The following is a 139,830-nucleotide window of genomic DNA, read 5'->3' on the forward strand; positions in this document are numbered from 1 at the left end:
TTCTCTCTGTTGATTTTGTATTTTTTTGTCCATCCCCGCCCCCACAGCAGGTAGAACAGAAGCTCGTGGAGGGCAGGGACTGTTTTGCATTCTGCCTTTGTAACTGCAGCCCCAGCAAGGGGCCTAATAGTCTGTCCTCAACGAAGTCCACTAAACTGAATGCAAACCTGAAATGGCCAGCCTGGCCAAGCCCATTTTCATCCTGTTTTAGATCAGGCACAGCTCGGAGAAACTTGGCCCTTAAATCACTCCAGTGGACACTGAATTTTGACGCCAGGTATTTTATCTCCTCAGTGGCATGGGTGTCCCCAAGGACAGGGAGGTGAAGTACCCGAGGGTTGCATCTCGCGGTTATGTGAAGCTACAACCTAGTCAGAATCATGGAATCTCGGTGTTGGAAGGTACTTCAGAGGCCAACCACACCCAATGCAGTCCTCCTTGAAGAGCTCAGGTGAGGAGGGACTTGTCACGTCCCAGGCAAGCTGCCCACCTTTGGCCAACTTTACTTACAGCTCCTCCAGTCAAGCTTAATCTGGACTCTGTGATAGCTGTCATGAGTACCTCTGCCCTCCATAGAGCAGAACCAGTCCCCTCTGTCTTCCACGATAAATGAGTCAAGCCCCTCACAAGTATTTACGGAGGTATTATCCTTTGGGCAAAGTAAGGTTCTCATTGTATTTACCTGTTGGACTTAGGCGGGCTGCCCAAATTTCTTCCAGTCTTTGGCTGGGAAAGCTGCCAAGTGTAGACACACTTACAGGATGTTGGAGCCAGAAGGAAGCTCAGTGGTTAGTGAAGCTCATTGGAATCTGAAGTAGGATCCACTCTACAACATACCCCACAGGTGGTCACTCAACTTCTGCTCCACGCCCTCCAGTAAGGCGTAGGCTTCCGAACACAACCCATCCAACTCTGGGGTGATTTTCAGCAAGTTTTTCCTGACTTCAAACCTAATTTGCCTCTGAAACACCCACTCTTACTTATTCCTATTTTTGCCCTCTGAGGCAAAGGAGAACGAGTTACTCAAATAAGAGAAGACAGTTACGGTCCTCAAGTCTCCTCAGGAGACTGGCCCCCAACAGGTCTGTCTAGAAGAAACACCTATTTGTGTATATATATATATATCACAAAAGTGAGGCTGGTGCTTCACTTACTTGCTTATAATTTATTCCATTTATAAGAACCTGGCCCTAGGGGGCGGCTAGGTGGCTCAGTGGATAAAGCACCGGCCCTGGATTCAGGAGGACCTGAGTTCAAATCCAGCCTCAGACACTTGACGCTTACTAGCTGTGTGACCCTGGGCAAGTCACTTAACCCCCATTGCCCTGCCAAAAAAAAAAAAACCTGGCCCCAGAAAGCTCAAGGCTGTAAAACACAGGGTTGGCATGAACACCAGGATGGCCCGATTTTCTCTCCCCAAGGCAGACACTGTGGAAAGAACCCTACTGTTCAGGCCAGCAGAAGATCTGGGTCTGAGCACCTGCTCTGCCACCTTTAGACAAGGCCCAGCACCAGCTGTTTCCTCACCTGAAAAGTGAGGATACGATTTACACTACCTACCTCCCAGGGCTGTCCAAAAAGTACCTTATAGGGAATCAGCAGGGACAGAAATTTCATTCAAAATAACTGAGCCCACGTGCTAGGACACAACCAAAAGTCCAATTAGAGCAGCAAAAGCAGGCCCAAGTAGCTGGAGATATCAAGTGACAATATATTCAAATGCCGACACTCCATTAATGTATTCAATGCCAAGTTCTGAAGGGATAAGGTCTAGGGCTAGAAAAGAAAATCCATCTGACAACATCAAAGATCAAGAATCTCAAGGGAAGTGATGGAAAAAGGAAGAATGGTCAGATCTCAAGCTATACTTCAAAAGCTGTCACCATCACAAGGATTTCCTATTTGCCACCACACAGGAGAGCCAGGCCACAGAACGACTCTCAATAGAGGCTGCGGTCTTCCAGATGCCACTGCCATTGTATTCATGGCATTGTGCCCTGGTCAGGGTCAGCCTCTTGGAATAGACCCATCAACACTCAATGGCTTAAATAGCTACACTGGGAAAAAACAGGGGATGAGAAAGGCCTGCACCAGAATGGACAGTCTATAGAGACAGGTCGGCCCAGGACAGGCAGAGGAGGGTGTTTGGCATGCCTGGTGTTGTCAGTCACCAGAAAGCCCGTTGTGAAAATGAGAGAACTTGGTGTACGCATTTCGCTTGGTTCCCCAGCACAGAACCAGAACCAGTTTAAGCTCCAGAGTGGGGGACTGCCCCCTACCCCTTATTCTCCCTGGCTGACTTCAGGAGACTTTTTCTTGCTGTCACAGCTGGTGATGTTTTCCCAAGCAGATTTCCCTCCTATGCCCTGCCTGCAGCGGGTATACACCTGGTTACTTAGACTGTCTCCCCTTGATTCAGGGATTGTGAGGCTTCTGGGTCATTCTCTGTATTTCTAGCACTCAGCACACAAATGCTCAATGAGCTCAACAGAAGAACTCGGGAAGAATAAGAGTGGCCTCCCTGTGACTCGGTGGGTTTCTTGTCCAAATGGCAGGCTGGACACCTGCTGGCTAGAAAGGCCCCCAGGCTACACCATGTAGGGTTTGGGCTACATGTCCCCTGAGTTCTGGGACAGTAGGACTCTAAGTACAAGTCCAGAGACATGTGGTGTGTGGGAGGTGAGAGCCAAGGTGTTTCAGTTCAATTCAAAGGTACGCTCCCACTGTAGACAAACCTAAGACAATTTGTGAAGATTCTTCTTTTTATTAGATAGTGAGCTCCAGGGGTGTTCTTCTCGGATGACTCAGTTGGCCATGGGGTGATTACTAGATAGACTTCTCTTGACGGACTGACAGCTTTTTGGTTTCCTCCCTATAAAATGAGTGTGTTGGGAGACTGGTGCTGTCCCAGGTCCCCTCCCCTTGAAAAGACCCCTAGATGGGGCAGCTAGGTGGCGCAGTGGATAGAGCACTGGCCCTGGAGTCAGGAGTACCTGAGTTCAAATCCAGCCTCAGACACTTAACACTTACTAGCTGTGCGACCCTGGGCAAGTCACTTAACCCCAATTGCCTCACTAAAAAAAAAAAAAAAGACCCCCTAGACACTTTGCCGGCGAGGGCTGAGCCCTGCTGAGACCTGGGCTCTGACACCTGCCAGCTCAGGGACCACGGGTACATCTCTCAGCTTCTCTGAGTCTGTTTCCTCATCTGAAAAATGGGGAGAACAATTCACTACCTACTTTCCACAAAGTGTTCTCTAAGCCTTGAGGTGCTGGCTCTTTGAATCCAGACCTGACTTCATTTTCCAGTGTGGTGATTCCCTTCACCGATGAAACTGGGCCGTTCGTCTGAGTGTTCGGGAGGTGGCAGGCGCCTGGAGGCAAAGTGACTCAGCCAGTCACAGGGCAGGATTCCAAGGCCCATCTCCTACCCACTGCACCACACTGCCCCCCTGCCCCAGATACAAGCAGGGGAGTCAGTCTTCCCACAGAGCTCCTTAGGAGCTGATGAGGAAGAATAAGGCCAGAGAGCAGTCCCCACCTGAACAAGAGGAAACGGAAGGAAGCGTCAACGACAAGTCGGCTTAAGAACAGCGTGTGTTTAATCAGAGCTATCCAAAGGGGAAAGGTCATCCTCTTCCTTGGGGAGCAAGCTCGGAAGGCTCGCGGCCCCTTCTGGGGCAGGAAGCGTGTGAGGGACAACGCCCTCTTTCTCTTAGGTCCTTCAGGCTTCTGGGGGCTCCTGAGAAATCAATTACATCGTGAAGAGACAGCCCGAGGGCTTGGGCAGGAGCCGGAGTGGAAGACAGAACCACAGAGGAGTGAAAGAGGGGCAGACAGGCCCCGCCAGCCCGGCTGTGCCAGTCCCGGCTCCTTCCATCGTCACTGGGAGGGAGGCAGGCAGGTGGCCCCTCACGCCCCCTGCTGGTTGGTCTCATCGCTGTCCCGCCTCTTCCATATCTATAACAGATAAACACACCGGGATCCAGATTCAGCTTCTGCCCCACTGGCCCCTCTGCCGGGAGGCCTCCAGCCTCCCCCCACCCCCCCCCTTTCTCTTCCTCCCCATCCCTTCCTTTCTTCCTCCCCACTCCAAAGTCCTTTGAGTCTTGGGCTAACGGAAGCAAACCCATGAAGAGGAAAAAAAGGGGGCTCCTCCACCCCCTGCCCCGTGCAGCAGTCCCCTAGCTGGCTAGATGGCCCGTGGTCCCTCCATTGCTCGGTTCCCGGGCCTCCTTCTAGAGCCCCCAGAAGCCTGTGGCACCACATTTCTCACCTCGACTGCTCCCCCTGCGCCCCAGGCCTCCCCTCTTCCTCCACCCAGCTTCCCAAGGGTGTCTTTGAGTGCCCCGACCCCATTCCTTCTCTCCTCTCACAGACACCCATAACTCGGAGCAGAGTTCTTCCCACTCCTCGGCTCTGGTGACAACCCCTCAGGGTCAGTCCTCAGCTCTCCGCTCTCCACACTCAGAACTTCCTCCATCCCATCCCTGCCAAGGGCTCCCAAGCTCCAGCGCCTCCTTCGCTTCCATCTCTGTTCTAATCAGGCTGAGGCCTCTCCAGCTTCTCTCCAGTTGGGCCCCTCACTCAATCTCCAACCGCTATTCCCTTTATCACTTACTTTACCAAAAACCCAAATCTCCTTTTAGGATACAATAACCCCAGCAAAGCTGTCCACGGAGAGCCGTGGCCTCTCCCACTGCCACCAAACTACACTAGGAGGAGGAGGGCTGCACATGCCTTATCCCCCTCCCCATGCTCCCATACTGTCCTCTGCCTCCCCCCAGCTCTGTCAACGAGCTTCTCCCTCCACAGACACTCAAAGCTGATGCTTCGTGGAGGTCACACTGGGTTCTCTAAGGCCCCTCCAGAGAAGCACAAGCACATTTGAGCTACCTAGACATCTGTGGGAGGGCTCTCTGCCAAAAAGAGTGGCTAATAAGCCCTCGGCTTGCCTTAGTGATCATTTCCACTTCATAAGACAGGACCTAATGAGGGGAAAGTCTATTCTGCACCTTAAAAGAACTGGTCCTAGGACAGCATCACTGAAAACTCTGAGGAGGGACCACTGCAACCCAGTGCTAGTGAGAGAGGAGAGGAAATCCAGGCAGAGTCTGACCCACACCCTAGATTTGGGAGAAGCAGAGTTCTAAGGGCTCAGAGGAAATATAGGTGGGACCCCACAGAGTACTGGGAGAGTCAGGCCAGAGGAGAAGAAGGATGCTCAAGAATGACCTTCTTTTTCTTCTGTTCTGAAGAAATGAAAGAAAGCAATTGCAAAGAGGAGGCAAAATGGAGACTGTTTTGTCTGAAGAGCTTGATGTGGACGCACAGAGCACTCTCCAGCCAACCCAGATTTAAGAAGGAAATGTCGAAAATGACTAATATGGTCATATTTTACATAATCGCACATGTATAACCCATATCTGATTGCTTACCTCCTCAGAGAGGGGCAAGGGGAGGGAGGGAAGGAGGGATAAAAATTGGAACTCGAAACTATAAATAAAAATGTTTATTCCTTTTTTTTAAAAGAAGAAGGAAATGTACAGAAGATGAAAGCAAAGCCAGGTGAGAAAGAGCATAAGTAGAAGTCTAGCCAGAGAAGTCTAGGAAGGAAAGCTCAGAATGAGTCGAGGATGGCGGCGAGGCGAAGGACAACAAAAATGGGCTTTTGGGGAAAAGGTGGATCAAAGAAGGGATGGGGCTTTTCTTCAGACAATGAATGACTTCCAAGGGAAGAGATGCTCAACCTTTACACTGTCTCTGATTTCTCAGCAGAGGAGCAAAAAGACTAAGAGGAAGCTGATCCCCAAAAGAAGTGAGCAGGGAGTAAGAGAGCCCCGGCTGCCCTCCCAGATACCACAAGAACTGGTCAATGTGCCCCAAGACTGGAGAAAGGTAAATGTTTTCAAAATAAGGAAGAGAACAAAGCCTGCAAACTACAGGCTCATGAGCTTGACTGATTCCTGGGAAATTTTAATACTCATCATTTAAAGAGATGGCGGAGAAACAATGATTATAAGGGCTGGCATGGCTTCATCAGGAACACATTATTTCCTTTTTTTTGACAAAAGCACTAAGCTAGCAGACGGGAATGCTATGGACACAGCAAAGCTTATGATAGAGTAGCACCCCTACCCTTTGAAGAGATGCGGAGCTCGATTAGATGAGAATACAACTCAATGGATTCAGAACTCAATGTCATCAAGGTGGGAGGTCTCTGGAGGATTATCCCAAAGACCTGTCTGGGGCTTGTGCTGTTTACAGTTTCTATCTAAGACCTGGCTAAAGGCCTAAGTGGAATGGTCATCCAAGTTGTCAATGACTTAAAGCTTGGAAGGTTGGCTAACTAACTGGACAATGGTCCGGATCCAAGAGATCTTAGCAGGAAGCTACGCACTGAGCACAAAAACCCAACTTTACTAGTGCAAGATGGAGGACTCGTGGTTAGGTAGGAGTTGGCCGGAAAAAAATCTGAGCATTTTAGGAGACTGCAAACTCGCCATCAGCCAAGAATTAGATGAGAGCTGGGAATGCTCACGTAATCTGAAAATGAATTCAGCGGGAGCCGCCTCCCAGAAGTGACAGCCCCTCTGCCCTCACCCAACTGCTTACTGTGGTCAGTTCTGGGCAACACAATTTGAGAAGGACATTGATAAGCTGGACAGAGGCAAGAGAAGAGCAGCCAGGATGGAGAAGGGCCTTACGGGCAGGTGAAATGCCACATGGCGGGGGTCAGGACAGCCGACCTCAGGTAGCTCAAGGACTGACAAATGGAGCAGGAATCAGATATGTTGTGTTTGACCCCCAAGGGCAAAAACAGAAGCAAAGTGGGGAGGGGGGCAAAGAAGCCAGTCTCGGTTCCTCTTCGGGTCTTTAGGCAGAAGTTGGACGACCACCTGTCACATAAGTTGTAGCAAGGATTCCTTTCGCTAGCTGGCGCAGTCCTTCCCAGCTCTCAAACCCTTTGATTCCGAGAACAGGACAGGCCCAGCACCAAACAGCAAGGTGACCAGTTGTCTGAGCAGATGCCTGAGGACCAGCCCAGCTAAGGAGGCTCATTACCAGGCTGGCCCCAGGTTGGCGACAACTATCCCAACCTGTGTCCGAGGAGAGGGAAGGGTGGTGACCTGAACTGGCTTAAGAGCCACACTGAAGCAATCCCAGATCTCTGAAATATCCAGGGGTCCCACCATTCACACCCCCCATCCAAGCCACACAACGTCCACTCCCCTGCCTGGCTTCGGGGTCACACTGGGTTCTACCCAACTGAATCCTACTTCACTCTCCACCCTCACCAAGCCCGGTCCAGTCAGGCTGATCATCTCCTTCTCCCTCAAACACAACACACTAAGTCCCAGCTCCAAGCCCTTAGCCAGGGGTTCCACTCCTCAGGAACATCCACCCTGTTCCCTGGTGCCTAGAAATGCTACTGACCCTGCAATGGCGGGTCTACCCCCTCCCCAACACACACACACACACACACACACACACACACACACACACGCGCGCACACACACACACGCGCGCACACACACACACACACACACACACGCATGCACGCACACACACTCTGACCACCACTCTCCCTTTAATGCCCACAGCAACACGCTGCATTCTTCAACACTAACATATACCATCTCTGTCTGTGACAGCTCCACACATGAAGCCTTCCTAAAGGGCGGCAGAGCGTCTGCTTCTCTCTAGTTACGAGGTAAATTCCTTGGAAGTAAAGATGGTGTCACGTGCGTCTCCTGCACGCCCTGCCCTTGCCTAGCACGGAGGTGGGCACACAAGCAGGCGCTCGAATACTCGCTGGCTGACTGGTTCTGAGCTCAGTCTCTGCAGCCGTCCCTACCTGTATGTAGGCCTCAGACAGTGTGATCATCTGGGGGAGGATGTCAGTGACTTGCAGATCCTGGAGTTCATACCACTTGCCTGTGCCCTGAAGGTGGAGGGAAGCAAAATGCAGGTTCATCCACCTCATGCAGTGATCACAGAGCAAGGAACAAAACTTAAAGGCAAAGGCTGAAAAAAGCCAGACTAGAAAGAACACCCCAAGCAAGGATTAGACTCGCACAGTCATCAAAGGGAGACTGACTGGGGCTAGACCGTGTCCAGGCCAAGGTGCTTTGGGATTATTCATCTAACCCGTCCTCTCTGCCGTTCCAGAAACCCGGTCATGTACATCAAGCCAATCTGGTCCACCCCAGAGAGGAGAAGCTCCCTCTCCCTCTTTTTCTCACTGAAAATTCCCAATCCTGCTGCCTCTGAATTGCCAGGTTATGTCTGCCAAATGCAGCTGGGAAGATGTGATGTCAAGCTATGTAAGCGATGAGCGATATGTGCAGGGAAAGGTGAGAGCGGACAAAACACCGCCCACTCCAATGAACAGAGTAAAGGACCAGAAGGGTTGTCACGCTCACTGGTGCTAAGACGAGGCTGTGACAACAGGCTCGAGGGCACTCCCCGGAGCCAGGTCTGTGTCTCCTGGGCTCCTAAGAGGCGTAAGCAACAGCAATCAAGTAGCCAGTGCCCATCCACACAGGCTGAGGGGCCTGCGTCTTCACAGAACTGGGGAGGCCTAGGGTTAGGCAGGTCGCCTCACCTTTGAGCACAAGAAGCCGGGGACCTGAGAGATTGAGCCCTTAGCTAAGTGCCAGCAGCAGCGCTGGTGTCAGGGCACAGGCCCCGGGGATCCTCCCACACCACCAGGCTGTCTCCCTCAGATGCAAGCCTGAGAACAGTGATGGGTCACCCTGACAAGAGAGCCCTTCCCCAGCCAAAGGGCCGCCCTGTACTCACGTGGTGAAGCACATGGATCCGGTAGGAGCCCTCGGTGGGTTTCCCGTCGTGCACGATGTTGGCGATGAGGTCATAGGTGGTGTTCTTGTGCACAGCCTGCACTTCCTCAGAGAGATATTCCCTCAGGTCCACATTTCTGAAGCCAAAGTCAGCATCGAACAGAGTTTGGGCCGAGAACGGCACAGAGATCGTTAACAAAACACAGACACTGTGTCTCCCTGTGTATGGCTGGGAGGGCTGCCTTCTCTGGGAGGCAGAGGGGCAGGAAACCGCACAAGAGACTCAATTTAATGCTGCTGCTTTTTATGCTCTTAGGGAGGCTCTAGCCAAACCCCCCCCCCCCCCCGGTCCCCCGGGACCACTAGGGCACACTGTTCACCACAATAAGCTCAGAATGAACCCATGATCTAAATACCAAAGGCAAATCCCCAAACAAATTAGAAGAAAACCACACCAAGCACTTTCCACAGCCCCAGTTAGGGCAAGAATTCTTAAGCAAAAAGGCAACAAAAATGGTTACCAAAGAGTAAGTGAAGAAGCATTTCGGGAGCCCTGACTGACTCTTTGCCAGGCACTGTGCTAATTAAACATTAGGGAAACAAAGCACGGCAGAGGGCAGTCCCTGCCCTCAAGGAGACCCCAGTACAGCAACTACAGACAAACCAGAGAGACAAGATAAACTGGAGATAATCAATCGAGGGCAGCACTGCCATTGTGGGGATCAGGAAGGGCTTCTGGTAGAAGTCCAGGTATGGGGGACGGCCAGTGAAAATGCAGAGAGTCAGGAGATGGAGGGTCTGATGCCAGGAGGCCAGGGTCACTGCATCACAGAGCACCTGGAGGGCAGTAAGTTATAAGGAGGGCAGTTAAATGGCAAAGAGAATACAGTGCCAGGCCTGGGGTCACCAAGACTCATCTTCCTGAGGTCAGATCCAGCCTCAGACACTGACTAGCTGTGTGACCCTGGGCAAGTCCCTTCACCCTGTCTGCCTCAGTTTCCTCATCTGTAAAATGGGCTGGAGAAGGAAATGGCAAAGCCCTCCAGTATCTCTGCCAAGAAAACCCCCAATGGGGTCACAAAGTGCCAGACACGACTGAAAACAACTGAACAAAAGCATAAGGAAACTGGAAAAGCAGGAGGGGTCAGGTTATGAAGGGCCTCGATTGCCAGACAGAGGGTTTTATATTTAACCCTGGCCATGACAGGGAACTGCTGGAGTTCACTGAATAGGAAGGTGGCGTGCTCAGACCTGAACTGCAGGAAAGTCAATGTGACAGGGAGTGGAGGGTAGACTGGGGTCACAAAGAGCCTTGTGACAGGCAACCCCACCAGCAGCTACTGCAGCAGCCCAGGCACGAGGGGGCGTAGCCTGGACCAAGTGGTGGCAATGTCACAAGAAAGAAGGGGGCACAAGGAAGCTGGGAGGCCCAGTGGATAGAGAGCACTGGTCCTGGATTCAGGAGGACCCGAGTTCAAATCCAGCCTCAGACACTTGACACTTACTAGCTGTGTGATGGAGGAAGGGAGGGAGGGAGGAAGGAAGGGAGGAAGGGAGAGAGGGAGGGAGGAAGGGGCACACTGAAGAGCTGCTGGGAAGGGAAAATGGAAAGGACTTGGCAGCAGCTTGGATACAGGGGGTGAGAAGAAGTGAGGAGTAAAGAACGACACCTAGGGTGTAAGCCCTATTCCCCCAATGCCTGTGCCTTCCCTCTGTTGATTGTCTCCAGTTTTTCTTGTCTCTATCTAGTTCGTCCATAGTTGTACTCTTGTCTTCCCCATTAGACTGTGATCTCCTGGAGGGCAGGGACCGTTTTCTGCCTTTCTTTGTTTCCCTAATGCTTAGCACAATGCCTTCCAAAGGTCCCAGCTTAGGAAATGTTTCCTGACCTGACTTACTCTTTGTAACCATTTTCATTCCTTTTTTTGATTCCCTCTACTATGTACAATGCTGGACTTGGATGATGGGTTACTTTTGTTGAAATGAGTTTTGGGGTATATTTTTAAACTCTTTGTTGTAAGGGATGTCTTTCTGGAAGAAGAAATAAATATACTGACGAATCTTGGCAATGTAAAAAAATATCAATTTTTTTTTAATTTGAAAGAAAAAGATGATTAAGTAAATAAAGGTTTGGGCATTTTTAAGTCACTCTGGATATTACTGGGCAAATGACCTGTCAACTGCTAAAGGAGCTGACTTAATGAGTAACCCAAGTCTTAAGAGCAGCTGCAACCTGAACGAGCCCAGGGCAAATACCAAAGAGTCCAATTCTTTGGAGTGAGACCTATGGGCTCCAAAGTTTTTATGGACCAGTGAGGGAGCCAAAGAGGAAATGGGGCCTTTTTCTTCACACCGGCTAAGAGGACAAGTCAAGCTGAAGGATGACTAATGGGTTAGAGGAAAACTGAGGCCCTAAATGCTTTCAGGCCAAAGCTGTGAAGCTCCAACAAGGAAGACTTTAGTCAGAAGACCACAGGCATCAATACACTGAAGCTGGTGATCTGACAAAGCTCTGAGAACACTGACAAGCTTCTTAAAAATAAAGAGATCAGGAAGTACTGATTAGGTCCAGACTGTTGTTGAAAAACCAAGAAATCTGGTTAATTTGCGACTATTAAGCTCAGAAAGCAATTTTCCATTTGTGATTACCAAGAACTGGTTAAACATTACTTCTACTGTCAGTCTCAACCCATCAGGGTGAACCGTTTTCTTGGCTACTTATGTATGGGATAGAGGAAAGATAAAAGTCAGAAAAGAAAGGGATGTAAAAATACAAGATATCAAGAAATATTTAAAACTATTTTTTAAAAAAGGAAATGATGAACTACATGGAAAGTCCCATGCTTTGTAAGTAGTACACTGACTGTTGAAGCAAAGTGGCCTATCCCTTCAATTCTCCGAGAATGCCCAGTCGCTAAGAGGCAATACTGCTTAGGTCCCAGCCTTACAAAATGCATCAATGGGCAAAAGCAAGCAGAGCAGGGGTCCAAGAGAGCAGAATGGCAGCAGATAATGCAGCATATTAGGGACCGTGTTGTGGATCTGCCCAAGGAGATGACAGTGACTGCCCTCCAAGGGACTTCAACATGTGCGACCCTGCTCTGTACTTCTCCGCTTAGCTGGCAACTATGAGCAATAAATACACTCCCCATCCCCCCTTCGAGAGCCACAAGAAACACCCACAATGGGGCAGCTAGGTGGCGCAGTGGATAAAGCACCGGCCCTGGATTTAGGAGGACCCGAGTTCAAGACCAGCTTCAGACACTTAACACTTACTGGCTGCGTGACCCTGGGCAAGTCATTTAACCCCTAATTGCCTCTCCAAAAAAAAAAAAAAATGTAAGAAACACCCACAACCCTAACAATAAATGACAGAAGGGGTTCGGGAAGTGAGCCCCCAGCGCCTAGCCTCTCTCCTGTTGTCTAGCTCCCCTGCCCAGTTCTCTCTTCAGGCCCTTAGGCAATCATCTTCTAATCCAACCTTCCCATTTTGCAAATGCCAGAGCTGAGGTCCCGGCTAAGAGAGGAACTGAAGAGTTCATCTGGAAGGAGTCCAGCAAGCCCTGGGACTCTGAGGCTAACACCCTTCCACCACGCTGGGCAATGAGAGTGTCCCAAAAGTCTTACTGCAAGTTTCAAGCTCTGGTAACTGTAAAACTTTGGAGATGCCCTGTATAATAGATAAAGAGGGGAGATGGATGAAAAACAACACTAAGCAGCAGCCAATGAGAAAGGGAGTGAAAACAACCTTTTTTCATGCCTGAAAAAAGAAAAAAGAGAAAAGAGAAGAACCTGCCCATTTGAAAAAAGGAACTTAGTAATATTCTGTCTACCAAAAAGCTATAAATTTACTGATCAAAGTCTAAACAAAACTAAATGGAAGGAGAACGAGAGAAGAAGCAGGGGAGAGAATACCACCGACTCTTTCTCAAACAGTAACCAGGCGGTTTTCTTATGGCTCTTCTTGAGATGATTCAAGAAAGGGAACTTTTAAAATAAGGAAATGAACAATGGTGCCTTTTGTCAGATGAGATTATATTTGTAAAGTGCTCAGCACAGTGCCCCGCACACAGTAGGCACTATATAAATGCTTATTCCCTCCCCTTCCTCTCTGTCATGCTAGTCTGGCCTCCACACCCCCATTCTCCCTCCCCATACCACAAGTGGCCAAGCCCAGCATTCAAGTCCACGATGCTAACGTGGGTTCTGCCAGGCTAGATTCCTCTCCTGTACCTGGTCTGTCATCATGACTTGCTCCGTGGTCCATCCACATCTCTGTAATTATAAGATTTCATACAACAGGGTTCTAATGACTAACTACATGGAGCCCCCTGTTTCTTTTACTGAGTTCAACCAACGAGCATAAACTCTTACTGCGTGCCAACCCCTGTCACAGAGGAGCTCCCTCTGGCCTTGCAGAGATGGCATGAAGAACTCTGTCTTCTTAGATAAAGCCGGAGAGAATATCTCCAGCCAATCTAACACAAAAGGGAAAATCAACATCTGTGATGAGCCCACCAGCCTCCAGAACTCCAGCCCTTTAAATCAAATCCCAGAGTCCTCTTCTCTTGTCCCCACTATCCCAAGTCAGGATGTTCCTTCCTCTGACCATTCTGAATCCTGTCCAGACATCCTTTACTCTCACTTCCCTTTTCTGTCATATTAGCCTATTGGACAGGTGCGAGGTGGTACCTCGGCATAATTTTAATTTGCATTTCTCTAATCAGTAGTGACGGAGAACATTTTTTCATATGGCTGTAGAAAGCTTTGATTTCATCTGAAAACTGCCTGTTCATATCCTTTGACCATTTCTCAACTGGGGAATGACTTGTATTCTTATATATTTGATTCAGTTTCCTATATATTTTAGATATGAGGCCTTTATCAGAATCACTGGCTGTAAAAATTGTTTCCCAGCTTTCTACTTCCCTTCTAATCTTGGTTGCATTGGTTTTGTTTGTGCAAAACCTTTTTAATTCAACATAGTCAAAATGATCCATTCTGCATTTCATGATGTTCTCTACCTCATCTTTGGTCATAAATTCTTCCTTTCTCCATTGATCTGACAAGTCAACTATTCCTTTCTTTTCTAATTTGCCTATGGTATCACCCTTTATGTCTAGATTCCTTTTCTCTGAGTCATGAAAATTCCCAATATGAATAAAGAATCTGCTCTAAGACAGACTAAACAACGACAAGCCAACCCCCTTCCAAAGAGTAACTTTAAAAATCTATAGTTCCCAGTCTTCTTTAAGGAACGGAGATGGGGAGGAAAAGATTAGAAGCCAGGGATTTGCTACATACGTGATGGGGAAGTTGACAATGGTCGGGTTCTTCTCCACAAAGAAATTGTTCTTGGTAAACCTTTTAATACAAAAGATAAGATACGGGGGCAGCTTGGTGAGCTGGAAGCGTTTCAGAAAGTTCTCCTTGTAAGTCTTGTATTCCTGAGGAGAGGAGAGAGATTGAGCCTGTGAGTGAAGTCTTGGAAAAGAAGGCAGACCCCTCAGCAAGGGATGCCCAGCAAACAAAGGGGGATCACAGAGTTAGAGGCCACCTGGGTCCAACCCCCCTCGTTCTACGGATGAGGAAAGTGAGCCCCAGAGTGACTGTCACTTGTATGAAACAGCCTAAGAGCCAAGGACTCGCACTCTGGCTTGAGGCTACTGAGAAATCTAAGCCAATCTTCACCTGCTCCCACAGAAATGCAGGATTCAAATTCCGCTGAGTAATAATTCATTCCTGGGGCCAGGAGATAGTGTTTAATTCTGAGCAGATTTAAGACTGACCCTGACAAAGCAGGGGGAGTAAACACCTGGGTGATGGTCTGAAAACTACATCAACATGAATAGCTGAAGGACCCAGTGATGGAGAGGCTGGACAAGAAGGCGGCCAGGGAAGACCCTCTTGGAAAGGCCGGTGGGTGAGAGACTTCTGTGTTGTCCTCAGGGGAACACTAAAACCAAAGGGTGATTTTAATTCTCATATCCGAGAATGAAATGAATAGTGAGCTCCTGTAAATATTCCTGCAGAGTCTTGTATTATTAGGCAGAAGGCTGGACTACATGACCCTTACAGGCCTCCCAAGCTAAGCTGCTACAATTCTGAAGTGGAATGCCAGTCTACCAACATTTAAGCATGGGCAGTAGGGGCATAAGAGAAACAGAAGACACTATTCCTGCATTCAAACTTTATAACATAGCTGAAATAAGGACACAAGCAACAGACATTTAGAAGCAGCACACTGGCAAGCACAAACTAAGTACAAAAGTGGGAGCCTAGTCCAGAGGGGGGAGAAGGCTTCTTGTCTGGAGTCTGGTTGGGAGAATGTTGCTGACAGGCATAGGCTGGTAAAAAGGCCAGGATGGGCCTCTGCAGGGGGAAAGGGGAGAACGGTGGGACATGTAAAGGCACAAGGGCAGAAACAATAAATGGAGATCTTGGAATAGGCTGGAATGCTCAGAATTAGGTTCTAATTCTAACTAGCTGGGTGACGTCAGGAAGTTCCTCTGTCTCTGCCTGACTGGATCTGCCATTCTGTTACACTGATGAAAGTGTGTCAACCATTACCTATATAATGAAACAAGTTAAACATGGTCAAGTATTACTGTAAATCATTAACATAGGCTGGCACTGAGCAATGGGCAGCCAAACAACCAACACTGTAAATGGTAACCTGAGTTGGGTTGTGGCCCAACATCGGCTAGAGAGGAAACCAAGGCACGACAAACAGGTTAAAGGCCACACGCAGAAGTAGCCATTCACGATTTCACACAGAAATCTTCCTTTTCTGTTTTACTTTGTCCAGTGAAAATGTTCCCATTTGGGGGGTTAGCACTTGTTAAGTTCAGAACAAAAAAGACTCAGGCAAGTGAAGTGGTAGACAGAAGACAAGGGCAGACAGGACACAGATGGATGAAGAAGGGCCAGCCCCAAGGACAAAGGGGTACCTGGAGCCAGTGACCCGAGGCTGTTCCCAAGACAAAGAGGGCAGGTCAAGGATCACACAGCAAGCCCAGGTGTGCCAGGAAGCACTACTCCGTGGGGATGCCCCCCCTGTCGGGGCAGAAGCAGAAGCCGGTGGAGCCCCAGAGTCCATTCGCTCCACACATGCCAAAGCCAGAATCCCCACAACCAAATACAGACAAAGGCGCAGCCCGCCCCCAGAGGCCTCCTGTTCTCTTCTGGACAAGCCTCGGCTGGTTTAAAACTCTCTCCTGACATTCAGCCTCCACATTTCTATCCACTGCTCCCAGGTCCACCCTCTGAGGCCAAGGAGAGTCACCTCTTCGATGAGCCCACTGCAAACACCCGAAGGCTCTGACCACGGGCTTGCTTTCTCTAGGCGGGAAAAGCGAGCACACACCAGAAGGGAAGAGCAATTCAGGTGCCCCTGAACCAATGGCCCCACCTGGGATACTGCTACAGCCCGGCTCCCACAACAGCCGAGAGAATGAATGATTGAACCCCACCCCTCACAAGAAACAAACTGCCCTGGGTAGAGAAGAGGAGGAAGTAGAAGGGTCACCTTTTCAGTGATGCCGTTAAACTTGGCCAAGATGTTGAAGAGCGGCACCTGGGGGATGATGAGCTGCTCCTTCTCATCCTTGTAGAGCGGAGCAGTGGGAAGGTCCAAGGTCAGGTACATAAAGGTAGACTCCACCATCGTCTCCTGGTACTCCTCATTATGGAGTAACTGCTCTTTCTCTTCTGCTGGCTACGAAGGAAAGGAGCAGGCAATGGGGAAAAGGGATGGGACTGAGCATGGGGGAGCAGGGCCTTGACAGGAAGAGGGGGCCCTGAGAAACAATTTACCCTGTCCCCAAGTGTACCCCAGCCTGACTCAGAAATAGCTCCTGTAACCTTGTCTGGTGCCACAGCTCCCCAAACATCTGAACTATCTGCCTCGTGGTATTCCTGTGAGGGACACCTTATAAATGCGAGTTGTTGCTGCAATCATCTGGGGTAGTTTGTTTCTCTAGAAGAACAACCACCACCATACTCTATCCTAGACCCCAAAAGAAATTGTAACGGAATACATGAAAACCTTCTAATCGGCACAGCAAGTCCCTCATCCGACCACTAAATGCTTCCAACAATAGGCTGGCATAGTCAGCGAGTGCAGATGGGCCAAAATGTTTGGCCAAGTCTCACCAACCTACCAGATCTGGGTGTGGCAGTTTCTTAGTGAAGATCCGCATAGACCCCTGGAAGACATCTGTCACAATAGCTGCATAAATGAATAGCAAAATACAAGTTAGATGAGGCAGGAGCGAGCATTCCCAATTCTTCAAATTTCCACTTCTAAAACTGATTTTGGAAACAAACTATTTCTTCCAACAGCCCAGGACAAAAATCTGTGACTGCAATCACATGAAAGCAGTAACAAAAACACGGGACATCAAAGCAATTTCCCATACTCACGTCTTCCATACAAGGAATGTCTACTCTGCACTGAACTTAAAAAAAAAAAAAGACTACAGAAATAGAGAAAACGTGATGACAAGAGCATAAATGAAAAGTTCACTAAAAGGAAGCTGCATTCTGGGTAACTAGAAAACCAGAGATGGTCCTGAGAAAAGACAGGGGAATATCCCTCCTCCCTCTCCTCTAATGTCAGGGGACTGAAAGCCAGGACAGAAGACACTACTCTGTCAGGTGTTTTTGCTTAAGCATTTTCCTTTGTTACAATAAAAGGTTCAATCTGCAGGATTGGGGGGATTATCGTTTCCAAAAATGATAGGGAAATAAAGACAAAAGATATTGATAAAGTGCTTTTGTTTTTAAGAAAGAAGGCAGGGGCAGCTAGATAGTGCAGTGATTAAAGCACTGGCCCTGGATTCAGGAGGACCTGAGTTCAAATCTGGCCTCAGATACTTGACACTTACTAGCTGTGTGACCCTGGGCAAGTCACTTAACCCCCATTGCCCCGACCAAAAAAAAAAAAAAAAAAAAAGGAAGAAAGAAAGAAGGCAGCAGATCAATTCCAGCCCAAGCTAAAAGCTTCACATTAATACTGTGACATAGGACTTTGAGAAACCTTGTGGAGCCGAACCAAGGCCCCTGACAAAAGGGTAAAAGGGCCTAATGGAAACAGTGCTGCCGCATCCCTCTCTGTGACGCTGGATGAGGCGCTCGGCTGCTTGGGGCCTCAGAATCCTCACGTGTTGTAAAAGTGCTTTCAAAGTTGCAACCGTCATAATTAGAATACTTGATTCCAAGAAGCCCTGGAGAGGACGGAAGCCACCATGACACAAAGATCACTGAAGCCAGACATTCCATTTCAAGGGCTCCAAGGCAGGAAGACTTATTTTCATTGGTACTTGTGAAAAGTGTCCCTTCCTTGGCTACCCAACTGCTATGGCAGAGAACACAGTCTTAGACTCAAGACTAACATCAGCCCCATTTCCCCAAATAAAAATAAAGTAAGAAAAAGGTGTTTATAGTTGTTCTAACCAGTCAGCAGCAACCTGGAATTCCATTTTAATTGACTCCAGCAATTATGTCTCCTTTACAAAGTGAAATGCACCAACTCACAAACATGATTTCCTTATTTCTGGAGCTCTGAAGTGTGGCTTTTATCCCCCAAATCAGATTCTATTGCCTTGAGAACTGAAGCCTCAACATCATAAATCTTTGAGCTGGAAGAAGCTTTAAAGACATCTAGTCCAAGAGGGAATGACTTGCCCTAAGTGAGGGGACAGCAAACAGGCCTAGAGCCCAGTGCTCTCCTCCCAGGCCAGTGCCCTCTCCCCCTCCACCTCAGGAAGCCAGCATTAACCCTAGAACATCAGACAAAGCCCCGGGGGTTTAGCACCGGAACTTGGAGTGCCTCTAGATACACTGACTTCAGCTCCACTTGACACATCAGAGAAAAATGGACCCTGTTCTGAAAGCCAGTAGCCCAGCCGGGGAAGAAGGGCTAGAGCTCATAGCTCTGGGAGTCAATGGAACCGAAGGGAGGCTCTTTTCAGAGACTACAACTTACTCTTCTTTTTCTTCTTTGTCCCCCCCAGGGCTGAGTGCAAGGCATTCAGGAACCAGGAAAGAAAGTCCACGCCATCCCCTGCAAGGAAAGAAGTGGGGAAGGTCAATCTTAGAGAAACCCAGATTGGAGGCACGTCCAGGGTCTCCCTCAAAACAGCCAGCACTTGGTAAATAACTACTGCACGTCCAGGACTACTGGGTATCGCAGGGGAGTGATTCACGTGCTGACCCAAAGTATGCACTGATCAATTCACAGAAATCTAAAGCTAAAGGGGCATTCAAACTTCTCACTCAACAGATACGGTCACAGATGAGGGACAGGGATCAGGTTATCAAAGCTGCCCAAGATCCCCCAACCAGCAGAGATACGAGAGCCCGAATCTACTGACTCCCACCCAAGGCTCTCTCCATTATGTGACGGTGCCCCAGAAGAAGAGGGTGATCACAGACCTAAGCCAGCCTGCTGAGAAGGTAGATTTGGAGGGGAGGAGGGAGCAGGGATGCTATCGCCCCGTCTTGGTCTTAAACATACTGTGGGAAAGAAGGTGTGCCAATAGTATCGGATCTCAAACTATGTAACAAAGTCGTAATCATCAAAATCTTTAAAAAGTAGAAAGGCCGGCCAGTGGAACAGATCACATATGCAATACATAGAAGGACCCAGTGTTTGATGTGCCCAAAGATCCAAGTTACTGGACTAAGAACTCACTGTTTGACAAAAATTCCTGGGAAAAATGGAAAGCAATCTGGAAGAAATTCTATAGACCAACATTTCACACAATATATGAAGATGAGCTTCAGTTGAACACATTATCGAGACATTAAAGGTGATGGCATTAACAAATCAGAAAACAAAAAAGAAATCACCTTTAAGCTCTCTGGTTAGGGAAAGTTTTATGACCAAACAAGGGATAGAGAGGATCATAGGAGATAAATTGATGGACAAAATTCAATATGTAAATTTTTTTAATTTTTGCACAAAACCAAAGCAGCTAAAATTAAAAGGGAAATAGGCAAACAAGAAAAAATATTTGCAGAAAATTTCTCTCATAAGGGTATCATTTCCACAACATATAAGGAAGTGGCTCATAGCTATAAGAATAAGAGTTATTCCCCAATTGATATGTGTCAGAGGACATGAAGAGACCACTTTCCAAGGAAGAAGCCAACCACACTATCAATAGCTGCCGGAAAATAGGCTATAAAATCACTAATAATCAGGGAAATGAAAGCAGCTGAGGCTGTAACTTACATCCATCAGACTGTCAAAGTCGACAAAACCAGAAATGATGAATGTTGGAGGGGGTGGGGGCAGGAAAGCAGGCAGATTAATGAACATCAGTGAGAACACGAAGTGAATCAATACCGATATCCTGGAAAACAACTTAGAGCTATGCTCCCCAAATTACTAAATGGTACAAATGAATGGCCAAGCAATACTATTACTAGGTCTGCATACCAAAAAGATTAAAGAAAGAAGAAAAGGGTTACATGTACAAACATATTCACAATATCCTTTTTTGTAATAGCAAAAACTGGAAACCAACGGGGTATTCATCAAATGGGAAATGGCTGAATAAATTACAGTATTTGAATATACTGAAATACTACTATGCTATAAGAAATGATGAAAAGGATGGTTTCAGAGAAATCTGGAAAGACTTGCATGAACTGAGACAGAGTGAAGTAAGCAGAACCAAGAGAACAATTTATATAAACAACATTACAGAGAAAAACAACTCTGATCAATGCAATGGCTGTCCATGATTCTAGAGGACTGATGATAAAGCATGCTATCTCCTAAGAAGTGATGGACTTAGGGTAGAGAATGAGATTTATTTTTTGGTCATACCTACTGGGGAAATTTATTTTGCTTGACTATGCATATGTTACAAGGATTTCTTTTTCTCTTTTTTTAATGTTGAAGGAAAGAAGTGAGAAATTGATTTATGTTCACTGAAATATGTATATATATATATATATATATATATATATATATGTACAAATATAAATATATATATGGTTTTTTCAACGCACAGAAGAGAACAAAAGGAAGACCAGAAAGAATCACAAACAGGACAGCTTTGAAAATTACAGGTTGAATTTATTACACATTTTAAAAGAAAAGCAAGTTGTACATAAAAGCTCTGTTTCATGCTTTCCTTTCTACTATGTATACAGAAATGCCCATTTCATTTGGTATTTGAATTCAGAATAGTTTTCTCTCATTAGCCTTTACTTATATTCCTAGAGATAAAGTCCAGGGCAGAACAAGAGAGCCCAACTGCAGCGAGGCTTCTTCGAAGTTCCCTCACGTGTTTTACAAGCATCGCTAAGCACCTAGACAACAATGACCTTTGCGACTGTTCTTGGCCGCAGTGGGATGAGAAGAACAAGGAAGCCTCTCAGGCCCGGGAAGCAATTCGCTGGTCCTCCATGCAGGCCTCTGGGATGAGGTGGGCCTTCCTCCCATGAGCTATCGGTCTGCCTGCTAAATGGACAGGGGAGTCCCTGGGATCAGCGCTTGTTCCCAAACCTGCCCCTCTTTGATGCCTGTAAACAGCCCCCAGTCATCTTTACCACAGATTTATCTGATGCCCACAAGCTGTTAATCTCATACTCTTTCACCAATTATACAGCTCAGGAGTGTCAGAAGTGGGACTTCAACCAGGGCCTCTGACCCCAGGCCAAGCACGCTCTCTACTCCACCGCGCTGCCCCCCCGGTAGTGATGGTACACTCCTGCTCCACAGTCCATTTTTACTGCTCCTCTATTGCTGGACATTCAGGTTGCTTCACTTTTTTTTAAGAACATAGAAAGTGGCCATGAAAAAATCTGAACAGAGCAGCCCAAGACCCTTTCTAGTAAAGCCCTTTCCTCCCAACGACTCTATGTGACGGGTAGTCCATGAGTGCTGCCCAAAAGGGGGATAGTGGATGGGCTACGCCAAGAGATGCTGGGCTCCCCCTCCTTGAAGGACCCCCAGCAGGGGCGGGAGGACTAACTTTGTCGGGTATATCATAATGGAGATTCCCTTCTCGTTTGAGTTGGCCAATAGGCCACCTAAGTCCCTCCCAACTCTCAAACTATGATTCCATAGCATAAGACTCCTGCCTATAAAACAAGGAACTAGCTATAGAGACCTGCAGTGACTTATGCAAAATCATATCACTCGATCCAAGCCACAAATGTCTGACTTCAAGTCTGAGGCTCAGCGGATAAACTGCTGGACTCAGTCAGGAAGAGTTGAGTGTTAATCCCACCTCACCTACTAGCTGTGTGGCCCTGAGCAAGTCATCAAACTCTGCCTCAGTTTTCTCATCTACGAAGTGGGGGGAGTAACAGTGTATCTCACAGGGTGGTGGTAAGGGTTAAGTGAGGCAGTCTCTATAAAGCACTTTGTAAGCCTTAAAAAGGGCTATTCTAAATGTTAGCATTATAATTATTGCCACTACTCTCCTAAATGGTAGCTGGATGATGTACTAGATAGAGCACTTGGAATCTGGCCTCAGACACTAGCTGCATGACCCTGGGCAAGTCACTTCACTCTGTTTACCTCAGTTTCCTCATCTATAAAATGAGCTGGAGAAAGAAATGGCAAACTCACCACTCCAGGATCTCTGCCCAGAAAACCCCAAATGGGGTCACAAAGAGTCAGACAACTGAACAACAACTCCCCTAAATAATAAGAACCACAGCAATCCCTTACATTCCCCTCCTTTCTAATCCCCAACCACAAACAAGGCAGGTGGAGAGGAAGGCCGCTGCAGAGTCACAATTCAGGGCCTTCATCTAAAACAACCATCGTAATGCAGAAAAGAGACAGCAAAAAGATAGCTCTTACCCAGGCTTAACGGTGTTGTGCTCGTTATTCTGAGTTGGACTGGCAGACTGTGGCAAGTGCACTTAGGGCTCTTCTTCTTCTTTTTTTTTTTGGTGAAGCAATTGGGGTTAAGTGACTTGCCTAGGGTCACACAGCTAGTAAGTGTTAAGTGTCTGAGGCTGGATTTGAACTCAGGTCCTCCTGATTCCAGGGCCAGTGCTTTATCCACTGCGCCATCTAGCTGCCCCTAGGTCTCTTCTAATATAAGGGGTGTCTTAGCTTCCTAATCCTGGGGAAGAAAGACTTCATCTCTTCAGGGCACCCTGGTCGGCTACAGCTGCTGGTACAAACCATTAGCGGGCAATTTTTTTTCCCATCAGATCAGAAGTTAGACAACTCCTTTGGCAGAGAGGAAACCTATGGAGTCCTATGAACTCTGGCACTGGCTGAAGACTAGCACAGCCTCTCTCAGGTGAAAAGAAGACACAGTATCAGCCCAGGAGAACCTTGATTCAGTGGATAAATATTTATAAAGCACCAACTGTGTGCTAAGCCTGGGGATATAAAAAGTGGCAAAAGACAGTCCCTGCCCTCCAGGAGCTCACAATCTAACAGGGAGACAAATATATGCATACATCTATATGTATATGTGTGTGTGTATACACACACACACACACACACACACACACACACACACACACACCCCAAACTATCTTCAGGATAAATAGGAAATAACAGAAGGAAGGCCCAGGACTTAAGAAGGGTTGGGGAAGGCTGCCTGTAGAAGGGGGGATTTTAGCTGGGACTCAGCAGTCAGAGTGGAGAAGGGAGAACACTCCAGATGGGACAGTTGCCAAAAAGAACGCCAGAGCTAAGAGATGGCGAGTCCTGCTCATGGACCAGCCAGGAGGCTAGGATCACTGAGACAAGGAGTCTGGGTCAGAGTCAGGTAAGCCTGTTGGGTGCCTGGAGCACCCAAGAGAACCTCCTGGATCTGACCCTGGAGGCGACAGGAAGCCTCAGGAGCTTCCTGAGCGGAGGGGATAACATGGTCAGACCTACTTAAGAAAGCACTTTGGGGGTGAAGTGGGGAGTCCTGAGACAGGCAGCCCTCCGCACCAGCAGAGAGATGTTGCCAAGATGACACTGACAGGCCTTGGTAACAAAGGAGATGGGGATGGGCCAGTGGTGAGAGACAATGAGGAGGCGAGGACAGTCGCTAGCCTGGGAGCCTGAATCAGGACAGCCTTCATCAGCGATGGGGGAGTTTGGGAGGGGAAGACCTGGGGAAAGTTAACTCTGCCCGTGCTGAATTTAAGAGGGCCGAGTTTAAGGCGGACTCGGCCGGCACGTCCCCTCGCCAGAATCTCTTTAGACCCTGGCACAGTGCATGAAGTACAGACAGACAAGGAACTCCCAGCTCTATTATCAGCTCCTCTGACCCCCAGTCATTCTCCCTCATCTCCAGGACCTCTAAGATACCATCAAGATTTGGTTTGGAGGCTGTGGCAAAAGGGTAGCTAGATTTTGCAATGGGTAGAGCACCAGTTCTGGATTTAGGAAGGCCCGAGTTCAAGATGTGTGACCCTGGGCAAGACACTTCATCCTAGTGGTCTCATGTGCACACAAGAGCACACAGATGCACACAACACCAAAGAGGAGAGCCTCATTCCTCACCTTGCTTAGTGATCTGAAAAGTCTTCTTGCTACACAGAACGACGGCCTGAAGCATCTCATGAGGAGAGACGTGTGCCTTGAAATTTCGAGGATTCCAGAGTTTTCTCATCAGTTCTCCAAAACGCTGCACCAATAAGAACATGATGTCCCCGGGAGGACGCTTGATGTTCTTATAGTTCTCTTCTTCAAGGAAGTAGTTCCGGAGAGGGGGGACGTTAGACAAAGCCTAGAACCAAACAGTCAGGGTCAGTCCTGAGGGATGCTGCCCTGCTCCCAAAGTGTGACCGCTCTTCTCACCAGAGAACTTACAATCCACTTTGCTTGTGACTGTCCCCAAAAGGGTGAAAAAGAACTGAGACACTTAGGGAAAAGCCCCACTTACTGACGGGTTCTCTAAGACAGGAAGCAAGATGAAAGGGTGCAGCTTCCCTCGCCTTAGAGTGTGTACCTGGGGGACACAAGCACCAGGGGTACACTGTCACCTCTGTCCAATATCCCACCCACCCCCATCCTCCAGAGATGGGGAGAGCCGAAACACAGGCACTGGTGAGCACTGGTCACATGGCGGGGGGGGGGGGGGGGGGGCACAGTCACAAAAATTTTTCCAAACCCCAGAAAATGCCTCTTGGAGCCTTCCCCCAAATGCCCTGACCAAGCTATGGCTGCTGTAAGGTGATGAGAGGGTCAAAACCCAACAAGGGTAGTCCCATAAGAAGCAGAAGGGCTGGGGCCACACTGCCAAGGACCTTCCAAGGGGAGCTGCTCCTGATGAAGCCCCCATCAGCACCCCTGACTCACTTCCCACCCAGGGAGATGCTCCTTCCTCTCAGCTTGGATGATTTCAAATCCCTTCTTTCTTCTCGTCAAACCTCCCGGCTTCTGTGACTGACTCACTGAAGCTTTAGCTATGCTTTGTGACCAGTGTTCTTAGCCATGAACGTACTTCAGCTGAAATTAATGCAAATCATCAGTAAGGGATCAAAGTTGGAAGCGACATCAGAGAGCGACATCAGAGGCCGACAAGGGCCTTGCCCAAAGTCACCGAGATCTTCAGCTGATTCGTTCTACTCCATCAGGCACCATTAAAGCTACACTCATCCAGTGCTGGAGGAACCACCAACTTTTAGAATTGTTTTGGAGAGCAGTGTGGCCATAAGCAAGGAAGTTACAAGAATAATGATCACCTTTGGTGGGAGGAAAGGAATAAGCATTTATTAAGTGCCTACTGCACGCCAGACCCCGTGCTAAGATCTCATTTGCTCACCACAACAATCCTCAGAGGTGCCATTTTACCCCCATTTTACATCTGAAGAAATGGAAGCAGACACAGGTTCAATGACTTGTCCAGGACTAGCCAGCTAGGAAGTGTCTGAGGCCACATTTGAACTCAGGTCTTCTTGACTCCAGGCCTAGCTTCCCCATCCAGTGAACCACCCAGGTGTCTATGACACCACAATTCCATTGCTGGGCCTGTGACCCCACAGTCTTATGGAAAAACAACCCCAAAGGGCTATTTGTCCAAATTTTTTCATGGCCACATTATATGTTGTGATAAAAAAAGTGAAGCAGCCTAAATGTCCAACAAGAGAGGAGTGGCACAGCAATGTACCGTCATCACCAAGGGGGCAATGTGGTAGAGCAGAGAGTGTGCTTGGCCTCGAGTCAGAGGCCCTGGCTTTAAGTCTCACTTCTGACACCTCCTTCTGAGCTGCATAATCTGGACCAAATCACATAATTTCTCTGAGCCTCAGGAGAAGAGCCCACAATTTACCTACTAGGTTACAAGGGGACTGAGGTTTGCATTGACAGAAGGTGTTTCTACGCCAATGCTGTTGATCTAAAGGGATATCATGATGCAGTTAAAAACAACAATACGAGGGACATAAAGAAATCTAGAAAGGCCTCTATGAAACACACAAACAACAAGAAGGAAAGGGAGAGGGAAGGGGCAGAGAATTCTAAGAAACAAAAATGTAGCCGTCAGGCCATGACATCAGTTAATTTAGATGTAGTTCCTAAGCAACTTGGATCACATCACTATCTACTATTGTCTGGAAATGTTCAGGGTCTCCAACTTCCAGCTCTCTGTTGCCCTCCACTGTCCAAGGCCATCCCCTTCAGTAAAGAGAGGTAGCTGCTACTGTCCCCAGGAAACCCCTCCCATCACAGGCTCCCTGGGGACACAGTACAAGGACACAGTGAGAAAACCTTGCCCAAACTTGGACTTGAGCCCTCTGCTTCTCCCCAGGCAAGCCAAAAAGCAAAAGGGCAGGGTATTTTGGGTGCCGATCTCTGCACTGCCCCGTGCCAAGGAGGAGCAAGGTGTCCATCCACCAAGTGGGCTGCAATGCAGACGCTCTTCGGGTCTGGCGGGAACCACAGGGATGCCGTATTCTACTCCAACTCTTTCGATTTTCTGATTCTGTGACTATGCACTGAAATCAGGTTAAATGCCAATTCTTATCAAACAAACAGAATTCTGTTCTAATGTGCCAGTTATTTTTTAAGTAGTAAAGAAGCAGGAAGAAGGTAACATCTCACACCCAGGATAATCTAAAGGTCACCAGCTGCGATGCTGCCTCCCCTCTGATTGCCAACTTGATGTCACAGAAAATTCCCCAATCCACTCTGCTCAGCCCCACTTAGCGCTGTGGCAGCAGAAATGACTGTAGCAACAGCAGAAGCAGTGAGAGTCAAGATTCCTACAACGCTCACCACGCACTGCCCTCAAGAGCCCTGTGACATGGACACTGGCAGTATCATTTGCCCCAATTTACAAATAATCTGAGGCTAAGAGAAGTTAAAAGATCTGTCCAAAATCATACAATCAAGGATGTGCAGGGCACATATGTCAATTCAACTCTCTAGCAGAGACCAAGCAAGGGGCCACAGGCCACAGGCTCAGAAGATGGAAAAAGGTGGGTGCGCCAGCCCATCTCTCGCCAATGGGCCCATCCCTCAACAACGGCACAGTGGACTGATGCAGAAGTGGAAGCCCTGGTCAATTGTGTGATCCAAGCCATCCCAGCATCCATCCAAGCCTGCACTACGCTCAGTGCTCCTCCTCCTCCTCCCACCTGAGCCCAAAGTTAGCCTCTGCCAAGTCTTACTCCTGGGCCTACCTGAAGCACAGCATTGGCGTAGTCATTAGCCTTGATGTTATTCAGCCCTACGATACCAGGCAGGTATGTGGTTCCATCATAAGCCCGAGACAGCTTGGCCTGCTTGTCCAAGTTTGAAATCTGTTGCTTGGTGAACGTGGGCTTCAGGACATACTGCAGAGAGAAACGCAAGGTCAGCAAAGGTGTAAGCCTCCTTAAAAAGAGCAAGGACTCAAAAGACCCCTCAAACTTTTTCCCCTAACAAAAAAGGGCCAGGTAAGAAGAGGCAGCCATCATAGCTGTATCTTCAAATTACACCCCTCCCAAAGAGGCTCCCAAGAGCCCTGACGCCCTCCACAGTGACGCATACGGTGATGTCCTCCAGCGAGGAGTCGATGATTTCATAGTTGTCTGGAAGGCAGTAAAATTTGAGGGTGTGCAGGTTAAGGAAAACATGGTGGCTGAACTGGACACTGTGGATGTAGGCGTGAGACTTCAACCCTCGTCCTGCAGGGGAAAAGGAAAAGACATTAGGGGAAGAGAGGTTCTGGAGGGAAGTTCAGAGCTCTAGGTCAGATGAGGTCTATTTACCCTGAAAGTATTTGCCACACACCAGGCAGGCGTACGCATTGATGTGTGAAAGCGAAATGGAGCAGAGTTTTTCAAAGTCAAAGTCCAGGACACTCCTGAAAGAACAAGAGGAAAACAATTAACAAGAATAAAAACCTATTAAGCCAAAGCTGAGGCCCTCCAGGAGCACAACGAAGCTGGCCTTTGGGGAAGGTCACCAAGTCTGCTGATACCGGTACCCTAGACTACCAATCTGCTCCAGACACAGCCCCCTCCGGCCCTCCTCTGATCCCCCGGGCCAAGGCACCTTGAGCAGATATACCAGGCCAGTCCTCTCCTCTTGCTGGTATGTCTAACGAGCCAAGCACCTTTCCCTGCTCAAAGACCCAGTGGCTCCCTGGGCCTGTTTCTTCATCTCTAAAATGAGAAGACTGCACAAGATGGGCCTCTGAGAGGGGGCTCTGGAGGGGGCCAGCTCTAGATCCAGGATCCTATGATGGTTCTATGACCCGTGTGGCCAATGTGCAAGGTCACATCTCCTCCCTGGGCCTCAGCGTCCTCATGTGCTAAATGAGGTGGCTTGGCTACATGCCCTCTGAGGCCCCTTCTAACTCCAAAGCAACGATCCAAAGAGCAGCTCAAGATCTGAAATGAAACAAGAGGGTCTCGTTGTTGTTTGAGGCCCCAAACTAGGTCTGTCTGAGCTGGGAGTAAGAGGGCAGAGGAACAAAAGAAGCGTCCTCAAACGAAACCAAAATATTCTGTGAAGTATTCCCTTGACAAACTCATTAAGCACCTACTGTGTGCAAAGGCACCAGGGACACAACAATGAAGAAGATACAGACCCTCCCTTCAAAGCATTTCTCTAACGGGACCGTCCAGTGCTGTGCAAATAAGGAGATGACAAAACAGAACATGGCAGAGGTTAAAAAAAGGAGAGGGGAGGTGGGAGGCTGTCAGAAAAGTTGGGGGAAATCATGTACAGCCAGGAGGATAAGACGAAGCCAGTTCTGTTGGGCCCGGAAGGCAAGGGAGGACGGATTTCCCCAGAGAAGAGGGCGGCATTTCTGCTGAAGACGAAAGAGATCACAGAGGAGGATGGAAAGGGCATGTTCTCACATACCAGAAGAGTTTTAACATGGGCACAAAGCAGTGGTGAGCTTGAGACATAAGAGACTCCTTTCTCCATGTCAATTCCTGGCACCTGGCTCTCATTTGCTGGTAAATCATTAAGAGCCACCAAACACATCCACATCCCCTGTATCCATCAAAGCCCAAGGCCCCTTTCATTTATCTATGCCCAGGTTCAGGCCCGAGTCCCTTCTTCTACAAAGTGGGCCGTAAAGTGGAGCAGAGTCAGACCTTCTGTTGCCCAACGCTCTCCTCAATGTCACTAACTATGGACAGTGCACGATCCAAATGGCTTTCCTATGGTTTTTAGGTTCTTCCAGAGCAGCCCAAATGCTGTCTTCTGATCAGCAATGTTCTTTTTGCCCAAGAAACTCGACTTTTTTCCTCTTCACTGACCTGTTAATGGTGTCCAGGTAAGGGCAATGGCGGCTTCTTCGGTCCTCAGAGTCTAAGCGTCCATATCGCACTGAAATGAAAATCAAGGGCCGTGAAGATGAAAAATTACAACAAAGGCTGGGGACAGGCAGAAGCTCTGAGCTCAGCTCAGCAGCCATGTAATTCAGAGGACCTTGCAACTAACTCCCCCTGCCCTGCCCCCCAAAGCAATGAAGAAGCCAGTGGTGACTGAATAGAGACTGGGATCCCAGAATGAAAACCAGACTCCTCCGGCCCATGAAGGGAAGTCCAAGGCTAGTGACACCTACCTTACTACCTCTCACCTGGACAGCTCTGACAGTCACCTAATAATGGCGGCCTAACTAGGCCTGGTATACCCAGCTTCTGCCCTCTACAAGCTACCCTCCAGAGGATGTGAAATGGTATTCCTAACACACAAGTCACCCACAGGGTCACAGTCAGAGCTGGAAGGGGCATCGGAGCCATCCAGTCCATTCCCCTAATTTTACAGAGAAGGAAAGTGAGGCCACAAAGAGCTTGCGGAGGGTCATACAGCTGGTATGTCTGCCATAGGGCCAAGATGCTGCCTCCCTCAAAATTCTTTAAAGTTCTTCAGGAACTACAGGATAAAATGCAACCTTTTAGCTTATAATTTATGGCCTTTCAGAATCTTACTCCCACTTACTTAACCTTCCCAAGGTTGTTTCATTCTATTTCCCTTCACAGACTTTATGACTCATCCGAACTAGAACCCATTCCCTCCTGCTGCTGAAATGTTCTTCCTACAAGGCCCAGCTCAGGGCTTCCCAAATTATTAAAGTCTACCCTTTCTCCCCAAACTTCTCGTGGCATTCTGTCTGAATGTTTCTTTGGCCCTCACAACCAATCCTATCCTTTATGTAAATGTAGTCATCCCCCCCATCCCCACCCTTGGAGTATCTAATCTAGGCAGCAAATGAACCTAGGAGCCTAGAAGACTTGAGTGTGAATCCTAATTCAGACCCTAACTCTGTGACCCTGGGCAGGTCATTTTACCCCTCAGCCTCAGTTTCCTCATCTGTAAAACAAGAATAACAGCACCAGAATTGCTTCCTCATGGGATTGCTGTGAACATCAAACAAGTTAACAGTTGTATAGTGCTTTCTGCAAACCTTTAAACACTTTAGACGCTAGCTATTATTGTGATTATTACAGAATGGGAGGGAATGAGCATTTATTAAGCCCTTACTCTATGCCCCATACAAATACTATCCCATTTGATCCTTACAACAATCCTGGGAGATGGGTGCTACTATGATCCCCACTGAGGAATCTGAAGCAGGCATAGATTAAGAGACTTGCCCAGGGTCACACAGTCAGTAGGTGTCTGAAATAGGATTACACTCAGGGTTTCCTGACTCTAGGCCCAGCACTTTATCTGTGTATCTGCCTCTAAAAATAACAGCAGTGGCATTTATATGGCACTTCAAGGTTTGTGAAACACTACAAATATCTCATTTTAACCCTCACAACAGCATGGGGAGATCAGTGCTATTATATGCCTCATCTTACACAGTAGAAGAAACTGAGGCAGATAGGGATTAAATGACTTGCCCAGAGGCACACAGCTAGTAAGTATCTGAGGCTGGATTTGAATTCAGAGCTTTCTGACTCCAGGTCCCAGGGCTCTTTCCACCATGACACCTAGCTGCTTTTTAACTAATGAGGAAAGTAAGGTCCTTGAGCACAGTGACATCCTAATGTCTTTGTGTCCCCAGTGCTTTACCCATTATGAGGCCCCAATAAATATTTCCTCAACTGAATGAAACCAAAAAGAATCAGTCAAAAACATCCCATAAAAATTAATTCATTTAGCAAGAGGAGTATGTGAAAAAAACTGGGACAATTAGAGATGGACAAGACATAATCCCTGCCCACCAAGTACCCTGCAATGCAATAAGAATAAGAGACAGACAAAGCACCATCCTACAAGTCAGTAGTACGAACTTCCTCGTCACAATACTGAACACAAAGTCTTGCAGGGAGCTCAATGGATGTCTGTCGCATGAATTCCTGCATATGTGCTCAAGGTGCTCAAAGTAAGAGACTATTTCTAGCCTTTGCAATTTTAGAACACTTCATGAAAGTGGCACTAAGGTCATAGGATCCGGAGACAAGCCCTTATTGATCAGCTAATCCAACCTGCTCATTACACAGATTAGAAAACTGAGGCCACAAGACATTAATGTGATTTGGCCAGTCAGGCAGGAAGTAAGCAGAAAGAGTCAGGGCATCTCTATCTCCAAAACAGGCAAAGGCCCTGTGGGTGAGGGGAGACGGTAGAGCAGGCCAGTGTACTTGTCAGTGATTAGATCAAAGCTTCTGAAAGTGTGGGTTCCATGAAAAATGTGGCAGTAAATGTTTGACTTGCATACCTCTTTCATGTACCTATATACATGCATAAAAAATGTCTGCTGAAAATGGGTCAAGAGTGGAAGAAGTTTAAGAAGTCCTGGACTAGGGAGCGGCTAGGTAGCACAGTGGATAAAGCACCGGCCATGGATTCAGGAGAACCTGAGTTCAAATCCGGCCTCAGACACTTGACACTTACTAGCTGTGTGACCCTGGGCAAGTCACTTAACCCCCATTGCCCTGCCCCCCCCCCCCAAAAAAAATCCTGGACTAGATGATTCTTAAGGTCCCTTTCCAGCTCTAATTCCTATGACTGGTCAGGAATTCCCAGAAGAAGAGCCTGAGTAACGGCTGGGAATCAGGAAGTCTGGAGTCCAGGGTTTCTGGAAAAAGTCATGAAAAGAAGGCTAGAGAACTCGCTCCCCCAGAAACTAGACACTTTGTTATTGCTCAAGGTTGGCTGGGGCTCGAAGCTGGGACTTACAGTTGTAACTGTCATTCGCTGAGGTGTCCTCCCTATGGGGAGGGAAGAGAGGGGGAGGGAGTCTGTGTGTGTGTATGAAGTGAACTTTGGATCTATGAGGAATCTCTGAATGGGAAAGAGGACAGGAGAAACACCTTTCTTGTTAAAACTGCTACATGTTGTATAATGAAGAAACAAACTGAATTTTAAGAGTCTGTGAAGAACAGACTATTTATAATGACTGACTTCCTGACAATATAAACTTAACACATATTGAGGAGAGATATAAAAAGGATGCTGAGACTTTAATAAGTATCTTAAGTGAACTGAATGGTGGAATTGTTTGCAAAAGTGAAGTCATTTGCTGGTATAAAGAGGTGTTTGAAATTACTCTGGCTGTGATCTTTTGCAGTTAAAATACTGCAAATACAGGGGCAGCTAGAAGGGCAGTAGATAAAGCACCAGCTCTGGATTCAGGACGACCTGAGTTCAAATCCAGCCTCAGACAGTTGACACTTACTAGCTGTTTGACCCTGGGCAAGTCACTTAACCCCCATTGCCTGCAAAAAAACCCCAAAAAACCAACACCCCCCCAAAAAAAACCTGCAAATAATTGTGTCTAATTTACTTAGTGACGCTGTTAATAAATTATATATCTAGTAACTTTAATACTGAAGTCCCTAAGATTGAGGGATTTAATATAGAAATGAGAAGAGATAATAGAGATATTAAGAATATAAAGATATTGGGAATGTAAGTTTCTCCTTTCCCAGTAGTAATTATTTGAGAAATTAAATATTTAATAAACTGGAATGTGAGCACAAACTCATGAATGATAACTGCCCATTTATTAATTTTTTAAATCTTCAAACATATGCCTAGAACCCAGGATAAGATTAAATATGGGACCAAGTCAAGTGGCAGGCTAAGAGAAGACCTATGAGTAAATGCAGTCAACCTCAGACCTTGTTACAGAAGTAAACAAAAAAAAAGGGTGAGGACCTCAGATGCTGAGCTAAACAGTTTTACAGTAGCACAAGACAGAGCAGGAATCTGTATCAGGCACTGCTGGGTGCTGAAGCCTCTGTCCTCAAGGAACTTATGGTCTGTCGGAGCAAACACATACAGATAATTTAAATTACATTCAAAGTAAATACAAAAGCTGGGGCTGGGGGAACTAGGCACTAGGAGGATCAGGAACGCTCCCTGACAGTGGTAATAACCCTTAAGCTGGCCTCTGAATGAAGCTACGGTTTGTAAGAGGCCACAGTGAGGGGGCAACTATTTCCCAGGCAAGTAGGATAGTTTGTGCAAAGGCAAGGAGACAGGAGCTTGTTGGTTAGCGACCATCATTCCAGCCTACTGCGGCATTTATAAAGATTTGAGACACAATTCCTGGGTAATTTAATTATTTTATTAATAAGACCAGCAGGTTATTGATAAAGGGATGGTTACGTGGCCATCTCTCTTAAGATCAGAGACCACTAATGATGAGAGACTTGACTCTTTTTAGCAGTGCAAGGATCCAAAACAATTTCAAAGAACTTCATGATAGAAAATGTTCTCAACATCCAGAAAAAAGAAATGTGGATTATAAATGCAGATTGAACCACAATGTTTCTATTTTGGGGCTTTTTTTCCTTCTTTTCTGAGGTTTTTCCCTTGTGCTCTGATTCTTCTTTCACAATATGACTAATGCAAAAATGTTTCATGTGATGGCACATATGTAACCTATATCAGATTGCTTTCTGTCTTAGGGAGGAGGGAGGGAAGGGAGGATGAGAGAAAAATTTGGAACTAAAAACCCTATGAAAACACATGTTGAAAACTATGCTGACGGTGGAAATCAACACTGATTGGTTAACAATTACTGAGAATAAATATTCCAATGAGGGGCTGGGCTATATTCCATTGAGTCTTAGGGTACCTGACCTGGATCGCCTAAGTCTTGGTCAGAGACTTATCAATTTCCATATCACCTGGCTGACAAAAAAGAGGATCCACATTTTCTTAGACTTGTATGAGCAAACACAATGAGCAAGAATGCATGCATTAGCCCAAACTTAGAATTTCTTTTAGTGTCTTTGATTAGCTCTCAGCCATTCTGGTTAGGTAAGTCTTTTAGAAAGATTTCCCACACAAGTTAATTTCTGGATGAGGAAGTAGAAAAGGGGAAAAATCTTGGTCTGATTCAATAATTATTAATACAAGACAAAAATAATCATTTCTCACATTATGAAGTTCCTTTTGGATTTTTTTTTTAATTCTGTCACTCACCATATCAGCTATCTCTCCAATCTCCAAATTTGATAAATATTCCGTCTGTCATTACACGTGGTCTTGACAAAACTGTTAGAGACAATTGATACATCCCTATAACATACTAGGGAAGGCACAACATTTAAGGCTTATTTCCTATCCCTTTTGAGCTTATAACTTGAGTAGAATAAATAAAATATATACAGGTAACTATAATGCTTGAAAAGGGCATTAAATCCAACCTACATTTTCCTCTTTCCAACTTCCCTAGAGCTCCTTGGGCTGCTGTTTGGGGCCAAGTGGAATAAATCCCCCTTCCATTTGACAGTCCTTCAGATACAGGAAGACAACTATTACAACCCCTTCCTCCTCCAGGTTGAACATCCTAGCTCCTTCCACATCTCCTCAGAACAGGGAGCATTTACTTAGCACGTCACAGTTAGCACACTGCTCATTATCTCATTTGACCCCAATCCCACAAGGCTCACGTGGCAGACCTGGCAGCCTTCACCACACTGATTTTCTTTATCCAGACTCTCTCCAGCTACTGTCGCAGTTTGACTTTGGCCCCATCACTCAAACCCTCTGAACTTTGGCTACCTTATCTACCTTAGCATGACCTGAGGTTCCTTCCAGCTCTGAGTTGGGACATCATACCTGGACAGCTCCCAGACCCCAAAGCCTGAACAAGTACAGTCTTGACAACTAAATCCTATGAGAAACCTCAGTTTGCCCACATAAAAAGGGCAGTCTATATTCCAGCTAAACTGGCTTGCCAGCCATTCCCCTGTAGGAGATTCCTTCTCCCATCTCCAGGCACTGGCTAAGGCAATCCTCCTTGTGTGGAGTGAGCTCCCTCATCCAGAGATTCCCTATTGCTGTTCAGTCACGTCCCACAGGTCATGACATATTGGGGGCTTTCTTGGCAAAGATACTGGAGTGGTTTTGACATTTCTTTCTCCAGCTCATTTTATAACTGAGAAAACTGAGGCAAACAGGGTGAAATTACTTGCCTAGGGTCACACAGCTAGTGAGTATCTGAAGCCAGAATTGAACTCAAGAAAATGAGTCTTCCTGATTCCAGGCCAATCACTCTATCCATTATACCACTTAGCTGCCCAGAGATTCCCTAGTTTCCTTTAAGGTTTAGCTCAAGTACTGTCTCTCTACAGAAAAGATCTGCTGATTCCCCCTTACTCTCTGCAGGGTGTGTGTGTGGGGGGGGGGGGTGTTATATAGGTAACTTAATTTTTTCTATATATGTTCAATCTCCTCAAAAGAACATAAGCTTCCTGAAGGCAAGGACTTTTATTTTTGTCTTTGATCCCCAGAGCTTGGTACACTGCCTGGAATATAGTAGGTGCTTAATAAATGTTTGTTGACTGAGCTGAATTGAATCAAAGTGAGGATAATGATACTTGTACTACCTCCCTCTTGCGAAAGCATCTTTTAATCCTTAAAGAAAAAGCTGTCTTGTGTGGTTACTGGCAAAAAGGAGGGAAAGTAGACAAAGATTACATTATACAGTCCCATAAAAGTGGAGAGAACTCTGGCTCTGTAATCAGATCTGGGTTCAAGTTCTACCCAGGAGGCTTACTAAGGCAGCTAGGTGGCACAGTGGATAGAACGCTGGCCCGACAGTCGTGAAGACCTAAGTTCATCTCACCTCCAGCACTTACTTGCTAGCTGTGTGACCCTAGGCAAGTCACTTAACCCCAACTGCCTTAAACATCTGGGGCCATCTCCAGTCATCCTAATGTATATCCTGCCACTGGACCCAAATGTCTCTGGAGGAGACAGTGAGGTTGATGACCTTGCATAGCCCTCCCTCACTTAAATCCAATTCACTGCAAGTCATGACATCTGTTATGGTCCTCTTTGATAATATAGGACAAATAACAACCTGTATGACATGGACATGACATCCTCAGTTTCCCCTTCTGTAAAAGGGAGAAGTAAAACTGGACAAACCTGAGGTCCCTTCTAGACCTATGATCTGTGATGGTTTTAAGTTGGGACTATTTTTTAAGGACAAGGGGAACAATAAATTTTTAGCATGCTGTTAGTTTTAACTTAACGTGTTCAACACTGGACACATAAAAATACAACAGTCTGTCCTCAGGAAGCAGGGAGCTTACATTTTGCTGCAGACTACGACTTTTTTTGATGTCGAATTACCTTTACCAATCCAGCTCTAACTTACATTCTCTCCAAGAGCCTTGGTTAAGTGACTTGCCCACAGTCCCCCAGGGCCAGCTTCAATCACATGGCTTCCTGACTGCAAGTCTAGCACTCTTCCTCTCATATGTACACAAACAAGAAAAGATGAAGTAAAACTGAAAGAAAGATCACTAACAATAGAGAGCACAGAAGGCATGGTTGCCAGAGATCTGGGGGGAAATTTTGCCTGGAAGACAGAGAACACAGGGAATGTTTAGTGTGGGCTGCACCCGAGCCCCAGGAAGACAAGGACAGCCCAGGCCTGGAGGTGATCCCAGCTTTCGTTAAGGTTCAGTTCAAGAAGACACCTACTAGGGGCAGCTAGGTGGCGCAGTGGATAGAGCACCGGCCCTGGAGTCAGGAGTACCTGAGTTCAAATCCATCCTTAGACACTTAACACTTACTAGCTGTGTGACCCTGGGCAAGTCACTTAACCCCAATTGCCTCACTAAAAAAAAAAAAAAAAAAAGACACCTGCGTGAAGCCTTTTCATGAGGTCTCCCGCCCTGCCCCCCTTTACCAATACCAAAATGGTTTTGGACTTAATTTGCATGTGGCTGGTATTCAATTAGGTGGTTGTGCATGAATGTTTCCCCCAGGAGAAGGTAAGCTGCTTGCGGACAGAGCCGGCGTCGATCTTGCACGGGCATCCCCAGAACCTAGCAGGGGACAGCAAGCACGGGCTCTGAAGCAGTCGATAACCCTCCTGGATCTGAGTTTCCACATCTGGAAAGAGAAGGGGAAGGACTGGCCGTCCTCGGAGGCTCCTTCCAGCTCCGGGTCGGAGGGAAAGAAAAGGGGATGGGAAGGGGGAGGGGGGACATCCCGGCCCCGCGCACCTCGCACCTCCCGCTCCGGCTCCGAATCCTCGTCGGCCTCCCGCTCCCGCTTCACGCGCGTCCCCGGCAGCGGCGGCGCGGGCACGAGCGCGGTTACGCTCCCGCTTGAGTAGTCTCGCGCCGCCGGCGGCTCAGAGTTCCGTTCCCGCTTCACACGCACCGGGCTTCCCCGAGACCCCGTGGTCTCCGAATCTCGCTCCCGCTTCGACCGACTCGAACTACTCCGGGACTCCGCATCCCGCTTGCCCCGGGCGGAGCTCCGCGTCTCCCGTTTCGAACGGCTAGACATCCCCTCCGGCCACCGGTTCCGCCGCGCGCGCGTTGCTCCTCCGCGCAGGCGCAGGGGCCGGGCGCGGGGCGCCGCGCTTGCGCGCCGCAGTTAGCCAATCAGTCACAGCGCTGCTAGCCAATCCGCTGCGACGTCGGCTCGGAGGTGCAAGCGCAGTGGCTCTCGTTTACAAACCGGTTTCCCAGGTTTCCGTGTGTTACTTCTGTCTATTCTCATTGGTTCCTGGATGGAAGGCCGAATGGACCAGTCATCTTCTTTACCCAGAGTTTCTTATTAAAGGGCCAGCAGGCCCTTAACTAGCCCGAAGTCCTAGAGTTAGATTAAACTAGTTTTATGAGATGCTTTAGGACTCAAGAAATTCTTACTTAAATGACTAGTCCACAATAGAAAGATGCTGCCCCGCCCCTCTAAAGGGTGCGATGGATGTACTGCAAACATCCAATTGCCCATGAATTTTTAAAAAATAATTTTTATTGATTTCTGTTTCTTACATCACCATTGTTAACAGCCCTTCCCTCTCCCCGAGAGCCATCGCATAGGACAAATAGTCCTCCCCCTTTTTTTTTGTATGGAAAAAAGTCGACACACTGGTTAACAAATAAAATGTCCAAGCAAGAGCATTTGGAAAATGAATACAATAAGCATGTGTCGGGAAAACAGAAACAACAACAACAACAAAAAAGATTGTGAATGATTGTCAGGAAGTTAGTTAACAGCAATAACAATAATAATTAACAATGATTCTTGTCAGATAGTCCCCTACACCAGTGAAAATCATAGTTCCCAACCAAAAGAATGGCAGTGTCCACAACAACCCATTTCTTGGCGATTGGCTTTTACCTTGAGTTTTCATAACATAGTGGAAAGGGTTCTGGACTTGGGACCTTGAACTTGGAGTCTTCAGCCCTTAATTGGAATCCGGGTTCTGACATTCACTGTTTGAGCGACCAGGAGCAAGTTACTCAGGTACTCTGGGCCTCAGTTTATCCATCTGTGGAATGAGGGGATTGGGATAGATGACCTTAAAGGTCTTTTCCATCTTTAGATCTACGACTAATATGTAAGAATAGGAATTCATCCTTACCCCACCATAATTAATCACAGAAGAGCCTGAGATTTCCTTTGTATAAAAAGAGAGAGAGAGAGAGAGAGAAATTTTAGTTGTTTTTCAGTAGTGTCTGACTCTTCCTGACCCCATTCTGGATTTTCTTGGCGAAGACATTGCGGTGCAGGTTTGCCATTTCCTTCTCCAGCTCATTTTACATATAAGGAAACTGAGACAAACAGGGTGAAGTTACTTGCCTAGGATCACATAGCTAGAATTATTACAGTTTAATTTAAACTCAGGAAGATGAGTTTTCCTGTGACTTCAGACCCAGCACTCTATCACCTGTCCCCATATGAATAAGTCCTTAATGGATCACAGGGGCTTCTATAAAAGGAGATGGGGGGGGGGGGGCAGCTAGATGTTGCAGTGGTTAAAGCACCGGCCCTGAATTCAGGAGTACCTGGGTTCAAATCCGGCCTCGGACACTTGACACTTACTAGCTGTGTGACCCTGGGCAAGTCACTTAACCCCAATTGCCTCACTGAAAAAAAAAGAAAAGAAAGAAAAAAAAACAAAGATAAGGAAATAGGAAAATAGAAATACAGATAAATACTCTGAACTCTAAACTTAACCTATGCAATCCCCAGACTGTTTTCAATTAAGCTAGTTCAAAGGAATTTTGGGTTTTCCATAATTAACTCAGCAAAACCTGGACAGTATACAGTTGCTCCAGCCACTGGGAAAAGCAGCCGCCCAAGAGCAAGAGAACTCGAGCCACCACAGGAAGGGCAGCAGTCAGAGAGAGCCTCCACCAGAGAGCCCTAGCTTTCTAGAAGAGCCTCTTCTTCCCTTCAGGGAGCATTCAATCTTTCCTCCCCCAAAAGGGGAGGTCCTTCAAAAACTGCCTATGGAGAGTTCTTCTTCTGACCTCAGTAGCATACTTAACTTCAGGGTGGGCCAGGTGTGGCACCTCCCAAATGAGTCAGCTAAAAACTGCAATAATAATTTTACCACAAATAATTTTTACCCCAATTGAATTGAGGGACTTAGAACAGAGGTTGAGATCCTGTCTCCCTCCCATATCCAATCCCCCAGGTGGCAAAGAGGAGCCCATGCTGAGGATGGATGTGGAGGGGGTGGGGTAAAGGCCAAGCTAAGGGGCAAGGGCTCCCTTTGGGGGAGGAGAGAGGACAAGCCTGACTTGGGAAATCTTACAATTCTATCGGGCCTTGCCAGCAACCCTGAAGCTGCCCCCTTAAGATCTTACACATACATAGTTGCTTGCGTGTTGTTTCTCCCATTAGAATGTGAGCTCCTAGAGGGCAGGGGATGTTTTTGTCTTCCTTATCTCAAGATTTTTAATTGAGTGTCTGGCAAACCCTAAGTATAAGTACTTGATTGTCTCCCTCTATCAGAGGGTGAGCTCTTGAGAGATCAGGTCTGCCTCTTTTCTATTTGCACCCTCCTTGCTTTGTAAAGTCTTCGGCACAGGGAAAGTGCGCAATAACTTGTTTCCTTCCTCATTGATTGATTGATTCATTCATTCATTCACTTATACTAGGCGTAGAAACCATACCGCGCACACAAAGACAGGTAAATACAAAGTATTTACAAAGTATAAAAAAAGTAACAGAAGGAAGAGAACATGAGCGCCCCGCCTAGCAAAGGGGTGGGGCCCAGCCCCAGCGTTCGGGGAGAAGGGGAAGGACCAAGCCGGGGAGGCGGAGAGAAGAGGGACCAATGGAGACAGGGAGGGGCCGCGCGCGGGGGTGGGGCTCGCGGGGAGCGCGGAGGGGGGGGTCTGGGGGAGGGAGGGGAAGGCGGCGGCGGACGGCGGTTGCTGTGGCGGCGGGGGCGGCGTTGGCGGCGTTGGCTTTTTTTCCCGAGCTCCTGGAGCGCCCCAATGGAAGCGGAGCCGGGTCCGGGCCGGCGCTGCTGCTGCAAACCGGGGGGCCGACTGGACATGAGCCACGGCTTCGTGCACCACATCCGGCGGAACCAGATCGCCCGGTGCGGCCGGGCCCGGACCCTGCCCGGGCTCTCCCCGAACCCCATCTCCCCTCCCTACCCTCTCTGCTCCTGCCCCCAGATCCCAGCCCCAGTCCCTTCCTCCCCGTCCCCAACCCTTGAACCCCCGGGTTCCAGCCCACTGTCCTAATCTCCCGGCCCCTTCCCCGCCCCCTTGTCCTGGGTCTCTGACCCAGTTCTCCCTTCCCTTCTCCCCATCCTTGTACCCCCAGGGGCCCTGCCCTCTGAACTAGTCTCAGCCCTCTGGCCCCTCCCCCTCCCCCAGGGTCCCTGGTCCCCTGCCCTCGGGTTCCTGAACCAATTCCTCGCGTCCCCGAACCCTGCCCCCTGCCCTAAACTAGGCCCTCCGACCCTTCCCCATTTCTGCTCCCTCTGGGTCCCTCCACCTGTTCCTCCCGGCCGGGGTTCCCAGGCTTCAGCCCCCGGGTCCCTCCCCACCCCCTCTCTCTGCCCCGAACTGTTGAATGCTTGGCTCCTTGCCCTCTGCCCTAGTCTCGACCCTGTGGCCCCTTCCTTGCCCCCTCTCCCTCGGTCCCTGCCCTCTGCCCCTTCCCCGCCCCCCTTCTCCAGAATCCCAGCCCTCTAGTCTCTGCCTCTCCCTTGGGTCCCCCCACTCCATCCCTTCCCTTCTCCTGTCCCCTGCCTCCCTAACCCCAGAGGCCTCTCAGACCCCTGACCTCTCCCCCATCCCCTTTCCATCCCCCCCGCAGAGATAATTACGACAAGAAGATGAAGCAGGCAGCCAAGGAGAAGGTTCGGAGGCGACTCACCCCGGCCCCTACGAGGCCCCGAAAGCCGGACCAGCAGGTGTACTTACCCCGACGACGGAGCGAGGCAAGGCTGAGCCGGCCTGGGGCCTCCACTGGGAGCCGGGGTGAGAGCTTGATGGAGGGGGCTGAGCCCCAGGAGCGTCTGTGTTACTGGGCAGGTCCTGGATTTCTCTGGCCCTTGATTTCCTCATATATAAAACCAGGAAGTGGGAGGGTTGCAGTGAATAGAGCTTCTGACTAGGCTCAGGAGAACCTGGGTTCTAATCTTGCTGGTGTCACTTAATAGTAGGGAGGAGATTGCTGTAGGGAGTGGGGAGCACAGAGCCTCACAGGTGTAGAGCTGGAAAAGGCCGTGAAGTTCAGCCCCCTCCTTTTCCAGGTGATCCAGAAGGATTACACAGCTGGGAAGCGAGAGAGGCAGGGAAGCTGGACTTGGCATTAGGAAGACCTGAGTTCTCTTCCTGTCTCTTGTCATTTGCTAGCTGAGTGGCCCTAATCTAGTCACTGAACTTCTCCAAGGCTGTAAGAAAATGGGAGGAGGAGAGGAGATGTGTAGGGTAGTGGCTTGGAGGTAGCCTCAGAGTCAGGAAGCTCTAGGATCAAATCCTTCTTCACATTGTGACCTTGGGTAGGGCCTCACTTTCTTCATCTGTAAAATGAAGAGATGGGACTATCTGATCTCCAAGTGTTGAACTTGGAATCAGGACCTGAGTTTGAATCCTGCCATACACACTTTCCAGCTGTGTAACCCTGGGCAAATCACTTAGCCTGTTTTCTCATCTGTAAAATGAGGTAATGATGTGCTTCAAAAGGTGCTAGTAAATGTTTATTATTGTTAGCATAGTTTAATAGGATCCTAGATCTAGAAATGAAGCCTCAGAGTTCTAGCATAACCTGCTCATTTTCCATATAAGGAAGTATGCCCAGGAAAGGTGACTTGCCCAAGACCACATGGTTCATAAGCACGAGTGTGATTTGAACACAAGATCTCTGACCTCAAAACCAATGCATTCCCCACTTCAAGGCTGCTTCCTTACTGATGACTTGAGGAAATTATTTTTTCCACCTTAAGCCAGGACCTGGTTTCAAATCAAGGCCTAGCATTTGCTCTAACAGTTATTGGGCTTTAGTTTTGTTCATCTGTCAAAGGGGTACATCATAAGTACCGTACGGGCCTTAATGCCACATAAATGTCCTCAACTGTTCTTGTTATAGGTGAAGAAACAAGCTAGAGAGAGACAGAGGGAGGGGCTTGCTCAAAAGCATTCACTGAGGGGTAGCTAGGTGGTGCAGTGGATAGAGCACCGGCCCTGGAGTCAGGAGTACCTGAGTTCAAATCCGTCTCAGACACTTGACACTTACTAGCTGTGTGACCCTGGGCAAGTCACTTAACCCCAATTGCCTCACTTAAAAAAAAAAGCATTCACTGGATGAATGCCAGTTTCCCAGATTCCCCTATCCCTAGAGTTGTCCATCCTAGGCTTCTTGGGCACACAGTCACCAGGCTGGCCAGGTGCAGCCCTGCCCACCGCTGGGCTATTGTCTGGGGCTGGTGGAGAAGGATGCTGTTTCCAGGGACCCACTCATACTGGTCCTTCCTTCCTCTCCCCGCTCACCACTGCTTTCTCTTGGGCCAGATACAAATTTCCCTACATGCAGCCTGGAGTATGAGGAGTCCAGTGAGAGCAGCAGCAGTGGCGGCAGCTCAGAGCCTGAGCCCCCCAACCTTCAGCTCTTTTGCCTAGAATATGAAGCAGACAGTGGGGAAGTCACGTCTGTCATCGTGTGTCAGGTACAGTATGGGGGGCGGGGAGACACCCAGCAGGAAAATGGAAAATGAAGAGGGATAGACACTGGCTGTCACCAACAGGGGTGTATGGGATACAGGAGCTGCTGGGAGCATAGGCTCTCCAGTAAGGAGCCGTGAGTCAAGTGGATATGGGAGGGCTTTGTCCTCTAGAGACAGGACCAGTTCCCTTCGGCCCCTGCCCCCTGATGCCCCGCTTCCTTTCCAAACCCAGAATGCTAACTCACTCCTTCTGCTCAGGACGACGACCCAGGAAGGGTGAGTGAGAAAATCTCTGCCCACACTCCCCTGGACCCGCCCATGCGAGAGGCCCTCAAGATTCGCATCCAGGAAGAGATGGCAAAGCGGCGGAGCCGTCCCTGAGTGCCCCCTGACGGACTTGGCTGTACCTTCCGAGTGGGAGGTTTACCCTGCCCCCTTACCCTGGGGACTGCGGGCCCGGGCTGGCCTCCCCACTCAGCTGCTGGGGCTTTTGGAGAAGCATCCACTGCCCAGCTGGTCCTTGGCATTTCCTTGGCAGTGACTCCTCTGCCATCTCACCACAGACCACAGCTGCCTGGGAGTTGCTGAAAAGGGTTTCTCTGGCCTTGTGGAATTCCCAAGGTGTGCTGCACCCTGAAGAGCCCCTCTCTTGTAGGGGTTGGTCCCCTAAGCCCTGTGCCAATGTGCTCCATTTTCAAGGGAGATACGTGCCCTTCTCCTAGTCCTCCCAATTCATGCTTATTGTGGTTGGGGGGGTTCTTGTGGGCCTGCTTCCCCTTACCAAACTCCAGGACTCCCTGGAGTGCTTTCTCAGCCCTGTTTCCCTTTATTTCCATGTTATTGTCTCAGGTAGGACCCCAGAGCTTCCCCACACCCCAGGCCTTGCAGCAGCTCTCAGCCTACAGAGCTGTTGGTGTTCTCATTTTGCCCACTCTTAGCAATACCTACAAGAGACCTGAGGAGAGGACTTTGATCAGCCCCCCCCCCCAAGAATGTTATGGAATTGGTGGGAGCCCTCCCTGTTCCAAGGGTTCCTCCTATACCGAGGAAGTCCTGCCATGCCTGGCCCATCGGGCCTGGGATCTCAGTGGAGCCAGGATGCTTCTGAAGGTGGTCAGGCTTGGGGAGAGCATCTGCAAGTGAGATCACAGAGACTCTCCCGACTAACTTGGCACTGTCCAAATTAACAAAAGGAGGGGCCGAACAAGCAATAATTACCCAAGTGGAGCTCTACTGCTCTGTCTCCTTTCCTCTTCTTTAAGAAAAGAAGCCAAACCCTCTCCCAGGTCTGATCCAGAGATCCTTTGTCCTTCCCCTCACCAACTTTGCCATCTTGAACCTCCCCCCTTTAAATGTATAAAGTGTGTTTGAGATTCTTAGAATAAAGGTACCAAAGGAACAGCTCCCTGGCCTAGGCTGTGGTCTGAGAAATGAGGCTGGGTATTTCCGCAGTATGCCCCGCCCCCCACAAGGCACATAGCCTGGCTGCTAGGAATGCTTCATGGAGCAGGGAGCATCGCCTGCTTCCCAGAATGCAGCCTGGCTCCAGTGAATGACGGATTAGAAGTGTGCCTCTAACACCTGACACTTTGAAGACAAAAAGCCTCTGTCCTAGGGGGGCAGTTAGGTGGCACAGTGGATAAAGCACAGACCTTGGATTCAGGAGGACCTGAGTTCAAATCCAGCCTCAGACACTTGACACAACTAGCTGTGTGACCCTGGGCAAGTCACTTAACCCTCATTGCCCTGCCCCCCCCAAAAAAACAAAACAAACCTCTGTCCTGAGGATGCTGCTGTTCCTCATCAGGGCTTTCTTGGTCCATTAGGACTGGCTCCAAGCAGCTTCCTTAGAAATGTTACAGGCCGGGGCAGCTAGGTGGTGCAGTGGATAAAGCACCGGCCCTGGATTTGGGAGGACCTGAGTTCAAATCCAGCCTCAGACACTTGACACTAGCTGTGTGACCCTGGGCAAGTCACTTAACCCTCATTGCCCCACCAAAAAGAAAGAAATGTTACAGGCTCCTGAAAACCATGGTTGGTTTAGGCCTCCTGCCTCAGAAGGGGAGCCAGGCATATGCTTCTTAGAACATATTGGACCTTCTGATTGGAAACAAAGCCACACTTTTGTAAACCCAGATGAATAAATGAGAACTAAGTGGGATTAGGTAGCTCAGTGGGTAGAGTGCTGGACCTGGAGTCAGAAAGACCTGAGTTCTAGTCTGGCCTCAGACTCAGCTGTATGACTCTAGGAAAGTCATTTAATCCTACTGTAGTTTCCTCATCTGTCACATGAGCTGGAGAAGGATATGGCATACTACTCCAGTATCTTTGCCAAGAAAACCCCAAATGGGGTCACCGAGAATCAGACAGGACTAAAACACCTGAACAAATATGGGATGAAAGACCAGAATGACCATCTGCCCACCCAAGCAGAGATAACATGCCTACCCTAAGCCCCAGAATGCATTTCTGCACAGAGCACTTTCAGATTTGTCTCCTGGTAGAGGGAAAGTCAGGGTATTAAAATCACCATTCACCATGTTCCCTCAAAAGGGCTGGAAGTGCCTTTTTAACGCCAACATGAGAAGCCACTGGAGAGGCCTAGTGGGTTGATTAGACTGGCTCAGGGCAAACCACTCTACTGTCCCCCGGGTATATGAGAAACAGTAATAGGTTTCATTTGGGTTAGAAGACGCCACCCCCAGGGCTTTCCTAGCACAGGTTCCCCAAGGACCCATAACCCCATGGAGCTGTATTCCCTGGGCAACACGAAGAGTAACGGCCCAAAGAGGCACATTGGGCCAATTTGTTTCAACATGACATAGGCCAGGGGTTCCTAACCTTTGGGGCGTCCTAGACCCCTTTGGAAGCCTGGGAAAGCCTATGGACTCATGCTCTGAATGTTTTCCAATGCATATAATACCCTAGGATTACTGAGTAAGCCCATTTTATTGGAATACAGCTATCAAAATAAACGTTGGGGGCCCCTGGTTTCCTGGTATCAAACCTCAAGTCTAATGGTCCCATTTCTGCCCATAGCAACTCTATTTGCCTTCTCTCTGTCCTTGTTCTTCCGTGAAAGGAACACTCTGCTTAAGCAAAGTCTATAGAACATTCTTCTCCCAGGCAGGCTGTCTAATGGTGAAAGTCCGTGGGGGAAGTATTAGTGTAGCACAATGAGTCTGCCTCTTGAACAAACAGGCCTCCGTGCATTGAGATGAGTGTGCAGCCTTCAGATGCTCTTTGGAGGCTACGTTCTGGATTGTCTTCAGTTTTCCCTCCTGCCCATCCTCCAAGCCACAGCTGCCCCAAATCTCCCTCAGACAAAGGTCTGACTCTGGGGATCTGCTAACCCAACCATCATTTATTGGCTGCCTACAATGGGCCAGGTTCTCTATGCTGGGTGGCTAAGTGGGGTAATACAAAGAAAACAGTTAGTGTCCTCCAACCTGCATTTTACTGGATGTCAACAGATAAGCATATCCATGCTTCTTTAAAGAAGGCTCAGAGCTAGTGAATTCTAGAAAGGTTTTTCCTTAGAAGTGGTGCATAGCAGAAGAAAATGACAAATACTGAAGAGGATATAGGGAAAATGAGACATTAATGCATGGTTGGTGGAGTTGTAAACTGATTCAACTATTCTGTAGAGCAATTTGGAATTATGAAGCCTTGTGTACTCAGAGCCTAGAAGGAAGCCAGGACCTTGGACAGGTAGAGGTGGGGAAATGCTTCCAGGCATGGGGAATGTGAAATTGTATGTGGTAAAAGAAGAAAGTAGAGTACGTGAAGGGGAATGATGGGAAATGAGGCTGACATGGTGGACTGGAGCCAGTCAGTGAAGGACTTTCAAGGCCAAGCTGAATAGAACATAGGCTGTTCCTGAGCAGGGGAGAAACATGGTGAGAGATGTGTGCTCTAGAACAAAACATTTTTTTTTGGTGGTGCAATGAGGGTTAAGTGACTTGCCCAGGGTCACACAGCTAGTAAGTGTCAAGTGTCTGAGGCCAGATTTGAACTCAGGTCCTAAATCCAGGACCGGTGCTCTATCCACTGCACCATCTAGCTGCCCCCTAGAACAAAGCTTCTTAAACTGTAGGTTGAGACCCCATATGGAGACTCGCAACCGAATGTGGGGCTAGTGAAAGGTTATATATGCTTATTTTATATACTTACATACCCAGGGTCATATAAAAATTTCTTGGGCAAAAAGGGGTCACAAGTAGAAAAGTTTAAGAAGTCCTGCTCTAGAATTATTTTGGCAACTGCGTGAAGATGGATTGGAGAGAAGAAATTGGAAGCCAGGAGTCCAACGAGATGCCTGTTAAGATAGTCCAGATCTGAGGGGGTGAGGGTCTGAGGTGGGGTGGTGGCCGGTGGCCACCAGTAGAGAAAGGGTAAGTGATGTACCATGGAGATGAAACTGGCAAGACCAGGCAACTGATTAAATATGGGGAATGGTGATAGAGGGGGAAGAGTCAATAATGACAAATGTGGGTTACTGAAAGGAGGGTGGTGCCTTCTGTGGCAATAGGAAAGGTGGGGCGGAATAAAATCAGTTCCAGTTTGAACACGTTGAGTTTAAGGTGCCTATGGGACATCCAGTTGAAGATTTGGGACTGGAGCAGCTGAGGTGAGACATCAGAGCTGCCTATACATGTCTGGGATTTCTCTATGTAGAGATGATAACTGAATCCGTGAAAGTTGATGAGATCACAGAAAGGGAACTTAGGGGCAAGAAGACTTGGGTTCATATCCCAATTTACTATGTGTGTATACCTGGATCAATCACTGAAACAGCTCCACCAACAATGCATTAGTGTTCCAATTTTCCCACAGCTTCTCCAACATTTATTATCTTCCTTTTTTGTCATTTTAGCCAATCTGATAGGTGTCAGGTGGTACCTCTTGAGGTAAGATTTTAACTCAGGTCTTCCTTGATTCCAATCTGACCCACTCTCCCTCATTAGGCCACCTAAGCTCTTCAAGGATCATGATGATAAAAGGCCATCCTCTCAAGCCTTCAGTGGTTCCAATATTGACTCCAGGATGAAAGATAAGCTCAGTCTAAAACTAAAAAAATGTCAGGTCTGTGGTCCCAACTCACTTTTCCAGATTTTTTTTTTCCATATTACATTCCTTCACATATTCTGTAGCCAAACGGTATTAGCTGTTCCTCAAGGCTGACAGCTTCTCCAGCCTCCTTGGTGCATTGTCATAAGCCCCCATCCATGTCAGTCTACCTTTAAGAATCATGAGGGGCAGCTAGGTGGTGAAGTGGATAGAGCACCAGCCCTGGAGTCAGGAGTACCCGAGTTCAAATCCAGCCTCAGACACTTAACACTTACTAGCTGTGTGACCCTGGGCAAGTCACTTAACCCCAACTGCCTCACTTTAAAAAAAAAAAAAGAATCCTGATCAAGGGTGTTTGATAAACCCAGAGACTCCAACTTTTGGGATAGGAATTCAGTATTTGACAAAAACTGCTTGGAAAACTGGAAAACAGTATGGCAGAAATTAGGCATAGACCAACATCTGACACCTTATACTAAAATAAGGTCAAAATGGATACATGATTTAGACATAAGAAGTGATACCGTAGATAAATTAGGAGAGGAAGGAATAGTGTACCTATCAGATCTTTGAAAAGGAGAACAGTTTATGATCAAACAAGAGATAAAGAGTATTATGAAATGCAAAATGAATGATTTTGATTACATTAAATTAAAAAGCTTTTGTAGAAACAGAAGCAATGCATCCAAATTAGAAGGGATGCAGAAAGCTGGGAAACAATTTTTGTGACCAGTACTTCTGATAAAGGTCTCATCTCTAAAATATATAGGGAATTAAATCAAATTTATAAGAATCCAGTCATTCCCTAATTGAGAAATGGTCAAAGGATATGAACAAGCAGTTTTCTGATGAAGAAATCAAAGCTATCTATTCCCATATGAAAAAATGCTCTAAATCACTATTGACTAGAGAAATACAAATTAAAACAACTCTGAGGTACCACCTGACACCTATCAGATTGGCTAATATGACAAAAAGGGAAAATAATAAATATTGGAGATGCTGTGGAAAAATTGGAACACTAATGCATTGTTGGTAGAGCTGCAAACTGATCCAACCATTCTGGAGAGCAATCTGGAATTATGCCCAAAGGGCTATAAAGCTGTGCATGTCCTTTGACCCAGCAATACCACTTTTGGGTCTTTTCCCAAAAGAGATCATAGAAAAGAGAAAAGGACCCACATGTACAAACATATTTATAGCTGCTCTGTTTGTGATGGCAAGGAATTGGAAATTGAGGGGTTGCCCATCAATTGGGGAATGGCTGAACGAGTTGTGGTATATGAATGTAATGGAATTCTATTGTTCTGTAAGAAACAATGAGCAGGAGGAGTTCAGAGAAACCTGGAAGGACTTGCATGAACTGAGGGTGAGGGAGATGAGCAGAACCAGAAGAACACTGTACACAGTATCATCAACATTGAGTGTTGATCTACTGTGATGGACTATATTCTTCTCACCAATGCAATGGCACAGAAGAGTTCCAGGGAACTCATGATGGAAGGGGATCTCCAAATCCAGAAAAAAAAAAGAACTGTGGAGTAGAGATGCTGATTGAACCATACTATTTCTTTTGTTTTTGTTTTTCTATTTTGAGGTTTTTTGTCATTGCTCTGATTTGTCCCTTATAACATGACTAATGCAGAAATATGTTCAATGTTATTATGTATGTGTGTATGTATGTATATATATATATATATATATATATATATATATATATATATATATATCAGATTACCTGCTGTCTAGGGGAGGGGGGAGGGAGGGGAGGGAGGTAGAAAAATCTGAAATTGGAAAGCTTGTATAGACAAAGGTTGAGAACTATTTTTACATGTAACTGGAAAAAAATAAAATACTTTTATCAGAAAAAAAAAATAGGGGGCAGCTAGGTGGTGCAATGGATAGAGCACCAGCCCTGGAGTCAGGAGTACCTGAGTTCAAATCTGGCCTCAGACACTTAACACTTACTAGCTGTGTGACCCTGGGCAAGTCACTTAACCCCTCATTGACCCGTAAAAAAAAAAGAAAGAAAGAAAGAAAAAAAAAGAATCCTGATCAAGGTCCAGCTTGGCCCCTAAAACCTTCAGAGATAACTACCCTCTACCAGTGGGCAGCACCCTCTTCACCCTCCAGATTACCCTTTCTTATGCTTATCTGTGGACTAGGGGGATTCCAGGTGAAGGTAAATTCCTAGAGGGCAGGAACTATTTCATTTCTGCTTAAGTAGTCCCTGTGTCTTGCAAACATAGATGCTTGATGTCTATTGAATTAAACTGAATCATTCCAATGAGGTTACAATTGCTTAAAACAATTTAAAAAGTCTTCTTTTTAAAAAAAAGAGTTTACAATTGAATTGATGTCTTGAGTCTTTACACAAAAGTAAATGACCCTCATTTCCAGATACCTACCTTGAAGCTAAAGGAAAAAAAAATCAACACAAAACCAACAGCATCAACCAATGATTGGTAGCTTCAGCAACAATCCACATCCCAGGTGTGGAGCATGGATTTAGGAGCTGGAAGGAACCTTAGAGCCCATCCAGTTCAGTCCACCCCACCCCCACTTTGCAGAAGAGAAAACTGAACCCCAGAGATGTTCAATTACTTGTGGGATGGAGAATGGTCAAGCTGAGATTCGAACCCAGGGTCCTTCCTAGATTCCATAGGCAGAGTTCTCTTTCTACTTTGTCTTATTGCCTCCTCTACAAAAAGAGGGAAGTGTTTTTGTTCATCTCTCCAAGGTCAATCTTGGTCATTAGAATTACATAGACCTTTGGTCTCCCTTTATTCCTTATCTTTGCTCCCATTGTTAAGGGGTATATCGTTTCCTTGATTCTACAGGCTTCCCCAGACTCAGGCCAATCAGACCCACTTATGGCCCCTTTTCCCACCTTGGGGTGTGTGTGTGTGTGTGTGTGTGTGTGTGTGTGTGTGTGTGTGTGTGTTTGCTCATTGGCCAAGAAGGACATTCCCGCTGCATCCACTCACCTTGTTCCCCACACTCAGCTACAAATGACTCTTGGCTGTTTCCAAAAATCATTTGTCCACCTTCTAAGAATCCAGATTTGCCCTCGCTAAGAACATTCTAAAAGGATTCCCAAAATGTCCTGAGTAATGAATGGCAACACTGCCGTTAGGATAAACAGATAATCTCCTGATTACTTTGAAGGGGAATGAAAAATAAATGCATCAAAGAGTATTAAGAGCTTACCAGGAGCCACACAATGTGCTAAGCAGAAGAGACACAAACAGAACACCAGACAGTCCGCCCTCTAGGTGCTCACCCTCCAATTAGGGGGGGGACACATAAAAGAAGGCTGGGTTGCAGGGTGGATAGAAAGGCCCGGAAGTCCTGAGTGTACAGTAGAAGGGTAGATGGAAAAGGCCAGAGATCCTCAGGTTAAGTCAGCAGGGCAGGTAACAGTGCCAGGAGCCTGTGGGATTTAGAGGCAAGGCAAATGGTAAGGATGTGGGGACCTTAGGGAGGTAGATGGTAAGGCCTGGTGGTCCTCCATCTCACTGGAAGGAACAGAGTCATCCAAGCTCTGTTAGTAGTTTAGCAGCTGGGGTGGGTTCTGGTGACCCTGGCTTCAGGGGGAAGACAGCAAGGGGGGAAGGCCAGGGGGGAGGGCGCACCTAGACGTGGTGGAGACAAGGTTTACTTGGCTAAGTTCTGGATTGCTTACCCTAAAACCAGTCACACCAAGTTGGATTCCTTCCCCAGGTCCCATTTTGGTTAGTTCTTGAAATAATTGAGAGGGGGATAAAATCCACTCTTTCCTATAAAGCTGCCAAGACTTGGGCTTAAAGCCTTGTGTTTCCTAGGAAACCTCAGGTGACATCAGAGGCCCAAGAGATTCAGGTGCTTGGGACTAGGCAAAAGAATCCTTGAATGTTTGGGCATGACCAGCAAGCAAGAATCATAGATGTCCTTCAGGAATATCCAGTCTTAGGGGCAGCTAGGTGGCGCAGTGGATAGAGCACTGGTCCTGGAGTCAGGAGGACCTGAGTTCAAATCCAGCCTCAGACACTTCACACTTACTAGCTGTGTGAGCTTGGGCAAGTCACTTAACCCCAATTGCCTCACTTAAAGAAAAAAAAAAAAGGAATCTGCAGTCTTTTGTAATCAGTGCAAAGTGGAACATCTCCTCCTCTGGAATCTAGCATCCCCTACCCACAGTGCAGGGCCTGAATGGTCAGAAACAACATGCCCCCCATCTTGACTGAAAAGGCATATTCCTCCATGGTCTGCTGTGGTGGCCGATAAAGGCATTTTGTTGCCAGCTGAGACCGGCGTCTTTGGGGAATTGAGATTCCAAAGCCCAGAGAAATGGGCAGGATGCACTGTCAAGAAACAGCCTCCCAGAACCTCCAGCCAATGCCTCAGAACCCATCTCCCCAGGTCTTGGGTTTAAATACATCTCCTGGGCATGTTTGGTTATTAAAAGGCCAGAGAATCCATTATTCTGCTGCCTCTGAACCTTCTCCTGCCGTCCCTGCTGCCTCATCTATTTCCTTCCTTTGGTATTTTCACCCTAATAAATGCAATAACTGTTCTTGACCAGTTTGCACATGATTAAAAGCCTCTAATGTGTCACTGCATCAGTGCCAGGAATTCTATGACAAACTAGCCATCAAATCCTCCCAGGGGCTTGGAGGAGCCCGAAATGAATGTGATTCTCCATCTCTTCCTGGGAATGAAAGATAAGGACAGTAAACTTTTTTTTTATTGTTTTAAATAATCAATTCAAGCAGGTGCTCCCCAGTTGTCCATTTTTTACAAATATGGATGATAGCTCCCTCCCTTCCTTTTCAGGATTGTTGTGAAGATGACTGTAGTGCCACACATGAAGACTCTGAGAAGCTGGGCAGAAGATACTTTTTATATTACTGACACATTTTTGTATACACACATATAAAACACAAATCTTTCTCTCTTTTTTTCCTCCTAGGACTTTCTTTTGTCAAGCATTTTATAATCACTTAATCTTGTTCCTACTTCCCCCAGGAGGTAGGTTAGCACAAATCTGTCCTTTGGAAGGAAGTTACTTTGCATGAGGAAAATAAAGATTAAATGACTCGTCCAAGGGCATTCAGTACAATGGAATAAAAACCATTTGTAGAAGCCTTGGTGCTTTTTGGTTGAAATAGGATTCAATAAACATTGAAGGAAACTTTAAGCATTGTTTACATTGTCCCGTGCTAGAGTGCTAGACCTTGGGTGAGATACAAGGTTCAGATATGACTCAGTTTCCCCTCCCAGTCACCCAACCTGGTTTCATTCTTGGAATCATCCTTGACTTATCCCTTGCTCTCCACTGCCATATCCAATCAATAGCCAGGTCTTGGGGCTCTTACTTCCAAAGCCTCTCTCATCTGTCTCCTTTCTGCCCTTGTTTAAACCCCCATCAGCCTTCATCTGGACTACTCCAATGGATCCCCTGCCTTCTTGTCCCATCTCCTCTGCAATATGCCAGCCACACAGCTGCCAAATATAACTTCCCTCAAACGGAAATCTGATCTGTACTCAAAAATTGTCAGCAGTTCCCTTTTGCCTCTCCAATAACATACGAAAACTTCAGCCTGGCAGAGAAGGCCTCCCGAAATCGGGTTCCCACCCTTCTTCCTCCAAGCATAATTCCTTCCCTTTCTCACACATTCACTCAATTTTACTGAAATTGACCTGATAGAGGCTCCTCCTTAGATGTTCTCTTCCATCCCTTCTCTCTAGGTTTTTGCTCAGACCCAGCTCTGCTTTGAAATTCACTCACTTGGGGCACCTAGGTGGCGCAGTGGATAGAGCACTGGCCTTGGATTCAGGAGTACCTGAGTTCAAATCCAGTCTCAGACCCTTGACACTTACTAGCTGTGTGACCCTGGGCAAGTCACTTAACCCCAACTGCATCACCAAAAAATAAATAAATAAATAAATAAATAAAAAGAAATTCACTCACTTCCCCTCAGAGAATCCTTAGCTTCCTTTAGAGAACAGCTTCCTATCCAGCCTTTGGGGATTTCTATCCCCTTGTAATTGGCATTCTTTCTCTAGAACCTGCTTCAAGAGTATACTTGGTATTTGCTCATTTCCACATATATCAGATTCTTCTCCCCACCCCACCTCTGTGGATTTTAGACAGTAAGCATCCTGAAGGTAAGCACCGTTCTGTTTTGGTTTTTTTCAATTTCTCTAGCACCCAGCACAGAGGTTTCCTAGAATCTACCTGAATCCCTTTGAAAATCTTTCTTGATTTTGCTAGGACAACTGGTTCAAAACCAGGTCTTTGACCCCTGGGCTGCTCTTTCCCTCCCTTCGTAGAGAAGGGAGCCTTCCTCAGATGCACACAATGTGGAGATTTAGATGGCCACTTCTTTTGTGTTAAGTACCTCTCACAGCCATTCGCTCAATACTGATCACCAATCTCCAATTGTTTAACCACGTTAAGAGAAAAGACCAGATATCAGTTTAAACTGTTTTATCTGTCACCTCGGGGGCTGTGCTGGGTAGGGAGCTGGCCTTGGAGCCGAGTTCTGCCTGTATGATGTGCTGGCCATGTGACCCTGGGCAAGTCCTTTAACCTCTCATTGTTCTAGGCTAGATGTTGCAGAGAATAGAACTCCACTAAAAGGAGTTTCTTCTTCAGGCTTTTCCTGTATATACCTTGGAAACACTAAATCCAGCCCCAATCTCTCAGCCTTTGTATGTAAATCACCCCCTCCAATGGACTCAGTTTAGAGACAGCCCCTGTCTGACCCCCCAGCTGCTTTCTATTCTTTCCCAAAGCTTTTGCTAAACCTTGGTGCTCGGGCAAATAAAATTCATGTTCCTGATCTTCCCCAGGCCTTCTTCTGACCCTTTTCATCAGAACCTTTTAGGTCTGGTTCAACAAAAATGAGTCCTCAGGACTTGGAGGGATCTAATTTAGTGGCTTCTCCATATAGTCTCTGCTTGACCTCTCCACACCTAACCACCATGGCACCTTGATACCCACAGTTCTCTTCTGATGGGCCAGAGCAGACTTATGTACAAGAAAGAAAAGTGGAATTTTTTTTTTTGTTTGTTTGTTTTGCAGGGCAATGAGGGTTAAGTGACTTGCCCAGGGTCACACTTGAATTCAAGTCCTCCTGAATTCAGGGCCAGTGCTCTATCCACTGCGCCACCTAACTGCCCCCCCCATATACCCTTTACCAAGTTTCTTTTTAGAAATAGTTCTAGGGGCAGCTAGGTTGGGCAGTGGATAGAGCACCAGCCCTGGATTCAGGAGGACCTGAGTTCAAATCTTGCCTCAGACATTTGACACTTACTAGCTGTGTGACCCTGGGCAAGTCACTTAACCCCAATTGCCTCACCAAAAAAAAAAAAAGAAAGAAAGAAATAGTTCTAGGGACAACTAGGTGGTGCAGTGGATGGAGCAATGACCCTTGGAGTCAAGAGGACCTGACTTCAAATTCAGTCTCAGACACTTAATAACTGTGTGACCCTGGGCAAGTCACTTAACCCTGTGATTGCCTCCAGAGGGGAAAAGTTCTAAAATTTGAGAATCATATAGGAGAAATTGAGAGGCAGTGTGGTGCGGTAGAAAGGGCCTGGGCTCTGTAGTCAGAGGACCTGAGTTTGAATCCTAGCCTTGCCACTTGTCTACAGGCCAGTCCCACCTTCCCTCTCAGTAAAACAAGGTGGAAAGGGTGGGCTTTATCACCCCTCCAGCTGTAAATCAATGAGACTGTGAGCCATTTCTTCCAGCCCTTCCAGTGAAAACATCTCTGTGGACAAACCTCTCCACCCAATCACTGACAGAGCCTCGAGGAACACCTGAGTTTTTAGTTCCTTTTCTCAAGATTTTTTCAAGACCCTGTGTCCCTCTTCTTCCTCTTTCTTCCCAGCACAGAGGCTTTATTAACATTTCCCTCACTTAAAATAATTGAATTCAATAATTAACTGAACTATAAAGCTGTCCTAAGGTAGCTAGGTGGTGAAGTGGAATCGAGAAGACCCAAGTTCAAATCCAGCCTCAGACAGTTACTAGCTGTGTGACCCTGGGCAAGTCACTTCACCCTGTTTGCCTCAGGTTCCTTATCTGTAAAATGAGCTGGAGAAGGAAATGACAAACTAACTACTCCAGTATCTCTGCCAAAACAAACAAACAAAAAAACCAAATCCACAAACCCCAAATGGAGTCAAGAGGAATCAGACACAGACTGAACCACAACTATCCTAACAGAAGGAACAAGGCTGTTGACAATCTTTGTCTGTTTGGAGGGCAAGCCCCTGGCAGGCAGGGCCCTGTCCGTGGTATTAACTTTCCAGCCATGCCACATACCACATAAGCACAGATGTTTAAAAATAAAACACCAATATGCTGAATCACCACCACACGCTGGAAAGTCTTCCAGCAGGTTCAGGTATATGCTGGGCTGAAAGACAGAAATCTAAACAAAGGCTGTGGCTATAACTGTTTGTTAGAGGTCCTCCCTGGAGTGGACTTGTAACCTCAGAAGATGTCATTGGAGAAGAGAGAGGTGCCTTAATTGGGGGGGGGAGTGAGAGTTATAGGAGCATGTCAACCTTTCAGGAATCCCAAAGGCCCAAGACATTTATCGAGCTTACTGGGGGGCAGGGGGAAACATTTATTAAGTGCCTACTATGAGCTGGGCTAAGCAATTTATAAATATCATCTCATTCGAGCAACACAGCAACCCTTCGAGATAGGTGCGGCCCCATTTTACATTTGGGGAAACTGAGGCAGGCAGCAGTGCAGTGACTTGAAAATGTTCCAAGTTGAGAGGTTCATAAAACGACAGGAGACTTGGTAGGACTAAGGAGACAGTGCAATTAGGTGTACTGTAGAATCATCCGTTTGGAGCGGTGGTAACTGAAGCACAGAACAGGGAAGCAATCTGCCCAGGGTCACACAGCTAGCAAGTATCCGGGTGGGATTAGAACCCAGGTCTTCCCCAAGGCCAAGCAGCTCGGAGAGAGAGAAAAGGGAGTCGTCTCGTTTGACACTTACTGCTGGGGCGAATCTTATTCCCACTTAGTAAGTACCTCAGTGTCTTCATCTGTAAAACCAGAGAGAAGCATTCCATGATCTGTGAGGTCACTTCCAGATCCCATGACTTGGGAGAGGATCTAATCCAACGCCTTAACTTGACAGAAGGGGAATTGAAGATGTCAGTCTTAGAATCACAAGGCCTGGATTCAAATACCAACTCTGCCTCTTATTGCTTGTGTGACCTTGGGCAAGTCATTTATCTCGTCTAGACCTCAGTTTCCTCGGCAGTTAAAAGAGAATCTTGGACCAGATGGCTTCTGGGATCCCTTCCAGCTATAGATTCTGCCTCCAGTGGAATGAGTAGCCCCAGGACAGGTCAGGGAAGGGCTGGGACTAGACCTTGGCTCTTCTGGGAGACCCTCCCAAAGGGACCCACGTCCAAGTAGTGGCCGCCTGGAGTACGCGTCCTGCCCCACCCCCACCTCCTCAGGCATTTCCAAGCCGGATTCGGGTCCCCCGGGCGTCCAGCCCCACGCCGCGGGGGGCGGCCCACCAAGGCCATTGTGCGGGGGCGGCCGGGGCAGCCCGCCCCCTGCGGCACCTCCCCGGCGTGGGGGGTGTCGGGACTTGTAGTTCGAGTCCGCCCCCCGCTCCCCGCGCTTGCCAGCAGGAAGACTCCAGGTCCCATCGGGCGGTGCGGCGACGGCTCTGGTCAGAGGGGCGGGGAGGGGAGGGGCGTGGAGGGGAGAGGAGGGACCGGCCCCGGCTCTTTAAATCCTTTAAAGGGCTGTTCAAAGGGACGGTGGCTGAGAGCAGCGCTCGGGGGGTCCGGCAGTCGGTAAGGAGACAGGGCGGGGGGAAGCCCAGAGCCGTCTGCCGGCTCGCCCAGGGGGAGATTCCCAGCGTGGGTCCCAAGCCCTCATCCCACCTGACCCGTATCACTCCCCTCCTCCCCGGGTCCTCCCTTCCCATGCGTTCTACCTCTTGGGGGAGCAGCCCGGCTCCCCCCGAGAGGCTCTGCTCGGCTCTGCTCCCTGAAGCCCGGGGAGGTCCGGACGGGTAGGAACTTTCCCGGGGGCTGCGCGCTGGACTCGGCGGTCAGAGCTCCGCCCGGAGCTGGGGGTCCCTCTGTCCCCAGGCAGGCCGAGCTTCTGGCTGGGGTGCGAAGGGCGGGCTTGCTCGCTGTGCCCGCCCCTATACCCCGCAGCCCCCACCCCCATCCGGCAGCCAGGTCCGCTTGGACCTCCGTCCTCCCGCTGCCAGTCCCCAGTCTTGCCCCGCGTCCCTGCTCAGCCCCCAGCCTCGGCCTTTCCAGGCCTTTGTTAGCGGGAGCCCCCTCGCCGCGGTCGGGACGGTCCTTTGCCAAGTCCAACTTCGCCCCAGGGCAGGCTCTCGGTCTCCGGGCTGGCCCCAGGGTGGCTTTGCCCCCCAGCACAAAGGGGGACTGTTTCCAGATGTTGAGGGCCGGAGGGTGGCCGTGAGGTGTGGGGGGACATTTGGGGGAGGTGTGGGGGGAGGCCGTTGGATGCGAAGAGGAATGTGCACGGTATGTGGGCTCAGCCTGTTCCATTGGCCGGGCTACCCCCCCACCTGCTGTTCCAGCACAGTCCCTTGACCTACTTCACCCTTCTCTCCCCCAGGCTGATGCTTGTGGTTGAAGTGTCCTGAAGTAGCTGGGCCCCCTGCTTCACCCACTTCCGATCCTGCCCCCCCACCCCTTCCCCATCCTGGCTCCCCTCCCTCATGACCGCCTGGGTCATTCTCCCTGTCAGCCTCTCAGCTTTCTCCATCATTGGCATATGGATTGTGTGAGTAAGGGAAGGGGAGAAACAAGGGGGGAAGGGTGGAGAAGAGACCCGAGTGGGGGAGAGGAGGCTAGGCAAAGGCAGGGGAAGATGGGCCAGGGCCAAGGAGGAACAGGAATGAGGCAGGACGGAAGAACAGCCGGCTCCCACACACAAGGTCCCTTGTCCTGCTGTAGACTGTGGTGTTGGTGCTCAGAACTGCTCGGGGTGTCTCCATGGCCTGGCCTATTGCCTGGTCACAAATTCCCAACTACCCACCACTCTTGGGACCAACTGGCACCACTGGCACTAGGCAGGGCAGCACTGCTCTCCCTAGGCCTGGTCAGCAGAAGGAATGGCTGGAGAGGTATCGTCCCAGCACCTCCGGCTTTGGGATCGATCCTTAGCTCCCACGGTGCCTGGCTGAATGGGGAGGGCCCAGCTGGGTGGGTGAACAAGGTCAGGCTGGGGCAGAGGGGGTGGGGATCAGGGCTGGTGATGCCCCTCTGTGCTCCTGCAGGTATGCCATGGCAGTGATGAACCATCATGTGTGTCCTGTGGAGAACTGGTATGGAGAACAGTCCCAGCACCCTCCTTCTAAAGGCTTCCTCCATCTCTGCTCCTTTTTTGGGCTCAGGGGCTGGCAGGAGTCAGATGGCGACCCTGGGCCTCACTGCTGGCCTCTGATACTGGCATCACCTAGCCTTTCCCCAGGCATGGCATCTTGCCTACCTACCTACCCTCCCTCCCACCAAATCCCACTTCTTCCTTTCAAGGCCCTTTATCCCCGCTGGTTTCTGTCTCTCAAGGATAGTGGAGAGAAAGGGACTCTTCTCTGCTTTTGGTGAGGGAGGGATCGTTGGGGGAGGGCCTGGAGAAGGCATACCCTGACCAGGCCCCAGGTGAAGGAGGCGGGCTGCGGAGAACCCCCTTTGCCCCAGTCTGCTCCCTGTCCCACCTCCCCACCAGGTCCTACAATGAGTCCTGCTCCACTGACCCCGACATACAGGGTGGTCCCAAGAGCTGCTGCACGCTGGAGGACATTCCCCTCATCAGGTGAGGCCCCTGAATCGGGGCAGGGGGAAGGCCAGGAAGATGGGGCATGGCCCGCCCACCAACCCCTCCCCAGACCTCTGCAGCAGCCCACCCAAACCCAAGGCGCTTACTTCCTGCCTGTATGCACCGGTACTGCCTACTGTTCCTTCAGGTGCTAAGGGAAGCCAGGCCTGCTGGGACTCTAGCACAAACCCTTGCCCTTTGTCCCAGGCTTCACAGAGGCATAAACTAAGCACCAGCTTTTGAGGGGAGTCACCTGCAATCAGGGAGCTCCAGGCCTGCATTCTAGAAGGGAGGGGTGGGAAGGGGTGGGGTGGGGAAGGGCACCCACCAGTGCTGACAGCCTTTTCCTCTCCCCTTGCCTTACTCCCCTTTTCCAGTAAATGTGGCACCTACCCCCCTGAGAGCTGCCTCTTCAGCCTCATAGGCAACCTGGGCGCTTTCATGGGTAAGTGCCCCGTTGGCATTTCCTTCCCATCCATCTGTGGCCCCTCTTTTCCCCTCTGGGTTTTTTTCCATCCCCTTACCCATAAAGGAAAGCATGTTGGGAAGGGCCCTGACTCCAGACTTCTTGTGGGGAAGCCACATTTGCTGCTACTTTTGTCACAATCAGGTGACTGAACTGCAGCCTGGGTCAATGAAGAAATACAGTCTTGGGGAGGTGGGGGAGCTGTGGTTCCTTTTGCTCCACAAAGGCTAAAGGCTGACACTGCTTATTTACCGGATTCCCTCCAGCCAGTGGGACTTAAGTCCAAGAAAGGGTGGTTTATTATCAACTACTCAATAAAGGGTTTATGATCAACTACCCACCCCACTCCAGAGCTGTCTAAAAAGCCTTCGAGTGGGAAGCCCTGGGTGCATCATGGGCCTTCTGCTCAGGCCTGGCAGAGTAGGGGCTGTGGGGCCTTCCACAGGGTCAGGCCTGGGCTCTTCTGCAGAGAGCATTTCCACTTTCTAAGTGGCTATGCTGCCCACTTGTGTTTGGTGCAGGGAGGAAGGGAGTTAGGGGTCTGTCAGTTGTCCTGCAGCCCTTAGATTCTGAGCTCCTTCAGAGCAGACTGTCCTGCCTCTCTCTGTATATCCAGAACTTAGTACGGTGCCTAGCATGTAGTTGGTGCTTAATAAAGGCTGGCTGCCTGACCACAGGCCCGGCCCATCAGATCAGTCCCATTTTGTTGTATCCTCTTCCACAGTGGCGCTCATCTGCCTTCTTCGTTATGGGCAGCTGCTGGAGCAGAGTCACCGGTCCTGGGTTAACACTATGGCTCTCATCACTGGCTGCTTCAATGCTGCTGGCCTGGTTGTGGTTGGCAACTTCCAGGTGAGCCTCTTCTTTGAGTATTGGCCCCAGCTGCTTGCCCCTCTCCCCTCCCTGGCCGGCCCCAACCATCTGTGGGTGGGTGGATGTCCACGGGTGCCCAGCATTCCGTCCCTGGCTCAGACTCCACTGGGGAGCCAGGGGCAGCTTTGGCTAAGGCCTTCTCTCCCACACTGCCCCAGGTGGATCATGCCAAGTCTTTGCACTATATCGGGGCAGGAGTCGCCTTCCCGGCTGGGCTCCTCTTCGTCTGTCTCCACTGTGCCCTTTCCTATCACGGTGCTGCTGCTCCTCTGGATTTCGCCATGGCTCACTTCCGCGCCGTGCTCGCCGTCATTGCCTTTGTCGCCCTGGTCCTCAGTATCCTCCATGGGGCAGGTCGAGAGTCAGGATAGCTAGAGCCTATCATCTCATTTGATCCTTAGAGCAAACGGGAGGCAGAGCTTATTTTTGTCACCACTTAGTACAGATGAGGAAAACTGAGGCTGAAGAAGTAACTGACCTCAGGTGGTTTGGCTCAGACTTGGGTCTTCCTGCCTTGCTGTGCCCCCAGTGGCTTCTAGCCATAGGCTTCTCTCATCTGCCCCTTCTCCAGCCCAAGTAAGGTGGGGGGGGGGGCTAGGGAAGAAGGCTGGGAGTCACACATAGGGTGACTCTAGCTTGTAGGGTACAGGCAGACTGTACCCATCTAGTGCCCAGTTGGATTCCTTAGCCTCACCACAGGTGGCATCTTCTTCATCCACGAAAGCTCCCAGCTCCAACACGTGGCCGCCCTGTCCGAGTGGGTTTTCGTTATCGACATCCTCATTTTCTACGGCACCTTCAGCTACGAGTTTGGGGCAGTGTCCACGGACACGCTGGTGGCTGCCTTCCAGCCGGCCCCCAGCCGGGCCTGCAAGTCTTCAGGGAGCAGTAGCACCTCCACTCACCTCAACTGCACACCAGAGAGTATCGCGATGATATAAAGCAGGAAGGAGGGCAGTGGGGGATGGCTGTGGCCCCCCACCACCCCAATCCTCGGCTTCCTTGGGTTTCTTTTGTACCAAAAAGATTTTTTTTAAAAGAGAAAGTATTACTGATGGGGTGCATCCTCCCTTTGGGGGGGGCCCATCGGGTCCTCAACTTGACACCTGTGCCATGAAAGAGCAGTGACCCCTGCTGGTTGCCTGGGGGCCAACACCAAGCCTGCTCAATCCCAGCATATTGTTTTCAGTCTGTTTGTGACTTTTTTTTTTTTTAAAGCACTCCCTATCCTCATTTATTCACCAAGCCAGCCCTTCAGGTGCCTTCTGCTCCCCACTGGTTCTGAGACCAGGCCACTGGAGTCTTTCTGCAGGAATTTTGGGGGCTGGGGCAAGGCAAAGGGAACAGGAAGGAGGCAGCTGGTGGAGCCCCCCAGCTTTCGACCATGGGCTCAGCCTCTCTCGGACTGTCCAGACTTCCATCCCTTTCTCCTCCCTGCTTCCTTTAGGGCAAATAACCCAGCAGAACCACATGGATATTTTAGTACTTTTTTATATCTATTAAAAATCTAACTCTTGAGTATTTGGCCATCTGTCTGGAAGCACTGAGTGTCAGCTACGTGAAGGGCTTTTCTTGGAGCCAAGAATGGGAATAAAGAAACTAGAATGTTTTCATTTTAGGAAAGACATTGATGAGCTGAAGGAGAATTGGGAACAATGGGACAGTCATGACCTTTAAGATGAGGGTAGATCTAAAGGGATGGGAGCTGTTTAGAGAGGAAAAGCCTGGCTGAGGCCAAGGGGACCCCAGACTTGTGTTCAAGCATCTGAAGGGCTGACTCCAATGGAGAGAGGATTGGATCTGTGGGGGGGGGGGGCGGGCGGCAGAGCTGGGCCCAACGGAAAGAAGAGGGACAGAGGAAGATTGAAGCTTTGTTGCCATTTCTTGCCCTCCATACACTTTAATGTCTCCATTACTAATTATCGGGATCTTGTTCAGGTAGGGGTACCCAGACAGAGGTCCTATCCACCTCGGGAGGGCTGAGCTGGACCGCACCCCTTAAGTGGACTACCTACCATTCTTGCCTTAAGGATACTTTTTCCTACTTTGAGCTTAGAGCCGTAGGTAATCAGGTTATTTACCTTCACTTCTCCAGGGATTCATGACCTGTGCTGGGTTCCCCTGTGCCTGCCCTTTGAATGGGGGCCTTAAGTTATGTTTTTTTCCCCTCTCCATGGAGTCTTCCTGGTTAGAGCCAGCTCTCTAGGAGGGGAGGAGAAAAGGAGCCCGAGGCTCCCTCCCACAAGCTCGCCCTGCACTAGCAGAAATGGAATGAAAGCCCTGCTCCCCTTCTCCCAGGCAAAGGTGCTGCTGCTGCTCAGGGTGAGGAAATGGTTTAATTGACACAAGGAAAAGTGTTGGGAGGGAAAGAGTGAGCCCATCATGTGTACATGGCTCCGTGAAGGTATTCAAGGCGGTGTTGTTGCTGCTGCCGCCGAGCCTACAGGAAAGAAGTGGGAAGAGTTGGCCTAAGTTGGGAGCGATATAAGACCCCCAGCCTTCCCACGGGGTCTAGCTAGATACAGGGATAGATCCCCAGAAGTCAATAAGACAGAGCCTCTTTGATCCCTACAGATCCTCCCAAAAGCCTGAAGAAGGACCAAGGGTGCAGACTTTTATATCTATATTCCTGAAAAGGAAACAGCTGACAGACATTGACTTAGCCAGGGTTACACAGTCTCAGAGTGGCAAAGTCAGATTTCAAACTCATGGTCTTTTTGACTTCTAGGCTAGGGCTTTCTGTAGCCCCTCAGTGGGTGAAATACCCCAAGGGTTGGCTCTGTTCATCCCCGCCATAGGAGAGGGCCAGGTCAATTCTGCCAGGGCCCCCTAACGCCCTCTCTGTTCTCACCTTGTCTTTCTTATACTCTTCATATTCTTCATTGTCTGTGGGCAGCTCACATCTGCACAGTGGGCAGGAGTTGGTCTGCATAAATAGTGGGAGTGATTACTCAATTATGTGAGCACATATTCAATGTCAGGCACTGGGCTCCAGGTATCTGGGCTACAAAAACAGTTCCTGTCCTCAAGGTGTTTACATTCTCTTGGATGGGAACAACTTGTACACAGAGAAATAAATACCAAGTGATTAGCAACTTGGCAGGAGTGGGAAAAGACAGCATGGGAGCAAGCTCAGGGTTCTAGGAGGCATAGGAGGGCCCCCTAGGCACGTGGGGACAGCTGGGTTCCTTTTCCAGTTCTCCCCACCAATTTCAATTCCTCATGTCACTGACTTTCTTCCAGGATGTTCCAAGAAGACTAGGACTAAGTAAACAAATGGTGGGGGAAATGGGTTGGAGAAGGGGGCAGACTGTGCAGAAATCTCGGGTACCTTGCCCAGCCAGGGTAGGATGCAGTCGGAATGGAAGAGGTGTTGGCAGGGCATCTCCAGGGCGGTCTGTTCCTCCTCAAACTCCACAAGGCACACAGGGCACTTCAGACCTTTGTCTGGGAGGAAAAGTCTTGTTAGTCCGGGAACACCCTTCCCTTCTGGGTATGCCCACCCTTTTCCGTCGCAGCTCTGCAGCCTCCCTCATTCAGATTCCCTTCTGGACCAAGACTAAGGGAGCTCCAGGGTGGAGAAAGAGAGGTAGGGTCTGAATTGGCTAAAGGGGTAATGGAAGGAGACTGGAAATGGAAAGGGATGGGGTGACGAGGCCCCTCACCAGCCTGAGCCGCGGTGATGATGGCTTTTGGCAGGCTCTGGACGGCTCTCTTGGCGGCAGGGGGAGGCAGTCGGTGGTCCCAGTCCGTAAAGTCGGCAGATGCTAGCTCTATGTCCATCCCATTGAAAAGCGTCCTGGAAAGGGGATTTGGGGGGAGGGGGGAGATGTTAGATCTGGGCCCCTTTCCGGGGCCCCTTTTACCCAGAGAATTCTCCCAAAGCCCTTTCCCCTGCCCGGGACTTTCCACTTCAATAACCACTTCCCTGTTCCCCTGACACCCCTAGAAGCCTCTCGCCGGTGTATAGATAATGCCCCCCTCTGGTCTCCAGACCCTTTTAGGGCCCCAGAAAAACAGGGATCATCTCTTCCTCGGAACCTCGGATAACGCCCCCCCCCAATCTCTCGGCGCCTCGGATAACGACCACTCTCCCATCCCTCTGAGCCTCGGATGACGCCCCCCCCTTCCCTCGCAGCCTCGGATAACGCCCCCTCCCATCCCTCGGAGCCCCGGATCACGTCCCCGGTCCAGCCCCGGGCGATGACGGCCCCGCGCACCGCGCCAGCTCCAGGAGCGCATTCTGCCGGTACTGTTCCTCCGGCACTCCCGGCTCGCAGTCGTGCTCTTCAAAGTAGGACGCCATGGCAACCGTGAATCCTAGCCGGCGAGGGGACCCTGATACAGTGATGCGGCACAAACTGATCCCGCCCTTCTCCCGCCACGCAGACCAATGGAAGGCCTACCTCTGACCGAGCGTCCAATCAGCGCTTCGAGAAGGCGGGCTCCACGCCCTGCCGAGACTGAGACCCCGGAAACCCCAAGGTTACTTTTCCATTGGTCCTTGTGAATCAGGTGGTCTGAGGCTCGAGCCAATGGAGGAAGCCCGCGACCCCAGGCTTTCATTGGGTGCTACCCGCAGGAGGCGGAGCCAGGGCAGGTTTCCAGATCCAAACTGGACCCGCCCCTGCGGTCTCAATGCTGCCCCCACCCGTCCGAGATCTTCAATTGCTCATCCTAGTGCCCATCCTTGGCCTTGGGGGACTGGGCTCGGGAGGGTCTCACCTCCTCCAGGAAGGCAACCTTTGTGGGCAGGGCCATTCCTTTCCGCCCTGTCCTTGGCCGCACTTTCTCTCTTTCACTTCATTGCTCTTGGATCGTAAAAGAATCCCAGAGAGCTTCCAGTCCTCCCTCTCCAATTGATGGATGAAGAAACAGGATCCAAGGTCACAAATGGCATCTCTGGACTTTGAACTCAGGGCAAATGACCCCAGTATGCACTCAGCTGTAGGACCCCTGAGGACTGGGGTGGTCCCTTCTTTTGAAGCCCTAGCAGTCCCAGCATGGTGCCTGGCACATCGTAGGCACTTAGGAAATGCCCCTTAATTGGTTCATCATACCCCACGACAACCAAACTTTGCTTAAAGGATCCAACTAGGCCCTCGCTGAGGCAGTTGTTGGAGGCTCCCTAATAAACAACTTCCCACCCCACACCCTTTATGGCTTGGGTGCTCCAGGGCTCCCAGAGAACCAAGAGTGGCCTCAGAAGGTACCTTATGTCCTTGCATAAAATCAAATTTCCTGTCCCACCTGGCTGAAGTCCCAGCCTGTCCCGGCATCTGACATTTACCTGATAGCTGACTGACCCTGGCAGCTCTGCGTCTGTTCTCTGCTCATCTCCCAAATATCATCAGCTGAGGCACCAGCCCCATTCATTCCCTCCCCCACTTTCTGCCCAGGGGTCATCAGGGAAGGATGTCCTCACTAGAACCTGCCTCCAGAAAGAGAAAGGTTGACGATTAGGACAAAGGTAATTATTTCCGGTGGGTTAAACTTTCTGTTTGGAGACAAATTTTAGGGTCCCTTCCCTCCTGCTCATATTTTCTGTAAGATGGAAAGGAGTAGCCAAGTTATACCTCACATTGTCAGTAGTAAGAGGTCCAGAAAAAGGGGGGGAGATGAGGTTTTAAGAAGTTGGCATTAGAATGCTCTGGGGCCGAAGACCCGACCTTTTTATGCCCTATACTACAGGGATCAAACCAGATTAAAATGTACTTGGGGGGTCACCTCCAAGGTGTCCTGGAGCATTATCGCTTTAGAACAGTGGCAGGCCTCAGAGGCCACTTAGTTCAACCCTCTCATTTTAGACAAGTGACTGGGCCAAGGTCACGAGGGGAGTAAGCCACGGAGGTGAGCTCTGAATCCATGTCCCTCCTCTGATTCCTGGGCAGGCTATCTCTGGCATGAGGAGCAAGGGAAGAAGACTGGACCTAGCAAGTCAACGATGGAGATTATTGGGAAAGTCCATCTGCCTTGGAGATGAGGTCATTTGAGAATGGGAAACAGGTTTCCTAACAAGTCTAAGTAGAGAACCTCCCCAGAGCTCTTCACACAGAATCTAGACTCCTGTCTTTTACCCAAGAAGGGCTTTTATTCAGCAGTATGGAGCAAGGGGTGATTTAGCTTGTACCCCTGGGGGGGGTTAGCGTGCAAGGGTACAGCTGGTGGAGTTGAGTCCACCAAAGAGAGCTCCCCAGGGTTTCTTCAACTCCAGCACCAACCAATGATCCTCAGTGGGGCCCAACGGTTTGGGTGGGGTTGGCTTCTCTTCCCCCACGATCCAGTTTAGTCTCCGGGCCTTGGATCAAACCCCCAGCCTTTGGCTGTGGCCCCCTGATGCCACACTGCTGGGTTATGAAGATTCACAGGACGCTCTGTGGTGGCCACAATGATCCACTTCAGAAGGGGCAGCATTAAGGCTGTGATGATCAGACCCAAGAAGAGGCGGCACCGAATGTTCCCATCCAAGTCTGCCCACGGCTGCTTAAGAGCCAGGGCCTTATTTGCCCTGGCAAAAGCATTCTGGAAGGGTAGGTGCCAACAAGGGTTTATCAGTGTGGATTGGAGAGGTGCCCACGTAACCCAAGCCCTTTCCCTCTGTAGCCTCAAAGGCAGTCTGTTTGTTCTCCCTCAGCTCCCAGACTCCACCTTCCTCTTAGAACTCTTGAGGTAGAAGGGACTTCAGAAGGAAACTAGGCCAACCTGGACCCGACCCGAAAAGAATCCTCTTCTACAACCCAGATACTTCAAATTTCCACCTTCCATGATGGTGCACGACCTTTCCTTTTCATTTCCACTGCCCACCCCTCCCCAGCTCACTTCCTAACTCGTGATGGGAAGCCCAGTGGTCACCCTTCCTGACGCATCTGGTTGTAAGGGCTGTCTCTGCTGCCCTGGGATCACTTCCTGCTCATCTCCCAGCACTGAGCAACTAAGACCAAATCTCCCTCATCCTGAATTCTGACTACAGTCAGCAAGCCTCATCACCTACTGAGCAGTGACCCTTATTGATCCTGCACCCCCTACATCCTTAAGAAAGCCTAACTTCACAGGTCTTCAGCAGCCCTCTGGACCTCAATTGCTAGAGCACAGGCAAAACAAAGAGGCAAGACACTGAGGTTTCTGCCCACCATATTCACATTCTAGGAACCCTCCCATGAATAGCTGGACCCCTTACTCAAGCCCAGCAATTCCCTCTTCCTTTCTCCCCTCCCCCACTTCCCTTTTCCTCCCCCACCCCCCCATAGTACAGACCTGGTCTGAGAGGAGACGTTCCCTCCTTTCAGCTGGATCCAGGCACATCTCCGGATCTTTCCCTGACTGCGCAATAAGGCCCATGTTAGCTCACATCCCCCCCCCCAAACACCCAGATTGGACTTCTTGCAGAGAAGGACGTGACCAGTCCCCTCCCACTTCCATGGAGTCATAAATCATTAAAGATGGTCACAGAGTTGCCAAGAACCTCGGATAATTATCCTGTCTCTCATTAGCACTCAGATCCTGGTCTTCTAACCCCACTTAAGTTAGCTCTAGTCTACTCTAGAGTGAGGCCTTGCTTGCTGTTTAGGGCAGGGAACCCCTCTAGGGGGCATCTGGGGTCTGGGAGCAGGGGATACTCACTCCCTCAAGCCTAGCCCTACCTTTTCTCTCCTGTAATCTTCATAGTCCTCATTGTCTGTAGGTAGCTCATATCTGCACAGAGGGCAACTGTTGGTCTGGGAAGACAGAGTGAGAATGAAGATGGTCCAGGGTCCATTTCTCCCTCTCCTCCTTTCCCATGGGGTCACCTCTGAGGCCTGTGCCTCAAGCTCATGTTTAGAAGAAAGCATCTTTCTGATACTTCAGATCTATGGATGGGCAGGGCCAACATAAACTCATGGATAGGAAGCTGTGGATACCTTGCCTAGCCAGGGCACGATGCAGTCTGAATGAAAGAGATGCTCACAGGGCATCTCCAGGGCAGTCTGCTCCTCCTCGAACTCCAGAAGGCATACAGGGCACTTGACACCTGCATCTGTGAGGGAAAGCCCATCTGATCAGGCCCAGCTTCCTCCACCTTCCCACCCCAATCCCTCCCAGCGCTGCCTCCTCAAAGGCAGGCCAGTATCTAGGAGTCTTTGACCCCCTCATCTACAATTTATTTTTTCACCTGGCCTGGTCTGGAAGATTGAATGGGGAGTTGGTTGCATGCTGGGTAGAGGAAGAAGGGGAGGGGGTAACGTTGGCTCCATAAAGGTTAAACAGGTAACTGGGAAATAGCAGACATAAGGGAGGGCCTTGGGGAAGGAGGCCCCTCACCAGCCTGGGCCCCTGTGATGGTGGATTTTGGCAGGTTCTCCACAGCTCTCTTGGAAGCAGGGGGAGGAAGTCGGTTCTCCCAGCTAAAGAGCTCCCCTGTTGGCAGCTCAATGCCCATTCCATTGAAAAGTGTCCTGGGCAGAAAGAAAGTCCCCAAATATGCCAATATAGTCATACATCGTTTTGTGTGTTTGTGACAGCTGATGACTGGAAACAAAGCTCGTTGGGTGGGAAATGACTAAGGCAAGGCTCATGGGTGAAACTTAAAATACTGCTCAGGAAGAAATGACTGGCATGAGGGTACAGAGAATCATGCAGGACTGGCGCAGAGATGCAGAAGGAAGACAATTGGGGAAATGACGCTTGCAGTCAGTGAACTCAGATGGGTTTTCATGACAATCTCACTTCCAGAAGATTGCTGAAGACACACCTCCCTCCTCTCAGTCTGGGAGGGGGAGGTGTCCCTGGGTATGGAATTGAGTCTTATACACTGTCTGATACTGTTTCCTTGGCTTTGCCCAAGTGTGCTTTTTTGTTGCAGAGTGAGTTTAATGGAGTGGGTGGAAATGTGAGTTGGAAAATGACCATGATATAAAAGCAATGACCAAAAAAAATGTTCACTGCAGAGATGGTTGAGTCATACCAGGGCAGTGAAAGCCCAAACCCCAACAATCCCTACCTCCAGCACCCCTTTTCCCAGATAAATCTCAGCCCTGGGTCTTCTACCACACTAGATCCTTTTCCCCAATCCACCCACTCCTCCAGATGCCCCACCCCCTACCCTCTAACAGTGACCTTCTCAGGACACTTCCCACACATACACCAAACAACCCCTCCCCTCCCCTAATCCCTTGTCCCTGGTTTAATCCCCCTTTCCCTTACCCACCCTACACCAGAAACCCTCTCTTTGGGCCCCTGATGTCATTGGTCCTATTCCAAAACGTAGGACAAACAAGTGGCCCAGGAAAATCTTCAACCTGGGGTCACTACTTCTCCAATGATTCCCCCCTCCCCAATATCAGGTCGTTTGCCCATTCTGTAAACTCAGCCCCCAAATAATCCTCAATCCCGAGCTTCCAATAAACCACTCCTTTCTCTCTCTCTCTCTCTCTCTCTCTCTCTCTCTCTCTCTCTCTCTCTCTCTCTCACACACACACACACACACACACACACACACATGCTCCTTAGACACGCCCCCAATGCACACACCTCCCCTCTCCCCTTTCTGCACAATCCCTAGCCTGAACAAATTTGGTTCTCAATTAACCCCCAGCCCCAGACTAGAAAGCCCGCCCCGCGATAATCTCTAGCCTAGAAAAGGAGACCACCAGGCAATTCCTCATCCCTGAACAAGGAAACATTGGGTGATTCTCACCCCCGGACTAGGCAGCCCCCGGATAATCCCCAGACTGGAAAAGGGGTCTCCCTAGGTAACCCCTCGTCTTTGGACAAGGAAACCCCGGATAATTCCTATCCCCGGATGAGGCAGCTCCCGGATAATCCCTAGATGATCCCCAGCCTGGAAACGATGACCCGCTCCCCCCCCCCCGGATAATCCCTCATTTCTGGACAAGGAAACCCCAGATAATTCTCATCTCTCGACTAGGCAGACGCCGGATAATTCCTAGCCTGGAAAAAGTGACACCCTCCCCCAAACCCCGGTAATCCCTCATTTTGGGGCAAGGAAACCCTGGATAATTCCCCTCCCTGGACTAGGCAGTCCCCGGATAACCCCTAGCTGATTCCTAGCCGGGAAAAGGTAGCCCCAGATAATCCCCCATCCCTGGCCCGGGCAGCCCCCGTACTCTTCCCCGGCCTTCTTAATCTCCAGCCCCGGATAACCCCTAGTCCTGAACTAGATTGACAGCCCCGGATAATCCCCGCCCTGGCCAAGGCGGGCCCGGATAATCCCCGCCCCGGATAATCCCCAGGGATGGCCAGCCCCGCCCACCGCGCCAGATGCAGCAGCTCATTCTGCCAATACTGCTCTTCATCCATCTCCTCTGGGAAGTTCTCCATGGCGGCGGCGGGCGGCGGAGACCAGCAGCGACCGGCCCCGTCTGGCCCCGACAACCCAGGTGCAACCCACAACCCCACCCAGCCCACTCTGCAGCAGCTGACTCAGCGCTCCCGCTATGAGCCTACCCACCGCCTCCCCTCCCAGTCAGAGCCGGCCAATGGGAGGGCGAGATCACGCGGATGGCCCAATCAGTGCCGGGGAAGGGCGGGCACAGCGATCCGTCCAGGCTGCGGATAGAAAAGGAATCCCCAGACGTGCGTTCCCATTGGCTTTTGGGGGCCAGGTGACCTAAACTGTTTTTTAAAGGGAGCGGCCGCGCCTTGGCTTCTCATAGGGCCAAAATCTCTGGGGCGGGACTTCTGGCCAATGGAAAGGCGAGATGAGCCGGCCTCTGGCGGGAGGTGGGGCTCCGGGGTTTGACAGCTGGGGATGGAAGGCACAGCTGCGAGCCCCCCGCAGCGCAACACCGCGCGGTGCGGGCCGCCCCGCCCGTGAGGCTCCAGCCCGGCTGGCCATCTCTTCGCAGGCCTCGGCCACCCGCACCCCAGCGCAGCCCCCCTCTGAATGCATACAGGCGTGTACGCGAGCATGTATGATTCAGCGAAGGAAGCAGCGCACGAATGCATGAACAATTTGAATGAATGAACGAATGGAAAGCACTTGTTAAGAGCTTCCTGGGGACTGGGCACCGCGCGCTGTTCACTCTGCACCCCGTATGTTAGGATGGTGAGCGGTCCTGAGTCCGTGTCATATGAGGAAAGAGTTGAGGGTGGTTGCCTCCAGGGGACATACATGACATCTGCCTTCGAGTTTTTAAGGGCTGTCACCTAGATTTGTTCTTCTTAGCCCAAAGGGCAGAACGAGAAGTCAGTCAGATCATAAACATTTATTGAGTGACTACTATATATCAGGCACTGTGTTAAACAGCTGGAGAGGCATCTGGTGACACAGTGGGCTGCAGTCAAGAAGACCTGAGTTCAAATCCAGAATCAGATGCTTACTAGTTATGGTATTCTGGGCAAGTCAGTTTCCTCAACTGTTAAATGGGGATAATATCCCACCTACCATAAGCTTAGTGCCTGGCACAAAGTAGGCAACATATAAATGCTTATTCCCTACCAGGGAGATATATATATTCCCTAAACCCTGCAAAGACAAAGCCCTGCAAGAAAAAGCAGAACTTAATTTCAAGGAACTAAAAGTCTAATAAGGGAGACAGAATTAAAAGAACCATGTAGGAACAAGATAAATCGGGGATGATCAATAGAGGGAAGGTGTGAACATCAAGAGGGGGGCAGAAATGCTCCTCATAACAGATGGGATTTTAGCTGAGACTTAAAGGAAGCCATGGAATCTGAGAGGCAGGGATGAGGAAGGAGAATATTCCAGGCACAGGGAACAATTCACCAAGCCATTAAACACCTACTGTGTGCTAGGGGCTGGGAACACAAAGGCCAAAATGAAACAGTCTGTGCTTACTAGGAGGAAACACTAGGAGCAGAGATTTAGAGGGGAGGGGACCTGGGAGGCTTTGTAACCTGACCTCATTTCACAGAGTCGAACACTGACTTTCAAAGAAGCAAAGTGACTCCCAACGTCAGGAGGATTTTAGCTCACGTCCTTGGATTCTAATTCCAGTGTCCCTTCCACTGCATGCACTGACACGTAGATAAGTTGGTATGGAACATATCCAAAGGACTGTGCTGGGAGTGGGGATGGGGATCATGAAGGGGAATCCTGAGAGAGGGGCCCTACTGAAACTTGAAAAAAAGAGGATAGGATTCAAAGAAGTAGAGGTGGACAGTCTGAGGTATAGAATCAGGAAATGGGGGACAGCTAGGTGGTGCAGTGGATAAAGCACTGGCCCTAGATTCAGGAGTACCTGAGTTCAAATCCAGCCTCAGACACTTGACACTTACTAGCTGTGTGACCCTGGGCAAGTCACTTAACCCCCATTGCCCCGCAAAAAAAAAAGAATCAGGAAATGAGATAGTCCATACAATTTGGCTAGGATCTAGATCCAGGGAAAGGGCACAATGACTTAAGAGGGGTTCATTATCTCACTACCATCAACACCAGCTGTCACCAGGGGAATCAGCAAACCAGATTAGCTGAGGTAGCAAGGTGTTCTAAGGGAAGACAGGAAGTTGAATGTAGCATAGTGGTCAAACCACTGCCTCAACCACTACTTCTCCAGAGACTCCAGGGGAGACAGCCAAGGCCTTTGGTGCCCCAAATCCCCAGACCACCTGGAAGGACAATCTCAGTGGAGAAGGGGGACTGCCATCCTAGCTGCCCCCACCCCAACTGTCACCTACAAGCAGTTAAGCCCAAGACCAAAGGGAAGAATATAGCACGCATACCCCCGCTCTCCCCACATGTCCTGCATCTGGCCTACCCCCTACAGCCATCATTCAAAGTAGTAACCGTTATCTAGGGGAAACCTGGCAACTTCCCCTGTAGATGCTATAGCCCCTGCCTCCCCAGCAGCCACAGCTAATGAAGAAACAAAACACAGTTCTCATCACCCAAATTCTTGGCATCATCCAATGGCTCAATGCGTGGAATCTTATGCATGGCAATGACACTCCAGAAAGATGCATCACCACCTGCCTTGCTGCTTTACCCCAAGGACCTCATGCATCTGAGGACCACATCTGACTTCCAGCTGAAACCTGTATTTGTTGTCTTCCCCCATTAGAATATGAGTTTCTTGTTTGTTTGGTTTTTTGTTTTTGTTTTTGTTTTTGTTTTTGTTTTTTGCAGGGCAATGAGGGTTAAGTGACTTGCCCAGGGTCACACAGCTGGTAAGTGTCAAGTGTCTGAGGCCGGATTTGAACTGAGGTCCTCCTGAATCCAGGGCCAGTGCTCTATCCACTGCACCACCTAGCTGCCCCCTTGAATATGAGTTTCTTAAGAGCAATGGCTACCTTAGTCTCCTATTGGCACCTCCAGCTCTTAGCCCAGTGCACTTCTTAGCACGCAGTGAGTAGTTGGCTGATTCCTTTTCATGAATCATCCAATAAGCCTGGAAAGGCAGGCTAGAGCAATAGAGCAGGACACAGAGAAGCAGATTTAGACTTGAGGTCAGGAAAATTTTCCTAATCATAAAAGAGATCCAGAATGGGAGCCAATCCAATCTTTGTTTATTAAATGCCTACTATATGCAGGGATAGCTAGGTGGTGCCGTGGATAGAGCACTGGTCCCAGAGTCAGGAGGACCTGAGTTCAAATTCAACCTCAGACATTTACTACTGTGTGACCCTGGGCAAGTCACTTCACCCTGTCTGCCTCAGTTTCCTCATCTGTAAAATGAACTGGAGAAGGAAATGACAAACCACTCCGGTATCTTTTCCAAAAAAGCCCCAAACAGGCAAAAAACCCAAACCCAAATGGGGTCACAGAGAGTTGGATAAAACTGAAACAATTCAGCAACAACAGGCATGGAGATGGAAGTTAAAAAGCAAAAAATGAAAAACACTCCTTGCCTTGGAGATGATGAAATTCTACTGAATTCTACTGGAGGACCATCACATTGGGATGGGTGGATTATATAAGCAGCCATGTGTTATAGTAGAAAGAGCACAGTCTAGAGAGTCAGAAGCTTAAGTACTGAAATCATCTGCCTGTGTGACCTTCCACAAGTCATTTTCATATCACAGACTTCCATTTCCTCAATTATCAGAGGGGAGAATGAGCACCTACAACCAAAAGGACTAAGAAATGAGTCCCTATGGGAGTAGAAAGACTGTAGACGGTGTCAGGTACAGGGCCTGTTTGTTTTGTTTGTTTGTTTGTGTTTGTTTTGGGGGTTTTTTGTGAGGCAATTGGGGTTAAGTGATTTGCCCAAGGTTACACAGCTAATAAGTGTCAAGTGTCTGAGGCTGGATTTGAACTCAGGTCCTCCTGACTCCAGGGCCAGTGCTCTAACCACTGTGTTACCTAGCTGTCCTTACAGGGCCTGCTTTGTAACCCAATGTACAGAGAGAGGGTATGTGGGAGCCAGATTGTGGAGGGCCTGAAATGTCACGTGAAGACCTGACATTTTATCCTAGAAGCAACAGGAAACATTATTATTATTATTATTAAAATGTTATTATTATTGAAGATTTTTGAATACATGAATGGCATGATGAGATTTGTGGTTTAGGGAAATCAATTTGACAGCTCAGTGAAATATGAATTGGAGAGAGGAGAGCCTGAGAGGCTATCAAATTAGCCTAGGTGAGATGGAACGAGGGCCTGAGCTAAACCAGAAGTTGTGTGAATAGAGAGAAGGGGACACATGCAGGAGATGTGTAGATAAAATTAACAAGACTTGAGAGTTGATTGGGCTCAGGAGTTTGAGAGAGGGAAGAGCCCAATTAAGGGCAATTAGGTGGCACAGGGGATAGAGCCCTGGACCTGGAGTCAAGAAGACTCTTCCTGAGTTCAAATCAGGCCTCAGACACTTACTGGCTGTGTGACCCTGGGCAAGTCACTTAACATTGTTTGCCTCAGTTCCTCATCTGTAAAATGAACTGGAGGGAGAAATGGCAAACCTCTGAAGTACCTCTGCCAAGAAAACCTCAAATGGGGTCACGAAGAGTCGGAAGCAACTGCAAAATGACTGCACAAGAGTCCAGTGTGACTCCAAGGCTAAGAATCTAGGTTAGCTGGAAAATAGTGGTTGTTTCAACAAAAAGGGGAAAGTTTGAGAATACATCCAGCTGGAGATGGCCTGCTGGCAGCTGGTAATATGAACCTGGAGCTCAAGGAGGGCTGTGGTGGCTCTCAGGGTCACAAGAGATGATGCTCGGTCTTAGCTCCCTTTAGCCTTTCAAGGCCCACACAGTCATCCTGTCTGATCTGGAGCAGCCACTTTTTAGTGGATCTTCTCAGCACGTGTCAGAAGCCTCTTTTGCTCAGCATGGGATGGTGTAAGGAGAAAGCAGTCCTCCCAGTCAAGGAGTATTTATTAGGCACCTATGGTATTCTAGGTACTGTGTTAAGTGCTGTGAAGTACAAAAACAAGCAAAATGGAAAAAAAAAAAGCGGCTTTGCCCTAGAGGAGCTTACAATCTAAGGGGGAAGAGAACCCCTGAACTACATTGACCTTGTCAGAAGAAGGTAAATGACTGCTGGGAGTATCAGCCACCAAAGTTGTATGTAAAGAATGCCCTTTGGGGATAGGTAGGTGTCTCAGTGGATAAAGCACTGGCCCTGGATTCAGTAGGACCTGAGTTCAAATCAGGCCTCAGACACTTGACACTTACTAGCTGTGTGACCCTGGGCAAGTCACTTAACCCTCATTGCCCCCCCCCCCCAAAAAGAAATGCCCTTTGTCTTCAGCTACAGCAAGGAATGGGTCAGTCCTGTGATGCCCCCCTAATGCCACTCACTCAATGTCCCCTGGGTTCAAGAGCTGGCTCCCAGGGCTCAGTACCCTGAGAGTATTTTACCCAAATTCCTTCCCAGTGATCTCCCAGCCTCTTTCTTTTTGAAGAACAAGGAGCTGGACTAGTCTTTCCTCTTTTGCCTATCTAGGTTCTTTCTTTCCCAAGTGAAGTAGCTGTATTACTTATTCCCTGGGAGAATTTATGGCACCTACTACTACTTGCAGGATTCTACTGGAGTTCAACTGGATCTTCCCAAACCTTTGGCTCAGGAAGGTAGCCTCCATGAGGGAAAGAATCAGTCCACTGATCTGGGATTGTTTCTCCACTAGAGTCATACTGACCCTTCTCTCCACTGGAACAGGGTCAGCTCTCTCAGTTTGAACTCTAGTCATTTTATTTATTGCATTTGATTCTGTAGCAAGGGGTAGTCTTCTAGCACTGCCAGGTATTATAATCCCTCTTTGGTCAATTTTTTCCACTGTCTTAAGGCAAGGTATATGGGAGAAACCTCTCCCTTGGCCAATATTGGAGCTTGCTTTGTCATTGTATTTGCTGGATGACAAGTTCTGTAACTGGATGATTTGCTTTCCATTTCTCCAAAGAGAGATATTGCCCAGTGGCTGAATTTTAGCCTCAAGGGCTGTTAGTTCCTTGGGAGAGGCAGGTGCATTCTCCTAGTCTATCCTCAAGCAGGGCAAACCTCTCTCTTCTCAGAGATGGCTTATTTGTCTCCCTAGGTTATTATGTAGGTCCAATCTACCTTTAGGTGCTAGATCCTTCCTGGTCCTTATCTTCAAAGTATAAGAATGAAGAACAAGCCAGTAGAGAACATTTCAGCCAACCCCTTGGAAGCAATCACTTGGGAGAGGGAAAGGGAGAAGAGAACATTTCTGTTTCCATTTTGGCTTCCTCCATCCTTTTTTTGTCTCCTTCCCACCTAGGTCAGAGGAGGATCTCACAAACAGGTTTTCACTGGAGTCTTAGCAGGGCCCCCAGGCCAGCATTAGCAGAGTCTGCACTGGGAGCCAAGGACAGACTCAAGGCTCTACAAAGAGCCCAGCAGAAATATTACAACATTGCTAAGGGGAACATCTTGAGGACTCCGGAAATAGAACTTGAACTTCCATGAGCTCTGAGTTATCCCTTTGTCACATGTTCTCTATCTAAAGTTGAGCCCACATTCCCCTGGAGGCTACTGTCACACCTTTGAGGGATATTTTATATCAACTGTTCTTACTAGATTCCTTTAAAAAAAAACAGACCCTTTTCTAGAATGAAGTCTACCTGACTAATTGCTATCAACTGATATCATGGAGGGAATGGAAGTAAATATTAGTGGGGGCTTATGAGCTTAGATGGACAACTCCCAACTCCTCAGTGCTAAGCCTAGAGCCCTCAAGAAATATAGTAGCCATCTCTGCAAACCCAAATTTTTAGTGTGAGTGTGTTGGGATAGCCTCCTCAGAATATGGTCTACAGGAGACAAACCTTTCTTTACTTATGACTGATTTGCACTTCACTCATTGCTGAGCACTTCCAAAGGAGGGCCAACCATACCAGTGACCATCTTTGCAGTTTAATGGTTGGTACAGCTTGTGTTAAGCTCTCCTCTTAGATTACTTGTGGTCTTCTGGTTTATAGTCTTCCCTACTTCCTCTTCTCAGCTTTCCAAAGGGTGTTATAAGATCATAGATTTAGAAATGGAAGAGAACTTAAGGTCGTCAAGACCAACACTCTCATTTTATAGATAAAGAAACCAAGGCCAAGAAAAGTTAAAGGTCTTTCCTGACATCACCCACAAGGCAATTTTCTTTCTTTTTTTTTTGAGGCACATAGAAGTTAAGTGATTTGCTCAGGTCACACAGTTAGTAAGTGTCTGGAGCTGGATTTGAACTCAGGTCCTCCTGACTCCAAGGCAGGATGCTCTATCCACTGAGCCACCTAGCTGCCCCTTACATAGTAAATTTCTGAGGTAGGATCCAAGTCCAGATTTTCCTGATTCTAATTCCAGTGATTCATCCACTATCCTGCTGTTGAGTATACTATCATGACCATTGTTCATTTATTTGGTCTTTTCTTTTTTTATTTGCACTAAAGTTTCAGTTAAATAAACATCAAATATCAGTAGGTGTAAATGGTTGCTAATGTAGCTCAGGAATACATGAAATTTATCTGATTGAAATGAATGGTAATTTTAGTTTTTTCAACATAGAAATTCATCCCAGAAGGTTTTTTGGGGGCTGTTGTTGTCTTTAAGAATACTTTGTTGGGGGGCAGCTAGGTGGCGCAGTGGATAAAGCACTGGCCCTGGATTCAGGAGTACCTGAGTTCAAATCCGGCCTCAGACACTTGACACTTAACTAGCTGTGTGACCCTGGGCAAGTCACTTAACCCCCATTGCCCTGCAAAAAAAAAAAAAAAGAATACTTTGTTGGAAAAAAAAGAAAAAAGAAAAAGAAAAATTTTTATTGTTTTTTTTGGTCATTGTTTTTGTATTTTAAATAATAATTTTGGGGGTTTCGTTTTATTTTATTTTATTTTATTTTTTTGCAGGCAATGGGGGTTAAGTGACTTGCCCAGGGTCACACAGCTAGTTAAGTGTCAAGTGTCTGAGGCCGGATTTGAACTCAGGTACTCCTGACTCCAGGGCCGGTGCTCTATCCACTGCGCCACCTAGCTGCCCTGATTTTATTTTTTAAGGAATATTTTTGTTATTGTTTTTTAAAGAATAAATTACTGTCCTAGGATAAGGGAAGACTGTATTAGATCCTGAGTCCATTTTCCAGCACTACCTATAATGGGCCCCTTTCCTGTGGGGAAGAGGCAACAGAAGGGAGGGATTGAATAACCAACCTGGAGTGGGTTTTACCGTGGCAACGCTCACTGTGCATGAATTTTCTTGATATCACATTGCTTCCTATTTTTAGCAAACTGTCATCATTGGAGAGTCAGAATGGTGTAATGGAAAGAATGCAGGACTGAGAGGGAAAGACTGTCTAGGATCACATCCTGCCTTGGACACCTGCTAGCTCCTTGTCCCTAGCAATTTGGTAAACCTCTTAGAGCCCCAGCTTCTTCATCTGTAAAATGGGGGTGACGACAACTTTGGAACCTCCCTCACAAGGCTGTGGTAAAGATCTGATGAGATGATTCAAGTAAAACACTCTACAACCTTTGAAGTGCTAAGTCAAGGTCATTGATATTTCTCATATAGATGGGTAGTGGGCAGAAGTCTCAAACTCACAGCCCCCAGGCAACAAATCAGCCTTAAAGACCCCTGAGTAACTCAAATCCAATTAAAATGTATTTAGAAATGTTTTTTTTCTTTTTAAAATTTCACTGATTTTTATTCTGAATGTAAACACCCAATAAAATGAGTGTTTCCATATGCAAAGGAGAGAGAACAAGAGGGTTGTACCTGAAACCATAAATCTCTATTACATAGTTTCCTTTTAAGCATATACTCAATCCAGCCTAAACTTTCTTTTTTTTTTTTTTTTTTTTGGTGAGGCAACTGGGGTTAAGTGACTTTCCCAGGGTCACTCAGCTAGTAAATGTTAAGTGTCAGAGGCTGAATTTGAACTCAGGTCCTCCTGGATTCAGGACCGGTGCTCTTTTCACTGTGCCACCTAGCTGCCCTGCCTTGTTTTTCTTTTTTAACAATGAACATTTTTATTTATAGTTTTGGGTTCCAATTTTTATCCCTCTTTCCCTCCCTCCCCTCCTCACTCCCTGAGGTGGCAAACAAGCTGATATGGGTTATGTATGTATAATCATGTAAAACATCACCATATTTGTTATTTTGTACAAGAATACTTGATTAAAAGAAAAAAAATGAAAGAAAGTGAAAAATAGCATGCTTCAGTCTGTTCCATCAATATCAGTTCTTTCTTTGGAGGTAGATAGTATGTTTCAGCTTTTGGGATCATCTTGGATCATTGCGTTGAGAACAGTGGTCATTCATAGTTCTTCATCAAACAATATTGCTGTCTCTGTGCACAATGTTCTCTTGGTTCTGCTCACCTCACTATAGATCATTTCATACATGTCTTTCCAAGTTTAGGAAATGTTTAACAAAACTAATCATACTTTTTGTATTTTTTACAGTACAGATGATGTTAATTTGTGTTATACTAAGTCAACATGCCATCTCTATTTGAGTTTGACACTACCAGTCTTGGCAAAGCAGAGTTAAAGTTGAAAGGGATCATAAAGGTTATAGAATCCAACCTCCTAATTTTATAATCTGGGACCCAAAGAGAGGAAGGGATGCCCAGGTTACACAGCTAGTAAGTGGTAGATTTAGATTTGGGTCTTCTGACACCAGACAAGATAAAAATAAACAATCAATAAATAGGATTTAGGGTTTAGATTAAAAGCAAAATGTTCTTGGTACTGGAGGGTTTGGATATATTAAGGATATTTTCTCATGTCCTAGGGGACATCTAGAAGTTATCAAGTGAATTGACAAAGGAGAGAAGTTGGAACAAGTCTGGCTTCAGGATAATCCCCATGAGGAGTAACAACAGCCTGGGGCTGGAAGTGGGGGATGGGAAGGACAGGGCCTCAGCTTCAGTCTTGTGTGTGTGTGTGTGTGTGTGTGTGTGTGTGTGTGTGAGGCAACTGGGGTTAAGTGACTTGCCCAGGGTCACACAGCTAGTAAGTGTTAAGTGTTGAGGCCGGATTTGAACTCAGGTCCTCCTGAATCCAGGGCCGGTGCTCTATCCACTGAGCCACCTAGCTGCCCCTCAGCTTTAGTCTTGACCTAGGTTTCAGTTATGTCTAACTCTTTGTGACCCTATCTGGGGTTTTCTTGTCCCAGATACTGGAAAGGTTTGCCATTTCCTTCTTCAGCTTATTTTACAGATGAGGAAACTGAGGAAAATAGTGTGAAGTGACTTGCCCAGGGTCACCCAGCTAGTAAGTGTCTGAATCCAGATTTGAAGTCTGGTCTTCCTGATCCCAGGACTCTGTATGTATTAGAGAGATAATCTGTCACAGACTTTTGGTTGACTATTTTCTACCAACTGTCATTTTTTTTACCACCTTAGTAATGTTAAGGGCTAAAATTCTAGCTAAACTGTCTAAAATATCTAATGAGTGGTCGCCAATAAATTATAAGCTTTAGCAAGAGTTAGACTTTTAAGCATTTATTAAGGAGAATAAGAATTTGGTAAAGAGAGAGAAAGGCCTAGATTCCTATCTATTAAAGGGAGAGCACATTTCTAGCTCCCTTCTCCACCAGAGTCCAGAGGAAAGAGAGTGAGACTGAGCGCCAGTCTCTTCCTTCCTCCTCCCACTAGCCCGTGTCACTTCCTGACATCAAAGAAGACTCCTGGTCTTGCCCTCAAAGACCTTCACTTCATGGGCAGAACTCTTCTACAGTAAGTCTCCAGCAGGTGGCGTTATTCCAATTGTTACAGTAAATACCTTATAGGCTGGCTAACTAAACTGATTCTGAACTGATAATAAGGCTGGTCAGAGAGCATACCATTGGGGGCTCAAGCCAATTGTATTTGCAGAAAAAGACCCCAAATCTCTCAAACATAATGTTAAAATTGTGAGGGGGAGAAGATATAATTGTCTTCACTTTCAAAGTGACCTTGAAGCCAGAAAGATATGTTTAAGTTCCATCTTGGACACATACTGGCTATGATACTTTTGGCCAATCATTTAAACTCAGAAGGCTCTAACCTAAATATTGCAGAGAACATGAGTTTCATCTTCTGGGATTTCCCTATAAAAATAAAATCAGATCCAGTCCCTATCCTACTTTTGTACTTGCTTTAAGGTTACTCATTTATTTTCTAGTATTTTTAATTATATTCAGAGTCCATTGATCTCTTTTTCTATCTTGTAAATATGTTTCCAAAGATAAAAATTTCCCTACTTTAACTGTATCCCAAAAGTTTTGATATGTTGTTTCATTGTTATCATCATAGTCAACATAATTATTTTTTCCTTTATTTTATTTTTTCATGCAATCATTATTTAAGAGATTATTACTTAGTTTCAGTTTAGGTCTGTATCTTTTGGTTATATTTCCTTTATTTGTCAACCAATTTTATTGTGTTATGGTCTATGAAGAATAGGTTTATTACACCTGATTTTTTATATTTCTTTGTGATTTTTTTCTACTTTAGCACATAATTGATTTGGAGGGGGGGAGGCAGGGCAATGAGGGTTAAGTGACTTGCCCAGGTTCACTCAGCTAGTAAACGTCAAGTGTCTGAGACTGGATTTGAACTCAGGTCCTCCTGAATTCAGGGCTGGTACTTTATCCACTGTCCCACATATTTTCCCCCCTTTTTAATTTTAATTTTTTTACATAATTGATTTTTTTGTGTGGGGGCAATGGGGGTTAAGTGACTTGCCCAGGGTCACACAGCTAGTAAGTGTCAAGTGTCTGAGGCCTGATTTGAACTCAGGTACTCCTGAATCCAGGGCCGGTGCTTTATCCACTGCACCACCTAGCCGCCCCTACATAATTGATTTTTCTTTCTTTCTTTCTTTCTTTTTTTTTTTTGGTGAGGCAATTGGGGTTAAGTGACTTGCCTAGGGTCACACAGCTAGTAAGTGTTAAGTGTCTGGGGTCGGATTTGAACTCAGGTCCTCCTGACTCCAGGGCTGGTGCTCTATCCACTGCGCCACCTAGCTGCCCCCTACATAATTGATTTTTAAAGAAAAGTGAAAAATACATGTATCCTTTAATATCCCTGTTCACCATAAAACAATTAAATCTCAGCTCTTTATTTTCCTTCTTGTTTCTCTTTCTATTGGATCTATCAAATTCTGAAAGAGGAATATTCAAGTCTGTTACTATTATTGTGTTACTATCAGTATCTTCTTGCTTTTAGCCTACCTTTTCTTTTTGTTTGCTCCCACAATTTATCTTTTAGGTCATTTTGTTTTTATTTTGTGTTTTTGTTTATCTTATTTTCATGTCATCTTCATTTATTAATACTTTCCTTCTCTCTCTTCTATCCAGTGGGTCATTCCTGATAATTAAGAATAAACAAAGAAAGAGAAAAAAACCACTTCAACAAAACTAACAGGAAAATCAACTAAGTCAGACAATATATGTAATATTCCATATCCATATTACTTATCTCTGCAAATTAGTGCAGAATGTGCATTTTGACATTTCTTCTCTGGGGCTAAGCTTCATCTTTATAATTAAACTAGATTTTCTTCTAAGAACTTAGTCACTCAAAAAAAAAAAAAGGGAGGGCAGCTAGGTGATGCAGTGGATAAAGCATTGGCCTTGGATTCAGGAGGACCTGAATTCAAATGTGGCCTCAGACACTTGACACTAGCTGTGTGACCCTGGGCAAGTCACTTAACCCCCATTTCCCCCCTCAAAGAACTTAGTCACTCAAAATATTGGAAATTGAGGGAATGCCTATCAATTGGGAAATGGCCAAACAAGCTGTGGTATATGAATGTAACAGAATACTATTATGCAATTAGAAATGACGAGCAGGCTCATCTCAGAAAAGCCTGGAAAGACTTGTATGAAACTGATGGAAAGTGAAATGAGCAGAAACAGGGGGCAGCCAGGTGGCACAGTGGATAAAGCACGGGCCCTGAATTCAGGAGGACCTGAGTTTAAATCCATCCTCAAACACTTGATACCAGCTGTGTTACCCTGGGCAAGTCACTTAACCCTCATTGCCCCCCCCCAATTTTTAAAATTGTCTTGACATGTAATGAGGAAAAAAAATACTACTAAAAAATAAAGGGGGGCAGCTAGGTGGCGCAGTGGATAGAGCACCGGCCCTGGAGTCAGGAGTACCTGAATTCAAATCCGGCCTCAGACACTTAACACTTACTAGCTGTGTGACCCTGGGCAAGTCACTTAACCCCAATTGCCTCACTAAAAATTAAAAAAATAAAATAAAGGACTTAGTCACTAAGCCCTTTGTTGCATTGATATTTAACATTTTTTTTCCCATTATCCATGTTGCCTTTAAGTATAACATTTCCTTGTTTTTCTCACTGGAATGTATTTATTTTAATCACTGGTTTATCTGAGATTAGGATTCCAACCCCTGCTGTTTATGAGTTGCCTGAAGCATAACAGATTTTTTTCCATCTTTAATTTTTAACTCTGCATCTATTTTAATTACATAGTGTCTCAACAGAGAGTGAATTATGACCCTGAAAAGATAGATGTACTTGTCTGGTTGCGATCATAAAATTGTTTCAAGAGCTAAAGACTTTTCTAAGATTTGGTGGCTACTACTGGAAATTCATAAAGATTTATTCCATGATTACTAAACCTTTCAATAATCTTACTCATGGGTATATGGATGAAAAGAACAGTAGGGAAAAAAAGCACAGTCTGGCCTGAACCCTCTGGCACCATTTCAAGATAGCTGGGATGAGCAATTTAAATAGCTTCTTAAGGATTTAGTCAACTGCCACCGGAGTCCTCCATCACTGGTTTAGGCAAGTTCTTTATGTGATAAATCAATGCCAGCCTAGAGGGCTTGGAAGCAGTTTTATTCCAGGAAAGGGATGGCCACCAGAAATCTCTTGTATTTGCTAAAGGATGAGTTATTCATGATGGTCCTTTTTTTTACCATCCAGAAACTGAAGTTTTTGGCTTTGGAGTAAGCTGTCATTGATAAGTTCCAAAACTGTGTATGGGTCCCAATTGAGCTAAGTTTTAGGGACTTTGTGGGTCAGAATCCCCTTCAAACCATAGCTCATGAGCCTGTTCATGAGCATTTACTCTTATTGATTACTCACAACAAAGGCATTTGATGAAATAAAAATGCAATAAAATAGCAACAAAATATTCCTCTCCTAAACCTTGAGCTTGTTCTCCCAGAAACGCATGCATACTTGGAGGGAAAAGTAGATTTGCATAGGGATCACATGTGGGGCATACAGATACAATGCCTCCTAAGATAGAGGGAACTTTCCATGCGTCTGCTTCTCACAAAAAGCTTCACGGACTGAGAATGAATCAGAGAGCTGAGAAGTAAACACCCAAAATTGTAAAACGATGGGATGTGATTAAAATATCCATCTGAAAGGGTCACTCTAAAGGACAGACTGGACCATATGACCAAGCAATATAAGAAATTCAGAGAGCCCAATGATCCAACCAAAAAAACCAAACAAACCCAAAACAAAACCCAGCTCATTTTTAACCCAGTTTAGTACATCCTACTAGGGAACCAGGCCAGAAAGAGAAACATGAGCAATGCAATTCTAAGTTGCTCTTTCTCTCTCTCTCTCTCCTCCTTTCTTTCTCTTTCTTCCTCTCTGTCTTTCTCTTTCTCTCTACTTTTTTTTCTCTCTCTGCCTCTTTCTCTGTCATTTGGGGACTTAGAGGTAGGAATTGCCAAAGGGAAGCTAAGCCACCTGGAATGGGTTGCCTGGGAATTCAAAGGGCTTGGGCTCACATGGCAACTGGCTGAGTTTGGAGATCTCTGTAGGGGTCCTGGTTATCTTTACCTTCCAGAATACATCTGTCAGACAGCTAGGGATCATCAACTACATCCACAGGGGGTGAAAGGAGGGCTGCCATGGTGAGACCATCCCTTGTCACCCATCTATGGTGGTGACTTTGGGGCGGAGGGAGGAATAAATTATCATTCTTTTTTGCTAATGTCTTCCTGGAGTTGGTCCTTTAGGGGAGGAATACAGCTTAAGCTACCTCCTGGTTCCCTTGGAAAGAGAAAATGTAAGAACTCAAACCATTCATGTCTCGGCTGTTGCTAGGCTTACAAATGTTTGGCTCTGTTATCTATGTAGTGAGCAGCTACTTGGGTGGAATTTCAATCTTGCCTTCATTATCTTTTTATTTTATATAGAAGAGGTGCTGAAAATGTTCATGTGCCTGCAGGCCACCAGGTGGCGCAGTGGATAGAGCTCTGGGACTGAAGTCAGGAAGACCTGAGCTCAAATCCAGCCTCGGACATTTTACTAAGCTGTGTAACCTTGGGCAAATCACTGAAACTCTGCCTGCCTCAGTCTCCTCATCTGTAATATGGGCATAATAATAGCACTTCCGGGGCAGCTAGATGGCGCAGTGGATAAAGCACCGGCCCTGGATTTAGGAGTACCTGAGTTCAAATCTGGCCTCAGACACTTAACACTTACTAGCTGTGTGACCCTGGGCAAGTCACTTAACCCCAATTGCCTCACACACACACAAAAAAATAATAATAATAGCACTTCCCAGGCTTGTTGGGAGTATCAAATGAGTTAGCTTTTCAACCTTTAAAGTGCTATATAAATGGTATTATTATTATTTACCTTTGTGGTCACCCAGAGTAGGGAAAGAGATAAGCATCTTTTTTTTTTTTTTTAAAGTGAGGCAATTGGGGTTAAGTGACTTGCCCAGAGTCACACAGCTAGTAAGTGTTAAGTGTCTGAGGCCGGATTTGAACTCAGGTACTCCTGAATCCAGGGCCGGTGCTTTATCCACTGCGCCACCTAGCCGCCCCAGAGATAAGCATCTTAATGGGAAATGAGACACAAGCTATACCTGAACTGTATTTCAGAGACTTTCCTGAAATAAAGTTTCAAGTGTGGAGGGGGAAATTGCATTTGTTTTTTTGTTTGTTTGTTTGTTTTTGTTTTTTGGTGAGGCAATTGGGGTTAAGTGACTTGCCCAGGGTCACACAGCTAGTAAGTGTTATGTGTCTGAGGTCGGATTTGAACTCAGGTCCTCCTGTATCCAGGGCTGGTGCTCTATCCACTGCACCACCTAGCTGCCCTGAGAAGCTGCATTTGTGATTTGTGATGTATTATAAGTGAACGGTTATTTTACTAAACCCTAGACCAAACGTAGAGGAGCATGACTCAAAGTGGGAGGGTGGGGGGAGTAGGATAGGTGTTGTTGAAGTTAGAACAGTTTCTTAATTTTCCTACCAGAAAGATAGGGCAAAATACTTCTTTTATATGCCTTTGGTAATGGATGTTAATCCTTCATTTCATGAGGGACAATCCTCCTTATCACTGCACATAGGATTTACATTTTCATTTCTACACCTACTTGTGGAATATGTGTATCAAGTGCACTTTCATGGAGGGGCCCGTAATGTGAAATACATGTGATGAAGGTGCACAGATATAGGGGCGACACACACCTCCTACACTATACAGTTTGCCAATGTCTTCTGGGGATATTAATTGGTTGCTTTCTGCTGGACCTGCCCCCTGAGGTGTTCTTCTCTGTTGACTCCCACTGGACATTGCATTCATACTGTTTTCCTCAAGTCTTCAGCTATCCAGCTATTTCCAGGGCCACCTGTTCCTATGTCCAATACCCACTAGGAAGGCTATGGTTAGGAAGCCTCTCCCTCACAGAAAGAACTGCAGTTTTGTTAACCAGCTCTTTCAGCAAACTCAACTATTCACTGCAAAGTGCTATGGTTAATAAGCCTCTCACTGTGTATCAGCTACAGTCATTTGAGGCACCATCTTCCACTGTCTTCTGCAACTCTGTACTCCACCTCCTTGAGGTTCTGAGTTAAGTAAGCCTATTTGCTATGGAGTAGACTACAGCTCTCAGCATGAACACACTGGGAAGTAAGAGTCTAGGCAAAAACCAGGTCCGCTCTTTGACTCTGAAAACTCTTCTATTTTTCTTGACATCTCTGGGAAGGGATAGGAGATGGAGAAAAATACGGAACTCAAAATTTTCCAAAAAATAAATGTTGAAAATTGTCTTTACATGTAATTGAAAAAAATACTATTTACACTCAAAACTCTTCTGTTTGCCTTTTTCTCTAAACTTGTTCACAGGAACATATATGTCCAGGTCTGGAAGAGACCTCAGAGGACATCTAGCCCAACGTCTTAATAATTGAAGAAGGAGGAGGAGGAAAAGGAGGAGGAGGAAAAGGAGGAGGAGGAGGAGGAGGAGAAGGAGAAATCACTCCAGAAGGTTTAGAAAGTCAGTTGTGGGGGCAGCTAGGTGGCGCAGTGGATAGAGCACCGGCCCTGGAGTCAGGAGGACCTGAGTTCAAATCTGGCCTCATATACTTGACACTTACTAGCTGTGTGATCCTGGGCAAATCACTTAATTCCAATTGCCTCACCAGAAAAAAAAAAAAAAAGAAAAAGAAAAAGAAAAGAAAGTCAGTTGTGATTTCTCTGACCTGAGGGCAATGTCTGTCAAAGAAGAGTGGGACAGGGAGGGATGTATCTGAAAGCTGTGTCCAATGGCTAGAGTGCTATACCTGGAGTTAAGAAGACCTGAGTTCAAATCTGGCCTTGGAGATATACCCTGGGTAAGTCACCTAACCTTGAATTTACTCATCTGTAAAATTGTATAAAAATAGCACCCACTTCCCAGGGTTGTGATGATCAAATGAGATGATATTTGTAAGGCGTTTAGCAAACCTTAAAGCAGTAAACAAGAGCTTGTTGTGGTGGTTGTTGTTACTTAGTACCCCAGTGCTGGAGGACTCGAGAGAATGTGGTCCTTGACTCCCTGAGGAATGGGGAGAGTGATGACAAACCCAGGCTATCACAGCTGGGGAGGCAGGCTTGAGTGTACACTGAGGGCCAGCCACAAGGTCAGAATCAGTGGGTTGGACATCAAAGATACAGAACTGATAGCAGGTCACCTAGGAGTGGCAGGACTGTCTGGCCAGAGATCAGGTTGCCTTCTGATGCTTCTGGAGTAATGAAAACAAAGCTAACACATGTAACCAGACCATGCCATCAATGGATTATAATTACAGGTGATGTACTTTGTATATCTAACCTCTCAGTTGTGTCCAACTCTAGGTGAACCCCTGGACTTTTGTCCATAAGATTTTCTTGGCAAAGATACTGGAGTGGTTTACCATTTCCTTCTCCAGTGTGTCCTCGTATCACAGATGAGGAATGGAGGCAAATAAGGGTTAAGTAACTTGCCCACAGTCATACTAGTGTCTGAAGCTGTATTTGAACTCAGATCTTCCTGATTCCAGGCTTGGCGTTCTAGCCTCTACACCCCCCCACCCCGGCCAGCTGCCCCAATATGATCTGGTTCATAGTATGTTTTCTTTGCTTTATCAAGTGTATTGACCATATATGCTGTTACCCTAGGGGCATCATATTTTTCAGAGTACAGGAAAAGCTTGATTCTCTTCTCTGGGTTCTGGCTCTCCCAGGATTGAACCCAGGTCATATGAGTTCAGAACTGGAACGCCTCTTAAGAAAAGGTTGCTATGGGTGATATTTTTTTAAAGTGGGGCACAATAACATGCTTTCCTAAAGAGTCACTTTTAAGTATTGGGAATGCCAAGCTATAGACTAGGAGACTAAGAAGTGGGGAGGGGAGGTTTCCTTTGATTTGCCTTGGCAATAGAGCAACCAGATTTGATATTTTCTCTAAAATTTGTATTCCATTTGGCAAATTTATTTAATATGTAAGAGTATATTATTTGAGGAGGCAATCATTTAATTAAGCACCTACTATGTGCTAGGCACAATACTAAGTGTTTTACAAATATTATCTGATTTATCATGATCCCTCACAACAATCCTGGGAAGTAGGTGCTGTTTGTATCCCCATTTTACTGGTGAAGAAACCAAGGCAGACAGAGGTTAAGTTACATAACTAGTAGTGTGCACATAAAGTTGGGAAGAAGAGAAGAATCCTTATGGGCTAGAGGCACCTTAGGCATTTTTTTTTTTTTTTTGGCGAGGCAACTGGGGTTAAGTGGTTTACCCAGGGTCACACAGCTAGTAATTGTTAAGTGTCTGAGGCTGGATTTGAACTCAGGTCCTCCTGAATCCAGGGCCGGTGCTCTATCCACTGTGCCACCTAGCTGCCCCTACCTTAGGCATTTTGATGAATTTATGCAATTGTATGTGATTACCTTTACATTTTTCAATACTAAAGCAAACCAAGTGGAACCTAGTCAGGCACTAGCAAACCAGTAGTGCTTGCTCGTGCTTGCACAGAAATCCAGGCTGCCAGCTCATGAGTGAGAGTCCAGGGCTGGCTGCTCAACCTTCTCATGCCACCTGATGGCTTCAGCAGAAATTGTTCTCTCAATAGCTATTCCAGTTTACACCCCTGGGAGGCACGTGGTTATATCTTCCCATCCACCTGTCTTTTCCCTTTGGTGCCCACAGAAAGGCAGGTGCTTTGCATAAAAGGAAAACCACCTATACTTGGTATGCCCCTGATATACTGCTTTGATCTTCAGATAGAGATGCACACCCAGTGCTGGTATATCTCTTGGTTGAGACACTTATTTTTTTTTTGAGACACTTATTGAAAAACAAACAAACCAACCTCATATCCCTAACTATGACTTTTATTTGGAAGAACTCAGAGAGGAACAAGAAAATGGGGTGTGATACCAGAGTTCACTGTCAGAAACTCTAGCAAAGAGCTGGAACCCTGCTAAGAAAGCTTGGTGTTCAGGGAAAACACAGGCACATAAGATAATCATAATAGTAGCTAGCATCTAGATAGCACCTGAATGTTGGCTAAGTGTCTTGCATACATGGCTCATTTGCTAATCACAACTCTGTGAGGCAGGGGCTATTATTACACCATTTTACAGATGAGAAAAGTAAGGCTGTTAGAGTTTCAATGCTTGGCCCAGGGTCACCTGGTTAGTAAGTATGTGAGGCAGGATTCGAACTCAGCTCTTCTGGACTCTGAGCCTAGCGCTATATCCACTGTCCTGCCTTTCTGCTTCCCATAGACTTAGAGCTGGAAGGGACCTTAGAGGTCATTTGAACCAACCTTTCATTGTACAGATGAGAAATTGAGACTCAGAGGTTAAGTGACTTGCCCAGGGTTATCCGGTTCAGATGTATCAGAAGTGGGATTTAGGGGCAGCTAGGTGGTGCAGTGGATACAGCACCGGCCCTGGAGTCAGGAGTACCTGAGTTCAAATCCGGCCTCAAACACTTAACACTTACTAGCTGTGTGACCCTGGGCAAGTCACTTAACTCCAATTGCCTCACTTAAAAAAAAAAAGTGGGATTTAAACCCAGGTCTTCCTAACTCCAGGTCCAGAACAGTATCTACTATACCACACTTTCTCTAATGAGGATGGCAGGTAGCACAAATGGATAGAACACTGGGCTTAGAGTCTTTCAAATCCATCCTCAGCCTAGTGGTGTGATTCTTGGAAAGTCACTTAACCCTGCTTGCCTCAGTTTCCTCATCTGTAAAATGGAGAGAGATAATAACAGTACCTTCCTCCCAGGGTTGTTTTGAGGACCAAATGAAATAATAATTGTACCTGGGCCTGGTGTATAGTAAGCCCTATGTAAATGCTAGCTATAAAGAGAGGGGACCATGCACAGAAAAGCTATGCAAACCCTGGGAACTATTTGAAAGATTGAGCAATCTACCATTGCATGTGACCTATTTATCAGCTCATTGCACGAAACTTTGATACAGATATTGTATGAGATTTATGTACCTCTCATACTATGTTATGTTATTGCTACATATTCTATTTCTGTATATGTTCCTACTAGCTAATATACTTTTTTTTTTTTGCAGGGCAATGAGGGTTAAGTGACTTGCCTAGGGTCACGCAGCTAGTCAGTGTCAAGTGTCTGAGGTCTGATTTGAACTCAGTTCCTCCTGAATCCAAGGCCAATGCTTTATCCACTGTGCCACCTAGCTGCACATGGATGATACCAGTATGTGTACTGGATAATTAGGACCTCTGACCTAATTTATCAAATTGTAAAGCTCTTTTAATGACCCTAAGACCCTGTGAAACAAAGGCCCATCCATTCAGAGCCAACAGTTTCCCACTGAGATTGCATGAATGTGGGGTACTTAACACCACAGCCACTGAAAAAAAATTTGATTTTGCACTAAGAAAATCAATGTAACTAAGATAAGTAAAAAAACCCCAAACTACCAATTGGGAGAAGAATCTTTGCCTCATATCTCTGATAAGGGTCTGATAGCTAAGATAAATATAGAAGGGCCAATTTTCAATGTATATTAGAGGATATGAGGAGATAGTTCTGAAAAGAACTACAAACTATTAATGACCACATGAAAAAAGAACTTCAAATTATTAGACATAAAATAAGTGCAAATCCAAACAACTGAGGTTTCACTTCACACTCAGATGGAGTGATGATGTCAAAGATGACAAAAGATGAGAATAAGTAACGCTTGAAGGTGTTTTAGAAAGACTGAAACACTAATGTGTTGGTGACAGATCTCTGAATTGGTCCATCCATCCCGGAAAGCAATTTGGAATTATGTTTAAAAAGTGGCTCAGGGGGCAGCTAGGTGGCACAGTGAATAAAGCACCGGCCCTGGATTCAGAAAGACCTGAGTTCAAATCCAGCCTCAGACACTTGACACTTAGTAGCAGTGTGACTCTGGGCAAGTCACTTAACCCTCATTGCCCCACCAAAAACAAAACAAAACAAAAACCCAAACAAAAGTGACTCAGATGCCTATACACTTTGCCCCAGAGATTCCATCACCAAAGAACTCATAGACAGAAAGCATATACAACCAAAATATTCATAAGCAACATTTTGTGAGAACAAGAACTGAAAGCAAAGTAGACATACAATACCTAAGAAATAAATAAACAAATTATGGTACATGAATGTAATGGAATATTACTGTGCCATAAGGAGTTAGGAATGTGAAGAATTCAGAGAAGTGTAGGAAGACTTTTATGAACTGATGCAGAGTGAAGCAAGCAGACCCAGGAAAACAACACACACTAGGAAACTAGGAAAACAGTCATAATATACACAATGACCATTTCCAATGGAAATGTAAAGAACAGTAACCATAAAACATTCAGAAGTGAATCCTGTGCAGACAAGAGTAAGATAGGGATAAAGCGCTGGCCCTGGATTAAGGAGGACCTGAGTTCAAATCCAGCCTCAGACACTTGATACTTACTAGCTGTGTGACCCTGGGCAAGTCACTTAACCCTCATTGCCCAGCAAAAAAACAAAAACAAAAACAAAAGAGTAACATAGGAGGAGCAGGCATGGATGAGGTGTAGATCTCCCATTTGGGGAGAAACCCATAAGAGAGAGCTCAGATCTCCTGGTATATTAGGGTATGATATATGCTAATTTATGAATTCTCTTATTGGACATTCAGAGGCACTGTGTGACAATGGATTTAGAGGACCAGTCTTGGAGTAAAGTAGACCTGGATTCAAATCCTAACATATACTATTTGATCACAGGCAAAACATCTAATTATTCAGTGTCCCAGAATATCTATATCTATCTATCTATATCTATCTATCTATATACACACACATACATATATATGTGTATATATGTATGTGTGTATATACATGCATATATATATATATATATATATATATATATATATATATATATATATATATATATATATATATATATATATATGGGGCAATGAGGATAAAGTGACTTGCCCAGGGTCACACAGCTAGTAAGTGTCAAGTGTCTGAGGCTAGATTTGAACTCAGGTCCTCCTGAATCTAGGGCTGGTGCTCTATCCACTGCATCAACTAGCCACCCAACCTAAGAATATAAATTAAAGATAAATCACAGACTCCAGTCTCTATTGTTAGAGGACTCTTTCACGTTGGGACTTCTAATACTCAATGAAAACCCAGATTTGGGCAAAAAAAAAAAAAGGTTATTACAAATATCCCAGTCAGCGTAGCTTAATGGATAGAACACAGAGCCAAGAAGACCTGGGATCAAGCCCCTACATCTGACACTTATCATCTATCTAACCCTGGACAAGTGCTGTAGGCCACATTTTGAGATTAGAAATCACAAAGAAAGTGCTATGTGCGTCAGTAGAGAGATTTTCCTCATCTGGGAGATCCCAATGAGGTTGCAGGTCCAGACTCAGTATACCGGGCACGATTGCTAAGGAGTACTTAGGAAAAACCACTGCTAACACCCTGGATCCCTTGGAATCAAGCATGAACCCTGGAGGGGGTATCGTTTCAGGGGGTGCTTACTTTGAATGTATTTTTTCTTTATATCATATTGCTCCCTGTTTTATGCAAAATGTTCCTGTTCTCACCATGACACAGCAAAATGCTAGGTCTAAAGAGAGCAGATTCTAGTGGGTGCGGGCTCCAGAACATCAGGATTCAAAGTTGTTTGGAACCTCCAACTGGATGGAAGCTTGATAATTGGATTGGTCCCAGGCTTGGACTCCCTGTTACAGAGAGATAAGGAATATGAGGCCTGGAAAGAAGAACTGACTTTCCCAAGGTTGCGCTGGTAACAAGGAGAAGGGCTGGGATTTGGGATTTGGCCCCAGGCCTCTGAGTCCAAATTCAGTGGTGTTCCCAACACACCCTCCTCAGGGCCTTGTTGATTTCCTCGAGCCCTTGGCTGGGCTGTTCTTGGGAGTCCCTAGCATCCTCAGTACCAGAGAGCTCGTATACATTCTGTTTTTTGTTTTTTGTTTTTGTTTTTGTTTTTGTTTTTTTTTAGTGAGGCAATTGGGGTTAAGTGACTTGCCCAGGGTCACACAGCTAGTAAGTGTTAAGTGTCTGAGGCCGGATTGGAACTCAGGTCCTCCTGACTCCAGGGCCGGTGCTCTATCCACTGTGCCACCTAGCTGCCCCGCTCATATACATTCTGAATTGAGGCTTGCCTGCTCCAACCACCCACCCAACATCCACCCCCAAAAAGGTGAATTGTCGCTAAGGAGGCCCAAGCAAAGCAGGCTGCCGGCTCCTAGCCTCATTAAGCAGTTTTCAAGGGCATTCTTCACTCCCACAGAAAGCATCAGTCTTGGATTTTTCCATTTTTTTCTCTGCCCTCTGCTTACACCTTGCCAGCCTGGCCCATGGGTGACCCTCAGGGGCTCTCACAGAATTTGGTGGGAATCAGAGTAGCCTTTGAAAGGTCACTTGTGTTCTGGGTCTATCGGCCAAATCAGAGAAAAGGTCAGGTTCCCCATAGCAGCTGGCTGTGAGCTCAGCCTCCCCTCACCGGATATGTGATCGGGGAGCTGATCCTGGGCCACTCTGGCCTTCCCTGCACCCCAGCTCATTACCCAGAACCTGGCAGGGCATGATCCCTTTAGATTAGGCATTCAGCTCCATTCTCCTCCTGTCAGGGCCTCTTTCTGGGAATTGTCTCCTTTCTGAGGAATTAGAAAGGGGGGAAGAACCTGTTTGACCATAAGGATGTTTTGCTTGTTTGTTTTTGGAGACTTGGTCCCCCCATCTCACCCAGGCTGGACAGGTAGGGGGCCACTTGCTGGCTGAGTGCGCTGCTGTTCGATGAGGATGCTTCAGCTTGCTCCATTTCTGGCCTGGCCCAGTTCAATCCTCCTTAGGCGGCTTGGTGGCGCCCTGATTGCAGGATGTCACCATTTTGGGGACATCCTTAGATGTTTCATTAGCTGCGGGTGAGCCCTACACACCTCAGAATTCCCAAACTCAAGCAATCCAACAGCCTCAGCCTCCCCTGTGGTAGGTATTATAGGCATGTACCTTCATGCCTGAGCCCTCCTCACATCTGTGAAACCTTTTACAATTTTCATTTAGAAAAAGCTTTCAGGGGCAGCTAGGTGGTGCAGTGGATAAAGCACCAGCCCTGGATTCAGGAGGACCTGACTTCAAATCTGACCTCAAACACTTGACACTGACTAGCTGTGGGACCCTGGGCAAGTCACTTAACCCTCATTGCCCCGCAAAAAAGAAGGAGAAGGAGGAGGAGGAGGAGGAGGAGGAGGAGGAGGAGGAGGAGGAGGAAAAGAAGCAGAAGCAGAAGAAGAAGAAGAAGAAGAAGCAGAAGAAGAAAACTTTCAGTATCACCTTTTATTCAGGGAGGCAGTGCCCTACAGTAGAAAGAGGGTTGATTCTGGTGTCTGAGAACTTGGGTTCAAATTTTGTCTCCATTTACTGCCTGTATGTCCTTGAAGGGATGGGGCCAAGCATGTATGTTGTGCCTTTGATGTATCAGGCCCTGTGCTAATTGCTTTTTTTTTTTTTGGTGAGGCAATTGGGGTTAAGTGACTTGCCCAAGGTCACACAGCTAGTAAGTATTAAGTGTCTGAGGCCGGATTTGAACTCAGGCCCTCCTGACTTCAGGCCAGTGCTCTATCTATTGTGCCACCTAGCTGCCCTGCTAATTGCTTTTTTATTTTTTATTTTATTTTATTTTATTTTTTGGTGAGACAATTGAGGTTAAGCGACTTGTCCAGGGTCACACAGCTAGTAAGTGTTAAGTGTCTGAGGCCAGATTTGACCTCAGGTCCTCCTGAATACAAGGCCGGTGCTCTATCCACTGCACCACCTAGCTGCCCCTTGCTAATTGCTTTTTATAAATTTCATCTCATTTTATCCTGACAACAACCTTGAGATGCTATTATTATCTCCATTTTACATTTGTGAAAACTGAGGCAGGTAAAGATTTAAGTCACTTGCCCATAGTTACATAGCTGTTATCTATCTGAAGTTGGATTTGAACTCAGGACTTCTTGACCCCAGGTCCAGCATTCTATCCACTTCATCTTTGCCAGCAAGTCACTAGATTCCTCTAGCCCTTAGTTTCCTAATCTGTAAAGTACATTGGACTAGATGGCCTCTGATGTCTTTTCTAGAGCTGAGATTTAGAACTTCTGGAAGGAAGGAGGGAAGGAAGGAACTGCCAGGAACTAAAGTAGTAACCGGAGCTCAGAAAGAGGGAGGGATCCTGTCTTGAGGTTGTGGAGTATGGACTGTTGTGGGCAGGGCTATACATCAAGCCAGAGCACCCCCTCCAAAGTACCCTAGAGCTGCCTCCGAAGCAAAAAGCAGAAAACTTGGGAGATGGGACATCGACACTCCGTGATGCATCATTAGGTTTATAGAGTTAGGGCTGGACGGTACCTTGGCAGCCAATGAATCCAACCCCCTGATTTTTATGGATGAGAAAACTGAGGACCAGAGACATTAAGTGACTCGCCCGGTGTGTCTGAGATAGGATTTGAATCCCAGGTTTCCTGACTCTGAGGCCAGAGCCTCACTGATGTGGGCATACTCCAGGAAAAGGCCAGCTAGGTTGTAGAGACAGTCTGTCCCCTGGGGATGCCGGCTTGGAGGTGGTGGACTTCCTAACCAGGGTGGAGAACAAGAAGGGAACCTGCTCTGAACCTTTCGCACAGAAACCAGACTGTTTACCCAATAGTGAGTGGTATTTACTGAGCTCTGGAGGGTCCAGCGGCGGGGCAGTATAGCTGGGACCCTGTGGTGCTCAGGGTCAGCAAGACTCAAGGCATCAATGTCTAGTAACAGTGCAGCTGGTGGAGTCAAGTCCACTATTGAAAAAATCCCCAGAGTTTCTCCAACTCCATCACCATCTGTGGTTCCCAGGACCACAGCAGCTCGTGAGGCTCAGTGCAACGGGTGAGGTTGGTCTCTCTTTTCCCGAGTTCTGGTTCAGTCTCCTGGCCTGGGATGAATCCCCCTACCCTGTGGCCACAGCTGGCTCACTCCCGGGGAATGAAGACAACCAGCAGCGTGATGAGAATGACTAGCAATAAGCAGCCGACGACAGCGCCCAGGATCACTCTCCATCGGATGTTCTCCCAGCGCTTCTTCTGGGCCAGGGTTTTGGTTGTCTTGCTGAAGGCCGAGCTCTGTAATGACAAGGACAGGAAGAAGCCTGATGCAGGATCCCTGACACCCCCTTCATGGTTCTCTCTGTACCCTCCAAACCATCTCCTTTATCCCCAGGACCTCTCACCTAACACCTGAACTCCACCCTCATGGAGCATCATGGATCTGAATCCATAAAGTGTCTCAAAGGTCACATTGTCCAAGCCCCTCGTTTTACAGTTGAGGAAACAGAAGCAGACAGAGACTCAGTAACTTGCCCAGGGTCACCCAGCAAGCTGGATTTGAGCTCGGGTCTTCCTGACTCTAGGCCCAACACTCTCTCCACAACAATACATTATTGCCAACTGAGCCTCAACCCTTCATTTCTTCATTTTTTTTTTTTGTGAGGCAATGGGGGTTAAGTGACTTGCCCAGGGTCACACAGCTAGTAAGTGTCAAGTATCTGAGACCATATTTGAACTCAAGTCCTCCTGAATCCAGGGCCAGTGCTCTAACCACTGGACCACCTAGCTGCCCCAACCCTTCATTTCTTGTGATCCTTTGACTTCAGAAGCCAAAGGATCTCCCTTCAGACTTTGTCTTCCACTTCCCTTCTCTGCCTCTGGACGTCAGCAAAATGTCTGGAAGAGCCAATCGATGGTCCTTCCCATCATCTTCCTATTCTAGGGACACGCCCCTGGCCTGGCCCTGAGTGCCTCACTCACTCAGCTCCCATCCTGCTCTTGGGGTGCCATCTCAGCTACATTCCTGCTTCCCTGTCCCCCGGCCCCCACCCCTCCTCATACCATATCAAGGAGCTGGTCTGATCGATGCTCCAACTCGGCCAGTTTTCCATCCCGCTCCAGCACCCGCTCAAAGTTGTTCAGCATGATTTCCGTCACTTCGTCCGCCTGCTGCTGACACCTCTCCAGGTTCTTTTCCGCCTGGGTGCCAAGGCCAGAGTTAAATCATGCCCCCCTTTGCAGCCCAGCTTCAGAAACCATCCTCCCACTTGCGTGGAGATAAGTGATCAGGTCATCTCTGAGAGCATCTAATCCACCCACACCCACCCCCTATTTCAGTAAGAAAACCACGTCCCAGAGAGGTTAAGCGATTTGTCTAAGGCCACACAGGGACAGAGCCAGTATCTGAGCCTATGTTCACCAAGCTCTATATTGCACTACCCTGGGAGATGATTCAGGATAGGAGCAGTCCCCTCCCCCTCTAGATTTGTCTTCCCTTTCTTTAGACACCCAATAAGGACCTCTGAGGGGATGTAGAGATGATCTAGCTCAACTCCAAATGGGGAGTGATGTTGTCAAGGTCATATGGTAAAAAAACAGAATAGCCTTGAGACCGGGAAGAGACCCTGCAGGTCTAATACTAATCAATCCGAATACTCTGGTGTTCTTCCCTCCCTTTGTCTTTCCTTTCCATCTCCCTTTAGAGTTTTATAGATGCCTTTTGTTCTTACATTGAGATCACTTTCCTATATGGCATCCCACCTCTAGCATTATAAAACCCTCCCTTATAACAAAGAAAAATGTTTAAGCAAAACCAACTAAGTTGGTGACCACATCTAACAGCTTCTAGGACATTCTGTGCTCATCTTCCTCCACCTGTCCACCAGCTGGAAAAAGGCATGGTTTGTCATCTGTTCCCTGCCACCAAGATGAGTCATTATAGTCCAATCCCATCGTTTTCTTTTCTTTTTCTTTTTTTTCCCTTTCTTTCTTTCTTTCTTTCTTTTTTTTTTTTTTTTGCGGGCAATGAGGGTTAAGTGACTTGCCCAGGGTCACACAGCTAGTGTCAAATGTCTGAGGCCGGATTTTGAACTCAGGTCCTCCTGAATCCAGGGCTGGTGCTTTCTCCACTGTACCACCTAGCTGCCCTGACCCCATCGTTTTGTGGAGGATACTAAGAGCCACTAAAGAGAAATGACTTGGCCAGGGTCAGTCCACCAGTCAAACATTTCTTCAACACTTATTATATCCCTGCCTTCAGGTAACTTACTTTCTAATGGGGAAAGTGGCATGCAAATATCTATGTACCTGGAAGATACACACATATAGTAGAAATGGGAGGTAATCTCAGAGGGAATGACTGGGAGGAGTGGCAAGGCTTCTTTTTTTTTTTTTTAAGGGGCAATGGGGGTTAAGTGACTTTCTCAGGGTCACACAGCTAGTAAGTATCAAGTGTCTGAGGCCTGATTTGAATTCAGGTACTCCTGAATCCAGGGCCGGTGCTCTATCCACTGCACCACCTAGCTGCCCCCATGTGGCAAGGCTTCTGCAGAAGGTCTGATTGGAGCTGAATCTTGAAGGAAGCCAGGGGAGTCAGGCCTAGAGTGGGCAGAGATTTAAGGCAGCCTCAGGCTAATGCACAAGTCCAGGTATGGGGTGATGCTGGCTGGCACCAGGGTGTATAAGAGAGTGAATAGCAAAAGAAGGGAAGAATGAAGAAAGATTGATCAAGTGGCTACCAGGAGCTAAGCCTTGTGCTAAGGGCTGCTGGAGGTCCACATGCAAAAGAGAAAGACCATCTTTTCCCTCAAGGAGCTTACTTTTTTTTTTTTAGGGGCAATGAGGGTTAAGTGACTTGCTCAGGGTCACACAGCTAGTATGTGTCAAGTGTCTGAGGCCGGATTTGAACTCAGGTAGTCCTGAATCCAGGGCTGGTGTTTTATCCACTGCGCCATCTAGCTGCCCCGGGAGCTTACTTTCTTTTTGGTGAGGCATTTGGGATTAAGTGACTTGCCCAGGGTCACACAGCTAGTAAGTGTTAAGTCTCTGAGGCCGGATTTGAACTCAGGTCCTCCTGACTCCAGGGCTGGTGTTCTATCCACTGAGCCACCTAGCTGCCCCAGGAGCTTACTTTCTTTTTTGTTTGTTTGTGTTTTGTTTTTTTTTTAAGTGAAGCAATTGGGGTCAATTGACTTGCCCAGGGTCATATAGCTAGTAAGTGTCAAGGGTTTGAGGCTGGATTTGAACTCAGGTACTCCTGACTCCAGGGCCGGTGCTCTATCCACTGCGCCATCTAGCTGCCCTGGGAGCTTACTTTCTAATAGGAAAGTCAGCCAATATTCAGGAGTGATCTTTGAGGGGTGCTGAGTAGGACAACTGATCCACAGCTTTCCAAGAATGACAGCATTCGTTTCATCACAAGCAGAGCAGAGACCTCAGCCCATAAACTCCCAACCCGGTGACATCTCTAGCAATCCTCCACCTGCCTGGGGAGTGGTCCATCCGGTCCACAGGCTTCCTCTTCTAGTGTTAGGTAGAGGGAGATTCTTTTTTTTTTAAATAATTATATAATTTATTAAAATTGACACAATAAACAACATAAGACCAATTCACCAAAATTTCATCTTCTTGCTATATTCATATATACATTCAAAAGAGTAAAGATGGTAAAAAGACAAGTACAGTGGGTGAGCTGTCTAGTTCACTAGTTCTGGTTGAACATTTATTCTTTTTTTCTTTTTCTGTGGGGCAATGAGGGTTAAGTGACTTGCCCAGGGTCATGTGTCTGAGGCCAGATCTGAACTCAAGTCCTCCTGAATCCAGGGCCAGTGTTTTATCTACTATATCTCCTGGCCTGTCTGCAAATGGAGGGAGATTCTGCAGAGGACACTTGAACCCTGGCTGGACTGTGGCTAGAACTGCCATCCCAAAGCTGAGCTGCCAGAAAAGATGCCTCTATGTAAGGCTGAGAGCAAAGGAGAGACTGGCTTTCCTTTCTAAAGTGTGAGATGAGCCAGGCCAGTTCTGCCTCCTGTCCCCACCCATATTCTTAGGGAAGATTAAAGCTTCCTTCCCTGTACTCATAGGAAAACCACAACCTTCCCTGGCCCGAGCTGTGGCTGAAGTTGAGCTCAGCTGGATTAGAGTAGTCAGTTACTTTGTTTTTTATTTTTTTTTGCAGGGCAATGAGGGTTAAGTGACTTGCCCAAGGTCACACAGCTACTAAGTGTCAAGTGTCTGAGGCTGCACTCCTGAATCCAGGGCCGGTGCTCTATCCACTGTGCCACCTCGCTGCCCCCAGTCAGTTACTTTGTAGCTTGAGCTCGAAGCCTGATCAATGGAAGATGATTGATTTGGGAAGGCTGGACTAGAGATTGAGGACAGGAGGGACCCAAGACTCAGAAGCCAGAGGGAAGAAGGATGCTTTAATGAATGTGTGATGGAAAGAGCCTTGGATTCTGAGCCAGTAGAAGAGACCTCGGGTTCTGTTTGTTGTTCAGTCATGTCCCACTCTCCGGAACCCCATTCGGGGTTTTCTTGGCAGAAGTACAGAAGTGGTTCGCCACTTCCTTCTCCAGCTCATTTTACAGATAAGGAATTGAGGCAAACGGGGTGAAGTGACTTGCCCAGGGTCACACAGGTAGGAAGTGTCAGAGACAGGATTTGAATTTATGTAAATGAGTCTTTCTGACTCCAGGGCCTGGTGCTCTGTGCACTATGTCGCCACCTAGCTGCCCACTTTGCTCTAATAAACTGTGTGACCTTGGGCAAATTGACTTCTCATTAGTGCTTAGCATATAGTAGGTGTTTAATAAATGTTAATTAACTATTGACTCCTGAATAAAACAGGCATATTTTAATGCCTGTACTTTCACTATCTCCCAGATTTATGGTTAGAAAAGCACTCTTGCTCCTACAACTAAGAGAAAGATTATTTGTATGAGTAATAAGGAAAAAATCCTAATCCAGAGAGTGTGATAGAATAGAAAGCGTTAGGGGAAAAGGAGGGTGGCAGGAACTAGATAAGGAGGAGCAGGGCCTGGGAACATTTCTGTGCCTTGAATAACATCTGAATCAGATCAGTTGCAGGCAGCTTTGACTGGAGTGCCCTCTCACCCGGCAGACCTACTCTTGGCTTCTTTGAGAAGCAGTTCTTCAAGTCCCACCCCAGGGTGGCACCCTTCCAAGAGCTCCACTAACCCTTCCCCTTCCTGACTGGCAGGTCAGGCATTTTACTGCTGACTTATTTTCAATATAATTCAAGTATGACAGAACTCTCATAGGTTTAGAGCTGTCCATTCCCCCACCTCATAGGTTTAGAGCCCCTCCATCCCCCACCTCAGTTTTGCACATGAGACATCCCAACTTCACCAGGAGAAGGAAGGAAAGTGACTTGTCCAAGGTCACACAAATGGGAAGGCAAAGCACTTGAGAAGATACCTAATTCACAGGGTAGTTCAAGGCTCGAATGCAATAATGTATGTAACGTACTTTACAAATGTTAAAGTATATAAATTATTACTGCAAGGTACCTGATTCACAAAGGAAAAAAATGAATGTTGTAATGGAAAGAAAACCAAAGTTTGATTTCTATTTTCTCTAGGGAAAAGTTCTTACTGAGTTGATTTATGAATTTTTGGGGGAGGGGGGGCAATGAGGGTTAAGTGACTTGCCCAGGGTCACACAGCTAGTAAGTATCAAGTGTCTGAGACTGGATTTGAACTCAGGTCCTCCTGAATCCGGGGCCAGTGCTTTATCCACTGCACCACCTAGCTGCCCCCATATGAATTTTTAAAAATTGATTTAAAAATCTATGCTACCTTGACTCTGGAAAAATAAAAAGAAATTTAAACAATCTTATTTGAGCTTCACAACAACCTCCAAGGTTACCTTCCAGAGATAACCAGTGCTATGATCATCCCCATTTTATAAATGAGGAAACTGAGGCAGGTTACACATCAGATAGTGTCTGAGGCTGGATTTGACCTCAGGTCTTCCTGACTCCAGGTGCAATCCATTTCTCTCTCTCCTGTACCATGCTTCTCTAACTCGACTTTGTGGTATCATGGGTGGGAAGTCCAGTGTCATAGAAAAAAGCAGGGAAAAGCTCTGAGTTTGAGTGCTAGTTCTGAATTGACTGGCTGAGCAAGTCAATGGACTCTCTCTTTAACATGAGGATCATGCCTGCACTGCTTCTGCCACTGAAGATCAAATGAGATAATTGGGGTAAAGAATTTTAGAACCGTAAAAATATCTGTGAACTTATTCTATGGGTCACTATTATGCTGATAAGATATCAAGCTCCCTAGCACACCCAGAGGACTTGCTGAGGCAGCTAAGTGGTGCATTAGATAGAGCACTGGGCCTGGGAATAAGGAATACCTGAGTTCAAATTTGACTCTTGTTTGACCTTAGGCAAGTCACTTAACCTCTCTACCTGTCTCAGTTTCTTCCACCTTAAATGAGGATAACAATGGCACCTACCTGTCAGGGTAATTATGAGGATTAAATTAGGTAATATTTGTAAAGCATTAGCAGACTGTTTGGCAGACAGTAAGTGCTTAATAAATGCTTATTTTCCCTCCTTCAAATTACAACTCAACCCCAAAATTTATTAAGCACATATATTTATATAGAATTAGTGCAAATCCGACCTCAGACACTAGCTGCGGGAACCCCGGGCAAGTTACTTTACCCTGTTTCCTTCAGTTTCCTCATCTGTAAAATGAGCTGGAAAAAGAAATGGCAAACCACTCCAGGATCTTTGCCAAGAAAACTCTAAAATGGAGGGTCACAGAGAGTCAGACCTGACTGAAAAGACTGAAAAATAACATGTATATATTAGATAGATAGATACATACATACATAACCTACTAGATAACCTCCACTCCTGCTTTGGAGTCAAGATGATCAGAGTTCAAGTCTTGCCTATAGCGTCACTAGCTGAGTGACCAGAAGCAAGTCATTTAACTACTTAGAAGCCGGAACAACTAAGGCGCTGAGTTAGAGACAAATTTGCCTAGCTGCATTGGAGGAGGGAATTCCCATACCTGGAGTTCTCCATAGATGTCGATTCACAGAACCAAATTTTTTTTAAAGTCTAAAAAAAAATTCTTAGATACTTTTTTTTTAGGCAATGGGGGTTAAGTGACTTGCCCAGGGTCACACAGCTAATAAGTGTCAAGTGTCTTTAACCGCTGTGCCATCTAGCTGCCCCAATTCTTAGATACTTCGTTATTTCTGTTTCTCCAGCCTAAGAAGAGCTATTTGAGAAGGCCTTTGGATATACTGAAAAATAATTTGATGTTAAAGTATAAGCTATTTTTAAAAGTTGGTCCGGTTTTCCTGGAGTATCAATTCTATCTATCTGAGTTTTAGAACTGGGGAATGGAAGTATACTCTGGGGAGATTTGGGATGAGCAACAGGGCAGAGCACAGGCCAAAATGGGGAAGTGGAACCATTTTGTACTTTCTCCTGAGGAAGAGCTCTGTTGTAATTTCCTTATTCACGTTTGCAATCTGTTTTTTGTACGTATTTGTATCAAATTTAAGGATAAATAGAAAGACCTGGGTTCAAATCTCACCTCTGATGCTTTCTACTTGATCTGTGTGACCTGTATAGCACTTAACCTGTCTGGGCTTCAGTTTCCTCACCTGTAAGATGAGTGGGTTGGACTAGCTGGCCTCATCTTGTTCTAAATCTATGCTCTTGTGACTTGGGGGTGAGTGGTGGTTGGGTTATCATATCTAGAGTTGGAAGGAACCTTAGAGAACATCTCGTCCAACCTCGTTTTCAGAGGGGGAAACTGAGTCCCAGGGAGGTTCAGTGACGTCAGAGATCACAGAGCACAAATCACAGAAGCTGAGAGTTGGAAGGGCTTTCAAAGGCAAGCAGCCTAACCCTTAAGTGACCAAGAACCCCCTCTTACCACACTACCAACAAGCAAACTTCCAGCTTTTGCTTTAATACAACCAGAAAACTGGAAACCCTCCACTCCCGGAGCAGCCAGTTCCATTTTTGGATAGGTCTAATTGTGAGGAAGTCTCTCCTTACATCAAGACTAAATCTGCCTGTTTTCCATTTCCACCCATTGTTCTCAGGTCTGTTCTCTGGGGTGAGAAAGAACAAGCCTCTTCTGTCTGCCACTTTGAAATCCTTTAAATAGTGGTCAGCTATAGTGTTCCCCTCGAATTCTATTCTCTGGCTCAAAATGGAGCCATTTTCTTCCCAATGATCCTTATATGGCATGATCCCAAGGCACTTCCCCATCCTAGTTATCCTTCTCTGGATCTTGTCCAGCTTATCATTGTCCTTTCTAAAGTGTGTGAGCCGCTCTCTCCCCGATGCTCCCTGAGCCTCTCTGGGATGGCTAAGAGTTGACTCTGCCTATAATTTAGGAGGGGCTATTTTTATGACCCACAGCTGTTTTCCCGGCTCACTTTCCCTCCTACTAGCCCATGCCAGGTTCATACAATTTAGAGAAAAGACCCTGCAGATCATCTCTGGGTCATCTCAGGTTCAGTCCTCTTGAAAAAAGGAGTACCCAAAAGGGGAAGGTCTTTTAAAGTGGTCACAAAGTTAACAAAGTGCAAACAGTTCCCCTGAATCCAAACTATTCATTCTTCCTTTAAATGTCCCTTTCAATTGTTCTACTACCCGTTGTATGAGGGGTCAAATCTGTGCCTAATTTGAAGAACCAGACTGGGTAGGGAATGCTTGGTTGATAACAGAACTCCCACCCCTCAGGGCATCTAAGGGAAAGGACCCAAGTTCTATCCTTGCCTGGCTGCCCTTTCCCCCTGCTCTATGCCTCAGGTTCCATTCAATACTGCTTTTAAATCAAAAAGATAAAAAGCTGTCTGGGGAGGGAAGAGGGAGTTCTATATCTTGAAATGGATGTGATATAAAACCAAAAGATTGTAATCAAGTCTTCAAAAAGAAATTATTTTGTAAACATTTTGCAGTTACTTCTCTTGTGTCTGGTATATTCCCTCCAGGAATTCAGGAGAATGTAAACTCCCAGGGGCAGCTAGGTGGTGCAGTGGATAAAGCACCAGTCCTGGATTCAGGAGGACCTGAGTTCAAATCCGTCTCAGACACTTGACACTTACTAGCTGTGTGACCCTGAGCAAGTCACTTAACCCTAATTGCCCTGCCCCCCCCCCAAAAGGGGGATGTAAACTCCCTGAAGGCAGGGACTCTTTAGCTTTTGTCTTTGTTTCACCCTCAACTATCACAGCCACTTGTGAGCAATGAATTGAGCATTTTGCTGTTCATTGGACTGAATTTATCCCTTTGCAGTGTTAGGTATTATGGAGAAAAGAGAGAAAGTGTAAGACCATGCCTTCCCAAGTTAGGAAGGTAAGGAAACAGCTAATCTAAATGCAAAGCAAAACAGAATTAATTCAGTGCTAAATTGTGCGGGGAAAGCAGGAGGATGTAGGGGGAGTGTCCAGATTAATGAGAATTGAGCTCTGCTGGGCGTGGGGCTTGACCTAAATCTGAAGAGTGGATGGGCAAGGAGGAGGAAGATGAGGAGGAGGGGGAGGAAGAAGAAGAGGAAGGACATTCCATCAAGGGCACCCATAGGTAGGAAGGTCCAGTGGTTGGAGTCAATATAGCAGACAGCTCTAAGGAGTTGCCTGAAAGGGGAGGAGCTGTCCAGAAATAGGAGACAACAGGTGGAGGAAAGCTGTTTTTTTAAATATTTGAAAGCCAGAAAAAAGAATGTGGGCTTGAAGTAGGAAGAAGAGGGAGACTTTGGAGGCTTTTCAAGAGAAGAATAGAACAAGAAATGCAACATCTAAGGGACAGCATTAGCTGACATTTGCAGAGTTCTTCAAAATGTAACAAGCACTTTCTATATATACCTTTCGTCACTGGAGCCTCAAACCAAGCCAGGAAGGTAGATACTATTTTACACATAGGAAAGACACCCAGAGAGGTTCAATGTTTTGCATGGCTAGTTAGGGTTAGAGGTGGGATTCGAAGCCAGGCCTCTCCTGACATGCTTTCTGTTACTCCACAGCATCTTCTCACACCTACATTAGCTACATTGACCCTTCCGGTGAGAGGATGGAAGGATTCAAATCCACGTGTGAACAGGAGCAGGAGCCCAGCATGATCCAGAAGTCTTCCTAAACTCTTTATTCTCCCTCATGCCTCATCTAGTGCCAAGTCCTGTTCATTCTACCTGCCCAACATCTCTCTCATACACCTGCTCCATCCCCACCACCCTGGTGCAGTCTCAAATCATTTCATCTTCCTGATAGCTTTCTTTTTTTTCTTTTTCTTTTTCTTTCTCTTTCTTTCTTTTTTTTTTTTTTTGCAGGGCAATGAGGGTTAAGTGACTTGCCCAGGGTCACACAGCAAATAAGTGTCAAGTGTCTGAGACCAGACTTGAACTCAGGTCCTCCTGAATCCAAGACCAGTGCTTTATCCACTGCACCACCTAGCTGCCCCTCCTAACAGCTTTTTGATTGGTTTTCCTACTCCAAGTCTCCCTCATCTCCAATCCATTCTCTCCTCAGCTATGAAAAGTGATCTTTCTAAGGTACAGGTCTGAGGATCCCTATTCTGTAAATTCTAGTCCCTCCTTATTGTCTCTTAAGATCAAATCTAGAACTTTGCCTTTCAAAGCCCTTCCTAACCTGCCCCCTTCCTCCCTTTCCGGTCTTTTTATCCCTTATCTTTTTCACATAATATAGGATCCAGGTGACCCCCTTGCTGGTTTTCAAACAAGACACCCCGTCTCCTCTGCATTTTCCCTGGCTGTTCCCCATGCCTGGAAATGTCTCCCTTCTGTCTCTGCCTTCAGACTCCCCTGGCTTCTTTCTAAAGTCCTACCTTCTGCACGGAGTCCTTTTTGGTCCTCCTTAAGCATAGCTCTTTCTCTCTGAGATTATTTCCAATTTATCCTCTATGTATTTTCTTTGTACGTAGTTATTTGCATACTGCTTCCCCCCCCCACTGCCCCCGCCCCTGCATTAGATTCTGAGCTCCTCAAGGGTAGAGACCATGTTTTGCCTTTCTTTGTATCCCCAGCTCCTAACACAGAACCTGACACACAGTAGGTGTTTAATAAATGCTTGTTGACTACAATGACCTTTCATTACCTTGTATATATCCTGTAGGTCTCTAGTTAATTCATGTTTGCCTTTCTTATTAGAATGTAAGTTGGGGATGCTAGGTGGCACAGTGGATAAAGCACCGGCCCTGGATTCAGGAGGACCTGAGTTCAAATCCGGCCTCAGACACTTGACACTTACTAGCTGTGTGACCCTGGGCAAGTCACTTAATCCTCATTGCCCTGCAAAAAAATAAAAATAAAAAGAATGTAAGTTTCCTGAGGGCAGTAATTACCTTTTTTGCCCTTTCTCCATATACCCTGGATAAGCACCGTGCCTGGCACGGAAGGAAGTTCTTAATAAATGCTTCTTGACCGATGGACTGTTTGTGCCTAATTCCTTATGCCACTAGTGTCTATTCCACTAGACCAGAAGCAAGGCAAATAACCCTGCCTGAAGGACTCTGACCTGGTCTCAGGACTGATATCCTTGATTCTCCCTCCGGCTCCTTGAGTATCAAGTACTCTTTCTCCTCCCAGGTCTCCTCCCTGTACCCAGTTGTTGACCCAGCACAACTCTGTTTAAGGGTCCCGACCTCTGCCTCCTTCTCCGAATTCCTCATTTCCTGCCCCAGCCCCCCATCTCCTACATTATCTTCCTGCTCTATTTCCTCTTCCTGCCTCCATGTCCCTAGAGAAAGAGTCATCCAAACCCTCCCAACCTCGGAGCCACTACCACATCCATATCTCTGTCCATTCTGTCCTCAGCAGCAGTCTTCAAAAGCCCAGATGTTTTCCTGGCAGGCACAATACTCTCCATAGAACACTCTTTGGGGGGAGGGAAAGGGGCACGCTGGTGAGAATTGTCCATGTCCCAGGAACAGGGTTTCAGCTTAAGAGAGCAAGCCAAGAAGGCGGTCTGGGGAATTTGGGGTCAAAGTGAAGGAACATTTCAACAAAGTGGGAGTTGGAAGTGTTTGCAGTGTCTCAGCAACCGCAGTGGGATCTCTTTATCCCCCTCCTAGGCATTTTTGGCTTCCATTCTCAACTAAACAAGTCTCTTAGTAAGAGCTGGCTCCATCCTCCCAGAAAAGGATTAGGAGTGGGAAGTGGGGAAGGGCACTAGACTGAGCCAAAGGACCTTAGTACGTGTGTGACCTTGAACAAGTAAACTACTTAGCCTCCCTGAACCTTGGTTTCCTCATTTGTTAAAATGAGTAAGATAATATGACCTGTTTCTGCCCTTCTCCCATTCCTACAGGATGATGGTGAAGACCAAATGGAAGGAAGGAAACAAGCATTGATCGAGAGCCTACTATGTGCTGGTCACCGTGTGCTAAACCCTTTAAAATATTATCTCATTTGATCCTCACAATAGTAGGTGCTATTATCCCCATTTTCCAATTAAGGAAATTGGAGCAGATAGAGGTTAAGTTATTTAAATGGAATCAAGTATGAAGAGTGTTGTAGAAATGTGCTATTGCTATGGCAAGGAGCTGTTATTCCCTTAGTGAGGAAATGGTGTCCGGACACTTGAGCTCTGCTTTGTATTGAATGAATGACTTTGGACAAGTCACTTAAAACTTTTCTTGGCCTTGATTGTTTATTCTGTAAAATAAGAGTCTTTTAAGGTCTCTTTCAGTTCTAAGTCTATGATTCTGAGTCCTACGAACTCCCTTCACGTCGGCAAAGAACAACCGGCTACAGTCTTAGAGTATTGTCTGATGCTCAGAAAGGTTGAGTGATTCGCTGTTTATCACACAGCTCCACAATGTCAAAAGCAGGAATCGGAATTCCTGGTTCTAAGCTCAGTGCTCTAATCACTACAGCCCGCTGCATACACAGTAAGCGCCCCATAAATGCTTGTTGCTTTGCCTTGACTTGGCTGATGATAATAATCTCCTGGACTTTCCCTTGAAACTTTCCCCTGGCTAACCCCGACGTCGCCCTGGTGCCTCTGCACTCCTCCGCCTGGTTCCTACCTCCCAACACCACAACCATTTCCGTCAAGTCTTCATCGCTCTCAGAGAGGTCCCCTCCCCTCCTCCTTCCCTTCCCTCCGTGCCCCTCACTCCTTGATTAGTTGAGGCAAGACAACCTCCCCCACCCCTCCAATACTTTGGATCCGGGGCTCTGGAGGAGGACTGGTGGGTCGGCGAGTACAATTTCTGCGCGGGACGCCTGGGTCCCCTTCTATTCTGCGTGGGTCCGGGAGAGTCCCCAGGCTCCTCTTGAAAAGCGATCCTTCCTGCCTCCCCTTCTTCCGCCTCTCCCTCGACGCCCACTCCCCGCCCCGGGCAGCCGAGGTTCCTCAGAGAGCGCGCCTGGCAGCGCTGTCTCACCTGCGCCCGTCGATCAGCCCCGTTCCTCTCTGCCTGCGGGTGGTAGGTAGGGACCCAGCCCGTCCCACTCCTGCAGAGCACTTTCCCCTCCCGGACCTCCCCTCCCCCGGCCCATCCCGCAGCTGTCGGCCGCTCTCTCTGTCCCCCCACCCAGCCCCTCTCACCATGCTGCTGCCGTCAGTCTCTCCTTCCGTCAGTCCTCTTGTTCTATGTCTCTCCCGCCGGGAGGTGCCTGGGGCAGCACAGGCTTGGGGGACGGGAGCGGGGGCGGCGGGGTGAGATACACACTGGAAGGAAGGAGGGAAGAGGCGGAGCCAGAATCAGAAAGGGGGGCACCTCCTGGGCCGGGCCGGTGGCAGGGCTGAGCGAAGCATGACTTCTGGCAGCCCCTGGGCTGGTGCAGGCAGAGGTGACAAGGCGAGGCGGGGAGGCGCTTTGACCTCCCGTGGCACTAAAGCGAAATCGAAAGTCCTCGGGGTGGGAGTGGGGGGGGGGGTGTGGAGTGGGCCGCGATTTGTTCGCTCTCCTCCCCCGACGGACTTCAGCCTCCTAGCCTTCATCGCAGCCTCCTTCCAGGAGGTGAAAAAGAGCCAGACGAACTACTGACGGGACCCGGACGTTTGGACTTTGTAGAGACCCGACGGTGGCCAGGGCTGCAGGATCACGACCGAGCGAACTGAGGGGCCTCCTCCCTATTGCCTCTAGAATTAAAGACAAAACTCTTTTGTTTGCCAGACAAAGCCACTCTCCCAGACCAGCCTACCTACCTCTCCCAGCTGATCTATTACGTGCTTAGGTCATTCGCCTCTCCAACATGCTGAGGTGCAGCCACACTGGCCTGATTGATCCATGACATTCCGTCTCACGGGTCCATTAATGCCTTTGCGTAGATAGAGGCTGGAAAGCCCCCTGGCTCTTTCGAATGTCCATACCAAGCCGAGGCTAAAAGCCACCTGCTACAAGACGCCTATTAATTAATTTACCCTTATATTTATAGCTGGGTGTATCTGTCCTTTCCCTTGATAAATAAGCGGGGAGGGTCTGTTTGGGTCTCTCTGTGCCTAGTATAGAGTAGACATTTAATAAATGCTTGTTAGGGCGGCTAGGTGGCGCAGTGGATAGAGTACCTGAGTTCAAATCCGGCCTCAGACACTTGACACTTACTAGCTGTGTGACCCTGGGCAAGTCACTTAACCCCCATTGCCCTGCAAAAAAAAAAAAAAAGATTAAAAAAAATGCTTGTTGATTGATCGGTTCCACAAGGAGGCATCAGATTGGGAGGAGGAGGGGCCTTCCTCAGGAAACCATGTCATTTGAGGAAGAGTTGAAGGAACAGGGGACGTTAGATTTGGAAAAGGGAAGAATAGGAGAGGCGGCCTTAGTCAGAAAGCCATGGAACAAAGTCCTTCTGCTGATATGTCCTAACTGTATGATCCTGGGCAACTCTTGAACAAGACTATAAATTGGAGAGCAGGTGCAGAGATGCATCGATAGTAGTATGACTTTCCTCACTCAGCATCTCTAAGGTAGTGAGTTCCCTGTGGCAGGAAGAGTTCAAGTATAAACTGGATGACCCATTGTCCCTGTGGCTGTAGAGAGGATTTGTGTATTGCCTAGAAGGTTAGGGAACGTGGTCATTAACATACCGCCCAACCCTGGGATTCTACAGTGGAGTTGACTCAGGGTTCCTAGGCTGGGGTCTGGTCCTATTGCCAGAGCCCCTGGGCTGGTGCAGGCAGAGGTGATAAGGTGAGGCAGGGAGGTGCTTTGACCTTCCTTCTGACTGTGTAAAGGGGCCATGACAAAGAGGGAGATATGGATGAGGGTCTTAGGAAGATGTGAGGGGGCAGCTAGGTGGCGCAGTGGATAAAGCACTGGCCTTGGATTCAGGAGGACCTGAATTCAAATCCAGCCTCAGACACTTTACACTTACTAGCTGTGTGACCTTGGGCAAGTCACTTAACCCCAATTGCCTAAAAAAAACCCCAAACTATAAAGAGGAAGATGTGGGCCTGGAAAAGGATTTAAATGAGCAATCACTTCTCCAGGCTAGATGCCAATGTTCATAAGACATGAGCTCAAGGACCCTCTCTGCTCTTCTGGAAGGATCCCTCATCTGATCCCCTTATGATTGTGTCAGTATGGGAAACTCCCAGAAACACCTTCCCTCCAGAGGCAGATTGGCCTTTCCACGATAATTCATGGTCTTCATGATGAGTGAGATGAGCAGAACCAGAAGAACATTGAGTGTTGATCTACTGTGATGGACTATATTCTTCTCACCAATGCAATGGGACAGAAGAGTTCCAGGGAACTCATGATAGAAGAGGATCTCCAAATCCAGGGAAAAAAAAAAGAACTGTGGAGTATAGATGCTGAATGAACCATACTATTTCTTTTGTCTTTGGTGCTGTTTTTTTTTTCTATTTTGAGGTTTTTCATCATGGCTCTGATTTTTTTCTTATAACAGGACTAATGCAGAAATAGGATTGTTATTATGTGTATATATCTATATATAACCTATTTTATATATATATATATATATATATATATATATATATATATATAACCTATATCAGATTACCTGCTGTCTAGGGGAGGGGGAGGGAGGGGAGGGAGGGAGAAAAATCTGAAATTGGAAAGCTTGTATAAACAAAAGTTGAGAACTATCTTTACATGTAATGGGAAAAAAATAAAATACTTTATTAATTAAAAAAAAAAGACTGGCCCAGGGTAGTAACTATGAGTATGAGCCAGAGTCGGGGATTGATCCCAGGTGTTGCTGACTGGAAGATGATGCCTCTCTCCCTTCTTTTGAGACATGGGCCACTACTGGTGTGGAGTATTGCATACACTATGAGATTCAGTCAGTGGATTAATCGGCTTTGCTGAAATTACTTGGTTTCCCCCCCTTTGTTGACATAAGAGAAGGCTCACTCTGTGTGTGGGGAGGGCGTGGGTGGATATGACTACAGTGACACAGTGGATAGAGTCCTGGGCCTGGAGTCAGGAAGGCCTGAGTTCAAATTCAGCCTCAGACACTAACCAGGTAGGCAAGTCACTTAACGCTGTTCGCCTCAGTTTCCTCATCTGTAAAATGAGTTGGAGGGCAGCTAGGTGGTGAAGTGGATAGAGCACCAGCCCTGGATTCAGGAGGACCTGAGTTCAAATCTGGCCTCAGGCACTTAAGACTTACTAGCTGTGTGACCCTGGGCAAGTCACTTAACCCCAATTGCCCCACAAAAAAACCCAAAAGCAAACCAAACCAAAACAAACAAAAAAATGAGTTGGAGAAGAAAATTGCAAATCATTCCAAGTATCTCTGCCACAAAAACACCAAATGGGGTCACAAATAGTTGGACATGATTGAAATGACTAAACAACAAAAAGGTGGCTCAGTGGATAGTGTGCTGGGCTGGGAGCAAGGAGGAGCTGAGTTCAAATCCAGCCTTAGACACTCCCTAGCTGTGTGACCTTGGGCAAATCACTTAACCTCTGTTTGCCATAATCCACCGGAGAAGGAAATGGCAATCCACCCTCATATCTTTGCCAAGAAAACTCCATGGACAATATTGGCATGCTATGATCCACGTGGTTATTAAGAGTCGAACACGACTGAATAACAAACAATAAACCCAAAATAACTGATTTGTTTTTGTTTTTGTTTTTGGTGTGGCAATGAGGGTTAAGTGACTTGCCCAGGGTCACACAGCTAGTAAGTGTCAAGTGTCTGAGACCTGATTTGAACTCAGGTCCTCCTGAATTCAGGGCCGCTGCTTTATCCATTGCGCCACCTAGCTGCCCCCAAATAATTGATTTTTTAAAAGCAGTTGCTGTTGTTGTCATTCAGTCATTTCAGTCGAGTCTGACTCCTCCGTGACCTCATTTGGGGTTTTCTTGGAAGAGATACTAGAGGGGTTTGCCATTTCCTTCTCCAGCCCATTTTACAGATGAGGAAACTGAGTCAAACCGGGCGAAGTGACTGGCTCAGGGTCACACACTTTAAAAGTGGTGTTCAGAAACTAAAAACAGGACTCCTAGTCTAATTGGAACAGGACTGAGAACAGCTCCCTAGTTTCGGACACCATACTGTGCAGGGCAACCTCAGAGCTCATCAGGTTTGTTTGTTTTATTATTTCTTCATTTATATTTTATATTTAGAATTCTATTTTCCCAAATTACATGTAAAATAACAATTTTTGACATCAATTTTTATAAAACTTTGTGTTCCAAATTCTCTTCCTCCCCCCACCCCCAAGAACTCAAGCAATTCAATATAAACTATACAACCATCACTAGTTTTTTGAACGGCCAAAACACATTGTTGACTCAGACTGAGCCAGTCGGCTAAAATGCCCCAGCCTCCCTCCCTCCCCAAACCTTACTGGGCTATTGTGACGTCGAGGCTTTGTACTACTTAAAAGAGCTAAACTATTATCAGATTGGGGTGGAGACAGACAAAAAGGCCCAAAGACCAGAAGTTAGAGTAGGGGCTTCGCACTAAGGCTCTGGGGGCTCTGCCCTAGCCTCAAGGCTATGACTGTCTCTCAGCCTCCCAAGCTCAGCCTCTCACCCTCCAGAAGGAAAAAATAAATCTACATTCATCTCTAAAAACACTATTGTCCAGGAGAGAGGAAAGAGCGAGACCCCAAGTGGCTGAGGCCCTGGGAGTGCTAACAATGAGCCAGGAGACCTGCCGCAGGGGGGTGGGGAGAAGAGGACACTGCAGACACAGGCGCCATTGTCCAGAGAGGGAGGGAAGGAGGTAGGGGGCCCTGTCCTGTGACACTGACTGTGCCCAGCCTGGGGATGAATAATGAAGGCACAGGAAAGTCAAGGCCTACGGATGGAGGGGCCAGGCCCTTGATAAAGTCACAGCTACTCACAAGACACAGTGTCAGAGAGGACAGGCTGACTCTGACCCAGCACCTCAGCCCCGGAGACACAGAGACCCATTGTCCGTGGGAAAGGAAGGAGGTGGGGGGCCCTGTCCCGGGATGTGGGGGCCAATGACAGGATGAATGGGGAAAGAATGATTACTGCAACACAGGAGAAAAAACCCAAGGCCTGCAGGAGGGCCAAGGCCTCTGCTGGTCTCTGCTGGAGATGGGGAGCCGAGTCAGAGAAGGGCAGTGTTGGCACCAGGGACAGGAGCTCACCCGAGTGATAATATTCATGTTGTTCTTCAATAATGTCTGACTTTTTGTGTCCCTATTTGGAGTGTTCTTGGCAAAGATACTGGAGTGGTTTGTCCTTTCCTTCACCAGCTCATTTTACAGATGAAGAAACTGAGGCAAAAAGAGTTAGGTGACTTGCCCATGGTCACACAGCTAGTAAATGTCTGAGGCCAGATTTGAACTCACAAAGTGGAGCCTTCCTGACTCTGGGCCGGGTACTCTAGCCACAGGGCCACTTGGCTTCCCTATTAATATTAATAGCTAATGTTATCTCACTTGATTCTCATCCTACCCCTATGAGGCAGGTGCTGCTATTATTATCATCGTAGTTAAAGAAAGTGAGGCTGACAGAGGTTAAGTCACTTGCCCAGAGTCACAGAGTTAGGAAGTATCTGAGGCAGGATTCAAACTCGGGTCTTCCTGACCCCAGTCCCAGTATTCTAGCCACTTAGACCAGCAAATGGTACTTTAAAAAAAAAAAAAAGGGCAATTGGGGCTAAATGACTTGCTCAGGGTTACACAATTAGTGTCTCAGGTCACATTTGAACTCAGGTCCTCCAGATTCCAAGCCCAGCACTCCATCTGAGCCACCTAGCTGCCCCAAAAGGTACTTTTGCTGCTGAAGGATTGATCATTGGTGGGGAAGGAAGGTAGAAAGCGGCTGATTTGAGGGAGAAGTCCTAGAATGGGGCATCATGGGAGCTGATTCCCTCTAGGTTTTTACCGTCCTGGGACAAATCCCTGATGGCCCCACCCTCGTTGTGGCTCAGAATAGAGGCCGCCAGCTGCCCAATGAGTCCATCTGGCTTTTAGCTACTTCAGCTCCTGGCTAGTTCCTGTGGCTCCTTGGCAGCAAGCCGAGTCCATAATGTTCCCCAAATTATCTCTCTGAACACAAGAGAGAGGAAATCATAGAGCTTCTCCTCCCAAGCCAGCAGTGGTATCAGTGTTCGGACTGCTAGATTTTGAGTCAGAAGAGCTGGGTTCAAATCTTGCTTTTTATCACCTATTTTACCTGTGTGATGCTGGATACCTCCCTTCACCCCATGGAGCCTGTTTCCTCATCTGTAAAATGAGGCTCTCACTCCACAGTCCTTCTAACTTCTATAACCCTAGAGATACACTGTGGCAGAATGATGGAAGATCTGGGTTCAAGTCCCACCCCTGACACATCCTGGCTGTATGACCCTTAACTTTCTAGGAATCTTGTTATCGTTTTCAATGGTTTCCAACTCTTTGTGATCCCATAGACTGGAAGCCTGCTAATACTACCCATGAGGTTTTCTTGGCAAAGATACTGGAGTGGTTTGTCATTACCTTCTCCAGTGGATTAAGGCAAACAAAGGTTAAGTGACTTGCCCAGGGTCACACAGTTGGTGAGTGTCTGAGGCTGGATTTGAACTCAGGGCTTCCTGATCCTGGGGCCTGGGAGACCCTGTAAATGAACTTCAGGGGGGGAAGTCCATGAACTTTGGATAGGGGGAAAACTCTTTATTTCAATATAATTTGTTTCCTTCTCAATCCTAAGTGTTTGGGGTTTTTTTTTTGCATACTTAAGAATATTACTCAGAGAAGGCTTCACCAGACAGCCCAAGGGGTCCAGGACACAGATAAGGTTAAGAACTTCTGTTTTTAGATTATAAATTATTCACAGAGAATTTCCAGTGAGTTCTCTATACCAATGAAAGGACAGGTCTGGGCCCTCTCCTTAAGATCCTGGGTGGATGCAAGTATGAAGAGTGCATGGGGAAGAACTCCAGTCCTCAGCATTTTTTTGTTTGTTTGTTTACAGGGCAATGAGGGTTAAGTGACTTGCCCAGGGTCACACAGCTAGTAAATGTCAAGTGTTTGAAGTCACATTTGAACTTAGGTCCTCCTGAATCCAGGACCAATGCTTTATCCACTGCGCCACCTAACTGCCCCTAACAAGCATTTGTTAAGCCCTTACTCTAGATCTGGCTAAGTAGCAGGACACAAGGAAAGGCAAAGTTCCTAGCTTTCAAGAAATTCCCATTCTAATAGGGCAGATGGCATGTTATCTAATTATATATAAGACCTGGGCTCAAGATCTGATATATCCTAGCCAGATGACCCTGGGCAAGTCACCTAGCATCTCTCAGGAAACCCCAAAGTTCAGGGACAGCTGTTGATTTTTTTTTTTTTGCAGGGCAATGAGGGTTAAGTGACTTGCCCAGGGTCACACAGCTAGTAAGTATCAAGTGTCTGAGGCTGGATTTGAACTCAGGTCCTCTTGAATCCAGGGTCAGTGCTTTATCCACTGTGCCACCTAGCTGCCCCTGGGACATCTGTTTCTCTGCACTGATGGGGGGTGGTGGAAAGAAGCCCTTCCCTCTGCCAGTGAAGTCATGTCCTCTCCCAGTCTCCCAAACAAAAGCCCAGGGACTAACAGGCACCAAATAAATGCTGATTGAATTGATCCTACCAAGCTCACAAACTTTTTGTAAGCAAAATGCTGAGGAAACCTTTAATCCTAATATAAATGGGAATTATTCCTGAATCAAGGATAGAGGATAGAGACTAGAGCTGCAATTTCATGGGGATAGGGACCTCCCAGGTAAGGGAAGTCCCTTCAACAACACAGGCTGGCACTTTCTCGGCATCTTATAGCCTCGAGAACTGCCTGGAACATTGAGAAGTTGTGTCTTCTTGCTGGCGGTCAGACACCCAGGATGTTGGACCCAGGTCATCTTCCTGAGTGCCTATACACCAGGACAGGCGGCCTCACCTGACTTAGGGCCTGAGGGCAGGGAGGAGACTGTCCACACAGAAGAGGACTCTGAGAGGTCTTTATTCCCTACAGGTCACCAGCAGTATTCCAGGGGACACAGGCCCATGCAGAGGGCCCCCTGGAACTCAGCCACAGTCTAGTGCATCGGGCAGGCAGGCACTCCATCCGTCTCCTCCCTTCCCCACGAACACGTGGTGCAGGGTGAGGGTGGAGCAGAACAGAGGGCCCACAGATAAGGCCCCACGGAGTGGCCGGGCAGCATTCCACTTAGGGGAGGAAGGAAAGAGGAGAGGAGGCTTCCCCAGGCAGCATGGAGAAGGAGGAGGAGACAGGGAGGGCTAATGAGGCTGAAGGAGGCCAGAGGAGGGAAGGAGAGCTCTCTAGATTGTGCCGGTGGCAAAGAGGATAATGAGGAGAAGTATGATGCCCACAATCACACAGATGAGGATGATCATCTTCACATTTTTCCACCAGAATTTCCGAGCCACCTTCTGTGATGTGGTCTTGAAGTGTTCCGACTGTGGGGGGGAGACAGGGCAAAAATGAATGACGGCTCCGGGGGCCCTCCACCTCCTGAGTTGGGGGCAGAGGGGTGGGCAAAGGGCTTTCTGCACCCTGGCTTGCCCCATCACCACCCCAAACTGCAGCCACAGAGACAAGGGCTCCCTAGGACTTTCTAATCCCTCACTGCTGACTGGGAAGAGGCCCAGGGAGGCAAAGCCTGCCGACTGTTATCTCTCCCCACAATCAGAGGTCTGACTGGCGGTCACAGGCCTGGCCCAAGGTCATTGACACACGGTCTGAGGCCCAGGACTTCATAGGGCTTTGTCCAGCGAGGGATTTACTTTAAGCAGCTGCAAGAAGAGAGACCCGGCTGAGGTCAAGTGAGACCATCAGACAGAACAGTGTAGTGTTTGTGGGCATGAGGACCATCCTTTCTGTCTCTTCCCTTGGTTCACTTTATTTGGGTCATCTCAGCACCTCTTCCCTTCCTGCCCAGCAGCAGTCCTGGAAGGGCCCTGAAGAAGGCTGGGCTCGGACCCACAGACCCCTGCCTAGAAGGGCTCCCAAGAGACAGAGGACCCTTGGCATGGCTGGCACTGAGGTCCTGAGGTTTTACGCGGGTGGGGTTCATCTTGAAAGGGAGGGAAATGTCATGGAGGGGCAGCCTTGTGGAGATGGGCAAAGAGGCAACAGTAGATACTTCATCCCCCTGGCAGAGAGGGCAGGGTTCATGGGCTGACTGTAGGAGAGCCCCATGGTTGCTATGGCACCAACTGGTAAAGCCACTCCTCCTCCTGGCAGCCTCCCTGACTCATGCCCTAGCGACTGGCCCAGAGGTGACCACCCTCATTCACCGTCTCCTAGGCAGTTCCCTCTGTGAGGGCCTGGAAGTGCTCTGTGCGGGGCACCAAGGCCGAAGTCTGGCAGCAAAGGGGCACGTGCGCTGTTTCCCAAGATAGAGAAAGGCAGCTGACCGACCAATATCTCTGTCTCTCTGTGTCTCTCTGTCTGTCTGTCTGTCTCTTCCTCTTTCTGCCTTTTTTCTCTTTCTTTCCTTTCTTCCTCATTCTTTCCCTTCCTTCCCTCCCTCTTTCCCTGTCTGACTCTTCTGTTTCTCTTTCCTCTCTTCGTCTTTCTGTCTCTCCCTTTCCTTCCTCCTTTTTTCTCTCTGCCTTTCTTCTCCTTCTCTGTCTTTCTTTCCTCTCTTCCTCTCTCTCCCTTGCCTTCCTCCTTGTTCTCTTTCTCACTCTCTCCCTTCCCTTCCTCATTCCTTTTCTTTCTTTCTCTCTCCCTCCCTCCCCAACACTTTCCCCTTCCACCCCTTTCTCTCCCACAATCCCCTTCTCCAGTTCATCTCACCGTGGCCTCCAGATCTTCCGTCTTGTTCCTAAGATGGTCCAGGTTTTCTCCCCGAGCCAGGATTCGCTCCACGTTTTGGGTCATGATGTTCTTCACCCCCTCCACCTCATTCTGGAGGCTCCTCACTCTATCGCTCCCACCTCCGCCACTGGCTTCCTCCTGGTAAATGACACAAAGAATGAATGGGGCCAAGTAGAAAAGTTTCTGAAGCCTCTTCCCGGAGTGGGTCAGCTTCCCCGAGTCCTGTCAGTGGTGAGGGATGGGTAGTACTTTGGGATCCTCTTTGCCTCTTTCTCATCTGCCTCTTCTCTTCCTTAGCTACAGATAAGGGACTCTGGAGAATGGCTTCAGATCAGGGGCAACTTCTCCCTGGTGGAATAGAAAACCCTAGAAATACTTATTGGCTGTGCGATTGTAGGCAATTTCTCAGAGTTTGGGTTTTCCCTTCTGTAAAACTGGGATAAAAAGACAGGTACCGGGGCAGCTAGGTGGTGCAGTGGATAGAGCACTGGCCCTGGAGTCAGGAGGACCTGAGTTCAAATCTAGTCTCAGACATTTGACACTTACTAGCTGTGTGACCCTGGGCAAGTCACTTAACCAAGTGCCTCACCCGCCCCCCCCCCCCAAAAGAAAGACAGGTACCACTTCTCTTGTAGATTTTAATTAAAATCAATTCAAAGATTATGCATCTACTGTGTGCAAAGCACTGTGCTAGGTACAAAAAGATTTGAAAAAAAGATAACTCCTTAGACTCAAGGAACTTACACCCTAGGGAGGGGAAGGAAGACAACACAGTAAATACAGAGCATATTAATACAGTAAATAAGGAACAATGCACAATCATTTTAAGAGAGAGAGATGGGGCTGATAACTGGGGAGACGTCATTGAGATGCCTCAGGGAGAAAATGACACTGGAGTTAGGGATTTCTGTGGGTCAGAGGTGAGCCTATCCTGCCCACCTTATCTCAGGAGTCAAGAAATGTATCCCCTACCTATAGTCCTGCCTCCATTAAAGTGTAAGTTCTTTGAGGGCAGGGTCTGTCTTTGGCTTCTTTTTCTATCCCCTTAGTGCTTAGCAAGGTGGGATCAATCAAGTGATCAACACTTACTAAGCTCATCTTCATGAGTTCAAATCCAGCCTCACTTCCAGACACTTCCTAGATATATGACCCTGGGCAAGTCACTTAACCCTGGTTGCCTCAGTTTTTCATCTGTAAAGTGAGCTAGAGAAGGAAATGCAAACGACTCCAGTATCTCTGCCAAGAAAACCCTCAATGGGGTCACGAAGAGTCAGACATGGTTGAAAGGACTGAGCAACAACAACATAGTAGGCACTTAATAAATGTTGATCATTGCTTGTATGCATTCAGCAGGACTCCCAGGCTCCTCAGAAATAGGTCTAGCAGCTCTAAGTTATCACCCTCCCCCCCACTCCATGTCCCCCTTCAATCTTAGCCGTTGAGCCACAAACTTCTGCTTTTTCTGCCCCCACCCCTTAATGGTCCAGGACTTGGGGCCCCTGGGGATGCTGGTAATGACAATCAATAAACTCATGGGGGTATTGGGAGACAAAGGGGGCAGGTCTTTTTGAAGTCCAGCCTGTGGCTTCCAGATACCACATGTGGCATGGGCCAAGCCCTGGCTTGACAATCAGAGGCCTTGGGTTCAAATCCCAGCCTTGATAGTACCTGCTTTCATTTCATCCCCACAACCACTCATTGAGATAGGTGCTATTACTATGCCCATTTTTACAGATGAGGAAACTGAGGCTGATAGTTAAGTGACTTACTCAGGGTCACGCACGGCTATTAAGTGTCTGAGGTCACTTTGAATTCATATTTTCCCAGGCCAGCTCTGTATCCATTATGTCACCTACCTGCCCACAAGTCAGAAGCTAACCCTGGGCAAATCACTTTATATTGGTCAGCCTGCGTTTCTACATCTGTAAAGTGGGGATAAGGGGCAGCTAGGTGTGAAGTGGATAGAGTGCTAGACCTGGAATCGGGAGGGCCTGAGCTCAATTGTGGCCTCAGACACTGGCTGTGTGACCCTGAGCAAGTCACTTAACCCTGTTTACCTCAGTTTCTCATCTGTAAAATAAGCTGGAGAAGGAAATGCAAACCGCTTCAGTATCTGCCAAGAAACCCCCAGATGGGGTCACAGAGTCAGATGAGACTAAAACAACTCAACAACAAGAAAAAAGCGGAGGTAACTATGATAGCTACCTCTCTGGGTGGTGAGGAGAATCAAATGGGATAATGCATACAAAGTGCTTTCTAAATCTCAAGGTGCTATATAATGGATTATTATTATTGCTAGGATTATTATAGGTTAAGTGACCTGCCCCCTCCCCTTCCACACAGCCAGATAAAGCTAAGGGCAAATGTTGGGAGGCTCAGAATTAAGGGACCGCCCCAAGGTCACACGACTAATAGAACAACAATTTGATAGCTAGGGGTAGCCTGAGGCTTTGAGAGATTTAAGTGAAAATGCTTTAAATTTGTCCTTAAAGGGAAGAGGGCCCTTTTCCAAATATGTCCCCCTCTTCCCCAGAAAAGGCAACAATTCCTCCTTTCTCCCCTTCCTCCCCCCATCCCCACCCCCTCCCAAAGCCAGGGTTTGAAATCCTGACATCACACATTCTGAACACAAGTTACACCTTTGAGGAAGTCCAGGCTGATCCCTCCAGACAGAGAGAATAAGGAAGAAGCGCCACTTGCCCCATCCCAACCCATCCAGGCTGGTCTCGAGCTGCTTCTTCTCCCCCGCCCCCCCCAAACCCCGAGGCTTTTGCATTCATAGCAAAACTGAAGAAGAGGGAAGAAGCGGCCTCGACCTCTTGGCAGCCCCATTTCTGCCCAGCTGACACAGCAGGTCGGGGAGAGCCCGGCTCCAAGGGGGCAGCTGGGGCCCATGGGCCTGGAGGAGAGGCCTGGCTGGCTCTAGTCCCTCTCTGGGGAGGTGGGGGGGCCAGGCCGAGCTCTGCTGCAGCCTGGATCGGGGAGTCCTCCTCCTCCTCCACCTCCTCCTCCTCCTCCAGCCTCCACCCCCTCAGGAACCCAGCCAACCATTCCAAGAAGAATTCCTGAGCTTTGGGGCCGGCAGGGAGGTCAGGGAAGTGAAGGCCGGCAGTGGGAGGGAGGGAGGGAGGAGGCGATCAGAGAAGGGATCAGCTGCCCCCCCCCCCCTCCCACCGCTGGGAGGGCCCGGAGCCCCTGAGAACAAAGTAAGTGTCAGAGGCCGGAGCCACCGAGGGCCTTCCCGCCTCCTCCTTCCCCCGAGCCCTCCAGATGATGTCCTGCCTCCCCTTTCCTCTTGAGCCTCCTCCCAGCCCGGTCCCATTCGAGGCCTCCCTCACTCACCATCTCTCCTCCCGTCCAGCTGGGGCCCGTCAACAGCTGGGACGGCAGCAGCAAAAGAACTGGCTCGGCGACTTTGGTGCCGGGGTGCGCTCAACCTACTTCCTGCTTGTCCCAACTTTTAGCCCGCCCTGAGGGCCGAGCTGCGCTGCCGGGGCTGCCGGGACCCGGGCTGCGTCGGGTGGATCTGCGCTCCCGGCCGTCCCAGACTGGGCGGCTCTGCGCGGCACACCTGGATCCACAGGTTACCGTGCGGAGGCGGAGGCGGAGAAGGAGGGGGAGGAGAAGGGGGAGGAGGAGATGGAGGGCCGGGCTGCCCGGGGGCCTCCCCCAGCCTCTCCTCCAGCAGGGCTGGTGCTCGCTTAAAGACGTAGGGCTCCCCCAGCCTTCCCACAACCTGGAGGACCAAATGGGGAGCCAGTCCCTCCTCTGTCCCCCAGCCTCCACCACCCCGAAAAGGGCTCAAGTCATTTTTCTTGGAAACTTTTACAAGTCATAGCCGGAAGGGACTTTAAATAGTCATTTAGGCCAAGTTCCCAAGGCCCAGATGCGGACTAGGTTCAGAAATCACAGGCATCTCCCCCTTTCTGCTATATAATCAAAACCACTTTTTTTGTTTGTTTGTTTTGGCAGATTAGTGAAGGTGGTAGGCCGGGAGCAGGCCCCAGAGGCCTGCAAAGATCGGGGGTTCAAACTCGGCTTCTGACACCTCACCCGGGACAAATCACTTAATCCTTCAGAGTCCCTAGGTTCAAAGACTTCGAATTCCCCTGATGTTGAAAGGGAAAATAACTCTATCTTTATTTTCACTAACAAAAACTAGCATTTCCTTCAACTATTAACAAACATTCTTCCAATAAAGGATCCATAGGCTTCACCAACATACCGATGGGGTCTGGGACTTAAAAAAAAGTGAAGGACCCCTATTCTGAGACTGTAAATGAAAAACGAGTTGCTTGTCGGCACCGGTGGCAGGAGTTTGCACACAAGGAGTACTGTACTCTGCTGAAATAGTATAAATTCGACATTTATTGAGCACCTACTATGTGCCTAAAACTGTGCTGTGATAGGAAAACTAAAGGAAAACAGAGCCTGCCTGAAAAGAGCTTATATCCTAATGGAGGAGCATGGACATGTGTATACAGGTTTATATTTATATAGATTTAGCAAGGTAGAGAGAAGAAATAGGTGTGACAAGGTAGATTTGGGAGTGTGTCAGGAAAGATGTCATGGGGAAGATGCATCTTTTGGGAAGATAGGATTCCTAGAGTCAGGACTGTATCACAGATTTACAACTGGAAGGACTCTTAGAGGTCGGTGAATCCAATTCCCAAATTCAAGGTCACCCGGACAGTGGCAGAACAAGGATCACAAGTCCTGACCCCCAAAAAATTACATCCCAAATTAGAAATTCACTAAATTGTGTGTCAAAGAAGTGTTGCTATGCCTTGCTGTGTGCTTGAGGGTCTTAACAAAATTAAGGTGCCGCTATTTTTAGTACAACGTAGCTGGGAAAAAGAAAAACTCTTGATTTGGGAGTTCAGAGATGTGAGTTCATGAGCTGGGCAACTTTGGGCTAGGTGCTTCACCTCTGTGCCTCAGTTTCTTCTTGTGGCAAAACAATTAGGGGGTTAAGATTAGATTGTTAGTATCATAGTGGCCACCAATCTCAACCCCCTTGTTTCAGGATGAGGAAACTGAAAACATCTCTAAGACCACTTTTAGTTCTAAAATAATCTGTGATTTCTGTTTCTGCCATCTGCAGCTGGGGTTTGGGGTTTTCTGGGAGCTGAGTGTAAGGGTAAGCCTAGTATTTAGGGGCACTTCCAGTGGAGGGAGGGCAACTTGCAAAGCCAAAGGATCTTCACTGGTAAGCCATGTGTGACCAGGACTGGAGAACAGGAATGAGGCTGGGCAGCTGCCTGCACAGCAAACTGGATGGAGCTAGAAATGGGACAAGTGCCGGGGCTCCTTGCTAGACATACCATGCACTCTTTCTCTCTATCTCTCTTTTCCTCTTAGTCTCTGTGATTATAACAGCAGCTCCCTAAAAGAAAGATGATAGTAATTCTGTGACTCACTCCAGGATTACGCCAGGTGACAAGAAATCCTGTCCCAAACACCTTCGGAGAGCCCCCAGTGGCCAGGAGATAGGGGTCCCAAGGGGAGGATTTTTTTTCCATCCCTGGCTCCCTGCCAAGGGAAAAGGCCCTTGCCAGTCTTCCTAGACTTTGTCTCGGTGAGAGAAACAATAGCAAAAAGGCATGAAAGGGGGCAGCTAGGTGGCACAGTGGATAAATCACTGACCCTGGATTTGTGAGGACCTGAGTTCAAATCCAGGCTCAGATACTTGACACTTACTAGCTGTGTGACCCTAGGCAAATCACTTAACCCTCATTGCCCCACCAAAAAAAAAAAAAGAGCATAAAAGGTGAAGCATCCTGTCCCATCTCAGAAGAGAGAAAAGGTTCAGGAAGGATTTCTGCTGCTGAGAAAAACTCATTCCATCCGTTTTGTTTTTGGGGTTTTTTTTGGTGAGGCAATTGGGGTTAAGTGACTTGCCCAGGGTTAAGAGAGATTGAGGGCCAGGCTGCCTGGGGGCCTCCCCCAGCCTCTCCTCCAGCAGGGCTGGTGCTCGATTAAAGACATAGGGCTCCCCCAACCTTCCCCAGCCATCCCACAAGTGTTAAGTGTCTGAGGTCAGATTTGAACCCTGAATCCAGGGCGGGTGCTCTATCTACTGCACCACCTAGCTGCCCCAAATACATTCCGTCTGGATGCTAGGATTCATATTCTCTCTCTCTCTCTCTCTCTCTCTCTGGTTGCCAGGACACCCAGACAGAAGAAGGTAATGGCTAGATGTGCCAACCCTCCTTAGTTAGAATGAATGCGGCCACGCCACACGGTAGGACTGGTGACAACTTAGTATAGAGGTGGGGGGAGGGGTGTGTGACAGGAAATGTCGGCCTGAGCCACCCTGAAAGAGGAGGGGAATACCAAACATACCAGAGCAGGAATTCGACTCAGAATGTGTGAATAGAGGCCAAAGGCTGCCATTGACACTTTGGCACTCGGCCCAGGCTCAGAGGACTTTGGCCTGGTCCCCAAACTTCCCGCATCCAGTCCCTGTCCTTTGTACATTATCACCCTCATCTTCCTCCAGACGGGCACTGTGCAAATGTGATTATGGTCCTGGAAAGGAAAACCTGGGCCCCTCAGGAGCTAAAGGGCTAAGGCAGATGATAAAGACATTGGCTAATTAAATGTACAGTGACCTCAGCACAATGGGGCAGAGGGCAGTAATCGGGAGTAAATGTTTTCGTTGCTCAGTAGGGATTATTAACCTGAGTCTCACCAAACTTGAGTTAAAAAAATATTTCAACAACTGAATTTTTATCTAATCAGTTTCATTATAATACTATTGTCAAAAATTGATGCATTTAAAAACATTGCTCCAAGGAGTCCACCTGTTTGACTTGGGCTTTTTTCCCCTCATCTTAATAGTATTTTATTTTTTTCCAGTTATACTTAAGCTAGAATAGTTTGATTGCAGAGGGCTAAGATACTCTTGGAGAGTTTGCATTTTGAGCATGAAAATCTGCAGCCCACTCCTCATTCAAGGGAATTACCTCCCTCTAAGAGAAAGATCACTTTAGAACATCTAGGAAGGGAAATAAAGACCACTTGTGGGTTTGGGGAAGAAATAGAAGTCAATGAGAGAAGGCAGTATAGTATGACAACTCACAGAAGCAGCCAGGAGGATTCTGGGGTAAATGGTAGGCTTGGTTCCCAGGGCACAAAGGATACAGGTCTAGACAAAAGATAGGCTTAGCAGGGCAGCTAGGTGGCACAGTGGATAAAGCACAGGCCCTGGATTCAGGAGGACCTGAGTTCAAATATGACCTCAGACACTTGACACTTACTAGCTGTGTGACCCTGGGCAAGTCACTTAACCCTCATTGCCATTGCCCTGCAAAAACAACAACAACAAAAAAGATAAGCTTACAAAAGAGAATCTGACCATTAAAAAAAACCAAAACAAACAAAAAAACAAGCCCTGTTGTCCCTGTTTCCATATCTATTTTTTCTTCTTCTTTTTATTGAGGCAATTGGGGTTAAGTGACTTGCCCAGGGTCACACAGCTAGTAAGTGTTAAGTGTCTGAGGCCAGATTTGAACTCAGATACTCCTGAATCCAGGGCTGGTGCTTTATCCATCGCACCACCTAGCTGCCCTCCCCCCTTTTTTTTTTAAAACTTTCTAACAAATACACAAACAAATTCCCACATTGACCATAGCTGAAAATGTATTATTCTGCTTCTCCCCATTGGGAGTCAGGAGGTGGGTAGCCTGCTTCATCCGCCATTCTTGGCTTGCTGTTGTATTGATAGGAGATCTAAGCTGTTTGTCTCAACAGTGTATTTGTTATTGTGTAAACTGTCCCGATCTGATCTAGAGATGTCCCTCTCACTTGGTCTTACATGGACCCTGAGGCCTTCTGATGGCCCAGATTAATCCCGGGCTCTCAGTAAAGGATCCACACCTTACCCTAGCTCCACAAGTAGCCATCTTCCTTGCTCTCTTGAGATTTCACAGAGATGTCCTAGACCCTCCAGGGATGGAACAGGGGAGCACTTGCTTGGGTGGGTTTCACTCCCTCAATCAGGACCGGCTTATTCATAGGCTAATGGGATCATAGATTCAGAGCTAGAAAAGACCTGAGAGCTCATCTAGTCATCTTACAGATGAGGAAACTGAGGCATCAGGCTGCCCTCTCGACTGAACTCTCTCTACCATGCCACAGAAACCTCTTCACTCTGGAAGTTCATTCTCCTCCTGGGCTTCTCGTGCAGGAAGTACTCACTGCCCACAGCTTCTCTCTGGTTGGTTTGTTCCTCCCATCGCCTCCATTTGGAGCAGGATGGCTAAGCCAGTCACATCATCATTCCTCTGTAGTTCTGAATCTCCTTATCTTTCTTTACCCTGCCCCCAACCTCTCCCCACTCCCAGCCCCCTTTACAACTTTCTTTTAGGTATGGTCTTTCCCCCAATAGACTGCATGCTCCTTCAGGGCAGGACAGCTTGTCTGCTTGTGTTTGTGTTTGTATTCCTGGATCGGTCCTTTGGTGACCAAAGAGATTACTTACCAAAGGTAGTACAAGTGGGAAGTCAGGGATGGACAGTGTGTGGTAGGAGCAAGATCTCCACCCCTTCCTTCATGGTTAGTCTACATAATACCTTAAAAGGTATTGGTCTAGTCACTGAAACTTGGTTGGCTCAGGTGGCTAAGGGCTCAGATTGTTGGCATCCATTCCTCATCACCTGAGTACAAAGCAGTCAGGAAGATGTTGATGGAGGGGGCAGAGGGGTGGGTCTGAGATGCTTGGCTCATTGATGGAGCTCACAGGTGTTTCTCAGCTGAATCCACTTGAGGTGTCCTCAATGCCTATGCTTGGTGAATATCCTCCTTCTGCTAAGGCTAGGTAAATGTCCTTTTGTTAACTGTTGAACAGCCTATAATGATCTCATTTTGATCCAGTTTCCAGCCTAAATCATCAGGGTACTGGCTGGAACCAGGCCCGGCCCAGGACAACTGATGGAGTCTTGTAGGATTGAAACATAATGAGTTCATTAAAATTGGAGACTGGCTGTGCAGAAGAAGGCAGCATGTTGGCCTTCCCTCTCTTAGTAGTACCCCTAGACAAGGTGATTTCTGTATTGTGCCCCCCACTCTTCTGGAAGATTAGGGGGCAAACTGCCTGTGGTCATTCAACTAGAACAGAACCCTGTTCCCATGGCCTGTGTCTTTAATAACTGAGCCTTGGGGGCAGCTAGATGGCGAAGTGGATAGAGCACCGGCCCTGGAATCAGGAGTACTTGAGTTTAAATCCGACCTCAGACACTTAACACTTACTAGCTGTGTGACCTTGGGCAAGTCACTTAACCCTAATTGCCTCACTAAAAAAAGAAAAAAAATAAATAACTGAGCCTTGAAGATAATCACAGTAAACTGCTGGGCCTTCCAGCCTGCTCATTTAAACCTTCTATAAGTTCTACTTGGGAATCTCTTGAAAACTGCTTTTTTTCTTCAAAGCAGCCTGCAGGGACTGAATTTGGGGGGATTTAGAGAGAAATGTTCTCCTCATTAGAGAAGGACAGATTCAAAAGAATGAGTTGCTAGGGGCAGCTAGGTGGCGCAGTGGATAAAGCACTGGCCTTGGATTCAGGAGGACCTGAGTTCAAATCCAGACCCAGACACTTGACACTAGCTGTGTGACCCTGGGCAAGTCACTTAACCCTCATTGCCCCACAAAATAAACAAACAAAAAAAAAACAAAACAAAAGAATGAGTTGGATTCTTCCCTGGCTGGGAATAGATGCCTTTGCTTGCAGATGGTCCTCTCCCAAATGCCTGTTGGAGGCCTCCTGGTAAAAGGCCCCTCTTAGCTTTTAGTCCTTCCTATCTGTATAAATATTTGCTTTTGAATGGTTTTGTGGAAACGATAAGACAGCTGAGCCAGCAGCCCTTGGGAGCCCAACCGTCAGAGAATTTAAGCCAAGGCAGATCCCTAGAATTTTAAAATTGTTGAACAGTTATCCTGAAGAAACTGCTTGTTTAGTTTGGTTTTGTTTTGAATGTGGAATCTGAGAGACCAACCACCATTTAGCCATGAGGATTTTGTTCGGTTCTTGGGTGTAAGCTGCTGGAGGAGGCATGTAAAAAAACAATGCTAAACTCTCCCCGGGGCTCCAGAGATTTTTCTGAAATTGGATACGTGGACAAAGGTGCCAGTTGTCCCATATTTAATTAGCTGAGGACAGGCAGGGCCGCTGAGTCAGTTTGAAAAGTTTCCCCTTTCACCCTGAACGGAGGACTGTGAAGACTAACGGTCACTCCCTCCCTGAGGAGCCCCTGAAGAATTCAGAGCAGAAGTCTTAGAAATATTTCCCTAGCCTCAGCAGAAACAGCTACTGCTTCTATATCAGAAATAGAGCGCCTGTGTTGGCCTAGAACATTCCCCGGATTTGTGGCCTTTTGTGTTCTTATGTGTCATCCCCCCCAATCCCAGCCCAGGAGGGCAGAGTCAGGCCCCAGAAAGAGACCTCAGTCATTGGCAAGGCAGGCCTCCCAGCAACATCTTGTTTGGGGGTGTGGGATGGGGCAGGACCAGGCAGTGAGGTGGAACCAAGGCCTGTAGCAGCACTCAGTCAGTGCCAGCTGGGGCATCTGGGCCCAGCAGTAGTGATTACTGTGCCCCAGCCCAGGTGGTAGCTGTTGACCTTGGCAGAGGTGGCATCGGGCACTGGGCCATGGGTTCCAGCCTTAATGGATTGTAGATCAGTTCTCAGCAGCAGCCCTGTGGCAGAATTGTGGGCACTAGTTTGGGTAGTGACAAAAGGCAGCCCCACGGATTACCATGATGTAATGCTGATTGGCCCCTCCCCATTGTTTCCAATGTGACTCCTCCTTAGGAAGGGCTTAGAGGACCAAGGGGTGGCCTTGTGGGGAGGGAACTTCTATTATGGGGACAACAAGGAGAGATGAAAGTGACTGACCAGCTCCTCCACATGAAAGGGGGCAAAGGTTCTGTGTTCCAAATTGCCTCCTCTGTCTCTTCTCCCACACCCAGGGCTCTCTGGGAGGAGGAAGTCCGGGCACACTAAGAGAATGTGATTACAGGGTAATTCTCCCTGACCTGTGATTCAGATCAGTGACTGTCCAGGAAGTATCCTCATCTTTACCTGATGGCCTGATGCTCTTCCTGCTTCTGCTCATAATTTTACATTGAGAGACCTACTGTGAGCTGCTAAGTTTTGCCATTAACTATCAGATACTCCTGATGTTTTAGACCTGGGACTCCATCCTTCCTGGGGTCCTCACGGATCCAGTCATTCTTTCAGGGAAGGGTTACTTTGCTGAGGTTTTTTTTTTAATGTATAAGGTATTTTATTTTTCCATTACATGTAAAGATAGTTCTCAACTTTTGTTTATACGAGCTTTACAATTTCAGATTTTTCTCCCTCCCTCCCCTCCCTCCCCCCTCCCCTAGACAGCAGGTAATCTGATATAGGTTATGTCTATATATCTCTATACATATACATATAGATATAGATTTATACACACACATATATATACACATAATAACATTAATCCTATTTCTGCATTAATCCTGTTACAAGAGAAAAAATCAGAGCAGTGATGCAAAACCTCAAAATAGAAAAAAAAAACAACAGCACCCAAAACAAAAGAAATAATTTGGTTGAATCAGCATCTCTACTCCACAGTTCTTTCTTTCTTTTTTTTTTCTTGGATTTGGAGATCCTCTTCTATCATGAGTTCCTGGAACTCTTCTGTACCATTGCATTGGTGAGAAGAATATAGTCCATCACAGTAGGTCAACACTCAATGTTGATGATACTGTGTACAATGTTCTTCTGGTTCTGCTCATCTCACTCATCATCTTGCTGAGTTTTTGTTAACTTTCTTGTTGTTTTTTTTTTGGGGGGGGGATGAGGCAATTGAGGTTAAGTGACTTGCCCAGGGTCACACAGCTAGTAAGTGTCAAGTGTCTAAGGCTGGATTTGAACTCGGGTCCTCCTGAGTCCAGGGCTGGTGCTCTATCCACTGCACCACCTAGCTGCACCTTTTTCTTAACTTTCTGTTGTAGTTTTTCCTCTTCCTTCAGAGTTCTACTTGTCTCAGGTTTTTTGAATTCCAGAAATCAGAGTATACTGGTCATAGCCCCAAGGTTATTTACATTATTTTTTTTTTTAGTGAGGCAATTGGGGATAAGAGATTTGCCCAGGGTCACACAGCTAGTAAGTGTTAAGTGTCTGAGGCTGGATTTGAACTCAGGTCCTCCTGACTCCAGAGCCGGTGCTCTATCCACACAAGGTTATTTAATTGATAGAAGGTCCCCTAGAACAGATGTCAAGCATGTGACATAAGGGCTGCAGGCAGGCCCACAACACTCCCAAGTGGGACCCCAAGTAGATTCAAGTGTAAGTGGGAAATATTTAACAAAATAAATAAAATGAATAAAACATGGATAATATTGCAGTTTAAAATAAAGTCCAATTTGTTTAACATGATTGTCCATGTATAACCTATAATAGATTGCTGGCTGTCTTAGGAGAGGAGGGAGAGAGGGAGAAAAATTTGGAACTCAAAATCTTACAAAAATGAATATTGAAAACTTATCTAAAATAAAATAAATAAAGTCCTCATGCAACCTGCAGGGATCCTTATATACAGGTTAATAGTTCTACCCCCACTTTCTTTTCTTTCTTTCTTTCTTTCTTTCTTTCTTTCTTTCTTTCTTTCTTTCTTTCTTTCTTTCTTTCTTTCTTTCTTTCTTTCTTTCTTTCTTTCTTTCTTTCTCTTTCTTTTTTTTTTTTGCAGGGCAGTGAGGGTTAAGTGACTTGCCCAGGGTCACACAGCTAGTAAATGTCAAGTGTCTGAGTTCAGATTTGAACTCAGGTCCTCCTGAATCCAGGGCCTGTGCTTTATCCACTGTGCCACCTAGCTGCCCTCAACCCCCACTTTCTGTATGAGTTTGACACTACCTGTCTAGAAAATTTTAAGTACCTTACCCCAAGGGGTGGAATGTGACAGGAACAATAGCTTAATCCCTCCTTCCATGCAGATTAGGCCAATTTTTCCTTTATTATTGAGGCATTCCTTGAAATTTGGGGGCTCAGAGGACGAAGGGCTCAGATTATTGGTATCATTTCCTCATCACCTGAGTATAAAGCAGTCAGGAGGACCTAGAGAAGTTCTTAGATGCTGGGCTGGTGGATCTTGATGGGAGTGTCACTCAGCCAAATGAACTCAAGGTGCCTATCTTTAATTGAATAGCCTCCTATAAATCTTTTTAAACTGTTCAATGACCTATGAGATCTCATTTTGCTTCAATTTGAACCCAAAACACCAGGAGACTGGCCCGATTCAGACCCAGTACTGAACAGGGGGGTTGCCTTTCTAGAAATCCACAGAATGTCTCTCCTTTAGAAGTTCAAGCCATTAATGGGTCTCTGAAGGATGTAGTTAGGAGAATACTGGGGTGTCAGTTGCCTGGGTAGCCAGCTACCTCTCAGGAGGGGGGGAGGGTCTACTTTTTTTTTTTTAGTGAGGCAATTGGGGTTAAGTGACTTGCCCAGGGTCATACAGCTAGTAAGTGTTAAGTGTCTGAGGCCGGATTTGAACTCAGGTACTCCTGACTCCAGGGCCAGTGCTCTATCCACTATGCCACCTAGCTGCCCCTGAACTCCTCTATTGTAAGGGGAGGAATTGGTACAAAGTATGAGACCATGAGCAAAACACTGAACTCATTGATTTAAAAAAAATTGCTTTCTAAGGTTTGCAAAGAGCCTTACCAATATGATCACATTTCATGCATTCGATAAACACTTGTTAAGTTCCTGCTATGTGCCTGACATCGTGCTAAACCGGGGATATGGAAAGAAGCAAAAGGCACCTCCTCTTCAAGCTCCAGCCAGCGACCAGCTACACCGCTAAACGCACCAAGAAGATCGGAATTGTTGGTAAATATGGAACACGATATGGTGCATCCCTCAGAAAAATGGTGAAGAAAATTGAAATTAGCCAGCATGCCAAGTATACCGGCTCCTTCTGTGGCAAGACCAAAATGAAGAGATAGGCTGTGGGTATCTGGCATTGTGGATCCTGTATGAAAACAGTAACTGGTGGTGCATGGACCTACAATACCACCTCTGCAGTTACAGACAAATCCGCCATCAGAAGACTGAAGGAATTGAAAGACCAATAAAATCTTCTCCCCATCAAATATCTGTAGCCCATAGTCCAACAGTAAATGGGTTAATTTATGGAATAATTAAAAAAAAGAAGCAAAAGGCAGTCCCTGCCCTCAAGGAGCTTACAATCTAATCCGATCCTAACAACAACTCTGGGAGGTGGGGTAACCCTATCATGCCCCTTTAATTGATGAAGGAGCTGGGGTGGCAGCAGCGCAATGAGCCAACGGTGGGAGGCCGACTGCAGGACCCCCACCCCATTCCATCCTACCACCTGGCTAGCTGCCCACAGCCCTGAAGAAAGGAGTGGGCAGATTCTGTGCACAAGGGGCCGAAGGGAGATGGAGGGAGAGCCTGGAAGAACAAACGTGAATTCCAAACACGGGGGCACGGGGGAGCCACGGAAGCTGCTAGAGCACAGGAGTGACTCGCTAAGAACCCAGCCTAAGCTAATCTACTCTCGTTGGCCACTAGGGGGAGCCGGAGGCGGGGAGACCCACGAGGCGCGGATCCCCAGCTCCGCCCAGAACTCGCCGGGCGACCTCCATTCAGGGCATCTGTATGAGGGGCTCGGCCTCGCGGAGCTCGGGGGCGGGGTTGCCGGAGGCCGTAAAGCACCAACATTGACCACCGGCTGGGGGCGGGGGGCGGAGCCCGCTCCCTGGAGCCCTTTGCGACATTCCGGGCACTCCTCGCTTTGCGGCTCCTGGGGATGGGGGTGGGGGAGGAGAGTGGTGGCGTGTCTTGGGCCACGACTGGGGAGGCGGGGTTCCCGGGCCTCACCCCTTCTAGTGCGCGTGCGCGGCGCTCGGGGCTACAGCTGTGCTTCCGACGGCAGCAGCGGCCGAGCGCTATCCCCGAGGGATCAGAGAGAAGAGGCCGGAGGCTAGAGTGGCGGCAGCGGTGGCGGGAGAGCATGGAGGCTGAGGCGTCGGCAACGCGAGCCCGTCCTGCCGGAGGTTGCGCCCCCTGCCCGCCTGGGGGAGGCGGGGCCGTGAGGCAGGGGGCAGTGGCTGGGGGGGGGAGAGCCTCTAGAAGGAGGGGTGTCAGGGATTGGGGGAGCCCCAGGAGTAGGGGGGCAGTATTTGGGGGAACCCCCAGGAGAAGGGCCAATGGTCAGGGGGAGTCCCAGGAGAAAGGGGCCAGTGGCCTTCTCCTCCAGGAGAAGGGGGGGCAGGGATTGGGGGAACCCCCAGGAGGAAGGGGGCATTGATTAAGGGAAGATCCCAGGAGGGTCAATGGTTGGGGGAGAATCCCCCAAGAGAAGGGGTACCAGTGATTAGGGGGATCCCCACTTGCATTGGAGGGGCTAATGGTTTGAAGGGGGAGTTCTGCACCAGAATAAGAGAAAGGAGCAATTCCTGGCCTGGAAGTGACCACTGGTTTGAGGGGGAGACCCCTAGGGCAGAAGAGGGATGGTTGGGAGACTAGTATTCTAAAGGGGGAGCTTCCCTTCTCAGGGAGGGGAACCAGTGGTTTGGGGAGACACCCCTGGGCTGGAAGGGGTCAGTGGTTTGAGGGGGACCCTCCTTTGAAAAGAGCCCATTGGGCTGCTTTCCCACCTCCCCCTTTCTGCCCCTCTGGCTGCAGGGCTTCCGCAGAAGAACAAGGCTGGGCAGACCCCAGGCCCCAAGCAGGGCAGCCAAATGACCAGGCTGTTCGGCTTTGAGTGGTCCCAAGTGTCCAGCTGGCAGAGGCTGGTGACCCTCCTAAATCGGCCAACTGACCCTGCAAGCCTTGGAGTCTTTCGGGTACTCTTTGGTGAGTCTGGGTGGAGAGTAGGGGAGCGTGACCATGACCTTCCCTCTACCTATATACCCTTTACCTGTAAGAGAGATCCCCAGGGCCCATGGGGGTCTTGGTGGCTCCGTGTCCAGTGTGCCCTAGTTTGGTGACCAAGAGAACTCTGACCCCAAGGCAAGCAAACAGTGGGAATGTTGGGAAGATTCCCTCTTTGATCTAGGTTAGTAAGTAACTGGGTAGATGGTAGCCTATCTGGACCTCACAGAACGATCTACCCAGAGGAGGCAGGAAAGATTCCTGTAGGTTTTAAATTTTAATCTGCATTTAACAAATACCAAATAAAAGGAGCTTTTCCATATACATAATAGAACATTGTATGTGAGACTCCAAATCTCTATTTTGTATGGCTTTTTTCTTTAAAAATAGATAATAAACTCATCATGTAACTCTGAAAGCTATTTTGCTTGCCTGTGATTCTTTCTGGCCTTCTCCCTGTTTTCTTTTGTGCCCTCTTTCTCCCCTCCACTCTCCTTCTGTTCCATCTTTCCCTTCTATCCTTCCCCATCTCCATCCCTTTCCCTCTGTCATTCTCATTACCCTTCCCTTCCCCTTCCTTTTCCTCCTCTTCCTTTCCATCCTTCCCTTCCCTTTCTTTTCTTCCTTTTTCATCAACTCTAACCCTAGCTCCCTAAGCCTCTTCCTACCTTCCATCGCCCCCATTGAAAAAAATAAAAACCTTGTGACAACTAGGCGACGCTGTCTTTTGTATTTCGAGTCCATTTCTTCTGTCCTGAAGGAATTCCTGTGGTCCGTCAAGTCTGTGCGTTGGCACTGCAGCTGGTCACTGCATTGATCAAAGTTCTGGAGTCTTTCAGAGCTGTTTTTCTTGATCCTGCTGTTAATCGGATAGATTGTTCTCTTGGTTCTGCTCGTTTTACTCTACATCAGGCCATACCAGTCTTCCCAGCTTTGTCTTTTTGTCCTTTCTTAAAAGCACAATAATAGGGGCAGCTAGGTGGCGCAGTGGATAGAGCACTGGCCCTGGATTCAGGAGTACCTGAGTTCAAATCCGGCCTCAGACACTTAACACTTACTAGCTGTGTGACCCTGGGCAAGTCACTTAACCCCAATTGCCTCACCAAAAAAAAAAAAAAAAAGCACAATAATATCCGTTACTTTCATATACCACCATTTGTCCAGACTGGGAAGATTTTCATGACCTGTCCCCCTTAAGAAAGCACAAGACAGCTTGTCCCCAGTCCTTTGCCCCCTGGCCCAGGGGCTAACCTTGGGCATCCAGGCGGGGCAGTGAGTGGAACGTGGGGGCCGGGAGTCAGAAAGACCTGAGTTTGGGTCTGACTTCAGATATGTACTAGCTGTGTGGCCTTGGGCAAGTCACTTAACCTCTGTTTGCCACAGTTTCCTCAAATGTAAAAACAATCTACCTCCCAGGGTGGTCGTGCGGATCAAATGAGATAATAATCGTAAAGCGCCTGGTACATTGTTCGGTTGTGTCCAACTCTTCATGGCTCTGTCTGGCTTTTTCTTGGCAAAGGTACTAGAATGGTTGGCCATTGCCTTTTCCAGATCATTTCACAGATAAGGAAATTGAGACAAACAGGGTGAAATGAGTTGCCCAGGGTCACACAGTAAGTGTCTAAAGCTGGATTTGATCTTTAGGTCTTCCTGACTCCAGGCCTGGTACTGCACCCACCATGTTCCCTAGCTGTCCCTGGCGCATAGTAGGTGCTATATCACTGTTAACAACTATCATTGACCCTACTGAATACCACCTTTCTAGGGCTGCTAATGGTACTGGACATTCCCCAGGAGCGAGGTCTTAGCTTCTTGGACCACAGATACCTGGATGGGCTGGAGGTGTGCCGCTTCCCCTTGATAGATGCTCTGTGTCCACTGCCCCTCGACTGGATGTACCTGGTCTACACCATCATGTTTCTGGGTG

The 139,830-nt window shown here is 47.6% G+C and overlaps 8 protein-coding genes and 1 pseudogene across 11 annotated transcripts in view; 4 read left to right on the forward strand and 5 right to left on the reverse strand.

Moving 5' to 3' along the window:
- Window positions 1-3,583: 3,583 nt before the first annotated feature.
- Window positions 3,584-38,007, reverse strand: USP39 (ubiquitin specific peptidase 39). The gene is made up of 13 exons (XM_043985353.1): window positions 37,661-38,007; window positions 29,489-29,558; window positions 27,983-28,077; window positions 27,762-27,898; window positions 27,413-27,565; window positions 24,291-24,516; window positions 18,792-18,869; window positions 16,966-17,033; window positions 16,332-16,520; window positions 14,108-14,250; window positions 8,805-8,940; window positions 7,858-7,944; window positions 3,584-3,959 (listed from the first exon to the last, which is right to left on the reverse strand). The coding sequence occupies exons 1-13, from the start codon at window positions 37,947-37,949 to the stop codon at window positions 3,912-3,914; spliced, it is 1,719 nt and encodes a 572-aa protein (XP_043841288.1). The 5' UTR covers window positions 37,950-38,007; the 3' UTR covers window positions 3,584-3,911.
- A 2,810-nt stretch (window positions 38,008-40,817) lies between these two features.
- Window positions 40,818-44,987, forward strand: C2H2orf68 (chromosome 2 C2orf68 homolog). The gene is made up of 4 exons (XM_043980160.1): window positions 40,818-41,007; window positions 41,736-41,899; window positions 43,433-43,587; window positions 43,843-44,987. Exons 1-4 carry the CDS (start codon window positions 40,901-40,903, stop codon window positions 43,963-43,965), a joined length of 549 nt encoding a protein of 182 aa, XP_043836095.1. The 5' UTR covers window positions 40,818-40,900; the 3' UTR covers window positions 43,966-44,987.
- Window positions 44,988-58,395: 13,408 nt separating this feature from the next.
- Window positions 58,396-63,304, forward strand: TMEM150A (transmembrane protein 150A). 4 transcript variants are annotated; one of them, XM_043988650.1, is made up of 8 exons: window positions 58,396-58,481; window positions 59,284-59,451; window positions 59,948-59,995; window positions 60,397-60,483; window positions 60,864-60,931; window positions 61,677-61,804; window positions 61,984-62,161; window positions 62,525-63,304. In XM_043988650.1, the coding sequence occupies exons 2-8, from the start codon at window positions 59,387-59,389 to the stop codon at window positions 62,764-62,766; spliced, it is 816 nt and encodes a 271-aa protein (XP_043844585.1). In that variant the 5' UTR covers window positions 58,396-58,481; window positions 59,284-59,386; the 3' UTR covers window positions 62,767-63,304. The 4 variants fall into 4 exon arrangements, with proteins under 4 accessions (XP_043844585.1, XP_043844586.1, XP_043844584.1 ...); XM_043988651.1 differs by lacking the exon at window positions 58,396-58,481 and adding an exon at window positions 58,857-59,125; XM_043988649.1 differs by lacking the exon at window positions 58,396-58,481 and having other exon boundaries at window positions 59,167-59,451.
- Window positions 63,305-64,142: 838 nt separating this feature from the next.
- On the reverse strand, window positions 64,143-66,391 carry RNF181 (ring finger protein 181). Its single transcript, XM_043988654.1, is given in 6 exon segments — window positions 64,143-64,265; window positions 64,677-64,751; window positions 65,157-65,272; window positions 65,491-65,624; window positions 66,046-66,289; window positions 66,292-66,391. Coding segments are annotated over 6 exon segments (729 nt in total). The 3' UTR covers window positions 64,143-64,205.
- Window positions 66,392-67,892: 1,501 nt separating this feature from the next.
- LOC122744646 (E3 ubiquitin-protein ligase RNF181-like) lies at window positions 67,893-72,242 on the reverse strand. The gene is made up of 6 exons (XM_043990230.1): window positions 72,075-72,242; window positions 70,124-70,257; window positions 69,724-69,839; window positions 69,466-69,540; window positions 69,080-69,145; window positions 67,893-68,347 (listed from the first exon to the last, which is right to left on the reverse strand). The coding sequence occupies exons 1-6, from the start codon at window positions 72,140-72,142 to the stop codon at window positions 68,111-68,113; spliced, it is 696 nt and encodes a 231-aa protein (XP_043846165.1). The 5' UTR covers window positions 72,143-72,242; the 3' UTR covers window positions 67,893-68,110.
- A 25,616-nt stretch (window positions 72,243-97,858) lies between these two features.
- Window positions 97,859-112,599, reverse strand: VAMP5 (vesicle associated membrane protein 5). Its single transcript, XM_043981452.1, has 3 exons — window positions 112,365-112,599; window positions 99,855-99,992; window positions 97,859-99,089 (listed from the first exon to the last, which is right to left on the reverse strand). Exons 1-3 carry the CDS (start codon window positions 112,365-112,367, stop codon window positions 98,940-98,942), a joined length of 291 nt encoding a protein of 96 aa, XP_043837387.1. The 5' UTR covers window positions 112,368-112,599; the 3' UTR covers window positions 97,859-98,939.
- A 7,571-nt stretch (window positions 112,600-120,170) lies between these two features.
- VAMP8 (vesicle associated membrane protein 8) lies at window positions 120,171-125,632 on the reverse strand. Its single transcript, XM_043980445.1, has 3 exons — window positions 125,353-125,632; window positions 121,990-122,148; window positions 120,171-120,644 (listed from the first exon to the last, which is right to left on the reverse strand). The coding sequence occupies exons 1-3, from the start codon at window positions 125,353-125,355 to the stop codon at window positions 120,507-120,509; spliced, it is 300 nt and encodes a 99-aa protein (XP_043836380.1). The 5' UTR covers window positions 125,356-125,632; the 3' UTR covers window positions 120,171-120,506.
- A 10,173-nt stretch (window positions 125,633-135,805) lies between these two features.
- LOC122739586 lies at window positions 135,806-136,138 on the forward strand (annotated as a pseudogene).
- A 777-nt stretch (window positions 136,139-136,915) lies between these two features.
- GGCX (gamma-glutamyl carboxylase) overlaps window positions 136,916-139,830 on the forward strand; it is an 11,260-nt gene continuing 8,345 nt past the window's right edge. The window contains exons 1-3 of the mRNA XM_043980637.1: window positions 136,916-137,083; window positions 137,715-137,885; window positions 139,669-139,827. Of these exons, the coding sequence (XP_043836572.1) occupies window positions 137,041-137,083; window positions 137,715-137,885; window positions 139,669-139,827 (373 nt within the window). The 5' untranslated portion in view covers window positions 136,916-137,040. The remainder of the gene's footprint in view (window positions 137,084-137,714; window positions 137,886-139,668; window positions 139,828-139,830) is intronic.

Source organism: Dromiciops gliroides, chromosome 2, assembly GCF_019393635.1.
Source record: "Dromiciops gliroides isolate mDroGli1 chromosome 2, mDroGli1.pri, whole genome shotgun sequence".
NCBI lineage: Eukaryota > Metazoa > Chordata > Mammalia > Microbiotheria > Microbiotheriidae > Dromiciops > Dromiciops gliroides.

Bases quoted from the DNA above. Each gene is read 5' to 3' on its own strand.
- VAMP5 (XM_043981452.1), bottom strand. The intron at 99,090-99,854 runs GTATGAGGAGGG...TTGTCATTACAG, and splicing joins CAGACCAGCTCCTTGATATG to AGCTCGGCCTTCAGCAAGAC.
- LOC122744646 (XM_043990230.1), bottom strand. From the start codon at position 72,142: ATGGAGAACTTCCCAGAGGAGATGGATGAAGAGCAGTATTGGCAGAAT. The intron at 70,258-72,074 runs GTGGGCGGGGCT...CTTTCTGCCCAG, and splicing joins GAGCTGCTGCATCTGGCGCG to GACACTTTTCAATGGAATGG. The intron at 69,146-69,465 runs GTAGGGCTAGGC...CTTATTGCGCAG, and splicing joins AAGATTACAGGAGAGAAAAG to TCAGGGAAAGATCCGGAGAT.
- C2H2orf68 (XM_043980160.1), top strand. From the start codon at position 40,901: ATGGAAGCGGAGCCGGGTCCGGGCCGGCGCTGCTGCTGCAAACCGGGG. The intron at 41,008-41,735 runs GTGCGGCCGGGC...TCCCCCCCGCAG, and splicing joins CGGCGGAACCAGATCGCCCG to AGATAATTACGACAAGAAGA. The intron at 41,900-43,432 runs GTGAGAGCTTGA...CTCTTGGGCCAG, and splicing joins GGCCTCCACTGGGAGCCGGG to ATACAAATTTCCCTACATGC.
- USP39 (XM_043985353.1), bottom strand. From the start codon at position 37,949: ATGTCTAGCCGTTCGAAACGGGAGACGCGGAGCTCCGCCCGGGGCAAG. The intron at 24,517-27,412 runs GTAGGCCCAGGA...GTTTGGTTCTAG, and splicing joins ACGCCAATGCTGTGCTTCAG to GCTTTGTCTAACGTCCCCCC. The intron at 14,251-16,331 runs GTGACCCTTCTA...TCCTCTCCTCAG, and splicing joins TTAACGGCATCACTGAAAAG to GAATACAAGACTTACAAGGA.
- TMEM150A (XM_043988650.1), top strand. From the start codon at position 59,387: ATGACCGCCTGGGTCATTCTCCCTGTCAGCCTCTCAGCTTTCTCCATC. The intron at 59,452-59,947 runs GTGAGTAAGGGA...GTGCTCCTGCAG, and splicing joins ATCATTGGCATATGGATTGT to GTATGCCATGGCAGTGATGA. The intron at 61,805-61,983 runs GTGAGCCTCTTC...ACACTGCCCCAG, and splicing joins TTGTGGTTGGCAACTTCCAG to GTGGATCATGCCAAGTCTTT.
- VAMP8 (XM_043980445.1), bottom strand. The intron at 120,645-121,989 runs GTGAGATGAACT...TCCCCCCCACAG, and splicing joins CGGAAGATCTGGAGGCCACG to TCGGAACACTTCAAGACCAC.